This window comes from Setaria italica, chromosome VII (genome assembly GCF_000263155.2).
Source record: "Setaria italica strain Yugu1 chromosome VII, Setaria_italica_v2.0, whole genome shotgun sequence".
In the NCBI taxonomy this organism is placed as follows: domain Eukaryota; kingdom Viridiplantae; phylum Streptophyta; class Magnoliopsida; order Poales; family Poaceae; genus Setaria; species Setaria italica.
In genome coordinates this window covers 33741978-33854168 of record NC_028456.1, presented here as the reverse complement: position 1 = coordinate 33854168, position 112191 = coordinate 33741978, and the positions used below count along the sequence as shown (strand labels likewise).

At 47.3% G+C, this 112191-nt stretch overlaps 16 protein-coding genes and 1 pseudogene across 19 annotated transcripts; 6 read left to right on the top strand and 11 right to left on the bottom strand.

Annotated features, from left to right (window-relative positions):
* Positions 1 to 518: 518 nt before the first annotated feature.
* Positions 519 to 1582, bottom strand: LOC101755489 (transcription repressor OFP8). The gene has a single exon (XM_004977287.4). It carries the CDS (start codon positions 1475 to 1477, stop codon positions 740 to 742), a length of 738 nt encoding a protein of 245 aa, XP_004977344.1. The 5' UTR covers positions 1478 to 1582; the 3' UTR covers positions 519 to 739.
* An 11282-nt stretch (positions 1583 to 12864) lies between these two features.
* LOC101754816 (putative HVA22-like protein g) lies at positions 12865 to 19535 on the top strand. 2 transcript variants are annotated; one of them, XM_004977285.3, is made up of 6 exons: positions 12865 to 13130; positions 13249 to 13347; positions 16439 to 16483; positions 16574 to 16637; positions 16739 to 16945; positions 19145 to 19535. In XM_004977285.3, exons 1-6 carry the CDS (start codon positions 13099 to 13101, stop codon positions 19319 to 19321), a joined length of 624 nt encoding a protein of 207 aa, XP_004977342.1. In that variant the 5' UTR covers positions 12865 to 13098; the 3' UTR covers positions 19322 to 19535. The 2 variants fall into 2 exon arrangements, with proteins under 2 accessions (XP_004977342.1, XP_004977343.1); XM_004977286.3 differs by having other exon boundaries at positions 12866 to 13130; positions 19148 to 19528.
* Positions 19536 to 19685: 150 nt separating this feature from the next.
* Positions 19686 to 20576, bottom strand: LOC101754413. Its single transcript, XM_004977284.4, has one exon. It carries the CDS (start codon positions 20444 to 20446, stop codon positions 19916 to 19918), a length of 531 nt encoding a protein of 176 aa, XP_004977341.1. The 5' UTR covers positions 20447 to 20576; the 3' UTR covers positions 19686 to 19915.
* Positions 20577 to 24817: 4241 nt separating this feature from the next.
* On the bottom strand, positions 24818 to 29367 carry LOC101754019 (transcription factor E2FA). Of its 2 annotated transcripts, none has more exons than XM_004977283.3 (14): positions 29048 to 29367; positions 27645 to 27834; positions 27511 to 27567; positions 27327 to 27412; positions 27158 to 27246; positions 27030 to 27084; positions 26860 to 26912; positions 26728 to 26778; positions 26580 to 26628; positions 26426 to 26491; positions 26262 to 26338; positions 25931 to 26150; positions 25423 to 25489; positions 24818 to 25311 (listed from the first exon to the last, which is right to left on the bottom strand). In XM_004977283.3, the coding sequence occupies exons 1-14, from the start codon at positions 29204 to 29206 to the stop codon at positions 25202 to 25204; spliced, it is 1329 nt and encodes a 442-aa protein (XP_004977340.1). In that variant the 5' UTR covers positions 29207 to 29367; the 3' UTR covers positions 24818 to 25201. The 2 variants fall into 2 exon arrangements, with proteins under 2 accessions (XP_004977340.1, XP_012702741.1); XM_012847287.2 differs by having other exon boundaries at positions 24818 to 25308.
* Positions 29368 to 30915: 1548 nt separating this feature from the next.
* LOC101756314 lies at positions 30916 to 32652 on the bottom strand (annotated as a pseudogene).
* Positions 32653 to 35824: 3172 nt separating this feature from the next.
* Positions 35825 to 38363, top strand: LOC101755907 (protein SMAX1-LIKE 3). The gene is made up of 2 exons (XM_004978273.3): positions 35825 to 37026; positions 37170 to 38363. Exons 1-2 carry the CDS (start codon positions 35825 to 35827, stop codon positions 38311 to 38313), a joined length of 2346 nt encoding a protein of 781 aa, XP_004978330.3. The 3' UTR covers positions 38314 to 38363.
* A 6183-nt stretch (positions 38364 to 44546) lies between these two features.
* LOC101753598 (NDR1/HIN1-like protein 10) lies at positions 44547 to 45543 on the bottom strand. The gene has a single exon (XM_004977282.4). The coding sequence runs from the start codon at positions 45395 to 45397 to the stop codon at positions 44792 to 44794; it is 606 nt and encodes a 201-aa protein (XP_004977339.1). The 5' UTR covers positions 45398 to 45543; the 3' UTR covers positions 44547 to 44791.
* Positions 45544 to 47547: 2004 nt separating this feature from the next.
* Positions 47548 to 48575, bottom strand: LOC101753190 (NDR1/HIN1-like protein 3). The gene has a single exon (XM_004977281.3). It carries the CDS (start codon positions 48401 to 48403, stop codon positions 47789 to 47791), a length of 615 nt encoding a protein of 204 aa, XP_004977338.1. The 5' UTR covers positions 48404 to 48575; the 3' UTR covers positions 47548 to 47788.
* Positions 48576 to 50660: 2085 nt separating this feature from the next.
* LOC101752779 (NDR1/HIN1-like protein 3) lies at positions 50661 to 51551 on the bottom strand. The gene has a single exon (XM_004977280.4). The coding sequence runs from the start codon at positions 51466 to 51468 to the stop codon at positions 50833 to 50835; it is 636 nt and encodes a 211-aa protein (XP_004977337.1). The 5' UTR covers positions 51469 to 51551; the 3' UTR covers positions 50661 to 50832.
* A 6438-nt stretch (positions 51552 to 57989) lies between these two features.
* On the bottom strand, positions 57990 to 59247 carry LOC101786529 (NDR1/HIN1-like protein 1). The gene has a single exon (XM_004977278.4). The coding sequence runs from the start codon at positions 59052 to 59054 to the stop codon at positions 58425 to 58427; it is 630 nt and encodes a 209-aa protein (XP_004977335.1). The 5' UTR covers positions 59055 to 59247; the 3' UTR covers positions 57990 to 58424.
* Positions 59248 to 62875: 3628 nt separating this feature from the next.
* Positions 62876 to 69799, bottom strand: LOC101755498 (exocyst complex component EXO70A1-like). The gene is made up of 13 exons (XM_022828170.1): positions 69414 to 69799; positions 69217 to 69312; positions 68138 to 68343; positions 67859 to 67975; positions 67717 to 67818; positions 67143 to 67281; positions 66862 to 67074; positions 66416 to 66621; positions 65705 to 65905; positions 65514 to 65613; positions 64065 to 64165; positions 63812 to 63958; positions 62876 to 63308 (listed from the first exon to the last, which is right to left on the bottom strand). The coding sequence occupies exons 1-13, from the start codon at positions 69585 to 69587 to the stop codon at positions 63191 to 63193; spliced, it is 1920 nt and encodes a 639-aa protein (XP_022683905.1). The 5' UTR covers positions 69588 to 69799; the 3' UTR covers positions 62876 to 63190.
* Positions 69800 to 70502: 703 nt separating this feature from the next.
* Positions 70503 to 71211, top strand: LOC101786127 (classical arabinogalactan protein 5). The gene has a single exon (XM_004977277.3). The coding sequence runs from the start codon at positions 70586 to 70588 to the stop codon at positions 71024 to 71026; it is 441 nt and encodes a 146-aa protein (XP_004977334.1). The 5' UTR covers positions 70503 to 70585; the 3' UTR covers positions 71027 to 71211.
* Positions 71212 to 74534: 3323 nt separating this feature from the next.
* Positions 74535 to 76627, bottom strand: LOC101755091 (large proline-rich protein BAG6). The gene is made up of 4 exons (XM_004978271.3): positions 76337 to 76627; positions 76121 to 76231; positions 75578 to 75740; positions 74535 to 74816 (listed from the first exon to the last, which is right to left on the bottom strand). The coding sequence occupies exons 1-4, from the start codon at positions 76592 to 76594 to the stop codon at positions 74614 to 74616; spliced, it is 735 nt and encodes a 244-aa protein (XP_004978328.1). The 5' UTR covers positions 76595 to 76627; the 3' UTR covers positions 74535 to 74613.
* An 11454-nt stretch (positions 76628 to 88081) lies between these two features.
* Positions 88082 to 93888, top strand: LOC101785719 (transcription factor LHW). 2 transcript variants are annotated; one of them, XR_002678583.1, is made up of 10 exons: positions 88082 to 88728; positions 89228 to 89374; positions 89493 to 89574; positions 90059 to 90100; positions 90187 to 90246; positions 90669 to 92387; positions 92526 to 92622; positions 92729 to 92866; positions 92950 to 93075; positions 93247 to 93378. XR_002678583.1 is itself a non-coding variant. In XM_004977276.3 (10 exons), exons 1-10 carry the CDS (start codon positions 88637 to 88639, stop codon positions 93406 to 93408), a joined length of 2670 nt encoding a protein of 889 aa, XP_004977333.1. In that variant the 5' UTR covers positions 88086 to 88636; the 3' UTR covers positions 93409 to 93888. The 2 variants fall into 2 exon arrangements, 1 of the variants encoding a protein (XP_004977333.1); XM_004977276.3 differs by having other exon boundaries at positions 88086 to 88728; positions 92521 to 92622; positions 93247 to 93888.
* Positions 93889 to 95750: 1862 nt separating this feature from the next.
* On the top strand, positions 95751 to 99905 carry LOC101785320 (protein FAR1-RELATED SEQUENCE 5). Its single transcript, XM_004977275.3, has 5 exons — positions 95751 to 96147; positions 96561 to 98738; positions 98815 to 98945; positions 99032 to 99112; positions 99564 to 99905. The coding sequence occupies exons 2-5, from the start codon at positions 96563 to 96565 to the stop codon at positions 99624 to 99626; spliced, it is 2451 nt and encodes an 816-aa protein (XP_004977332.1). The 5' UTR covers positions 95751 to 96147; positions 96561 to 96562; the 3' UTR covers positions 99627 to 99905.
* Positions 99906 to 104662: 4757 nt separating this feature from the next.
* LOC101784926 (E3 ubiquitin-protein ligase PUB23) lies at positions 104663 to 106280 on the top strand. Its single transcript, XM_004977274.3, has one exon. It carries the CDS (start codon positions 104716 to 104718, stop codon positions 106003 to 106005), a length of 1290 nt encoding a protein of 429 aa, XP_004977331.1. The 5' UTR covers positions 104663 to 104715; the 3' UTR covers positions 106006 to 106280.
* A 1628-nt stretch (positions 106281 to 107908) lies between these two features.
* On the bottom strand, positions 107909 to 112180 carry LOC101784526. The gene is made up of 5 exons (XM_012847598.2): positions 112105 to 112180; positions 109789 to 110893; positions 109489 to 109701; positions 109272 to 109396; positions 107909 to 108782 (listed from the first exon to the last, which is right to left on the bottom strand). Exons 2-5 carry the CDS (start codon positions 110856 to 110858, stop codon positions 108583 to 108585), a joined length of 1608 nt encoding a protein of 535 aa, XP_012703052.1. The 5' UTR covers positions 110859 to 110893; positions 112105 to 112180; the 3' UTR covers positions 107909 to 108582.
* Positions 112181 to 112191: the final 11 nt, after the last annotated feature.

The following is a 112191-nucleotide window of genomic DNA, read 5'->3' as shown; positions in this document are numbered from 1 at the left end:
TAGCAACTAGTATTCAAATCAAGGTACTAAGTTCATGCATCTACGGTTCCAATCAACTCCTACCAACGTAAATGCACAATCATAACCATCAATAAGTGGCATAAAAGTAAAATAGGGAATTCATGCACCAGGGCTTGCCTTCAGGAACGGTTAGTAGGTCCTCGGGGTCGTGCTACGGTTCAGGCTCGCCTTCAAAGGGGTGAGGCTCCTCAGTGGAGTCTTCCTCCGGTGCCGGGTGGAGCTCGTAAGTTCTGTTACAGAGATGCAATTTTACTGGGAAATGCAATGCAGGGGTTAAGCATTTTAGATGGTTATTTCAACACACTCGCGCGTTATCACTCAGACAGTTGAAGCAAAGTTGCAGGAAAGGTGGGGGAGTCCATCTTCAGTTGAAGGAGAACAGGATAAAAGGCTGGGATTAGGAGTTAGCCCCGGTCTTCCAAACACCCCCTGCAACACCCAGCAAGGCCAGCTAGAGCTATTCCAAGCTAGCAACAAATCCACAAGCACACCGAGCAGAAGCTGAACTACCTGACGGATTACTGGACGGAACACACAAGGACCCGTTGGTACTGATAATGCTGATGAACGAAACTACTACGAGATCCTATCACCACCGGTGACTGTAATTCACTCTGCAGCACACGGGTGGTGCCAGGATCTCGAGACCTCCAGAACAGGAGGTCGCTGACGCCTGATGCTGGTGGAGCGGCGGCGAGCCAGCCAGCTCATCGGCTGGTCAGTAGTGGTAGTGGTAGTCGTATGCGTGGTACGCCGGGTGCGGCGGGGGCGCGGTGAGCTGCGCGCAGACCTCGGCGAAGGCGGCGAGGATGGCGGCGTGGTGGCGCGGCGCGTTGAGGGCCAGCAGGCGGCGGAGCATGCAGCGGAGGTCGTCCCAGCCGCAGAGCCCCATCTCTACCACCATCTGGACCATGCTCTCACGGAAGTCGGCGCGCGGGTCGGAGGACTCCTTCTCCACGGCCACGCCGACGTCCTCCTCCTGGTCCTGTCCTGCCGCGGCGCCCATCTTCTCGTACCTCTTCTTCCTCCTGCCCTGCTGCTGCCTCCTCCTGGACGCCGCCGCGTGGGAGGACGCCGGCGGCGGCGGCGCCTCGGCCGACGCCGCCGTCGGATGCTGCGGCTTGGCGTAGGAGGCGGCGGCGGCCGAGTAGGAGTTGGAGTAGGCGGAGTAGTTGGAGTAGGAGGAGTGGGTGGTGGTGAAGGTGGCGGCGGAGGAGGATGCCGTGGAGGCGGAGGACGGGAAGAAGCCGGAGGAGGAGCGGGAGCTGCTCCGCGGCGGCTGCTGCGGGGGCTTGGGCGAGGGGCGGAGGAAGGAGGGCAGCTGGCTGAGCAGGCGCGAGGTGGCCCGGCGCGGGCGGCAGCCGCACCCGGTGTCGACCACCGCCACGTGGCGCCACCGCCCCACTGGGAACTGTAGGCTCCCGCCCCGCCGCGCCCTGGCCGACGACGACGACATCGTGAGCCGTGAGGTGTGGCTAGCCTGCCTAGCTAGATAGCTCTCCTGCGCATGTGGCTCTGTGCGTTACGGAGATGACGGCGCCGGTGAAGGAAGAAGACTGGACTCCCGCCGTTTTATATGCGCGACGCGATCTGGGTGGAAGTGAAACAAACGGGAGGGGTGGGGCCAGCGAGTCGGGTGTGGGGCCGAGGGCGGTTAATCGGTGGGGTCAAATGAGTGGGCCACGTGATATGCGTAGTGCAGCTGGCGAGTAGTACGTCGTTGAGCTTCTCCTTGTTGTTGTCCTTGGTGGGAGTGGGAGGGCTCGCTCATCATTCCGTTCCTCTGCGGCTTGTCGATGGGTGTTGACTTTGACCGTCCTCGCTCTTGGTCCTGCCAGCGCAATGTCTACATGCATGCATGCTACGCTGCGGCGAGTACGGATACGGTCTGGAAAACAAAATTATATAAAATATAAAAAGGGAGCATGTACGTGAGTACCGCAGGCCAAAGCCCAAAGGTTGCCAAATGCAAGGGTGTTTGGAGGTTTAGCCTATTATATCGGATGTTCGCATACTAATTAGTAGAACTAAATATAAGCTAATTACAAAACTAATTGCAGAATTTCTAGGCTAAATCGCGAGATGAATCTATTAAGCCTAATTAATCCATCATTAATGAATGGTTACTGTAGCACCACATTGTCAAATCATGGACTAATTAGGCTTAATAGATTCGTCTCACGATTTAGTCTACAGGTTGTGTAATTAGTTTTGTAATTAGTCTAGATTTAACACTTCTAATTAGTATCAAAACATTTGATGTGACGGGGCTAAAATTTAACCTCCTCCCAGACAAAGCAAAAACTCCAGCGATACTCGTACAGATGAGAGGCTTCAATCTTGTGGGTCCAGCTGCTTCAACAAGCTAGTACGGTCGAATATTTTGTACCCCACGATGCAGGCTGGGAGCCCACTGCACCTAAATGCCGATGGAGCAACAGAACAGGCAGTCTGTATCATGTAAGCTTGGATTATATAAGCTATAATAATGCGGCTAACTAAACAAAACCACATGTTGCTTTCGGCTTATGAGACCGAGCGCCCCTCAGTCGAATCAAGTTACAGACTGGTGCAAGCGTTACGTGGCAAAATTAAACGATATGCAATTCCTAAAATGCAACTACTACTAGTACTAGTCTGTGCTTAAAAGCGCCTACAAAGGTAACTGTCACAGGTCACACGTATGCAGCATACGCCGTTCGCATTTCGCAATGCAGTGTGCTGGTTCACGAACGGCAAGGTCAGTAATCCATGCGCTAGGTCGACGTGGTTCAATTGTTGCTCTAAACGAACCCTGCGGATCCCTCTGATGACTCGACACGGGTACTCCGTGCCTGTCATGCGGCCGGCGTACGTCGCCTGAGAGCAGGCGACGGGGCAGGATAGGGCGCCGGCCGGACCGCGCGCCGGAGTACTCGACTCGACATATAGTTAACCCGGTCAACACGAGGACAAGGGCGGGTCTAGTTAAGCTTGGGATGACGCGACGAGAGCTCCATCGGGATCCGGTCGCCCGGCGCGAGGGGCGGATCGGAGCTGGAATCGAATCGCATCCTCTAGCTCTCTGTCTCTGGGAGACTGGGAAGTTGGGAACCTGCGCTGCGCCCCCGAATAATTAGCGTGGTCCTGCGCGCCCGCCATGGATGCCGTCCACGACGGCGCCGGCGCCGGCGCCGGCATGGAAAGGAGCTTGCTATTGCGAGCCGTGCCCGCCTTCAAAGCAGAGCTCGAGCGCGTGCCGGAGACGGAGAGAGCGAGCTCTCTGACTCTCTATAGGCTTTATAGCCTTTTTTGCATGCGCACGCTCGTGCAGTGCCCGTGCCGCGACCAATCATCGCCTACACGTACGCGTACAAGAACGATCGGGGCGGCGACGCCGTCGCCACGCCACGTCTATGCTTATAGGCCCACCACCTACCAGCGGGTTGGCCGGTTGGGTGGCCATCCGGCCGCCCGGAGGCAGTACCTCGATCAGGAGCCGTGGCTGGCCGGTAGCTGCTTTGTTTTATGGACCTGGTTGTGGTGGCTGCTGTCGCCGCTTTTGTTACCTGCAGGGCTCCTTGGCTAGCTATGCTCCCCTCCAAGCCTCCAACCTCATCATGAATCCTCACGAGCAATGTACCGACGCAAAGATGCATGTCCTCGTCCAGTGGCTGTGTGTTTGCCTTTGCATTTGCACTCGTCTCATTATCATCCGTATATTATCTCCAAAGCAGTAGGGTTAGCTCTGCCTGCAGCAACGCAGGATCATCCTCGTCCATCACTGCACGAAAAAGTCACGGATGGTCGGTGCTCCGTGGCAGCGTTGTGCCGGCCGGGCCCGTAGTCCACTAATCATGCTTCGCCGAGGCTGCTGTGCCTATAAGACACAATCACGGCCGCGGTCCACTTCTGTGTACTTGTTGCAATCATCAAAGGGGGTTAACTGTTAGGAGCTTTTCGCTAGGTCACAGTCCTCCAACCGGCCGACCTTTGCCAGTAGGAATGGAATGGACGAGCGTGCACAGCTACCATGCATTTTCATTCATCTACCCTTTTTTTTCAGGATGTTTCCTTCAGTGGTCATCAGTGGCTCAAGTGCCCATGACTCACACTTATCCAACGGTGACTTGACGATAATACATATTGTCGACCAATGTTATTTTTTTGGACCAGGATCTTTATGGGCTTCCCAATGAAACAAACTTTGAAAGCATTTACTTTTAAGTTGGAGATTTAAACTTTGCAAAATGGTATCGGCCGTACGCTGGTATCCTTCTCAAAATGTGTAACTTTTCACGGTCTTCGATTCGCCACTTCGACCTGTATTTTGTATTAGAATGTAACTATGCAATGTAAATAGTAAATTTATGAGAGTATGCTTTTCAAGAATAATCTGCATATATCCCACTGCCGTGACTGTGAGGGGGCAGGGCAGTTCACGCTGATCAGAAGGTTCAAGCAATCATGGTTTTCGTGAGCACATGCACAGGCAGGCAGCAGCGATCATACTCATACACGTTCAGTTTCCATTCCATGCTGACCAAAGGACCAAGCTAGTAATCTACTCCCTCCGTTTCAACCCCATCCGTTTCAAATTATAAGTCATTCCATTTTCTTGGAGAGTTAAACTATTTTATATTTGATCAAAATTATAGAAAGGATCACAGAGGTTTATGACATCGAATAGATATACTATAAAAATATATTTAATGAAGAAACTAATATTTAATGAAGAAACTAATAGTACTTATTTGGTATCTTGGATGTTAGTACTTTATTGTATAAATTTGGTCAAACTTGTGATGCTTTGACTCTCCAATAAAATTGGAATAATTTATAATTTGGAGCAGAAGGAGTAGTTGCTGTCGGTGTTTAAACTCGGCAACCTACCGAGGGGGGTGCCCGAGGTAGTGTTCTGGTTAGTGGGGCTCGTCGAGATCAAGAACTCGAAGATAAACGCAGACACACGATTTAGACAGGTTCGGACCGCTAGATTGGGTAAGACCCTACGTCCTGTGTGTTGGTTGGATCAAATTGATTTGGATGGAGTCCCCGTCTCACCTTATATTGCCGGGAGTAGGGTTATAGGTCGGTTGGTTACAAAAATAGTAGTCGGATACGACCACAGGAGTTCTACTCTTATTACGACGAGTATTTTCCTAATCCTCGACTAGTTCATGTGTTTTCATGTAGACTACGCCGTCACGACCTATGATCTTCATGTCAGATACGTTTGGATGTCCCGTCCTATATTTAGGACTGTCCAAACCTTCTGATGGTCCCATAAATATATGTACAACGGTTGCATACTGCATGTAGACTACACCATGGTTGCATACCGGACGGGGAGCATATCCCGTGCCCCTCCTCACCTGGTCATGCCGCTGTGTCGTCAGCGAGGGGCAAAGCACCTAGCGATCATCCCTTGAACACGCCGCAGCTTTTCATCAGAGCCGGCAAACCCAGGCCACCAACGGATCTTCTCCGGATGACGACGGCGCATGCGTGTCGCCGGAACAGTATCGGGACAACCCTTTTGAGCCGTTGGGCGTGCCGGAAACAGCGCTCATTACCGCGATACGGGTTGCAGGCTGCACTGCAGGGGGTTTTATTCGCTTGCGTGCTCGCGAGTGCACGACGGCCCGGCAAGGCGACAGCTTGCCCAGCTTGCAGAAGCTTTCCTTGCTTACCATGATTCTCGATCAATCAGCTCATTGCTATGGGCAATGAAAAAATGGGAAATACAGTAGATACCCGTATGACGGAATGAGCGGGTTTTCGGTGTAAACCGACGGCCGGGAAACCACCGAAAATTTTTGTTCATGCTTCAGTTCAGCTCCATCTTACAGTGCGGCCTAGCCTAGTGAACGTTTTGTAGCTCTTTCATGCAGTAAAATTTGAGCTGTAAAATCCCCCGCATAACTGAAGACTCCTACACGAGTCAGTCGCACCGTGAAACCAGCCGAGTGACTGGCAATGACTCGAGGTTCGCACGGCTCGTCCTCTTCTGCGGATTGAATTTGGACCGAGCAGCTGCCCCCTCTCCGGGCAAAGCTCTTGACTCTCGCAGTATTGCGTGGATGGATATACAAGAGGGAGAACAACATACAAGCAGACAGCCCGGCCTGGCATCTGAGCCGGAAATCATGGCGTTCCCTGGGCGTGACCCAGGTGAGCCGCCTAGCTATGCGCCGCTGCAGTGCAGCCGAAAAGGAGGGTATCAGTAAGGGTCGATGCCTCAGATCAGACCAGAGCATACAGCAGGGTCTTCAATCTTGGGCTCTAGTAGTAAAAATTTTGTCCATAGATTCGGCTCCTCTCCTCTCCGGCCTTGGGCCGCCCAGTTATGAAACGGCAGCAGGGGCTCCTCTGCTGCAGCATTTGCTGCATGCCTGCGTCCTCAGGAGCTCCTCTGCTGCAGCATTTGCTGCATGCCTGCGTCTTCAGAGCGTCGTGATTCTACTGTGCTAGTACCCCTGCCACTAGCAAGCATTTACCTTGTGCTGACGACTGGGTGAGTGACTGGTTGAACGCATTTCACCCCCTCAGCTACCCCGAGTCGAGTCTGCAACGAAATTTGATGCGTCCAGCTGTATGCGCGAGCGAATTCAGCACCTGTCTGCTCTTCATTACAATCTTCAGGCCTTGTCTTGTCCAGCTAAGGGGGCGTTTTCTTCCCGTGTCTTATTTTTAGCACGTGTCACATCGAATGTTTAGATACTAATTAGGAGTAGTAAACGTAGACTATTTACAAAACCAATTACATAAGTGGAATCTAAATGGCGAGACGAATCTATTAAGACTAATTAAGCCTAATTAATCCATCATTAGCAAATATTTACTGTAGCAACACATTGTCAAATCATGGACTAATTAGGCTTAATAGATTCGTCTCGCCGTTTAGATTCGTCTTATGTAATGGGTTTTGTAAATAGTCTACGTTTAATACTCCTAATTGGTATCTAAACATTCGATGTGACGGCTGCTAAAGTTTAGCAAGTGGAAGAAAACAGGCCCTAAGGGTTGCAGGGTTCCTGCTTCCCAAAGCTACCAGTAAACGCACGTGGTTTTACATGTTCACCCTGCATTCAGAACCTATTCCGTAGCACAGTTTACTGACGATCTTGCTCACGAGCTAAACACAAGATGAGCATCGATTGCTCGCACTGAAAGGGAAGAAGAAATTACTGTGCGTCACGCTGGAGCCATGAGCCCATGGACTACACGGCTCGGCTACACGTACGGTCGCTTGTGCGGTCAGATCATCCATTCCTCCTGATCCTGATGCCGCTCTAGTGGGAAAACTGAATGCTTCCCGCGCCGGCAGCCAATGCGGTGGCAGGCTGGGCTTTACGGTACTCAGCACCGCCGGGATTCACGGCGTCGCCATGAGTGAGAGTGGCCTGTGGACGTGACCTCACGAGTTTACTACTCCTGCTACCGTGCTACGGCTAGCTTTGGCTACTTGTTGGATTCGATTCGATGCAGGAGCGACTGCATCAATGTCCTCTCTGTCTGGCTCCTGCAAACTATTCATTCCAGCTCCGGAGTCTGGTTCCTTTCCTCCTTTCTCTCATGGCTGGCTGCGGGGGACGTTTGCATACTAAGGCTAAACTTTGATCATGTCACATCGGATATTCAGATACTGATTAGAAGAATTAAACATAAGCTAATTACAAAACTAATTACAGAATTCCTAGGCTAAATCACGAGACGAATCTATTAAGCCTATATAATCCATCATTAGTGAATGGTTACTGTAGCACCACATTATCAAATCATGAACTAATTAGGCTTAATAGATTCATCTTGCGATTTAGCCTAGAGGTTGTATAATTAGTTTTGTAATTAGTTTAGTTTTAATACTCTTAATTAGTGTTCAAACATTTGATACGAGGGGACTAAAGTCCCCTCCCAAACACCCCCTTGTCTCTCGCAGCTGAAATTTATCAAGCCGATATATAAAGAGCATTGAAGCATTGGGAAACGTTCAGCTCAGGCCCAGATAGGCTTTAGAGTTTAGGCCTAGACCGGCAGCATGTAGAACGAGGGCCAGTTTAGGCCCATAGGATGTGGATGCAAACGATGGTCCGATTCTAGAATTTTTTATTTTTATATTTATCTTTTTACTATTTTGCAAAAATATCGGATAAAAAAATTACAAATCTAAACTTATACAGTTAGGTAGAACGGCTATAGTCGTTTCAAATGACAATAACTAACTCAAAAAATAATTAAAATTATTATTGTTGTTTGAACCGGCGGTAGCTTACATGTCACGTGACCTGGAGGGAGATAGAGCTTACTGCGTGTTGAAACGGCGGTAAGCCCACCTCCCTTCTCCAGCCACGCCGCCAGTGCCGGAGATGGAGACGTCTATAGCCATTTCAAATGGCTATAACTTTGTGTAATTTTTTTATTTCATGACATTTTTCCTTAGTTATAAAAATATATAAAGTTAGATTGGAAGCACTAAATATTCAAATATGTCATTATTAGTTGAATATGAAATTCCAAATTTGAGAGAGAGAGCGCTTCGATCTCATATTAAAAATTGAATTACTTCCCGACCATGTAATACATAGTTGTTTCCAGCGAAATTACAACATATGAGAATGAAATTCGTGCTGAACACCGATGACCCTAGACTAAATAATAGATTGCAGTGGCGTGTGCAGCATGGATGGCTATCCTAACTATGTGTCGTTGCTAAACCTAACACGCCTTAGATAATTGAAATAGTTGGGGACGGAGTCATCTCTACTTTCTAGTAGAACTGGCTTCGAGAGAGCTGAAAAGCCTAGTCTCATAGTATCCAGCACCCCCAGAGGAAGGTAGTGACGGTGGGCGATCCTTGTTGTGATGGTATGGATGGTAGGGGCACTTGCACCATGGATCAATACAAATCGGGTCACCTGCGATGTTAACCGCCGAAGGATTTGCATCAACTTCGGCTTGAAGATCCTCCACCCTACGCTTGAGGTCAAAGATCTTGCACTTGAGGTAGTGGATGTACTCTTGGGTTGGTTCAGGAAGTGGAGGATCGGCCCACTTCGTATAGAGGCAGCTTTCTTCATCAAGATAAAACTGAACATGATGTTAGTTTGTAGCACGAAAAGCTTAGCAAGAGTAAAGAAGTAATAACATGACTCACCAAGGCATACGAGCATCGAAAGAAATACCAGCTTCCATCACCGTAGCCATCAAACAACTGCACAACGCAAGCCACGCCATGGTGATACGTTGGCCACACATTATGACGGTCTAAGGCAGTTTGGAGGGGCGTAGTTAGCCCTATCATACAAAGGGAAGTCGTCGAGGGGTTCCTTATACTCCGTTGGGTCAAAAGAACTTGACCAAGTGATGGTGGGAATAAAAGCATCCCCTCCTCTTCCGCTCCTCCCATGACCTCTCCCTCTTACGAATGATATTGTTCTTCCTCCTACTCAGTGGTGTGGAAGGATACGGGAGAGGGAGGTCCACATAAGGAGTGTTGAGATGGAGGTGCATTGTGCCCCCATTTGTTTAGATACAGACTTTGCAGGTGTAGGGACGTAGGGCTCAGTGTGGAGTCCCATTTGCCTGAGAAGGCTCACATTTAGGGTCCTTGTAGTCTACTGTGTAGGCTTTTCAATGACGGTTCACGTCAACAGTCCACAAATGCGTGTCAGTATTGATGCCAAAGTTCTCTCTCTTGCTCTTGGTATTTGTTTCCAGAATGACTTAAATTCAGACAAATCTACCCCTTCTGAACCATATCTAACCTCCCCCGAACCATAGAGTACTTGGAAAAATAAACTGTCCGACGTACCTGTTAACATACCTGTTAATATACACGACATGTTATTCCAACAATACCTACATTTAAAAAACTATAAAAATTATAACTCGTGCATTGCCAACAATATTAATTTTAGATTTATCTAAATATATCAACAAATTAATTTTACTTTACCCTGTCAATATACACGACATCAAGATAGATCATTACTAAATATTACTAAATTTGACTAACCCTAATCACACATACATTTCGAAGAACTATACAAATTTATACACGACATGAACAAATATTATTACTAAATGTTATTAATTTTAACTAACCCAATAACACCTACATTCTGAATAACTATATAAAATTATAACTCGTGCATTGCCAACAATATTAATTTTAAAATTATCTAAATAAATCAAAAAACTAAATTTACTTTAACCAAAATAACTAAGCTAAATCCACCATACCACAAATTTGTCTATGTCTCATATGTACACCTACATTTGATCTAATACTTAACACTACACCATTTATAAATGATATCGACTACTACATCTACTAACTATGAGTTAAGATAAACTGCGAGATTTCAAATAATACATAAAGCGAAGCGCATATCCGGCAGAGCTTTGCTTCAATCTCCACCCTCCTCCCATCCCTCTCTTCTTCCCTCCTCTCCTCTTCTCTCCTCTCCTCTCCTCTCCTCCCTCGCTTTCTCTTCTCTTCTCCCCGAATGAACCGGCCGTTCTTCGCGTTTCAAAGGGTGGGGTCGCCTACCGCCGACTGATCCGGCGGGATCTTACCGCTCCCGCCGTTTGAATCGGCGGAAGGCTGTTACCGCCGCATAACCAGCTACCGCTGGTTCATCCGGCGGTATATGTCTATATTTGCTAATTTTTTCCTCCGCTATTTATTTCTGCAAAATAGTAAAAAAATATATAAAAATAAAAAATTTCCCGATTCTGAATTTTATGCGAGCCGTTGAACTGGGCTCCGATGGGCTTCTCGGCTCAATCCAGCAAGATTACGGAACCCGTTGCCAGTCGACTGACGACGGTTGATGCCATCCTAGCTGAGCGAGCTGGACAGCTTGGCGCACGGTTTCCGTGCTTTTTGAAATGAGAAATCTGAGCTGCTTGACATAGGATAATGGAGACGGCATGTGCAGGTCAAATCAGCAACGGGTCGGAGAGGATGATGCACTAGCTCGCTTGATCGATCGGGTGAGCGGATAAGCACCTAACGCCAAGGCCTAAACCCAACTAACGTACGAGCTTTTTCATTGTGTGTGGTTGGTAAACCAATTAACATCTTCACAACTAAACTAGTTAGCCATGCATAATGGGGGATCAACGATGGTGGATGGAATCTGACCCTTGTCGATGGAGCAGCGGTTAATTAGTACATCGTTCAAATTGAAGGATTGGTGTTGTGATTATTCACGCTGTCAATTGCGATTGCGTAGGTGTTGCAGACACTCTGCCAGATACGGACGCGAATGAATAAGCCGCGTAAGAAAATTAACCACCGGCCGATGTCATCTGAATGGGAAATGAGAGGGAAGAAAGAAACCATTCGGAAATTCATGGCAGGAAATTAAAAACCAGCCAGCTAGAGATACTTCGACGACGGACTTGTTGGTGGGGATTGTCAAGTCAAGGTTTTAATCACAAAAGGTCAAAATCAACAAAAGCGTCAGGACAAGGTGATGCCTGCATGCGTTTGACCCGGCCCCTTCTTCTCCCCGCGGTGGATTGGTTGGACCGGGATCAAGGCAGGTTGCTGTTGGGGGCCGGGTTGGCTTGGGTGGTCGTCGTCACGGCACGCGTAGAGACGCCGCACGGAATCTTTCTCCGCATCGGCGTGCTCTCCGGAGTGATGACCCAGGAATGAAGCATGAATGAATGATCAGCCGTTCCCGTCACGTTTCCTGTCCCCCAAAAAAGGCCGCATGCGTCCATCTCTTGCATCCGGTGCTAGAAATGGAGTGCCAGCTTGTGACTTTGGTTGTGTGAGTTTTGAGTTGGCAGGCATGCATTTTGCTCTTGCACTGCTTGTGAACGTACAGATACCGGAGACTGTCAAACTCGGTCTTGCGCTGCCCCTGTACATCCTTTCGTACGTGGCGCCTACGCCTTCGTCACGGACGAACCGGTAAAACCAAGGCGTACGCAACGGGACAAAGACGTCTAGTGGTCTACTAGGCGGCACACGGCACACCCAAGTCGCCAAGTAGGCAGTGCCTTCCCAGGCGAAGCTTCCGGTGATGGAGTTTTGGGCAACACGCGGGGCCACACAAGGATCGGCGGCGCGGAACCATGGCCGAGCAATTCGAAAAGCGTAAAGCCACCCGTCCGCGCACCCACACACACCAGGGGGCCTCGTATATATTTACCGGAAGATGATCAAAGCCTAACAAAACGCTGCAGATCAAAAGTTAAATAAAATATTGTCAAGATTTAAAAAAAAACTTGTTAAGATTTTTTTAAAAATCTGGACCAATATCTTTTAAAAAAAGTTGGACCAACATTTATTCGAAAAAAGTTCTTTAGAAAAAATTGAATCTAATATTTTTCGGAAAAAAGTTGCACCAACATTTTTTTAAAAAAGTATCTAGCTTCGGCGGCGTGCGGAGGCGTGCTGGCCGGCGGTGGCAGCATGGGGAGGCATGCCGGCCGGCGGCGAGCCCCGCACGGGGGCGGCGGCACGGGTAAGGGATGAGAGAGGAGTAGAGGCTAGAGTTTTAATTTGATGAAGATACGATGTATCTCATTCGTCGCACGGATCTCAAACATTGAAAGTTAACACCTCTATTTATCTCGTGGCGGAGGATGGATAGGATTCCCGCCCACACCACCGCAGGCCCCACCGAATCGTGGGCCAGATGGCGTAAAGCCAACTCCTCATCCATGTATTCCGAGAGATGCCGCAAACCGCGAGCGTGACGGGAGATAGCCCCGCCGCGCAGCCAGGGCCCAGGCCCAGTCGGTCGGTCTCCTCGTCCGTCGTCGTCGTGGTCGAACGGGTCCAACCCCACCACTCCGAGGACTCGGCCGTTTCGGCAACTGCCCGCCGCTCTCAAATTCTCCCACTCCGCCCGCAGGCGTCTTCCCAAAGGCAACGCAACCGCTTTCTTCTCCGCCTCCTCTCCTCTCCCCTCCCTTCCCCGCGTCACCCCCCACCGCTCCACGCGAGTCCTCCTCCCCCATTCCGCTCCACAAGCCGCAGCGACAGCCGCAGGCCAGGACCCGGGGGATTTCGCTCCGCCGTCGTAGCCCACAGGCGCCGCGCGCGCGCGCAGGCATTTCTGGTCCGGAGAGATGTTGGGGGAGCTCCTCTCGAAGATCCTGCTGTAAGTTCCCCGTCGAAATTTTACTTCCCTCCGAACACCGATGGTCTGTGTGTTTTGGTTTTGGTGATGCGTGCTGATTTCGAGCTCTGGTTCGCCGACGCCGGCCTTCGCCGCGCAGGCTGCTCTTCGGGTACGCGATGCCGGCGTTCGAGTGCTTCAAGACGGTCGAGACGCGCCCCAACGACGCGCACATGCTCCGCTTCTGGTGCCAGTACTGGTGCGTCCCTCCCTCCTCTCCCCTTCCCCACCCCTCGGTGGTCAACCGCCACCTTCCTCGGGTTTCACTTTCGTTCCAATCGGTCCGATGACCATGCGTTCGCCGCTGCTGATCCCACATCTGTCGCTCATCGGCCTGCTTGTGTATTACCATTAGTAACCGTGATTGCGTGCTTCCTCTTTTGCACTTTCGCGATGTGGCGTGAGATTCAGTACTTGGATAACGTGGTTTTATGTGGTTTCATGATGCTGACTTTAGTTCTCCCACTTTAACCTTTTTGCTCCCTGACTAGCATAACATGGAGGGGCTTTTTTAATGTGTATCTATATACAGGCAAAAGTTCATGCGAAATGATTGTGCCAGCTTTATTTCTGCTTCCCTTTAGTTTTTCAATTGTACAAGCTATTAGGTTCGTTATGGTGCGTTAATAGTTAGATGTTAGGTGGATGGCTGGATCATGACACCTCAGTCCTGCATTCCACGGGAGAATGCGGCGTCAATCACAGGGTTATTGCCCATTCCTAAGCCTTATTGTTAATGATTGCTAGCTCTATGCTATTTTAGGATTGATAAAATGGGCAAGTTCTGTTCCAGTTTCAGATTCTTGCCTCTGCCACCTAAAAAAAGGCGCGAAAAGAAAACTGACAAACATTAGGAATGCTTCTAAGACTTCTGATTGTAATTCAGTGCTCTGGATTAGAGCAGGGGGACAGATTCTGCCGCGCTAGTTTCTACATCTTGTAGGGGCCTCAACTCAAACAGAGTTTGGTTTGCTGCTATGTGTGAAAGGCAAGATAGATAAAACAGCGCATGATCGAGGCCATCCAATATGCACTGGTGGATCAGTAATTGGGGCTAGCACAGGAATGGTGTTCTGTCATTATTGCTATTATACCAGGCTTTTGCATCATATCTGATTTACTCATTACTAATAAATTGCTATTTTCGTTATCTTGCCTATGTTTATTTTTACCTGTCTAAGTTTAACAAACTATTTCTGCATCATATCTGATTTACTTTCGTTACTAATTAATTGCTATTTGGGTTATCTTGTGTTGAAGTTAAACATTGATTTAATGACCCTTTTGTTTGACATTCACTGTGAGTGTGGGGCATTTCAGCCATTCCACTGCGACTAAACATAATTTGTTTCTAGGACCAGAGTTTTTTACTGGATTTAGAAATATGCTTAACTTATTTTATGTAACCTTCTTGCTTACTTCTTTGTTTCAATGACAAATTACACTGAATTTGATTCTTCTTGAACTTGTTCAATCTGATTCTCAGTAGTCAATGCAACCAGTAGCAGCCATTACTTTTGTGCAGCATAAGACATATGATGACAGAAAGTATTGATATCCCTTCATTCTTCAATCTTAGAGCAAACTTTTCAAAATATTAGCCTAATATAAATTTGACAAACTGTTTGATTTTGCATTCACATTGCCAAGGCACAAACATATGATAGTTTACTAACTAGTCTAAAGATGAACACATTTTTTGTAGATATAAACTATAAATTCGTCAAATAATTTGCCTTGTTAACAGTGTCAATTTGATTGTGTGTGTAGTCATTCGTTTCATTATCTCTGACATAAGAAGATTGTTGTCCGTGAGCAGAATGTTCCCTGGTTTGTTATTTTACCTATGTAATCAGACTTGAGCATGACTAGACTTGGTCACTGACCAATTAAAATATGGGATGCTCTAAGGACCACCATATTAATTTTAATCTACTCAATTGACCAACACCGGCTGAGATAGTTTGGACATGTCCAACAAAGGCCTCTGAAGGCACCGGTGCATAGTGGAACCCTAAGGCGTGACAGTAATGTGAAGAGAGGCAGAGGAAGACCAAAATTGACATGGGAAGAGGCAATAAAAGGAGATTTGAAGGAATGGAATATACCTAAAGATTTAGCCCTGGATAGGAGTGCTTGGAAAAACAGCTATTCATGTGCCCGAACCCTGATTTGTGACTCTTGTTGGGTTTCAACTCTAACCTACCCCAACTTGCTTGGGATTGAAAGGCTATGTTGTTGTTGTTGTTGTACTCAATTGACCAACAGCAGACCAATTCAAAGTCTTCCCAGGAAATGGTTCAAAATCAGGTTTTACCTAATCTTTGACTTCAGCATGAAACTCTTCAAGAAAGAGATAAGAAGCTTCCTGTGGACCAGGCTGTCATCTGAAAGAGAGGGAAACAAAATCCTGTTAGCAAAAAAGAAAAAACAACTAGTCATATGAGTCTTTACCTTGTCTAGTGATCACTTAGGTAACATTCCACTCAGCTGGTATCAGTAGTTATTTCTCTTGCTCTGCCATTTTAGATTGGATGAGTTCTGTTGTCCTGTTTGTCGAAGTTACATGCCTGTCCGATACATGGAATGTTGATTGACCTGAGATATGCTATTATCTCGAATACAAATATGTGCAGTTCCTTTTGTTATCAGATTTTTTTCTAAACAAGTCAGTAAATGATTTTCATAATCTAGTTATTTCTGTAGAATATGTACAAGTTGGGGTGGTAAAATCACCATCCTCATTTGGGGACATAGTATTGAAATTTGATGTTAACTTACTAGTTAAATATGAAAAGAAGAATCTCCATATACCAGAACGCGGAATTCTTTTCAAGGTGATTTTTTTTTAACATAATAACATTTTCAACTATGTAAGGGAAATTCACTGGACTTTTAGGGGCATTATGTACTATACAATCAAGTTAGCAGTGATGCACCAAATACTATAGTAAACAAAGAAATAACTTTGTGATTGGTACGATCTATGACTAAAAATGATCATGTTAAGTTCCTTGTTGTATGGACTACTAGTGCTGCACCTGCATATAAGTGTAAAGTTAGTGTTATCTTCAGACTCTGTAAAAGTGCCGCTGTATCAGATAGTCTAACATATCCTTGTAAAATGATCATGCCATGTCTCTTATTGCATGGACTACTAGTGTAAGTTTGATGTTGCTTATTTTGTTTGCTAAGATTGAATTAGTGTTGTCTTCAGACTGTATGGGAGTACCACTGTATCAGATAGGCTAACATATCCTTGTCAACTGTCCTGTTTGTGAATGTCTCAGGATTATTGTGGCCATGGTTATAGCCTTCGAGAGCGTGATCTCTTGGTCAGTTCAATTCTTCTTACCTACTATTTCTTTCATATTTTGAAGTCTATCGCTTATCTATGCATGCCTATTGTATTGTATCTATGCCAGGATGCCAATGTATTCCGAAATGAAGTTAGCTTTCTTTGTCTACCTCTGGTACCCAAAAACAAAGGTAAGAAAGCATATTTGTTTGTTCAGATTTTATCTTCTCCAGCGAAACATACCTTTGTTTTGTTTGGATCGAAAGCTGCTTTAACTTGACTGCATCTGCAGGGAAGTGATGTTGTATATGACACCTTTCTTCGGCCCATAGTGATGCAATACGAACCAAACATTGAGCAGAGGCTACTGCATCTGAGGGCGAAATCCGGTCAACTGATTAGCTTCTACGTCAAGAATTTCGCAGACAAAGGGACGGCCTTCTTCATGGATGTCCTCCGCTATGTCGTATCTGAGAAACCTGAAGGATCCAGTGCAGAGGTAATGGCAATTTTTCCATCAAACCTACTCAGTATAGCATGCACTATATTAAAATGTTATTCCTTGCTCCCACATGACATGTTCCATTCTGGACTTAATTTCTGCATGCGGCTTCTCATCTGTGTTAAATTACTGAAAAACAATTGACCATGAATTTCTTATACAAATTTCTCTGTTCTTGGTAAAGTTCATGTCCTATGCATTATACAGTCGAAAGACCATGCAGTATGGTTATTTTAAATTCAGTAGCGCTACTTGCCATGTATATTTATTAGGTTTTCTTAGTAATCAAATTCAGTACCATTGATTAGCTATCCTACAATAAAGAACTGTTGTTCCATTGCATGCCATCCAAGCAAAGTATCACAATCAGAAATACATACATTTTCCCAGTGATATCTGTTTTTCTTGATCATATGAAAAAAAAATCATGTCAAAGTTCTTTACATATACTTATGTCCAATTCGCATGTTTCTGTTTTATATCAAATTCTACCTAAATCTCACCATCAGACTCCCACCTTTTCTGGGTGCCAAAAACCTTTTCTTTTGGACGAACCATGACACCTCCCGTTTGGCACATCTGTAGAAACTCCAACCGGCATCAAACAAACTGTTGCTAACAAAGAAAGCCCAGCCCCCCAATTCTGCCAACTCACTCCTCCCTTGGCTTCCCTCTCACCGCCCCACTTTGACAAGTACTACAGCAGCATTATCCACCAATCCGGCCATGCCCAGTGCCTGCCAACTGCCAGGGGCTCGCCTGCCCCCTCTCCCCGACGGCCCGACCTCAATCTGAGGCCATGGCTTCTCGCTCATGCGGCCCCTGCCTGCAGCTGTCAGCCTCTCGCTGCTCCCATTCAATCCTGGCCCACCGGACAGTGATGCCCAACCGGCTCTAGTCTAGCAGCAACTGGGAAAGCAGCAGCATCCCGCGCGGAGAACGTGGGCACTTGTCTGCACAAGAGCCAAAGGGCCAGCGCAACCTGCCAACCTGATCGTTTCCTTTCACCCCCTTCCACAAACTGATCCTGCCCAGCTCTGACGGTCTGACCTTGTCTCATTCCTGTCAGCTCCTGCAACGTTGCCTTCTCCTCCCATGCGCTGAACCTGCTCCCACGCGCCGTGAACGGGTCTGATGAATGCTCACTTCTTTCTGACCTGGGATGGTCTTTGGAGGTGTTTGTTTCTAGGCCTGTTTGGCAATAAGGTGTTCAAATTTAACACCCGTCACATCAGATGTTTGGATGCTAATTAGGAGTATTAAGCATATGCTAATTACAAAACTAATTGCACAGATGGAGTCTAATTCGCGCGACGAATCTATTAAGCCTAATTAGTTCATGATTTGACAATGTGGTGCTACAGTAACCATTTGCTAATGATGGATTAATTAGGCTTAATAGATTCGTCTCGTGAATTAGCACAGGGTTCTGCAATTAGTTTTATAATTAGCTCATGTTTAGTTCTTCTAATTAGCATCCGAACATCCGATGTCACACTGTTAAAGTTTAACACCTCGTATCCAAACACCCCTAGTCCCTTCTAAAATTCCTGTCACATCGAATGTTTAGATATTAATTAGGAGTATTAAACATAAACTAATTACAAAATTAATGGCACAGATGGATACTAATTTGCGAGACGAACCTATTAAGCCTAATTAGTCCATGATTTGACAATGTGATGCTATAGTAAATATAAGTAAATATAGGCTTAATAGCTTCGTCTCGTAAATTAGCCTCATCTGTGTAATTAGTTTTATAATTAGCTCATGTTTAGTCCTCCTAATGAGCCTCCGAATATTCGATGGGACATAAATTTTAGTCCGAATTAGAGATCCAAACACCCCCTTTGGTATTTGATGAACTGCATAAATCGAAACCCACGTATTGGCATCTCGTAGTATATATGACGAGTAACTTTACGCGATGAGGCCCAGCTTAACCGGGCCACAGTTGGGAGCAGTGAAATTTGTAAGACATCGTGTCGAGTGGTTGTTGCCTGGTCGGTACACGCCGTCCTGTACAAAGGTTCAGCTACACAGGAGGCAGCGTCGTATTCGTATCCACCAAACGGACATGTGCGTCCACGTGCACGAATCCCGGCGCACTGATTGTGAAGCACTGACTGGATGCATTTTTCTTTTCACAGCAGGCATTGTGATAACGGTTGGTTTCGTTTTTGTATTCACGTGCAGCAGAAGAACAAGAAGTCGGGCTGGAGCCCCTTCGCCACCAAGCGCCGGCCGCCGTCACCGCCACCGCAGGAGTCCATTTTCGACAGCAACCCTGACGCGGCCGTGCTGGCCGAGGCTCTGCGCGCCACCATCGGCGGCGCCAACCCCCGGCGACCGACAAACGGCAAGCATTACTAGAGGAAATCAAGAGACTCCTACAGAAACTATAGGGGATGATTTCTGTTGTACATAGAATGAATCGAATCAAAGAAAGCCAGAGAAAAAGAAAAGGGGGAGTACATAGCAAAATCAGCAACCCATTCACCATTCACCATTGTGAAGAACAGATGGATGTGTATCCAGTATTGTTGAAGTGATATGATAGAAATCGTTAGTGCATCAGTATGTTTCAGTCTTCTTTTTGCTGCGATGGAATATATTTCAGTCTGCTTCATTACCTGTTTTCTCATTTTATTGCTATCATATTCATAGCGCCAATCATTACTTCATTACCACTAAAAAAAACAGGACAGAATCAAGCTAACTAATCAGATGCTGTTAGTGCGCGATCAATCATTTCTCTTCCTGCTATAATCTCATCTCCAATTGTGCCTAATCCTAGCAAATTATTTACAGAAATTACACTTCAAGCAAAGCATGAAAATTCTATGAAAATCCTCGCAAAAAAGAGAGAATCCTAAGAAAAACTCAATCACACAAGAACCAGAATGGTAAGGAACGAAAAAGGAGAAATTGCAACCAAGAACCGCAAGCCCGGTGTCACCGCTGGAGTCAGGGCCGGAAGAGCGCCCCGATGAAGCTGAGGCAGCCGAGCAGGAGGCGGCAGAGCGGGCTCCGCCAGCGCCGGCCGCGGCGGGCGGGGTCCTCCCTGGCCGACGGCGTCATCTGCAGGTACGCGTACGCCGCGTGCTTCACAAGCGGGTGCCGGATCATGTGTATGTCCCCGCAGCTGCCGCAACCGCCGCCGAGGACGCCGCCGCAGGCCGCGGGCGAGCCGCCCGCCGTCAAGGCGTACTCCGGCGACGACAGGATGTCCCGGAGGCTGGTGTACCCGTGCCTTCCGCCGCCACCGCCGCTGCTGTTGCTGTCGTCGTCGCTCCCGGCGCCTTCCGGGATCTGGATAACCGGCGGCGCCCACGGCGGCGACGGCGCCGCGCGCTTCTTGGGCCTGCGCCAGTGCCGCAGCTCGAAGTCGCCGCCGGCCGAGCCGTTGGCGAGCGGAGAGCGCGGCCGGAGGGCTTGCTGCGACGTCGGCGAAAGCTTCGGCAACTCCGGCGGCACGACGGCTGGCGCCGACGGCATAGCAGAAGCGATCGGCGAGTGGTAGGAATCGAATCAACCAGCGAGCTTTGGGAGGAGGCGACGACGACTTGCTCGGGGCAGAGAGAGACAGAGAGTGGGAGGAGGGGAAGAAGAATTCTTTTTGCACGGGTGTCATATATAGCGCCCTCTAAAAACTCTGCGAAATAGCAGAAGCTGGCCCACATGTCATCTACCGGGGAAAATCAGCAGAGTGTGAATTTCTGAGGTGGGATTAGGACGGGAATGGAATTTTGGGGCCTAGTGAACCCGAAACGGCTTGTCGGACTCAGGCCGCGCGGGGCGAGCGGCTCCGGGGTGGCGGGTGGGGCCCACAGAAATTATTGGGATCCACGTCAGCGCGCGGCTGACTGCGTTCCTCCTATCCCAATTCCCATACGCTTTTCTTTTACAGGGTCTTACAAATCCTAGCTCTGGTTACAGAAATCTTCAAAGTGTGCGACGACACGCTCTAGTAAATTTCTACGTGTGAAGTGTTTATTTGTCAAAGACTTCAATACATTTGAAATATGTGCTATGCAAAATTATACCGGTGTAAAAATCTTATTTCACAGAAATATGGGAAAAATATACCATTTCGTCATCTCAAGATGTATCGATCTATTCTCTTGGGTGCTCGTAAGAGCGGGTGTATTCAGGTGAGTACGTTATAAAAATAAATATCTAAAAATGGTATACATGAGTTTATCCCTTAAAAAATGAGGTAGAACGATGATTTCCACAATATGGTGCCTTTTTAAAGCAAGTACGTAATATCTCGCAGTCGTAAAAAAATTCATAAGAGAGCGTTTTGCGTTACTGTCTCTTGATTTAGCTATTTATGTTTAAGAGTTGATGTTGTAATCCAGTATAGTTTCAGAGGTGACGTAGCAAAATGTAGATGTTGCATTGTACGAGTGCTTAGTGGTGGATTTTGGAGTCATGTTTCTAAGAAAAAGACTCTGACTTGTCCTGGAGTCATGTTTCCATAAAAAAGACTCCGATGTGTCCTTAGGCTAGTCCCAGTGCAAGGTTTCATCGCACTGTTTTCAAGGATGCCACATCATCCCATGAGGTGTATTATGAATGAAACAGAGAGTCCCAGTGCATAGTTTCATTTCACGATTTCATAGGATGACCATGACATTTAATTGTGAGGCATGTGATTGGATATGGTTAGATGAAATGAAACTCTATAGCCCCCAATGCAAGTTTCATAGTCTTGGAAACAGTGTATACACAGTTTCATCCTGATGAAACTCCTTCCCTCTCTCACTTCATAACTATCATGACATGTCATCACATATACAGATGTGTCACTGTATTTAATGTGCATGAAACCTCTATGAAACCCCCACTGGGATTAGCCTTACAAAAAAAACAAGAGTTTGTTTAGAAAAAAATTTAGCGCAGAAGGGTTTGTTAGCATAACCGAGTGGTACTAGTATCGAACACTTCATCGGTCATTGCTTTTTAGAAGTTGATGTTTTGGGGGTAGACAACTTTGTATTCTCTTCTTTCTTCTCAATTGACGTGACTATTAACACTTTTAAGACTATATATTAGCATGGTGAAATCCTATTATTGCATTTGTGATTAGCAACACTGCTAAAAAAATTTATTGGTGCGTAGTCATACAAATATTGAAAATGCAATTGGCAAGGAAATTACTAGTCCGATCCTAAGAAGTCAACCAATCTAATACAAAAAGGACATCCAAATTGAAACGAAACAGTATTGCATGGTCAATGCCTCAATGGTGATGTGTTAACGACCGCAAACTCTCCACGGCAAGAAGAGCAGCCCGTGGATAACAAGGACATCCCTATCAAAGTTTGGGGCCACTACAAAGAACATTTCAAAACAGGATGAGAATTAGGAGCAATTTACCTACCCCTCTTGATGAACCGAATGGCCAGGATGGAAGGCTACCTAATGGCCCCCAGCAAATGTAGTGGCACGGATGCAACGAGAAAGCTGTGGCGCTGCTGGAGAATGTGGCCCTAATTTTGCCGCATTTTGCTCATGCCCTCGCGTCACAAACACAAGACTACCTTTTTCTCGTCCCAGTTGCCTCGTGTGGGCCCGGTCGGGATCAGTCCGACTCAGCAATCCGCATTCCGTTGGAATCTTGATCCACGTTGGAGAGTGTTCGATGCTCAACAGTCAGCATTGCGCACTTGGGATATATTCTTTAGGAATCTAGCTCATCTATCAGGATGAGCAAGCTTGGGCAAGTGGTGCAGAAGCAAATTCTCCTCTTCTTTTTGGGCAAGCAGGATGCAGGTAAAAGCAGGTGTACCTGCGGAGTTTAGCTGTTTAGGATAGAGTATTAGAGGTCCATCCAACTATCCAAGTGACATCTCCGTAAAGTCATTGCCAAAGCAGATAAACTACTTGTCTCGTGGTAACAAAAGAAAATGGTATAAACGAAACACTGCTTTCTACGGAGAGTGCCTTACAAGTTTAGGCCACTCGCCATTTTTTCCCAGTAATACACCAGCTATTTTTTTTAAAAAAAAAAGAACACCAGCTATGTTAAGCTTGTAACAACAAATAAGATGTAAATAAATGTTTTCCCTATCAGGCAGGACTGAAAGATGTTTTCTTATTAAAAAAATAAAGAGCTAGAATTCAGAAGTGTTAATACCTGAAAGCCACTGGATGCAGCTGATATATAATCACATCAAAGTGCAGTCAAGACAGCTGTTGCATTTCCTTTGGGCGATGTGTTTATACATCACATCAGATCAGACGGCAGTACGGCACTATGGAAGGCTTTGTCTCTAGCAGCCTAGCAGGTGGCCGGTTTAGATAACATACAACCCCTCTCTTACTCATACTGTCTGTTTATCTTTCTGTCTTTTAAACCACTCTACTGCTTGATTCCGTTGCGCGCGCACGATGCACATGCTTTAAAAACAAGTCTTAGTAAGTCATTATCAGTCCATGTCAACATTTCAAGGTGGGATCTTACTTGCATTTTGCAGCTGAAGAATACAGTAAGGTGGAAACACTCACTTTATGCTCAACAGTCAGCAAACCACATTGGGTAGTCTATCAGAATCGAACAACATCTGCGAATGAAGCCGGGCTAGGTGACGCCGTGAGGTGGACCAGAATGCATAAAGCCCCTTTTGTTTTTGGACAAGTAGGGATCAGTTAAACGGCATATAATGCCTGCATAATCTGAGGAGAATATTAGGGGATCAAAGAGGGAGATATGAAATACAATAACCAAATGTTGGCTACTAGTCCTTAACCCGTTTTATAGCACTTGATTCATGACCTCTTCTTTGAATAAGGCTCGAGATAGTTTCCAAAACCTGTGGCTAAAAAAAGAAGAGAAGAAATCTAGCAGGTCATAGTTGGCGCATCTTCCATGGCAATTGTTTTAGGCGTCTTGCCATTTTTATTGGGTAGCACTCCAGCTGGCAAGCTTGTAACAATAAAATAAACAAGATGCAAATATCAGTGGTCCATTGCCACTCTTAATCATGGCCTGCAGGAATTTCCATCTCAGGAAAATACCTGCCTGTATCGAACAGCGATAGGATGAAGAGTAATGCAACAAAAGGTGTAGTCAAGATGGTTGTTGTATTTCCTCTATTTGTGGTCTTCCACGGAGGGCACTCTTTTTAGACAATGGAAAAAAGATCTGGCTTCAACGTCCCTTTTTGTAAGACGCCAATTCTATAAGAATTCTGAACGTATCTTCTCAAATAAGAAGCCTTGTTTAACTAAACTAGGCACTCAACTTTGCTAATCATCCCATGTGCAGACGTTGGCGAACTAAATAGCTACTTGAGAGTTTGGATCCTTGATTTTTTTTAAAAAAAATTCTGAAGCAAAGAATTCTGGCTTTGACCCTGTAGCAGGCGCCAAGCTGAAGGACAACCATTTAACCACATCATGCTTCCAGGCCAAAAATGAAGCAGATAAGCCTTTGACGCGTCACTGACATGGTGTGGTGCCATCTACGACTGCTCACGTGCAGGAGGATATTCGACATTGACCGTGACTCCATTTTGTAATAGCACGAGGATGTAAAAATAAACCGCATCAACGGCGCTCAGGGAAAGAAAATACCAGTCAACCGGATGCCCGATGTGACAAGCAAGAAAAGGAAACGGACTAGCAGGGTTGCTTCCGATGTGAAGCTGCAGGGAAGCAGCGTAATAATCAAATGCTAGCAGAGATCACGATACACATGCACCATCAGCACAAGAGATTGCCGTAACCAGTGATGGCGAGAGATCGTCTACCAAGACACTCAAAGGCCGACGACAGGTCACTTGCAGAGCATGGCTTGTTTATAGCAGCATCCATCCTGGGATGGCATCAATAAACTCAGCCCCCATGGAGATCACACGATTGATTTCTTTTTTTTAAGAAAAAGAGAGACGAATCTGTATCACACAGATAATAAATAATAGTAACTGCTATTTTACAAATGGATCTCGGCGAGCATCACCGGCACACACAATATATGTATTCCTAATAATTGTACAATCCTAATGCTGTGAGATGCACAACAGCATGCAACTTCCAGGCACGGCACATGGTTTCAACCTGTGAAGGCCAGCCTGAGCCATCAACATTCCACGCTCGGTTATATGACCGGCATGTCCAGAAGATCAGTTAAGTTATTTCTGGGCTAGCACCTGTACATCACTCAGCCATCTATCGCTCCAGGTTGATCGGATCGGCCGCTAAAATATGGATGGTGTTCCCTGCACCGATTCAGCGGTTTTCAGTTTATACACGAGGGTCCACGACGTCGGCCGGTTTATCCTGCTGCCGGGGCGTGCTGACTTCCAGGAAATCCTCCGCGTTGAATTTCTCAATCCCGTCCCACTCCACATCTGCTGCGTTGTCGAGTTAAGGATTTACTGGTTTCATAATTCATATCAAAATTCTGCATATGATATACTACATGAAAATCTTAGATAAGGTGACAGAGACTGTTAGAAGGATACGTGCTGTCTTCCACATGTCCGTGATGCTAACTCCTGTGTCTGATAAGAGCCAGTAGTCTGCATCAGTCTGCCAAGGAAAAGGACGGTTAATGCATTACAAAGTATTTGCGCTACAGAACTGCAAGTATTGCCGATGAATTCAGATGTGGTATATAAGATATATCCAAGACAGAATTTGCATACAAGGTATTCCAATATTAGGAAAAAGGTTTTGTTGCCCAGCACTACAGTGATGATGGTCAAGAACAAACTCAAGTTGTACCACTTCGCACAGATCGATCTTTGAATAATGAAGTGCTATAAAGAAGTTGATATTCCATAAAAAGAAGATACTACAGAGAAGCAAAGAGAACACTATTTGCCAAATTAGACGAAGTAAGAATGAAGCATCAAGTGAAGTTGAGCGGGTGCAAAAAAACATGCAATTAAATACTACGCACATGATCATAGACAAATCGATTTCATTTTGAACAACCTGTTGAATAATTATGCATTGAAGCAAACTTACATCAAGTTCTGAAGGGACAATCTTCATCATCCCTCCGTTGTCCTGCGAACTACTAGGAGCATCAGGAGGTAGTGTAAACCCTTCTTGAATGTTAGGTTCTATTCCTGCAGATTTGCTGCATTCTGCAGCCAAAGGCGTCCTAGGATTCTCTAGAGAATCCATGCTTATTGTTGGTGTAGGCCTTGGAGGAGTCTCCATGCCACTCATCTCCTCAAATTGACTACAATCAATCAACACAACAATGTTAGGCGTCATGTTAAGTTGGAGATGTACATTCTGAATTATATGATTTTTAGCATATGCCAGGCATGGGGATATAATGAGCACATACCTAACTAGGTACACATCTATCGGACCCATGGTACTCCTCAGCACAATCCTGTACCTTCTTTGAGGATAATCATTAACCTGCATAGGGAAGTTGACCCCATTAAAGAAATATAACATCCCCCTATGACCTTGAGGGTGACAAACAAGGATGGTTTTGGAACCCACCTCATCAGGATCTGGGACTTCCAAAGTTGTACCATGCGGTGCTTTTATAGCAATTAGAGTTTGATTCTGCATGTTGTAGTGATCTGTTAGTTACTGATTATATACTGAGTAGCGCTGATCATTTTTAACAGTTACTAGAGTAAGAAAAAAAAACCTGAAAGCATGGCAAAGATTTGATATCATCATCTGTAACATAAAGCCACCTGCAGGTAGAGAGATTCATTAATCAGATCCAAAACCTGCAATGCATTGAAATGCAAGGTAATTACTCAATCTCAAGGGGAAAAAAAGAAGATAGTTACTTTTGATTATTTTCATCTTCAGTGAGCTCCCTTAACCTGTCTCGCATTTCACTGCAAGAAATATTGGAGGAGCATGCTTAGCGAAACTGAAATAATAACAATAACTTGAGCTTTAAATAGCTGGTGACTAACTTTATTCGTTCATCCAAATTCTGCTCTTGCAGTGTAAGAGCTTCAATATCTGCCTGTGTATGACAAATAGAATAAGTATTTCTTAGAGAATAAGAACCATTACTTAAGCATCTGCATTGAGAAGAACTATTTCAGTAAAAAAAGAAATAGGAAGAAATGGAGCATAGTACCTGTAAAATGGACATATCATCACTAACTTCTCCTGGCCGTGAGTCATCTATTCCTCTGCAAAAGGACATATGAAGTGAGTAATGCCCATAAACAATCAATCAGAAATACAGGTATTAAGAGTCATTACTTCCAACGGATATTGTTCTTAAGCTTCTTTTCTATCAGCCCTATCCCTTCAAGAACATTAGTAATGTCATATATACGCCTTTTCTGTACCTGCAAAACAAGTTCCGCGTGTATATGTTTAGCAAAAGAAAGACATGCTCGGAACAAGATACCAACAAGGAGGTACCAACCTCTAGAGTTTCCGCAGCGTTATTTAGATCAACTATGCCACCAGGTGCACCTTTTAGCAAGTTCAGGAACTTCTTTGTCAAGAGCCCTAAAAGGCAATAATGAAAAAGAAAGGAAATCTGAAATCAAGATATCATGGAAATGTAACTGTCCAAAACAGGAAAATCAATAACTGATTATTCTCACCTAGGGAGCTATCATAGCGGCAGCCACCAACAGGAGTAGAAGGATTGCCTGGAGAACCTGTGAAAAATTATGCAGGAGGATTGAGTCATCTGAGATAAAGATGATTCATGTCTGATTGAATGTGCATCACTCACCAAAATTCAAAGGGGTCTGAGGGCAAGGTTTCTGGCCCTTGGTAGCCTTAGGCTTGGCAGAAGGTTTTAAACCTTTCCCTGAAGGTGGTGTAGGAACTGGACTGCTGCCTGCATTAGCATATCCAGGGCTCATCATCCAGTCATTTGATTCGGCAGCTTCATTTCCTTCTCTGTTATGTTTCCGTTTCAACTACAAGAGGAATACTCTTGTTAGAACTAGAGCTAAATAAAGTGTAAACTGTTGCATGCATATATGTCTTTATACTTTCAAAAGGTTTTGAGATCTTATTTATGAGAAAAGGTTGCTGAAAAGCGTTACATTAATACGACAACAATGCAACGTCATCATAATAGTCTCCACAGGAGACAAGTGTAGAATCTCCTGGGAACATTGTTAGGATGGTAATAAATTAAGCCAGACTGATTATTTGGAGAAATTAGACAACAGTGCTAAAGTTACAAAATAGTGGTGTGCTATTTTGGCTCAAAAGGAGACAGTTTGATGTAGGTTTGTAATACTTTTTTAGTAAACTTAAATCCTTCGCTGCTTTTCACAATGCACTGTATCAGGTTTTAACATTGTTTATGATTGACCGTCGATAACATAGTTCGCTCAATTTCCAGAGTTGTGGATCATTAAATGGGGATTTCAAGCTATCACCAACATATTGCTAGTGCCCAGTGCTTTTCTGCATCATACAAGATGCATATGCTTAACAAGTGTTTGCCAAATTTAGGTAACAATTGGTTATGTACTCTGACAATCACAAAAAGGGGGAAATGCCAGATAAGTCAGCACACACTACCAATTCATCAGCACAAAAATCACCAAACGCCACCACCATGAACTACATCGCACTCTAGCTGGTGCATATCAATTACCATATGCAAACAAAAAAACATATATATTTTTATAATTTATAGCGATTGAAGCGTTCATGAACCAATTACTTCACTGATTTATAAGCTATTCTCCCAAATGTCACAATTAGCAAATTTCACCAGATTGGTACATTCTCTTACTACATCCTAGCAACATCCACCTAAACCACAGCAAATTATCCATCTGGTCACCTCTTCCATGAGCGATAGAACGCAGATATCGCGAAATCCGTGCAGAATTAGCAGCAAATTCCACGGCAGGTATTAAAATTCAGCAAATTCAACTCCGCTAACACCAAAACCCCACCCATCCCCCATCCAACCAGCTCGCAAGACGCCAAATCCAAGGCGACGTGCATCGGCATTGCTAAAGCCGATTCAGTCCACCGGCCCACACGACCTTTCCCAGCTCCCCTCGCCGCTGGCGGGAGGGGCCATCAACCGCCCGCGCTCTAGCGTTTTCGACCCAACAACCGAGAATTTCAGCACAAGGACTCCAGCACCAGTCCCCCGAAACTCACTGGCGTCCTGAGGACGACGGCCTCCACCACCTCCTCGCCGGCGTCCGCGGGCGCGCCGAAGTTGTGGTACTCGCCGGGCGGCGGCGCGAACGGCTGGTGCCGCTGCAGCAGCGCCCGCGCCCTGGCCTCGCCGGCAGCGCCGCCGGCCGCCGCCGCCATGGGGATCGAGGCACGCGCGGAGCCGCGGATCGGAAGGCCGGCGCGCGGTGGGGAGGCAGGGTTCGGGAGCTGGGATCTGAGACGGCGGCGGGGGGCGAGGGTTTGCGCGGCGGGAGGGAGGGGAAGGGAAGGGAGGGAAGAAAACGAGGGAAAAGTGGGGTGGGAGAAGCGAGGGAAATTGGAGTTTTCAGTGGGGGTTGCCAGTTTATGGTGTGGACGACTTGCACGGGGCGCGCTGTAGCTCTAGGCAAGGCTGCAGGGGCAAAAATGTAAGATGAGAACTGTTTCAGGGACGTGTTTCCTTTTGCCTTTTTAGCATTTTCAGTGAAGTTCCTTCATATTAATCCACGCATTGTGATTTTAAAACATCTCAAAAGGTTATTCTCTTTGTTTTTTGCAAATTTCTCAAAATATTTTGGGGCCACGTCTAGTTACATGAGTAAACAGTAGGGGAATGCCTTAAATTACTGGTTTTGGGGCACATTGCTCGTAATTTGATGTACATACTACTACTATGCTTCTAATTCTGCCATGTTATAATGTCAGGTGATAAAGAAATGGTGGCAATTATTCGGGTACACTTAAGATATTTATGTTTTCCACCGAAAACATGTTTTTGAGTCATTCTTGCGATGATTTTAAACTTGTGCACGTCTAAGTCATGGCTACTATTAGCATACTTTGCAGAGGAAACACTTGATTCAAAAATCTACGGTATATTTTGTTTCAATTCAGTCTTCAAAATAGATTTGGATGTCGTTTATAGATACAAAACAATATAGTGCGGAACTATTCACAATGTGTCTGATTGCATAATTCTGCGCACTAAATATTTTATGTGTAGTTTTACTGATTATTAAACCAAAACATATGCAGTTCTATTTTCCAAAGTGAAATATAATTGAGTCCTTGAGCAGTTGATTGTATTGAGGCTGAGCAATCCTGCAAATACTGGTGTACTTGGGTGAAGTAGGGGCGATGTGATGTGGTGGTCATTTTGATCGGAAGAAAGGAAAGCCATGGGCGAGAAAGTAAAGCGTGACCGGCGAGAAACCGTCCAGCTGTTGTGGGGTCCGAATCCCCTGGTGAACTGCCGAGTGCGCGCGCTTTTATTTTCCCGCCGCGCGCCTCGTGGCCCTCCCCCACCTCGTCACGCTGACAGGTGGACCACGCGCGGGCTCGCGCGCGTACCGCCGCTTGGTTTTGGCGGGGAGCATCCTGATTGGTTCACGCCAGCGCACGCCGAGGATGAACGAACTGCGCTTGTTGCGACACGAGAATTCCTTTCTGCGAACAGCTACTCGAGATTAGTAGTACGGGCATGACATGTGGACCCAGCAAACTATAGACCCACCTGTCAGTGATTCGTGGAGGTGGTAGGTAGCACATTGTTTTCTTGTAGGTTTGACTGATGTGGACCATCCGTCCACTCCTTCCCTATAAAAAAATCTCGGGCAAATTTCAGCTTGAACGCGCTGCTTGGCGCGTGGCGCTGCGAGAATGGGCCAACAAGGCCAGAATGCAGGCACCAGGCAGGCAGGCGGGGGAAGTAGACCCATTGACGGCCCATACATGTACCCATTGGTCCGACCCAAAGAGTTATGGGCTCCAAGTTTGGACTTCAGATAGGCCATCAAATCTTTCTCGGAGGGTGGGATGGAGGACCACGGGGTGGTGGTAATATTTTTTTAGAGTAGAGATACGGTCATACCTTGCCGCGCCGGCCAGGTACCGAGAACCGAGCGACGCTGGTCGTAAATTCGATTGCCAATGCTTCGCCCGGTCAATCCGATCGAGCAGAAATGATTTACAGAAAATTGGTACATTCCTCGTGTCTTCCTCAGCCGTCAGCTGTATGTTCTTCCTCCTCGGGAGAGTCATGATGCATTTGCACGCAACTCGGAGCCTCGTTCCAAACTCCATCTTCAGCGACGGACACACAGAGCAACGCCGGCTTCCAAATCCGGACGCCGGAAAGCCTCGCGGTCGCAGAGATGGTGTGATCCTGCGACCAGGCAGCGGTCACTGCAGAACGCCCAGCCGAACGGGCTCCTCCTCCTTTACCTTGCTCAGATACTTCCACGAGACCACCACGCCGCGCTTCACGGCGGTGGCGTACACGGCCATGGCGTCTGGCCACCGGCCCAGCCGGCTGAGCTCGCCCAGCAGCGCGTCGAACGCGTTCCGCCCCGGCACGAAGTCCCGCACGATCATGACCAGCACCAGCACCAGCACCCGCAGCGCGTGTAGGCGCGATTCCGCAGCGCGTACCCCCTGCGCACCATCTCCTCCAGAAGCGCCACGGCCGCGTCCACCTCGCCGCCGCGCGCCAGCGCCTGCGCCATCAGGCAGTAGGTGTACGACACCGGCTCGTGCCCCGACGCCACCAGCTTCGCGAACACCTCCCTGGCGTCGCCCAGAGCCGAGGCGTCCGCCGCGTACCGCCGGCACAGGCCCCGCGCCAGCGTGTCCAGCGCGCGCCCGTCCGCCTCGAACCCGGCGCGCTCCATCCGCTTGTACGTCTGCCACGCCACCGCGGTCTCGCCGGCGCGCATCAGCGCGGTCAGCACGATGCCGAAGCTGATCTTGTCCGGCAGGCAGGCGCCCTCGCCGCCGCACATCTCCATGAGCAGCGCGAACGCCCTGAGCGGGTTCCCCTCCTTGCAGTGGCCGTTGAGGAGCGCGTTGTAGGTGAAGATGGTCGGCGAGAGGCCCATCCCGATGGCGTCGTGGAAGATGGCCGTGCCCTCCTCCGTCCGCCAGACCTTGCAGAAGCCGTCGAGCACGATGGTGAAGGTGTAGATGTCCGGCGTCTTGGGCGAGCCCTTGAGCATGTTGAGCAGGTCGAGCGCCTCCTCGAGCCGGCCGACGTAGCAGAGCTCGCCGATGAGGCTGTTGTAGGTGCGGACGGTGGGCTCGCACCCGAGCGCGCTCATGGCGTCGAACACCTCCATGGCCTTGGTGACGCGGCCGCGCTTGCAGAGGCACCCCACCACGGCGGAGAACGTGGCGACGCTGGGCCGGAACCCGCGCACCACCATCTCGTCCAGCGCGAGCTTGGCCTCGTCGGGCGCGCCCTGGTGGCAGAGGCACTGCACGGCGGTGGCGAAGGAGTGGGCGTCGGGGGCGACGGGCATGGCGCGGAACAGAGCGACGGCCGACGCGTGGTCGCCCGCCCGCGCCAGCGCCGAGAGGATGTCGTTGTAGTCGGAGACGGTGAGCGCCGCGTCGTCGCGCTGAAGGAGGTCGAGCACCTTCACCCGCTCCTCCACGGGAAGCTCCATGATCGGCTTCGCGCAGTCCCGGGCGCAGATACGCGGCCTCTTGCTCCTCCCGTCGCCGTCCGGTCCGTCGGAGAGCGAATTGAGGACCTGCTGCTCTCCGTGGAGGGTGCCGTTGCCGTTGTACTGCAGAGCGCGGAGGAGGTCGGCGTCGTGGTCCCGGGCCAGCGCTTTGCAGTATCTCGGCGGCTCGTCGCGTCCCGTTATGGGCTTCGAGATGCGCTTCTTTCAATTCCAGGCCAGGCCATGTTAGTTATGGGCTCAGTTATAAGGTGGGGGAAGAAATGTGTGTGTGGATTCCGGGATGATGGTCCTATACAGCAAGTGCATGGACTTGTTGGGCTGTAAGTGAGTTTGTTGCGCGTGTGTGTGTTTGGGGGTTTCGGCCTTCTTGCTGGTACAACAGGTTCGTCTGTTCGGTTAAGCTTATGATAGGGCCCGTTTATAAAGATCAAAGATTTTGCATGGTTGCAAAACTGGGCCTTACGTGTGTTGATACAGTGACGAGAAGCTTAGCACTGGAAAAATATATTCCCTCATTCATAAGCTTAGCTTCCTGACTCCCATGGATCAGAAACAAAACTCACAATTAAAGCAGCAGTATGTCATAGGTGAAAATTAACATTGATGCTGAATTGTGATCTCAGGGGATACAGATGATCTGAGAGTGCTGTGGTGGGTTCAGGAGCCGAAGAAACTTGAGCATTTTTCTGATGCTTTACAAGCTGAAAGCTATGGCACTTGTTACTTGTACAGGGCTCCGAGCTGTATGCTTCGGATGCTCTGGGATGATACGGGTGGAGTTGGAGACCGATGCAGTTAACTGTAGAGTCAGCTCTGAACACGTACGTACTTGAGCTCTTGATTGGTTCAGCGCCATGTGATGTCACATTTTCACAGAAATTAAGTTTTGTAGATGTCCTTGTGGTAGCACATTAGTACGTCCTATTGTGACCCTGACAGTGGTCCGTACGAATGCTACAACTTACATTGTGGCCGCAAGCATTACGTCGGCCTATATTTAATGGAGGTACCTTCCAGCTCAGGAAAAAAAAAAGAAATGCGATAAACATATGCAATTGTACATTCAGGTATTTTTTTCCTTTTCTTTTTCCTAGTGTCAGTTCTTTTTTTCAAATATGCATGCTATGTGGAATATTATCTTTCTGTTAACACAAAGGTGTATATTCCGCAAAAAAACCGAAAGACGATTATGCTGGCTTTTATAGTTTTTCCGGAGAAGGAAATGGCGAAGTGTACCCTTTTACCCGAAAGGAGGGGACGTAGTTTAATGGCATATTGTGGTTGCCTCTCACTCAGAAATTAAAGGTTGTGGCTGAAACAAGCAAAAGTGATTCCTCAAGTATAATGCATGTACTGCCGATGGGCTAGCTTTCGGTCAGAAAATGCCACGCATGGTCTTTTGGTGGCCGGTCTTTCTTTACTTTATGAAAAAGCTCTGTGGCCATATCATCAAAGTCACTAAAGCCTAATCCATCGCCAACAAGAAACGAATTACTACTAGAAGGGAATATACGTTTTTTTAGCTCTCATTATTTTCACGTCTTCCTAGCTTGAGTGCAGGCAACGTTTTACCCGTAAGTGAGTTGATTTGACGTGGATATTATGTACGCACGCACCGGGCCGGGCGAGGCATGATGAAAAATGTGCAATTGATTTTGGGAGCCGGGCGTACATACCGTACTACGTGCCGCAGCTTCACCGGCGGGTCCTGATGCGCCATCGACCAGAGCTACTGTGCACACTGCCAACTCTACTGCCTACCGCATGCAATCAGTCGGTGAGTCAGGCGCGAGCTCTGCGGCACACCAGGATAATAAATACGTTGGATCCTCAAGGGAGTACAATGTACAAGGCCATCCTTATAGCACTTCTTCGAGACCCAACTTGGTTAGAGCACAGATCCACAAGACAAATGGCTTTGTTCGCTTCAGCTTATCAACTGACTTATCAGCCACCAAATAATATTTTTCTCTCACAACAAATCAGCCGTTTCAGCCGGCTTATAAGTCCAGCCAAACAGGCCGAATGAGTTGACATCCAGCCAGCTGGTATATACATAGAATTTGCACTCAAAATGATAGCTTAAGGCTTGGTTAGCCAGAGACGAATTCGTAACCACGATTTGCTGCAATGGATCGAATCACAAAGTTAGATGGGTAGCAGAACAGGGTAACGAGTACTCCGTATTACGCATGGACCACTATCGATCAAGTATTCAGGGGTCAACCTTGTCCAGCGGGTTCTGGACCCCGGCCGGGCAGATGCATAGATTTGTACTGGAGATTTAGCTTCACCTGCGTTGATGCAGTCACTTCAGACCCGTCCTCAGGGAGGTCTGTACTTATATAAGCTGCTATCCAACTGTTGCATGTCCATGTTTACGTACTCAATCACAATAGTTTATTAGGGGATGATGATTGGAAGCCGGAAAATGTTTACGTATCTTAGAAGGAAAAGTTTGAATACAACGCACGATTAGCGTGCAACCAGACCCTAAAGCCTATATTACATGATTGTGTACAACCTGAGCAAACACACGCTCACAATCTAGAAGTTTTGATTACTCAGAAAATAGACAACCAAGTTCCTTTTGCTCCGGCTACAATTTCGGATTTGTATTTGTAGCTGGTAGAAGTACATCCAGGCGTGTCGATACCTCCCCCTGGAAGCCTCACCTTTTCTCCTCTGTCGCTTCGGCATCATGGCCGTCTTGAAAATTCATCCCACGGCCATTGCCGGCCGTCGGATCCTTCGAATGAAATGTTCAGGTGGACGCACTCCTGAACCGTCAGTATCTAGGGTGCTCGTTCAAAGCACAGGATATTTCAGCTCATGCATACAGAATGCATACAGAAAGCAAGGGAAAAAAAACCACACCATATCGTACAAATAAATGCACTTACCACCTTATAAATACAAATAAATCCAGTTGGAAATTAGCATTTCGTGTTATGGGGTGTGTGTATGACGTCACAAGCCGATAACATATGTACAGTACATAATACATCCCGACAGCAACGATCAAGCGAATCTCATGAACCGTCCTCCCTGTCAGTCGCTCACAGTCGTCTCTGCTAGTATGAGTCAGCCAGTCAGGAACAGGCATGACGGACGACACGACACACTCAGCGCAGGCAGCTCAATTACTCCTCCGATCCCTGTCTCCTCGCTGCGTTCCATGGCGACATATAGCAGCAGATAAACCTCGATGCATGCGTCCATCTGCACACGTACCGCAGAGCCGCCAGAAGATCAAGCTGGTGGATTCGTAGGGTTCGGCCGGCCGGCGTCGTACTTGCAGGAGAGAGAGGAGATGCGGAGCGGCGGGTGCGCGGTGCAGCAGGAGCTGGCGCCCGACGCGGCGGCCGTGATGCGGCAGGCGGTGAGCCTGGCCCGGCGCCGGGGCCACGCCCAGGTCACGCCGCTCCACGCCGCCAGCGCCATGCTCGCGGACGCCGGGGGCCTCCTCCGCGCCGCCTGCCTCCGGTCGCGGGCGAGCTCCCACCCGCTCCAGTGCAAGGCGCTCGAGCTCTGCTTCAACGTCGCGCTCAACCGCCTCGCCACGGCGGGGCCCCCGGCGCCGGCCATGTTCCAGCAGTTCCACGCCCACCACGCGGCTGGAGGGCACCGCGCGCCCACGCTGTCCAACGCGCTCGCCGCCGCGTTCAAGCGCGCGCAGGCGAACCAGCGCCGGGGCGCCGGCTCTACCTCCGCGGATGTCGCCGCCAGGGTCGAGCTCGAGCAGCTCGTCATCTCCATCCTCGACGACCCCGGCGTCAGCCGCGTCATGCGCGAGGCAGGCTTCTCCAGCGCCGAGGTTAAGGCCAACGTCGAGAAGGCGGCCTCGTCGCCGGAGCAGCAGTCGTCCAACACGGCGAGCAGCACCACCAGCGCCGCCTCCCCGAATACTAAACCCAGCAGGGAGTCCAATAAAGCCAAGGCCGACGCCGCCGGCGACGCCGCGCGCGTGCTGGACTGCATGGCGAGCTGGAGGAGCCGGTGCGTGGCGGTCGTCGGCGAGAGCGCGGGGGCCGCGGAGGGAGTTGTGAAGGCGGTGATGGACAAGGTGAGCAAGGGGGACCTGCAGCTCCAGCACGAGTGCCTCAAGAATGCCCAGCTCGTGCCCTTCTCGGCCGCGTCCTTCCAGCGCTTGCCGAGGGAGGAGGTGGACGCCAGGGCCGGCGACCTGCGCGCGATCATTCGCGAGGCCCGCGCCGCCGGGAAAGGCGTGGTGCTCGTGCTCGAGGACCTCGCCTGCGCAGCCGAGGCCTGGGCCGCCGCCTCGTGGAAGAGAAGTGGGCATGCCCGCTATTACTACTGCCCCGTCGAGCACGCGGTCATGGAACTGAGCAACCTGGTGCGCGGCGGCGGAGGCCGCGGCCACGACATGTTCTGGCTGCTGGGCTTCTCAGCCTACGCGTCCTACACGAGCTGCAGGTCGGGGCAGCCCTCGCTTGAGGCCGTCTTGGAGCTACACCCCATCCTCGTGCCGGACGGCAGCCTCGCCGGCGACAGGTACACACGACTAGCGCTTGATCCTTCATCAGCGTGTCACTGTCGCATGCACGCGTTAATTCGATCATTTTGTTTATTTATTTTCGGTTAGTCAACGTGTTTCTGGACGATTTTAATTACATCGATGGATTTGTTCTTTTCAGTGAGATCACACACTGCGGCGCCGCCGATATGGCCATGGCGACGGCGGCGAGCGTCCCCTCGTGGATTCGCCGCTGCCAGCAACAAGGTCCAGTTCCCACCGGATCGGAGCTCACACTGAGCTTCTCCTCTCCGGCCTCTTCCTCCCTCAGCGGCTTTGCCCATCACGACGCCAACATGAGCTGTGAGCCACGGCATGATCTCATCGACCGCCGGCGGCAACCCTTGCACTTGCAGAACCACGGGCACCACGGTCCAACAATGGCTGACTCATGCGATCAGCAGTTGATCGCGAGCCCTAATCCAGGATCGTCTAACTCGGTGTCCAAATCCAACTCATCGGACGGCGCCACGGAACCTGCAGCTCGCCGCCGCCGGAAGTTCACCGAGCTCACCGCGGAGAACCTCAAGATTCTGTGCGGCGCACTCGAGGCGCGCGTCCCGCGCCACAGAGATATAGCTCCGGGCATCGCCAGCGCCGTGCTCCAGCGCCGCTCCGGCGTGACAAGGATGACGCGGCCGAGCTCAGCAACAACGTGGCTGCTCTTCAAAGGGAGGGACAGCGACGGCAAGACGGCGATGGCCCGGGAGCTCGCCAGGCTTGTGTTTGGCTCATACGCCGAGTTCACCTGCATCACCGCACCAGAGCTAACCTTGGCTCCCTCCGGTTCCAACTCCGGCGACAGCCTCAAGAGGCAGAGGTCGCCGGACGACGAGCACGGCTACATGCAGAGGTTGTACGAGACGATCCGCGATAACCCTCACCGTGTCGTGATGATCGACGGCGCCGAGCACGACTCAGAAGACGGTATCAAGAACGCCATGGCGACCGGAACTGTGAGGGGATGCGATGGTGACGCGGTCAGCTTGGAGGACGCCATCGTAGTGAGCTGTGACGAAGTGTTTGAGTCGAGTTCTAGGGTTTCCTCCCGTCGGCTGGTCAAGCAGCAACGTGTCATGAGTGACGTCGTCGTCGACAGCAAGGTGGAAGAGGATGGCACAGAGAAAGGAGACGTGCCACGTTTCGGCCTGGATTTGAACGCCTGCGCCGCCGCCATGGACGGAGAAGGGGAGGAAAGGAGTCCTCCGCCTAATGACATGGAGATCCTTAAAGCTGTGGATGGCGTTTTCTTCTTCCAATGTTAACTGAGAAATAGTGTGTGATTAGCTATGCTTCAATTGATGACAATTTTACATGTTGCTGATGATGCTATATTGTTTGTCTTGAATATATATTTTTTTCAAGAAAACATAGCGAAACTATGCATCTTGTAACTTAAGGAGGAGTAGCAAAAGCCAAGTTCATGAACGTTGCATTGTGCGATGTCAGGCTAGCTCCAAGGACCAAGCCAAACTATTCATGCCCTTGTTCTCTTACCTCCAAACTCCCAACTTTAACACTATGCAAAAAGAAGATTCCCCATCACATCAAACTTGCGGTACATGCATGGAGTACTAAATGTAGACGAAATCAAAAACTATTTGCACAGTTTTGTTGTACTTTGCGAGATGAATCTTTTGAGCCTAATTAGTCAATATTTGGACAATAATTCACAAATACAAACGAAACGCTACAGTGTTGCTACAGTATTTTGGCACCTCCCAAATTCGCGAAGTAAACAAGGGCCATCTTGTATATCCATTCATAAAAAAATGGCATCCACTAATATAACCATAGTACCGCAACAGCAGTAAACTTCCGTCGCCGTCGACGTACACTGACACTGTTTCAGCCAAACTATTCAAAATCTAGAAAATACAGATTGCGTATAATGAACCGCCATAAGATTTCTTGAGAGCATGCACAAAAACCATGCACATGCAGCTCCTTTGTTTTTCCATGTTTCCACATACTATTCCCTGCTAGATTCATCGCTTTAAGATTATTATACAATTATGATAGAATGGCAAATGTTATCGAAGTGTTTTCTTGAGATAACAACAAATGCCATTTTCGCGCATATGGTCAATTTAAACGTTCACAAAGATTCTACTGGTCAAAGTTAAAACAATATCACCTATACTTAACTCAAGAAAGCATCATATCAGTTTATATTTGGTGTGATTCATGGAAACAACTGAGCATATATGCTCGTGCAGTCGTGCATCCATTGGCTAGGTTTCCCAACTACTTGTCCGAGCAACACCCTAGTAGTATAATATCCTATTGAATTGCCTTTCAGATTTCTGTTGGATAAGGTAATGGGGGAGAAGATAGAGGAGGGTTTCCACTCTAGCATGCTTGAATCTCAAAACTGTATGAAGTGCAACCAGAGATGGCTTGCATAGTGGTTTCTCATTTCACCTGAATCGATCAGTAGAATCGTAAACACAATGTTTCGGTACTTGGAGTGGTGATCACAGTGTATTTCTTTGGTATCGATGTGTTGTCCTGATATGATTAAAGACTTCGGGTTTGTAGAAAGGAGGCGGCACTTTACAAGGCAACGAGCTGAAATCTTTCATTCAGTAGAGATGACCAAAAGGTATATGCTTTTAGTGCGTAGTATGGTGATGCCATTTGAGAAAAAAAGAAAAAAAAAGTATCCTCTTTTTCGTGCTTTAGATCTCCAAATCCGCATTGCCATCTTAAAGCAGTGGGTGTGAAAAAGCTTAGGCTGGAGGAAAGCAGGCAGGAGATCAAAGTTGATAAGCATCTCTCCCTGGTCATTAGGCCCTAAAGTTTGATGCTTTAGAATCCTAGAAAGATATATTTAATCTCCTCTATCAGCAGCCCCTCACCCAACATCTGATGATATAGATCACTAGAATACGCAAACCAGGTGTAAGTAGGGCACTTGCCGTTTGCTGCTTTTCAGAGGTAAAAATTGACGACATGTGTACTGTCCTCCGTGTATTCTGTGCATCTCTCTTTCCTCCCGTGACCATCTATTCTTTCCACAAGCTTTGTAGTCTGTACAGTCGATTGTGTGTATCTCGTTATGCTTTTGTGTTTTTACCTCTACTACCTTTTGCTCTATCTCAAAAGGGGAGAAGCCCCATACTACTTTCTTCTTGAAAGGAGCTGTCAAACTGTATCTTGTCTCTACATGTAGTATATACATCCTCCTGTTTTAAATATATGTTCAGAGTTGAAGAAAAATCGATCCCTGAAGCATGGTGCCTCCTCTTTAATTCAATGTAAATCACTGATTGTAAACAAAAGGTTTTTCCCCCATGCTGAAATCCTAAGCTGTAAGACTTTGGCCTGCCCAAGGCCTAATGAATGAATGAATTCAGGTGGGGACCTTCCCCCGTGACCTTTCAAAAAAAAATATGTTTTACGCATTTACATTATCATTATTCTTCCAGTAGTGCATGTACGCTATTTGGGATTTTATATTTTCCTGTTTATATTGTTGGTTTATGTGTATGTGGTATTTATTACACTTTTTCCACCAGGAAATGAAATTTAACCGTCATTTTTGTCATTATGGATTTTCTACAGAGAATATCGTGTGGAATCAAAAGGTAAGGTCCTATTTAGGCCCAATCATCATTTGTACTCAAATTAAAAGGTTTCAATGTTCGGTAGGATCATATGGCAAACACAACTTCCAATTTGTGTTGAGAAAATTATCGCTCGAGAATGTAACATTGCTTCTGAGTAATATATAATGGGCTTTAATTCCTTTCCTCGCTAAAAAATGGCAAACACAACTTTTTTTCATCCCCTGATAAATGAACAGGTAAATATGGGATTTTGGGAGGTGGCTTCTCATTAAGAGAAAGTCCCTAAATTGAACACCAAACCAGACACACAATGCCATTATTTTATACAGTTATTACGATGTGGACTGGTGTTTGGAGATAATGTTGGTGTCTGTTTCATTAGACTTTGCCTTTCCCCTACCTTTCAAAAGTGTTCCCAACTTTGTATACAAACTCTAGACAAGTGTTGTTGGCAAAGATAGCTAACCTTTTCCCTGTAAACCTTAGCAACAAGCGACTCCAGTTACAAATAGTTTCTTATTAGAATGAGCATTTTCTAGACTTTATTAAGATTGGGTGCTACCTAAAGCACTTGAATGACATCTTTGCACGTAGGAGACCAGCAATAATAAAAAGCTTGTTGCGACGTGCAAAGGATATATAATGCCACGTAGATGATCATGCATGTGTAGGCGTGTGGTCTTTGTTTCTCAAATGATACTCCTATGTGTTTTATTATTTGCTTCACACTTTGAAGGTGGTGTCCATTTTCAAAAAAATCCGAATCCAGTATTATCCCATTGTCCCCGGAAGTTAAATTTTGGCATAGAGTTAGCTTGACCACTTAATTAGGCAGTAATTGCAGTCCAATTCCTAAGATTACGATTGTACTTTTCGTGGGATGGAGGGAGCACCTCGTAATGAAATTTTCTATACGAGGAGAGGCCTGATCAGAATTAGAGATTTTTTATTTAGATAAAAGAACTAAAACAAATTATATTTTGGAAAGCTCCATATTCAAGTAAAATCCAGCTGCATGGTAGATCTATATATGTGTTCCTTTAGTTGGTTTGTTATAGTCATACTAGCTGGTAGCATACTGCATACGGTGGATGCATGTCTACTGCAAGAAATGTATACTCTCTCCGTTCGAAAATGTAGGTTATTTTAACTTTTCTAGAGGTATAGATTTTACTATACACATAAATATAAAGTTATGTCTAGACACATAGCAAAATCTCTATGTTTCTAGAAAAGTCAAAACGGCCTACATTTTGAAACGGAAGGAGTATATAGCAGAGTATATATCACACCCAAAGAGGAAAACGACACGATGCAAAAGCGTTTGCTTTGCACCTGACATGCCTCGATCTATTGGTCATCGGTACTCAGTATACAAGAAAAGCAGGTCGACCGATTGCAGTCAAGTAGCAGGAACAAGTTTGCAGACTTCTTCAACCTCCGATAGCTATGCGGCTGCGTGCAAGAGGCGAGTGCAGACAAAATTTCCACTTGGCCAGCCTTGGAGGAAAAGGAAAGAACTATCCCCCAAGGCTTTAGCCCTTTTGCTTTCCTTCTTTCATCATCGAAGTTAGGGCTATCTGTGCAATGCATGCGGCTGCTGCCTGCCGGAATGGACCTCACCTCACTCTCATAGAAAATGTCATGTGCATGCGCAGGTCTTGCCAGTGTCCCTGGCCACACCATTAGAATGGACGTTGTTTTCAGGAATCGGAATAAGACGCCCCTATATGGCCCATGAGGCCATGAGCATTTATCGTCACTGGAACCTTCTTCGGCCCAGAAAGGCACTCAGAACCTAATGTGGCCCATGAGATTGTACTGGCCTACTTGACGCACGTGCGGAGACGACGGCCTACTAATTGCTTTGAGTTTGGCCCAGTTAGAGGTGGGAGCCCAAGTAAACAACTAAAAAAGGAAGAAGTCATATTTACCTCCTTTCACTATGAGCCGAGTCCACGTTTCCTCTCTAAATCCAAAGACCGTCCGTCTCGCCTCCTCGAACTCTTGAAACCACCAGATACAGGACCACCTAGATCCGGATGCATCCCGGTTTTCACCGACGTAGCGCCATGTCACGCATCCCATGTGGCAACTTTCTCGGTGGCCCCACCTGTCATCCCCGTTATCTTCTTCTGCCCTCTCTGGCTCTCTCTTAGCTGCGGGCTGCGGCCATAGCAAACGGCGACCATGAGAGCGCGGGCCAGGGCGGCGGCCATGGCCGAGCGGCGACCATGAGAGCGCGGCCCAGAGCGGCGGACACGGCAGAAAGGGAGATCAGACCGTTCTCCCTCGTCGGTCGTCGCTGGTATAATGATTTGTACTCCTAGATCACAACAAATCGAGCTTCAGACCACCCAACTGTCGTACGACGACGAGCATATCTCCGGTGGCCCTTCTGTCAATTTCCCTTGGATTGGGAATAAAATCGTTAGTTGATTAAGCAATCGACATGGAAATGGAAATCCATACAAAACAAGCTAGGAAACAAACGAAAGGAAATCCATCCAACACAAGCCAGACGGAATCATCCTGGTCTTCCTCTTGAGCACCGTAATCTTCGGCTGGAGGAACCCGCCTCCTCGAGTTGCCCGCACGGCCGCACCCGTGCTTGCATTCATGCCTCGCCCGCGAACGCGGAACGCGTCCCTGGTTTCTGCAGCCGTCCGTGCTATCCAACTCAGCCGCTCACCCCAACTCCGGCGACCACAAGGATCGCCGCGTCACCTTTGTTCCCACCGTCGCAGACAGCTCGGCTGCATCGCCGGCTCCAGGCCTCCCTCTCCCGCGAGCTGTGCGGGCGCAACGCAGCACATCCTAGGGGATGGCCAAATCAACGAGCCGCCAAATTGAGCATAGCCAAGCCATAACTAGCATCAGGAACATCAAATCGACAAACAGCGCCATTGAATCAAGCTTGATGCGCTCCAATTGAAGCGTTGCTGTCCCTCTCCATCCCCTTGACTCTCATTCCCGCGCATCTCTTGGCTGCTGCCATGCAGGGGGCTCCGGCCTTGGGCTCGGGCGGGGGAGCAGCAAGCGGCGACGCGCCGGAGCGGCACTCGCGGGGCTGGAGTAGTTGCGTGGGGCACGCCGGCAACATCGCCGCCGCGGGCTCCGGCATGGGCGCCTGCGCGAGACGGGTGGAGGGAGAGAAGGAGACAGGGAAAGAGAGGTTGAAGAAGAGGATGACGTGACGGGTGGGGCCCATCATACAGGTTGCCACATAAGAACGATGACGTGGCGCCACGTCGGATAAAACCAGGGTGGATTCGTGATGAGAAAGAAGGTCACGTGTCCGGTTTCGCGAGTACTAGGAGTCAGAACGGACGGTTTTCGAGTTCGGGGTGAAAACGTGAACTCGGCCCATTGTCCGAGCCGGCCTATTAAAGCCCAAACTATTCTGTATGACAGACCCTTCAAGAAAGTGCAAATTCAAAGTCAGGCGTTTGTGGCAAGTTTGCCAGAACGGTAGACGGTACTTTACGAGAATCTGGCAAAAAAGAATCCCCTGAAACTGAATCTTCCTTCCTCGCAGAGGATGCGCCTGGTGAGACGGTGTGCCGTTTCGCCTGAAATTGTGCGTCTCCATCTACTGCGAGCAAATCCAGAACAGCTCATTATCGTCAGCAAGACAGCAAGCATCTGTACTCCTGGTCGGCTTTGCTGGTCCTGGAGAGACCTGTCGACTGAACACCACTCGTGGCCTTGCCATTGCCAGCCAGGCGATGTGGATGTTTTTGTTCGACGGGACGAACAGAGCCATCCTCTGCACAAATGGCCGGGTGTTGACTTGAGCAATATCAAGTCAATGACCCTACATCTTAACCAGCCAAGACGTTAATACCATGAGCTCAATGAACTGCCAATACAATTTATCACAAGGTTGGTCAAGCTAAGCCTCCAATCAAATGCAAGAGCGCATGTTCAAGTTTAACAAGATCGACATGAGAAGCAACCATATGTTCTTGTGATTTATAACTTTATAACCACTCACCGGGCTAACAAATAATCCAATAGCACAGTAAATTCTAAGGCAAATACAAATGCAGGAACAAGTATATTTCCCAAACAGTAGCAATCTTTGCACGAATAATCAAAACCAAAACCGGCCACTAATCTCCAATCAGAAACCACCAAGAGAAGGGAGCTGGACCGACGACTCCAATCATCAGTACTTGACCCAGCAGCGGTCGCCGGAGCCAAGAAAGCTGAAGCCGCCCGGCGTCGTCGGGACCGGGATGCTCACCGCGCACAAAACCCTCGGCTTCTGCCGTATCTTGATGCTCCCGAACACGTACCTCACCCGCACGTTGACGCTCAGCTCCAGGCCCAGCATCGCCGCACCCTTGACCTCGTTCTCGAGCTCCGTCGACACGTCGCCGGGGACGGCGACGCTCTTGCCGTCGAACTCGAGGCGCACGGCCTGGGCGGTCTTCCTGCGCTGGTAGAACTCGGAGGGGGACGCCGCGGCGGCGGCCGGGCTGAGGACGGCGCCGCGGAAGCGGAGCTCGGCGTCGATGGTGTCGTAGTAGATGTTGACGCGCTTGCTGGGGTTATAGAGGCTCAGGTTCACGGCGACGTGGTAGGTGACGGCGACGGGGGAGGAGGCATTGGAGACGGCGAGGTTGGAGAGCTCGGCGGACTCCACGGCGGCGCGTATCTGGTGCGGCTGGAAGATGGCCCAGTAGATGAGCACGACGAAGCCCAGGGAGATGAGAAGAGTGCAGCAGCTGCTGCAGCACGTCTTCTCGCGGCTCCGGCCGCTGCCGGACATGGTGGGCAGGAGACGGAGGCCGGAGGGGGAGCTTGCTGTGCTGCCTCTGTGCCACTTGCTGGAGTTGTTGGTCAACGGCCGGAGGAAGGAGGAGGGGGAGGTGAGCTCGTTGGTGGACTAGTTGGTGCGAGTTGTGATGACTTGGCCTCTTGGGATATTTATCAGTACTTCTTCGTACTGATTGAATGTTTGGAGGGTTTTTTTTTTCAGAAGCGTGTACGCGTTTTTTCTTTTTTTTTTGATGTGTGTGTTTTCGATTGAAACATTTGAAAGAGGGAATGCTAAACTACACTAGTGTTTTTGAGAGCTTCAACACTTGATTTTTCTGACCAATCACATACGCATTGCTTCTCTTCTCCTCCGGCAATGGTGACTCATCTGGCGAGCTTTAGGCTTCGGGGTTAGGGGTTGCCAATGAGCTTTTAGGGTTGTACGGTTTAGGGGTTGGGGCTTACCAATGTCCGGCGAACTTAGAGGGAGCTCTGTGCGGCAGGGTAGCGGGCGGTGGTGGCAGGGGAGACAGCGGTGAGGCAGCAGTGGTGGACCTCCGGTTGGGCGGTGGAGGTGGCGGGGGCATCGAGCTTCAATCGGTTAGTGTCGGCGGCAACGTTGTGCCGCCGAAGCCGAGAGGGCAGTCGTCGGCATCAGGGGAGCGTGACCGGATTTGAGGAAGAAGATGGTTAGGGGCAACACTGGGAGAGTTAAGGCGGGGCTGTGGTGGAGGGCGGCAACTCTGGTGGCGGTGGAGCACGGGGGCGAGCCGGCTTGCACCGTCGCCGTCGGGGCTGCGGGCTGCGGGAGCCTTCTCGGGCGAGCGGATGGGGAAGGTGATAAAGAGATAAGGAGGAGAGAGAAGGATCGATCTGAGCCATCGATACGAGATCCTACGGACATAAAAATCGAGTGCTCGAGAGGGTTCCAGCACTCGTGCGTGCGGTATACAGCTTCTTTGAAAAATATAAGGCTAACGAGCATTCCAAAAGCTTAGTAAAAGTTTGTCCGAGAGGTAATTATAATTGTCTTGGCAAAAAGTTTTATAGATATGTGGCAACACGCAGGACTAATGGATAATGCAATCTTACTTATGATTCTCTTAAAATGGAATGTAGGTGGCTTTGCATGCTAAGAGAGATGGTGTTCCAAGATTTGAACTTGAGATTATAATATGATTTAGGAGTTGGCATTGTAGCTGCAACTTGCCTGTTCAGTTTTGGAATCGTGTTAGTACAATTACTATCAATTGACCTTGACCAGCAGCCCTCGGTACCGTTGGGTCACTAGTTTATTGGGCACGAGCCCTGTTTCTGGGCTGCTTCGCCGCTTCGGGGCGTGACGGAACGAAAAAACAAAAGAAAACGCGTGCGCCCTGTGCGGCAAGTACCCAACCCAACCGCTCCTCTCCCCCCTTAGGCATCGGAGAAGAAGACTTGGGGCGTGCTCAGGTCTCCGCCCGGGCTCTAGGTCCATCCGGTGGCGCCCAGCCGCGTGCGGAGTCGGGGCCGCGGCTGAGACGCGTAGCGCCGGGAGCCCCGACGCGTTGGACGCAGGTAAATTCGCTCGCGCGACGCCGCCACGCGCGGTGGCCGGAACGTGCGAGGAAGGAAAGCCGACGAGCCCGCGAATTCGCCTAATCGCCTTCGCCTTCGCGCGCGCGTGGTGAGTGGCCGGGGACGGACGGGACATTCGTGCGCCGCACGCACTGTCCGGAACGCCGATTCATTTCGAAGCCGCGAGGTTTTGTCGCGCGCGGCGGAGCAAATGCATGCGTGGACTGCGAGGTTTTGCAGGGCCCCAGCCCTGTATGGCTGTATGTCTGCGCCCGGGCTACACCAGATACTGAAGGCGCTGAAGCCAGCAAAAAAACAAAACTGCACGCGTTATATATAGACATATACATAGGCCTTGTTCCCAATTTGGGAGTGGCAAAATTGATATTTTATTATAAATGCGCAACTGTAGCATTTCGTTTGTATTTGTGAATTATTGTCCAAATATTAACTAATTAGGCTTAAAAGATTCGTCTCGCAAAGTACAACAAAACTGTGCAATTAGTTTTTGATTTCGTCTACATTTATTACTCCATGCATATACCGCAAGTTTGATGTGATGGGGAATCTTCTTTTTGCATAGTGCCAAAGTTAGGATTTTGGTGGAAACTAAACATGGCCATATACTCCCAAATGAATGAATAATCCAATATTACACTGAATGTTCCATCATATCAAGAATAGCGTCACTAACAATAACGATCTCTGCCTCCGCAGGAATTAACTTGAGCTCACCAATCTCGCTCCAAGCAAAGAAAGCACAAACGCGCACAACTGCCCATCCAACATTTACTCGCCAAAACAAAATCAAAAGGAAAAAAGTCCACTCAACCAGCAGCATTCATCAGTACTTGACCCTGCACCGGTCGCCGGGGGCAACAGCGCCGCCGACGCCCGGGCCCGGGCCCTCCGCCTTGACCGGGATGCTCAGCGAGCACCATATCCTCGGCTTCTGGCGCAGCTTGAAAATCCTGAACTTGTATCTCACCCGCAGGTCCACGTCGAGCTCCAGGCTCACCGTCCCCCCGCTCTTCATCTCCTTCTCGAGCTCCCCGGCGACGTCGCTGCCTACGGTGACGCCCGGCCTCCCGTAGTCGAACTCCAGCCTCACGTCGTCGCTGGTCTTCCTGCGCTGGTAGAACTCGGGCGGGGAGGTGCCGTTGGCGGCCGGGCCGAGGACGGCGTCCCCGAAGCGGAGCTCGGCGTCGATGGTGTCGTAGTAGATGCCGACGCGGACGCTGGGGTTGTAGAGGCTGAGGCTGACGGCGAATTTGTAGGAGACCTCTCCGGCGGAGGAGACGGTGAGGTTGGATAGGGTCGCGGACCCGACGGTGGCGCGAATCTGGTGGGGCTGGAAGATGGCCCAGTAGATGAGCACGAATAAGCCGGCTGATAGGAGAAACAAGAGCAATTTGCCGCAGCACTTGAGCAGGCAGCAGTTGTCGCCGCTGCAGCACATGGTGGACAGGGCAGGAGGAGGAGGAGCTTGCTGGCTTGCTGCCGCGTCGCTATGGTTGTTGGTCGATGCGGGGAAGGGCAGTTTGTTTGTGTTTGCACGGCCGTTTGTGCTATATTTATTGGTGATTTCGAGCGGGCGGGGAGGATGGAGAATGAAGGACAGCCGTACGTTTCCAATCTAACCGTCTCCGTATCGTCTTCAACCTCCCGATGTCGTTCTTTTTTCGAGTGAAGCACACCCTGTTTGCTAGCCCCCGTTGACCGCCCTAGCTCGCCCGCTGCTGTCACCCTCTACCCCACGAAGTCCAAATAATTGAGCGAACATAATTGGATGATCGAATGGCCGGGGAATGGAAATAAGATAGTTGCGTGAAGGGGCTAGTACTTTCAAAGCTTGCGGCATAGAACTTCGGTTAGCATTTCGGAGTTGAGCTGCGTCTTGGTTGCTCAATTGGATCTATGAATTGACCTTGACCAACCCTTGGTACCATTGGGTCGCTTGGTTTATTGGGCGAGACGTACTTGTTGGCTACTTCGAAACCGCATGTGCACGCTACCATCAGGTCTTTGTGTTTTCTTTCCTTGAGCGCTGCCCTGCTGTCGAGACCTCATGGCCAAAGCTAGCTGGTGATAGGAACATCAGTTTGGGTCGGGAGTGACTTGACTTGGTGCGGCAAAACCGGCCGGGAACGAGAGAGAAGAGGACGATCCAGCCCACGCCTCCTCGCCGCCGCAGCGAGCGACATGGGCTGCTCTCTGCTCTTCTGGTGGCCTGGGCCACATGGGCTACGCGGTGCTCCCCATATTGCGCGGGCCAAAATAAAAGATGGGAGAAGGAATACATGGGCCTGCACCAGAAAAGGCCGCGCCTGTACGGCCTGTAAGCCCAACAAACGACAAAAAGCATCCCTTCGGTCTTATTTATTTCCGCTTATAAGCAAAAATAAACAAAAAAATCCTACCAAACGTCTTGCTTATTTTTTCAGATTCTCGCTTACATGGTAAGCCGCTTCATATATTTGAATTACATGAAGGGAAAAGCGAGAAAGAGAAGTAAAAAAATATTCGCTTAGATTGTAATGGAGCATAGCTGAGAGAAACGGAAGCAAACAGGGCCTTATACTGGGAGCTTTATACTGCTGTTACCCAGAACTCCAGCGTCATCTCGTCGCCGGTCTTGCCGCGCTGGTAGAACTCGGACGGGGAGGTGCCGTTGTGTCGTTGTGTCGCCGCCGCCACCGGGCATGGTGGACACTGGACAGGGGGAGGAGCTTAGCTGCTGGTTGGTGCAGCAATTGCACTGCAGCTGGTTGATACTATGACGGACGGAGGAGGGGGCTACTTCGCGTGTGTTACGCATTGACGATTTGGAGCTACAGGAACCGATACCAAGCCTGTGATCAGGCCATCAGGGTTTGGAATGTTCTAGTGACACGCCCCACGAAATGTCAGTGGTGAGAAGCGTCAAGCGTGCGCACATTATCGACCATTTGATGAATATTCAGCTATGATGATATAATACGGATAAATCAAAACATGGCACGAAGGTTATGTACAACAGTACCAGTTGCAGGATCCTGCTATGCATACCTAGCAGTCTACGACTAAGTACGGTGCAATCAGGACCTCCATCTGACTAGGTTATCTTTTGAAGATTGTTCATGCATCTGTCATAAGGTTAGCCTATGGTCACCTAATGGTCAAACTCTTTATGGTCAAGCACCATTCGTCTATGACTATGAGAACTTATGACTTAAGTCAAACTAAATTTGACTAAAATTGTAGAAAAGACTATTAATACTTTATGGCAAAAATGGATATCATTAAGTATATTTTTTACAATTTATTTCTTTGATGGGATATATGTTAATATTTTTTTTATAAACTTGGTCAAACTTAGAATAGTTTGACTTTAAATAAAGTTAGAAGTAGTTCTTATTTGAGCAATTACGGCAGGTGCTCTGCCTTATCATTATAGTAGAAGAGCAGTAAGTTATTTACAATCTTGGGATAACCATGTTAAAGCGAGAGTTGACTCGGAACAAACATTATACGAGGTCTTTATACTCTGCGAAACCTGAACATGTATACACCTTGTGTTCTTTGCGCTGTATGACGACTACCGTATACTCACATCTCCAATCCTTGTATAATAGATCTAGACGCATCACACATTGTACTATGCAAGCATCAAGAAACAAGCATGCCATAAGTTTGTTATACTCTACGAGTCTGGACATTGCATCGTTTGTACATACTGATGTTGAAGAGGTACCTCATATTTTTACGAATCTTATTGTCAAATGTCAATTCACAAACAATACCAGAGTTAAGATAACGAACAGCATTAACGACTATCTTTGCACGAATTGAATTGAGAATAGCTCACCTCTCCAAGCAAGAAATTAAGCACAAAAGTACCAACATTCATCAGTACTTGACCCTGCACCGGTCGCCGGAGGCAACGGAGCCACCGACGCCGCGGCGCCGGCCCTCCGCCTTGACCGGAATGCTCAGCGAGCACCATATCCTCGGCTTCTGCCGCAGCTTGAACATCCTGAACTTGTACCTCACGCGCACGTCCACGTGCAGCTCCAACCTCACCGGCCCCCCGCTCTTCACCTCCTTCTCCAGCTCCCCGGCGACGTCGCCGCCGACGCCGACGCCGCCCGGCCTCCCGTAGTCGAACTCCAGCTGCACGTCGTCGCTGGTCCTGGCGAGCTGGTAGAACACGGACGGGGAGGTGTCGTTGGCGGCCGGGCCGATGACGGCGCTGCGGAATCGGAGCTCGGCGGAGATGGCGTCGTAGTAGATGTTGACGCGGACACTGGGGTTGTAGAGGCCGAGGCTGACGGCGAGGTGGTAGGAGACGCCGGCGGCGGCGGCGGAGGCGTTGGAGACGGTGAGGTTGGAGAGGGTGGCGGTCTCGACGGTGGCGCGGATGTGGTGGGGCTGGAAGATGGCCCAGTAGAGGAGCACGATGAAGCCGACGACGAAGACGAGCCCGCAGAAGCCTCTGCAGAACCCCCCGGCGGCGCCGCCGCCGAGCCTGCTGCCGTTGGCCATGGTTGACAGGAGTGGCGGAGGGAGGGGCTTGCTGCCGCTGCCTCGCTGCTTGATTCAGTTTGGGAAGGCCGGAGCGCTAGTTTGCGCGTGTTTCGGCCGTTTGGGCTATATGTATTGGTGATATGGAGCTGGGGAATTAATACCAAGCTAATGATCAGGGTTTCGAATATTCTAATCAATCACATGTCTCAAAGAAAAAAGCCAGTGGGACACAAACTTTTATACGCGCGAAATATAAATATGCACAAAATGATCGTTGGCATGCAGGAGATTTGGAGTAGACTTGGCCAGTTGGCCTTTATATATACTCCCTCCATACTCGCAAAGGAAGTCGTTTTGGACAGCGACACGGTCTCCAAAGTATTACTTTGACTCCTTGTTTTTATAAAAATATTTATCAAAAAGTGATATATGTATATTTTTATGAAAGTATTTTTCAAGACAAATCTATTTATATGGCTTTCACATTTCCAAACTCAACAACTTAAAAGTTATTCATGATTTATATTCCCAATGTTTGACCCAAGTCTTGTCCAAAACGACTTCCTTTGCGAGTATGGAGGGAGTATACCCATATAAATTGACTATGACAACAATGGCAACGATAGTTTATTAGATACTCCTTCCATTAAAAAATGCAGGTCGTTTTGATCATATAAATTTTGCTATGAATCTGAATATAATCTATATCTAGATGTATCAAAAAGTAAAATAATCTATACTTTAAAATGGAGGCGAAGTAGAGTTGCACGCACCAACTGCACCTGCACTGTCGGCTTCGCCCTTTGTCGCAGCACTTTTGCATTGGACGAATCAAATTCTTGCGTCTTTGTTTATTCCTTGAGTGCTGGCGTAGTCAAGTAGGGAAAGTAAATGCTACGTATGCATGGGTGAAGGGTCAATGTCGGATATACGAGCAATGTTCTGTTTAATTTAATATAGAAATGGATGATATAAAACATGATAATAGTCATAACCAGATTACATTGAAGGTCCTAAGCAAACTATACAGGCTAAAATCCTACCTCAGTTGCAAGTAAAAACGGAAGAGTCCTAACGCTAGGACACGTGTGCCGTGATGAGGAAAACAGTAGCAAAGCTATTTTTTTTAAAAAAAAATACACGGAGCTCTGGCCCCTTATATATATTCTCCAGAGGACAACGTTTCTGATTAATAAGATATAGCCTTAGAGTTGGTATATATTATAAAGATATTTCTCTCTCATTTTAACATCTGCTTAATAAATTCTCTCACGGCATTTGTTCATAGCAAAATTTGCCGTACGACTGTCAACTTTGCTAGTATTTGTCATTTAACATCTAATTTTCATTCTTCAGGAAAGTATCACTATAAAATCACGTCTTCTTCCGTAGGACGCCGAAGAATTTTGCATTTCCTTGGATTTACGTCAGAAAGACTTTCGAGTTCGATGCCCCTGTCCCAAGCGTGCTGCACCGGTTTGGCCAGATCAGACCAAAACGGACCAAGGTACAGCACTCGGTACAATCATTGGCAATGCATGCGACCGTTCACAAGTCACACAAGTATGCAGAGGATCTACTGCACTCCATCCATGTGGAATACGCATGTAACCAGATGGCTTGAAAACAAAATTTAAATAAAGCCATCTCCATTGCATTTGGATCAATGTATCTGTCGAGTACGTACAAAATGAACAAACATCTTGATCGACATTGGAAAAATGCACATTATATATTACAGATCGGTCGATCTGTGGATCTGACTTTGTTCATGAACACAATAAAAAGCCGTCAGGCAGAAAATTAAATGAAATGGGAAACAACATTATATTGCGGGTGTAGCCGGGCAGGTACGGTGGTGAAGGACGTCGACTTGTGCTGCTGCTGCGTGATTGCCGGCGACGTGTTTACGGGATGTCCCACTTGGATTCCTTCCATGGGTCACGGCTCCCCGTGGAGGCGGCGATCTCGGCGCATTTCTTCTCGCAGTCGGCGGTGCCGAGCGGGGAGTCCTTGAGCTCGGCGCACCCGGCCTTGCAGTCCATGGCGCTCGCCGGAGCCAGCGCCATGGCGACCAGGAGCAGTGCCGCCACGGCGGCGACCATCTTCTTGTTGGCCATGTTTGTTGTATGAGCTGCTTACTTTGTGGTGGATATGTTGACGCTTTGCGCTCTCACGATGCACATATAGGTTAGCTTGGTGACCGTGAGGCCAGGAGAGGTTCACGCTCTACCTCTTGTTCTCTTGGTTGACCCGGCTCCTTGGGCTTAAGTTTCGGCCCGAGGTTCCCAGCCTCTTTTGTACGTCCAAAACATGCGCGAGGGAAAGCCCCAGTTAGCCCTTTTGCAGCCTGATGGGCTTCCAACGCGCGCGATTCCGGTTGAGATCACAGTTCCCGTTGGCCCATCCGCAAGCTAGCGGAGAAGAAAATGCTCGGAGTGGGCCTTTTTATATCACCGCGAATTTCCTCTCTAGTAGTCTTTACTAACTGATGAGTGGGGATTTTCAAAAAAAATTGATGAGTGAGATGACTGATTACCATTTATTTTAGCTTTTCTAAATATATCACTTTTGTTAGTATATATCTAGATATATATATTAAAAGATGTGTATTCAGAAAAATTAAAATAATTAGTAATTTGGAAGGAGGGAATAAAGTTCCTCTCAGAGAAAGAAAGAAAACTGGTGGTACTCGAAGTTAGCTCACCAATTCCGAAAGGGAACTCGAAAGGCGTGCGTGGTGGCTGCTTTGCCTGGCAGGACCATTCCATTCCGATTCCGATTGCATTGGACGATGGAAATATGGAATGGAGCAGCGCCGGCGCTGCACTGACACAAATAATGGGAGGAGGAGAAGAAACAACGGAGCTTTCCAAGGCCAGTACTCCGTCGCGTCCAGTTTGAAAACAACGGTCCCTCGACCCGCCTGCCTGCCTCCTTCTTTACACCGGTCAATTTCCCCACGTCATTTTTTTTCCTTTTTATTAGCTGCAGTTGACATCTATCGATCGATCGATCGGTGAAAGGAAAATGCCACCTGCTCGCGTGCTTTCCTCATCTCAAGGAACAAAATGTGTGCTGTTACTGTATATTCAGTTTATGAGATCATCGATCGTACACGTCGTTATTGGCCATGGCGGAGGACAAATCATCATCATCACGCAACAGGTGAGTCGACGATCGGTGCTATATATTCTTGCGAGGAGCAGGAGCAGGGCTGTACTGCAGCCATCAATAGTGTCATCAAGCGTCCGGAAATACTCCCTCCGTGGTAGCTTGGGAAGCGTGAGGCAGCTCGTTTCCGTAGCGACGGTTATTAAGGAGGTGTTTGGATGCGATGTACTAAAGTTCTTTAGGAGGGGTCACATCGGATGTTCGGACGCTAATTAGAAGGATTAAATATGAGCTAATTATAAAACTAACTGCAGAACCCCTATACTAATTCGCGAGACGAATCTATTAAGTCTAATTAATCCATCATTAGCAAATGATTACTGTAGCACCACATTGTCAAATTATGGACTAATTAGGCTTAATAGATTCGTCTCGCGAATTAGACTCCATCTGTGTAATTAGTTTTGTAATGAGACTATATTTAATACTCCTAATTAGTATCCAAACATTCGATGTGACTGGTACTAAACTTTATGAGCCTGTATCCAAACAGGCCCTAAGGGACGGAGGGTACAGACACTTGGGGGAAAGACCATCGACTGTGCGCTTCTTCAATTTGGGTTGGCTCACCTAACTGGACTTGTGGACCATGGCAACCAGTATAGTTAGGCCCTGATGCTTCTTGCACTAGTCGGATTTAGTAGCCTGTTCAGTCCACTAAAGTTACCCAAGTGGTAGATTTGTAAGCAGAGAGAATCGCAAGACTATGAACTTGATGGTAATGCAAGGCATAAGATATAGAGATTTATACAAGTTCGGACCGCCAGTGTAGCGTAATATCCTATATCTTGTTTTGAGGATTGTACCGCACCCTGCACTCAGGTGTGGTTGTTGTGTTGAGGGATTGGATCAGTTCCCCTCCTAGGGATACCCCTACCTCCCTTTATATACTCCGAGGGGTAGGGTTACACGGCAGGACCCTAATCGGTTACTATAGATGAGATCTAGTCGGATTACAACACGTGGGGAACCCTAGCCGAACTCTATCTTTTGCCTTTATCAAGTCGGGCCGGCCCATTAGTGGTTGGCTGGGCCCTCCATGAAGGTACCCGGGTATCTATAACCGTCAAGCCCCCGAGCGATGTGGAGTTGAACGGCAGCCTGACACGAATGCCGAGTTGGATAAGCTTTGCCCGAGTACTTTCGTCATCTGGTTGTCGAGAAGATGCACAATGCTCAAAGAAAAATCCATGATTTTGTGGTCTTTATCCTGTGAAACGCCATGGACGCACGTCAAGTGAACGCCCAGCCTCCGAGCCCCCGAGTGTGAGGACTAGCGGAGCCACGGAGGCACGCCGACCCGAAGTAGGCGCCTAGCCCCCGAGCGCGAGGACTGATGAAGCCGTGGAGGCACGTCGAGTCACCTCCCGCACCATGCCTCCGAGCCTGGGAGGTCGGCCTGGTGGCAGGAGGCACGCCAAGTCGTCTATGGCATCCAGCCCCCGAGCCTGGGAGCCGGCCGAGTCGCAGAAGTACATTGAGTCGCCTCCTGCCCCAAGCTAGAGAGGTCGACCAAGCAGCAGGAGACTTGTCGAGTCATCTGTGGCGTCCAGCCCCCAAGCCTGAGAGCCGGCCAAGTCGTGGAAGCGCATTGAGTCGCCTCCTGCCCCAAGCCAGAGAGGTCGGCGAGCAGAAGGAGACTCGCCTCCTTCTTGCATTCTCTTCTGCACTCCAAGCAAAATCTATAGCAGTTAGTATATATCAGTAATATAAGTGGCACTTTGGGGACTGATTTACCAAGAGGCATGTCATCAAGAGCCCATTAAGCGGAGCGGTTAGCCCTTGTGGTGGTTGGGTTGGGTGATTTGGTCGACTTGCCCTGTGATCGATAAAAACGACCAAGTGAACTGCCACGATCGTGCCATCTACAAAGCCTAGCTAAGGACAGATTAAATCGGTGGCACCAAACCAATTAAACGCCGAGATGATGACCGGTTGGCATCACGGCGGGTGCCACGTCCGATCCTTCTTCCTCCACCACCAAATGGGCATGGAGCCGAGCAGGGAGCATAGTAGGAAGCGATTGCTTTCCACCATTCCATCGGGTGCGCGCGTACACGCGAAGGCACCGAGCCATCCCATCCCATCCCATCGTGCAACAAATACTCTAGGAGAAGGAAGAGGTAAGACAAGCGACCGGCCGCTCAGAAAGGTGGTGTGTTGCTTAGCCGCGGGATGGCAATGGCATTGCAGCCCGGAGGAAGGAAGCAACGGAAAGCGACGCACCAACGCACATGCACGCGGGATTCTCATGCCATTTGGGCTCCCGAACCCTCATCGTTCATTTCTGCTCCTTCCCTGTATTTTAACGGACACTGCATTTGTGGAGTATTGTGTTCAGAAATCAGAATGGTCCATTGTCTGACGAAAGGAGCATGGTTTTCAGAGAAATTGAATGCCTCGCTGCAGGCTGCAGCCATGGATGGGCCACGGGCACATCAAACGCAGGGGCCACTAGCTGCCTGCATCCCATCCATCCACCATGATTCCTCATTTTATTAATACTTTTATTATTCCCTTTTCTTCCCAACAAAAAAGAAGCTTTCCGTGCAAAAGTTGAGAAAAAAAAAAGAAAAAAGAATGGCACAAAGAATACTAGTAGACATGCACTAAGGGGGAGGAAAACAAGAAAGAAAAGGCTTTCTTCCAGTAATTCTGATAAAAAAGCTTTGCCAGGTCACTTGTCTAATCTAGCCTGCTGCTACTGATTAAACTACGGGCAGGAACAGATTCCTAAGTCAAAGTTCCAAATGATATTACCAGCAATTTTCAGTGCCAGAATAGATGCTTCCACATGCGAGAGCCAGCGCATGCATCGGCAACTGCCACACTCCTCTAGCACACATGCTCAATTGGTTTTCTTCTCCCAAGGTTTCTTACCGGTTAAGTGAAGATCGTATCATCAGGGCCCATCCCAAGCCGTCCCATGTGTGTGTTAGAGACTTGAGTGAGTGAGAGTGATCAACCACCGCTTTGACGCTCTGGATCACCAAGGAAGAAAGGAAGAGTCGTCCCCCCATGTGTGTACTTGGGTTTCCCCACACCAAATCTCGGCTTCAACTCAACTCGGAGCTACTGCTGCCTCGGATCTGGTGGTTGCCACCAAACTCCCTGCCCCCCCGGCAAAATTCCAAACCCCAGATCATGCAGCACTACTTGTGTTCGTTTCGGCCATGAACTAATGGAAACTGCTGCTGCTTGCTAGGATCATCACCAACATCATCTCGCCGCTCCAAGACCAAGCAAGACAAAGGCCAACCATACAGCAAAAAAAACACCTTTTTTCTGAATTTGAAAGGAAAAAAGCACAACAATGAAATTCCAAAAAGGAAGGAAATGCAAGTCAAGTAATCAACCAGCCGGAATCCCATGAAAACGGCCATGCCAATCGGTACCCCTTTAATTCCGCATCAAAAAGGTTTATTAACAATTAAGCTTCCTTCAACAACAGTAATTCCAACCAGCTAATGGGATGAACAGGCATCACATATATAGTGAAGTACTGTATATAAGACCATTGATCGATCGTACTACTACTCGTATTAATCAACCCTACCGAAATCGGAAGAAAAATTACCCTCCTTTACATTTAAATACGCACCCGCATCACTGCAGGCAGAATCACGACTACTGGTATCGATCGATTATTACCACCTCGCCTGACTCTGATCTCTGCTTGCGTCCTCTGTTTTTCTTTTTCCCCTTCCGCTATGGACAGGCAGGGAGACAGACGCAAGCCACAAGGGACGGAACCTCACCTACCTCGCCGGCGGCGCCGTGGAGGAACACCGCCAAAGTCTCTAGACCTCGACGTGGCATGTGGTGGTGGTCTGGAACTTAAATCCGCTGGCCCCCGGCGCGCCGTTGCCGCCGTTGGTGACGAGGAAGGCCGGGCATGTGACGAAGAGGTGGTAGTGTCCCGAGATCCAGCTGCCGACCTTCCACCTGACGCGGCCGTCGATCTTGACCTGGAGGATGAGGTACCCCGCCTGGCAGTCCTGGCTGAGCGCGTCGGCGAGGTAGGGCGCGAAGGGGACGCTGGGCCCCGCGAGGACCGGGGACCAGACGTCGACGTCGCCGTGGCCCTGGTAGACTGGCGGGAGCGATGCGGCGACGGTGATCTGCTGGTACTTGTAGGAGGCGTAGACGTCGAGGCGGTCGTAGTAGACGCCGACGCGGTCGTTGGGGTTGCGGGAGGCGACGGTCACCTGGAGCGTGGTGGAGAGGACGTTGGAGGAGCCGTTGGAGAGGTCGAGCTGCCGGAGGGACGCGTCCTGCAGGAAGAAGCGCGGGTGCGTGGGGCGGAGCACCAGGTAGACGATGAGCGCGATGATGGCGACGAGGAAGGCCAGGAACAGGAGGATGGCCAGGAGGCGCCGGCACGAGCGCCGGAGGTCGTCGTCGCCGTGGTTGCCGCAGTCCTTGCTCATGGCTGACGCCTTGCTCTTCTTGGTTGTTGGGTGGAATGGAGGATGGTGAGGGGCAGGGAACGAGGAAGAAGGGAGAGCAGAGCAGAGGAGGTGGGGTGTTGCAGTGTTTGGGAAGGTGAGTAAAGTGGGCGTTATGGGTCAATTAATAGGCTAGGCTAGGGAGGACGAAGGAGAAGGATGTGTGTGTCATGCTGAGCGCGGTGGGGGGGGAGGAAGGTTCCAAGTGTGAAGTTTCGAGGGAGCTTTTTGGTGGTGCCGGCAAACGTGTCTCTTTTTTGGATACTCTCTACCTCTCTCGTTAGGTGAGTGAGGGGTAACAGATTGCACGCACAGTCGTTGCTCCTTCACTCTCGAGATCTTTGGATACGGAGAGAGACCACGGCTGACTTGTGCAGAGCAGCTAGCGACTGCTAGTCAGAATACTGGACAGGCAGGTCACTAGGTCAATTATATTGGTTGTGGTTAGGAGTAGGAGACTCCTGTTAGTAGGAGCACAATAATCATCTCATTTGTTTTCCATTTTTTTTCATCATATTTTGCTTGTGAAAGCCTCCGCCTCGGTTCCTCAAGCCACAATAGTCAGTGGTTGGGATTGGCTCCTGGTTGCTTTCAGGTGAGTGAAGTGATGGATCCATGGACTGATCGATCGATCAACCTTGATTGGACCTTGTCCCTGGTTGTTATTCATTCACGACCCGAATGGAAAAAAGGTGTCAGCCCGTGGTGCGGCGGCTTCATTCCGTTCAGCCAGCTTTCAGAGTTTCAGTTTGTGCCGCTAGGTAAGAGCGTAGAGCAGAGGAAGCAGGCGCACCTGACTCCACTCGCCACATGCATTCATGCATGGGGTTTGTTTTGGTTGGGTTGGGAGCAGAGCAGGCGGATGGAATTTCGCCACCCATGCAACTGCACCTAGAATGATGGATCGGACGCGGCCATTGGCCAGCGGGACCTGCAGAATGAACACGACGACCGACGACGATATGCGTATGCTGGCGGGTCTTGGCATGGAACGGCGCCTGCCGGTCTGCGGTCTGCCTGCCTGGTGCGGCGAGCGCCCGCCAACGCCATGTGCGGGGACCGAGACGCGTAGTGGAAAACGCTGTGCCCCCAGAGGGAAGACGCAAACCAACCGATGCCGCCGCGCCGGGCAGCAGCACATGCACACATGCTTCATGAGCTTCATGGAGTAGTAGCTAGTCAGTCCGTGGAGCGGTGGCCGTGTTAAACGAATTCGGGGGTGTTTGGGAAACACCCGTTAAAGTTTAACACCTATCACATCGAATGTTTGGATGCTAATTAGGAGTACTAAACATAAGCTAATTACAAAACTAATTGCACAGATGGAGTATAATTCGCGAGACGAATCTATTAAGCCTAATTAGTCCATGATTTGACAATGTGGTGCTACAGTAACCATTTGCTAATGATGGATTAATTAGGCTCAATAGATTCGTCTCGCGAATTAGCACAAGGTTCTGCAATTAGTTTTATAATTAGCTCATGTTTAGTCCTCCTAATTAGCATCCGAACATCCGATGTGACACTGTTAAAGTTTAGCACCTCGTATCCAAACAGCCCCGGTGCGTCGGTGGCATGCGGGTCGCGCCGGCTTAGTTCCGATCCACCGATGGCGCCTGGGGCCGGGCGTACTAGTGTACTACTGCGGGTGTGTGAACGAGATACTAGAGGTCAGTCGATCCCCCAAATACAGACACACAGTAGCAGGGAGCCTAGCTTGCCGTGCACGCTCCTGAAAAGCAGAGCCCATGCATGGTGCCACTCGCTCCGACGTCGGAGATCGGCTTCGCGCCAAAGGAAGTGAAGATCTTCTTCTGGTTGCTGCTGCATCGTGATCGGCACTCGGTACGTGTTCGTGTACCATGTCGCGCGCGCCAACGCGGTAGGATCCTACGTATACTTGGGATCGCGCACACCAAGTAGCGATCCCGATGGAGCAGCCGGCCAGAGAGATCCGGCCAGGTCATGTAGGTGGAGCCGCCGATCGAGGAGACGATCGACGGCCATCACGACGCAGCGGCAGCGTGCGAGTAGTGTGAGCATCAAGCCTCACGTCCGAAGCCGATTGCTGACCATCTCGCACTTTAATTAACTTTCCCCAAAAAAGAACATATTGATAGCAGTGAGTTGAGAGTTTCACAGTGGCGCCATCTTTTCAGATCGTTGAGCGATGATGTACCAAAAGCGGCTTTTAAGGTTGGGCGAAAGCGGAACCAACCAGGGAATCCTGGTCGAAAGATGAGAACCATCAGCACGGCAAGGCAATGCAAGCGTCACGGCTCAACCATTCACTACACTACCACTCCGCGGTCCGCGCCCTCCATCAACTTGGCACGGTAGTACTGCTAGTAGAGTAGTCAGCACCATTTCTGTTCACCTGTCGTGCGGGAATAGTCGCCATCAACGATCCGAGTGCGCCTGCTTGTTGAAACGAAAACTGGTCGTGCCTTTGATGGATGGGGAGATAAAATAAAGCAGGGTGCAGAAAAAAGGAGCCCCGGCAGGCCTCTCTGCTCGCAAAGCCTTCTTTGTTCCTTGATCGCGCACCTTTTCTTTCTTTTTTCTTTGTTTTTAGATACAGAGAGAAGGCTAGGACGATGAAAGCACCGATCGCTCCTGCATAAAGTGAGAGGATGAGTGAAAGTGACACCAAACGCTAGCATAAAAAGGAGTACTAATTGTTCAAGGGCATTCATGTCCAGACTAATGCCCCACGACCGGCTACGAAAGCACAGCATCACAGAGGCCATAAAACTATGCACTTAACGCTACATTAACTCCAGATAGTATCCCTGTGTGTTGTTTATTGTAGCAAGCAGGAGTATTTCACGTCTTCAACAGGACAGAGAAGTCTGCGCAGGAATTTCAGGGCCGCTCGCTGCCAACCGTATCAATCTTGCTTCCAACTCGGCTACACCTCAGATCACAGGGACAGACCACAGGCACCATCATTCATTCCCCTCCGCCACCAACGGAAACAACCACAGGAATTCTCACTTCTCAAAAGCAACGGGCGGATTCTGATAAGCCCTCTATTTGGGCCCCCACACGGAAGACCACCATATCTTCTTCCTGCTCCAAATTGACTCCCTACCTACCAGCCATGACCTCAAATACTGTCATGTTTATCATCATCAGTGCCATCTCATGCCCCCATACGTGGCCACGCCACAATTTGCGCCTACCACACACAAGCACGTTCTAGGCTCCCAGCTTGCAAACTGGTACACAGGCATGGTGCAAGGCAGGTATTGGGAGGATGCTCAGGTGGCGACAAAAGTCTTTACATGTTGTACAAGGACAGAAATAAAACAAAATTGGAGGATGCTCCAGTTCATTCAGGCATTATACCCCACGCATACGAATCATTGGAGGCTCAGGCTCTCTCTCATGCAGTGCCAACAAAACTTTCAGGTGGCAGCGCCAACAAGCAAGAAAACAATTGAACAAGCAGCACAGCCAAGACGTGCCGGACCGAACGGTTTTATAACAGCCGGCTTTCGGCAGCCAAGCAATGATTAACACACCAAACCTACCATTAGCCCATTACCCACTAGTATGTAGTTTAGGCTTACCGGAGATGAAAGAAAGAAACCACAAAAGTACTCAGCGATACTTTCAGCTCAACAAAAAGCATGACACGGACAGACGTTGCACTTGTCATTTCTGCTAAGCAGGAAAGGACCAGAAACCTTGCACCGCGTCAAACTTCAAACACCTTGATTTAGTATGGTATATAAAAAGTTGCCAGAAGCAGAAACGAGATTATGTGAAGATCAACAGTATGAACAATAACGGCAAATTATTAACTGCACATGTATGGCAAAGTGAAATTGTGAAAAAGATCTTGCGGTTGCATACGCCAATAATGCCTGTCTTCTGTTCTCAACCATTAACATGGAAGGGAAGGCTACCCAGCCAAGTAACCGAAAGAACGTGAGATCTATGTAGTACACGTGTTGCAGAGGAGCCACAGTTAAGCTACATCACTAGTTCAGTACCATTTACCGGAATGATGCGAAACAAACAGTTCGTTACCTCTCTGAAACTATTTGCCATAAGCTGTGCCACCAAACTTTATATAGACAAGGCTTTTCCTCTTAACTGCTTCTAAGTTCTTACTGCTTTTGTTCATCAACTTGCTGTCCTTGGAAGAACTGACCCAACAACTGGTCCAAAGCTTCTGGTGAGTGTTTGATGTGCTTATGTGGGTTCTTCCCACGTTGAACAAGACTCCTGAAAGTTAAAAACAGTACTGCAATCATATAACAAAACGAGATGATTACACTGGCCAAGCAGGCCAGGAATGAGAGGAACAAAAGATATAAGAAGTTAATTTGCACTCAAGGATTGCCCCCCATACTTCCACATTTGTTAGTTACTCAATCACTGAATGGAGTGGACTGAAAACTGGATGAAGGTGTTGGTGCATTCAGAATTTTCTTACACGAGATTAAATTTGAGGCGAAACATAACAGTCCCTAGCACTAGCAGTCTCTTAAATTTGCCGATTAAGACACTAATGCTGTGCCTCAAACAAACTTCTACCATTGCAAAATGCACTTTCCATGTGAGGTATGGTCTTAACTATTTAGAGCTTGGCTGCGTGCATTTCAGAACATCACATTTTTTATATTGTAGGCTGTAAATAGAATATAATTATTAACTGTAACCAGTTAATTGAATGGAGAAATTGAGTGGAGATCCTGAGAGATAGAGAAAAGGACTACTTAACATACCCAAAACGGTTAATGAAAGACCTATATGCAGGCAAGAGAACTTCAGCTATGGCAAGCCTCAGATTATCTCGCAATTCATGATCAGGTATAGTCCATTGAGATTGCTTTGCATGAAGCTCTTCAAATTGCATATTGAAGGAATTGAACCTGCCAAAGGAGCATATTCCCAACTCTTATATTTATTCCATTGAAAACAATGAATAAAACGTGGTAGCATGGTACGGAGAATAAATCATTCTGCCATGGTACAGACCGTTCTTTGATCATACTTCTTGAAACACCACTGCTGCTAACATCAGATGGTGCTGACGAACCAATGCCACCTGTAGCTTGAACTGATAGTGTCTGAAGGATCTAAAATGATAGAAATGAAGTAGTTATAACAAGAAGCGATTCTGTACAATATTTCCAATCATGCAATTACAGGAGAATGAAGATCTTTTTTTTCTCGAACACGCAGGAGAGCTGCGTATCATTATATTAAGAAGAAAAAAGGGGAAGAGCCCTTACAGCGCGCACACACACCCACTCTCAAAGCTTTACAGGAAACTAGCGCGCCTGATAAAACATAAAAGCGACCATCTCTACCATCACCTAATCTGGTCCAAGGGCGAGGAGGTTAGAAATACCTATGGCCCCGGCCAAACCCCAAACATGTAATTCCTCACCAGCGAGCATTAGAGCTCTAGCCAGGTTAGGAGATACACCATCAAACACACACCTATTTCAGTGGTTCCATAAGATCCATGCGCCCAGAATAATCAGAGAATTGAGGCCTCCTTTGATGATTGGTGGGAAAGAGCAGTTTCAGGAGCAGGAGAACAACTACAGAAGGTAGTGCCTGCTGTCCGACAGTTTGCAAAAGCTTGAACCAGAATTCTCTAGCAAATACACATGTCAATAGGAGGTGATTAATGGTTTCTTCTTCTTGATCACAATGGGGACAGCAAACTGGGTGAGGGAGCCCCCTTCTAGCAAGCCTGTCCGCTGTCCAGCACCTGTTGTGGACAACCAGCCACAAGAAAAATTTACATTTTCCTGGAGCCCAAGCCTTCCATATCCTGGCCCAAGAACGAAAAACAACCTTTCCTTGCAGGAGGTTTTCATACGCTGAACTGGCAGAATACTGTCCATTTGAGGAAAAACGCCAAACATGGGTATCTGCTACCTCAGGCTGCAACACCATTTCACTGATTAAATCCCAAAGATCAAGATATTCTGAGAGTCACCCACGGTCAAGGCACCTTGAATGTCTGAGACCCAGGAGTGATCTGATGAAGATCTTGACTACTTGAATGTAAAGTTTGCTAAGTAGGTAAAAGTTATATTTAAAAAGATGCATAGTAAAAAGTATTTATTCTGCATTTCATCACAGAATCACAAGGTGTACTCTAGAAATGGAGCTAAATTCATGACGGGATATGTAGGTCACAAGTTCATTCTAAAACTGGGAATCCAGTAGAAAGCCGAATCCAAAATTTAGAGAATAATGTCTGTGATTGAATTCTAAACCATGGCTCAAAGTGCACCATGCAAGTCATCAATACTTTTGACAAATCCCAAAGAAATCTCAAACAGGTAGAACTCCATGCTGAAGAGCATAATATAAAAGCTTAAAAGTGCAAAAAGGTGAATAATCTTAACACCAAGTAGTAAAATCGAAAAGAAACATAATGCATCCAATTGCTGATGATGCACTTACCCTTGCCCATGCTACCCTCTTGTACTGATTGGCATTTTGTTGTACAATCTTACGGTGCCTCTGAATCCAGTCACCACCAAGTATATCCTTGGATTGAGATCTGAGATGAGACAAAAGAAATTATTGAACAGGCACACTGCCTAGACATAAGACATCTGAGGATGTGGATCTGAAACACCAAAGAGACATACCTGCGAACAGACATAACCATACAGTGAAGGTTGTTCATAAGAAATATGTGAGACAATGCGGGGTCCTTGTACTGCTTAGATTTCCCATTCAAGTTATTCTGAAGGGCCTGCATTATCTTCACGATAACACCTGCAAGGTAAGATTCAGCCCCACCGCTAGTTTCAGATTGCTGAAATAGTATTTTCAGTGTAGATTGGTAGCTGTTCAAGTCAGAGCAAATACATGTTAGCATGCAATTTGCAAAATGGGTGGGAGAAAGATAATTGACAAATCAAACAGATAAATAACAAAACAAAATAATCATTGTTTATAGAAGAATTTATGCGTAGACAGCCAGTCAAGGTGCAAAACAACTGGTAAAATACCCTTAGTAGCAGGTTCAGATTCAAGAAATCGTGCCAGGCTGCCAGTAGACTCCACAATGCGTTGGAACCATTGAATGAATAAAAAGTTTATGAAGAAAAGTTGGGTAATTATTTGAAAGGATTATCAAAGGTCATGAACCATCTCTGCATCAGCAAGTATTACAATCCTCACGCATTTTTAATGCAAGTATAAGCAACTGGTTTGAGTTTTCCAGATAGAAGAAAAGGCAAACTCAAGACATCACAAAACCAATGGAGATGGGTATAAATCTCTTTCTGGATAAAGTTAAGAGCTAATACTCATTTATCCAGGAAGGTAATAACAAGATCGATGGTGCTACTTACTCAAATAGGGGTTTAACATAATTAATCACTTCGATTGTAAAAGGATGGACAGCTCCATTCTGCATGATAGTCTTTGAACTATCCTTTTCAACTGCCTCCTCAAAATCAACCAAAGTTTCCTGTGCAGCCTGTGCCAAGCTCTTAGTCAGGTTCAATGCAGCATCCCGCATCTCAGAGCAAAACTTTCCTTGAAAAACTACTTCAACCTGGTAACAAGTTCAAACAATGATAACAGTAAATTTTTGTAGTTCTAACAATTAACATTGTTGGCGTTGAGTTAATAACAAGACAATCACAACAACAGAAATGTAAGTAATCATAATTTGTAACACAGTTTTATATGGCCAGTACTAGCCATAATAATTCTTGTGGCCAAAACATGATAATGTACTGTACACACATATGATCTTTGTGTTGAGAGTGCTCAATGCATTATTTCCACATACCTCAGATTGAAGTTCATGCATTACTCCATACATCTCTAGCAGTACAAACAAATTTCCATGAGACCTTTTACTTTTAGCAATAGTATCACCAAAGCTGAGAAGAGTCATAACACTGCTTCCTGCCAGTTCAACAAAACATTGATCCTTGTTGAAAGTGATACCATCAAAAATCTGATCACAATTTTTTCTTTCTCCAGGAAGTAATACTTTAACCTGATTTCAACATAGCCTATTAGTTTGATGTCCGAACAATACAACAGAACTTTTAGAAGGATCCTTACCGCAATTTGCATCAAATGAGTCCAGTTGCCAATATCCACCTTTAAGGCTGCCCACTGCATCCTTTGTATGTCACCTTTACTTAGCTTTTCTATACCCAGTTTCCGAAGGCTCAGTTCTAATGCTGACCCACGAGCATCTCTGATGAAAGAAACAAATCCATGCTTATAGATCGCAGACTTAACAATCAAGAAAGAATGCTCATAGAAATTGGGAAGGAAAAAGTAATGATTATTCATACTGCATTGCATACGACACATGACTATTATGCTGTCAACAAATGTTTCCAAATCAAGGATGCTCCAACTGTTGTAAATTAAGTTACTCAGTAGGTAAGGCGATTTCCCAGCTCCAAAAAATTTCTGGTCATACTGTCAAACTGATCGAAACCTGTCTGTGTGTGCCTCATTGCTTGCATATTTAGTTGCTACTGATGCATTTCCATGGACTCATTTATTCTCAATACCGATACTTGTTGGCCTTCTATCCACAAACAACCTGAACATATTATCAAATTGTAATCTGTGTGTCAATTGTCAGAACAGCCAGTTGTTACATCGAGATCTAGAAACCTACCTGTAAATTCTATAGCATGACTGCTGATTTCCATCCTGAACCAACTGACGAGCTATATCATGCAGAAGCAGTAATATTCCTGAAGGAATTATTGTTGGATTCCTGTAAATAGCAGTTTCAAAGCTTTTTTTTTTTTTGATACTTAAGAGCAGTTTCAAAGCTTTTGGATGGCTGCTCTCCAACTGCTTCGGAGTCGCCTTTTGATGCCAGCTGATGCTTTGGAAGGCAATTGAATAGACGATCGGGCTCAATAGGTTTGCTGAAAAAACAGGTGCATTGCAACAATTTACATTTGAAGAGCCCAAAAGAATTGCTGAATTACTATTGGTAGAGAAGGGGGCAATACAGGACCTAATGCCCCGTAAATTATAAGGACCCAACATGAACAGGATTCAGAAGCAGAAGCACAGGTAAATTTTACCTGTATGTATCCATTAACTGCCTGAATTCCTCCTCAATCTTCAGGGCAGAATTGGTTAGGAGGCTGTCAACTTGATTCAGAACCCCTTCACAGCACTTAAAGTTCTTGTTCGAGGAAAAGAAGTGGACAACGCCTTTCAGTAGATCCACAGCTTCCAAGAAGGTCCCCAACTTCTCACGTGGGCCCCTCAATATCACAGCTTCAGCCTAAACCTCAAAAAGACAACCACCACATTAATTAAGTGAACAGATTACACCTTCTGCTTAAACCATATTGACATACAAGCCAACAACCTGACGCAGTTACAAAAATATTTAATGGTAAAAGACCATCTAAAAATTAGAAGTATCTTCATAAGAAATGGTAATGAATACACTGTTTGGATAAATCCTTTAATAATCAAACAGTGCCAAAGATGCTGATTATAACATCAGCTGAAGAAAGTGATGAAGCGGTGAACTAGCAAAAGTACAGCAGCTAACCAATAATCGTTGATGCTAATCTTGCCAGGAAACAGAGCGTGCATTTCATTTACACCAATACGGATGAAACCTATGCTGATCTGACAGTGTGGAAGATACTGATAATATCTGCTGAAGAATTTGATGAAGCACCGAGATAGCAAAAGTACAGAAAGCTAATCAGTAGTTATCGATGTTAATCTTGCAACAAGAAAACCAAGCAGCACTTTGCGACTACACCAATATGGAAAAACCCTCTAGTGATCTAACATTGTCGAAGATACTGCTTATAACAATTGCAGAAGAATTCGATGAAGCTCTGAGCAAACTAGAGGAAATAAGCTAATCATTAATTGCAATCTTGACATCACTACAGCCAATTGCAACTACACTAATATGGCAACTAACTTACAACCCATCTATGGACCTTCGATACCTTCAAAATTTTATATATGAGGCATGCACCAAAACTAGTCCGTGAGCATTGAATGCAAACTTTGGCGCCCTGAATTCCTTCCAAAGTCATCCAATACCACAATCAAACCCAAAACATCGCCCAACTCGCTAGGGGATTCAGAGCATTCTTTACAGAACCAGGGGATGGGAGCAGTCTCTCACCCGGCGGACGATGTCGAACTGTGCGAGGATTGCCTCGGCGTTCTCGATGGTCCTGTCGATGTTCTCATGCGCCATCGTGATGGCCTGCGTCCTCACCTGCGACACCGCCGAACCTGACACGGCTCATCTCCTCCGTCCTTGTTCGGTTAATCCCCCTCCACAAGGGGATTGGACGGGAATAGGGAGGGCGGCCGAACCTGGACGGGGCGGATGGAGGCCTCGATCGCGGAGACGCGGAGGTCGAAGGAGCCGATAGCGGCGACCATGCTCTGCGTGTTCTCCTCGCTCCGCTCCAGCGCGTCCCGCAGAGCGCTTGCCTGCCGCGACAGCTCCTCGATCCCCTCCGGCATCCCCGGCCCCGTGTGCTCCATCGCTCCGTCCCCCTCCGCGGTGAGCCTGCGGAGGGGTGCTCCTCGAACGTTCTGCGAGGAGGGCAGGCGTGGATGCACTTCTGGAAGACTCTGGAAGGACGGGACAGCGAGGTGACGCAATGCGGAGAGGCGGCGATGGACCCGGTGCGTCACTGGTGTGGCGGGTCGGTGACTCGGGGGCTCGGGGTATGGTGTCGCCGTGGAGGAAGAGGAAGGAGGCGTGCGCAGCGTGAGAGCCGCTGTAAGATCCGTGCAGGTCATGGCCGTTGGCGGCACGGACGACTGGATATTATTTTCGACCGTGGGGAAACGCGTTGCAGCCCACTGCGAAGTTCGTGGGCCTTTGGACCACAAAGCGAGCCCGTTCTGTTAGGTCCATGACGTTTTAGGCCTTACCCAAGACCTAAACATAACTTTTTTTTTAGCAAATGCAACATCACTCTTTTTTGTTTTTTCTTGCGAGATATCCAGAACACCGGCAAATTATGCTCCAAATTTCACAAAATGACGTTGAATGTACAAAACAGAGGATGTCTCAGCCATGAATTCGCGTTTCAGGTCATCAGGTGAGTGCCCGTGGATCCCTTGCCTGACTTGCACTCGGGAAGAGGAAGGCAACAGGCAGGCAGATCATGCTGCCGTGGCACCAGATCATCGATCAGAAACTACATCACGCTCGGCTCCAATATTTTACACGGACATCGGCCGAACTACCGAGGTAGCAGAACCACTCAGCTGGCATCGGCATCCGGCAATCCTTTGCGGCTAAGAATCGAAGCATCTCCCTTTACAGCCACCTTGTGCAACATCCACGCCGGCAGCTCATATTCCCTCGGAGCTTCATCTTCAAGCTTGGCACATCTTCTGTGATTCGGTAGCTTCGGATGGCCCTGCTTTAAATACCACGAACCTCTGCACACAAGTGCAGTGCTGCAGGAATCTCATTCTCGTTGCCACACCACAAGTAAACAACAGACCACGCAGCTCTCGCGCGTCGCATGGTGAGGAGGTCTCTTCCGTTCCGTGCGGCGATGGAGGGAGGGAGGGCGACGGCGCTGTGGCTGGTGCTGGTGGCGTCCGCGATCGTGTCGGCGTCCTCCAGCGGCGAGGCTTCGGCGAACGGCCAGCCCGCGACGCCGACCGGGCCGGACACGAACGTGCTGTGCGTGAGCAAGTGCGGGACGTGCCCGACGGTATGCACGTCACCCCCGCCGCCCTCGCCGTCGGACGCGGGGGACAGCACCACGCCGCCGACGACGCCGAAGAGCGGCGGCGGGTACCCGTCGCTGCCGTCGCCGACGGGGCAGGGAAAGGGCGGGCGGCCCAGCAACTACTACTACTTCTTCACCGCCGCGGGGAGCCGGAGCAGCTGCGCCGGGGCGAGCGCCTACGCGCTGGTGCTCCTGGTGCTGGTGTCCGTGGTTGCCAACTTGCAGTGAGCGATGCGCGTCCGGGCGGGCGTTCGCCTCCCTCCCCGGCGATCGCCGTGCGTGCAACAGCTGCTGCAAAGTTTCGGTTCGCCTGTGTATTCCATCAGCAACTTGTTTTTTTTTTCCGGCGATGTTACGAGCAGCTTGGCTTGCTTGAGAATCATTGTGTGTTGATCATGATCGTGTTGGTTGTCCGTTGTTTCGTGTCGATTGAGACTTGTGTAGCGCGAGCGATCACTGGAACAGAACGCACGCGCGCGTCGCTTTCAGGATCACAGAATACAGACGCGGACAGCAGATGATGCTCGGTGGCTTGTCAGGGGCTCAGGGCATGACTGAAACAGAAGCGATTCCAGCGACGTGTCGTGTGCAGTGTGTTGCTGAACTTCCTTCCTGGTGGGCTGTTGACAGCAGCTCCAGTGCACGCACCAGTCGCAAAGCCCAGTAGCCCAGTCGCAGCCGGGCGCCACTCGGCCCACGCACCAGCGAGCCAGGACGCCCGGTTGGACTTCACTTCGTACGGCTACATGGTTCGCGGGTGCGGTGAACGTGGTGGCGCTCACGGCGAGCGGCGCGGCAGTGCCATTGCCAGCTGGTGACCGGCCACGGTAACCGAACGGGGACAGACTAGACGACCATCGAGCGAGCCGGACTACACGCACGCAGAGCACAGAAGCATGTGTGTAAGCACTGTGCACGGTGCGCAGCACAGCGGCCTTGGGCGATCGAGTCACGGCCGAGACGACGAGACTACCTCAGTCTTTGAGAGATTTGGAATTGTACCGGAAAATAATCGAAAATTCTGGCATCACAATTTCTGCACTGCGAATTCGTGCTCCTGCACACGTGCAGCCACCGTTCTGAGAGATTGATCGTGGAGGAAAGACCTGCGTGCGTTCTAAATCGTTGCAGTAACCACCCCCGGCTATCCCGTCTCCGGTAGTTTCGCGACCTTATGTTGTAGACTCTTTGCATAAGCACGCCGTGATCATTGTATCTTGGATGCTATGGTGACCTGCACCTGCACCACCGTTCCCCGGACAGACAAGGCCAGGGCTCCTCGCTTTCGGATCCTGGGGGGTGGGCTCTGTTCTGCTCTGCCTGTCCCCCTCAGCCCCCCTCCCCGTGGGGGACAGCCTGGTCGGCCTGTGCCGTCCTGCGCCCAAAGTACCGCGGCTTGGCTGTACGACGAGCGCCACTGCACCAACTACTACTACTGCCCAGTGGGAGCACACCACAGCACAGTACAGTCCGTCCCGTGCGTGCCCACTCGATCGATCCCATTCCCCAGGCATGTCATCCACGGATCGCTTCCTCCGCGACGGCGTTGAAACGTCTCCATGGACATGGGAGGGGCAGCACGTCCGGGAGGGACAGGGAGGAGCTCCTTGGATTACCCAGCGAGCCGATGCCGAACGAGGCTCCTCGCGTCCAGCCGTGGCGCTGCTGAAACCCGCGCGCGCACGGGAGCAGCACGAGGCAACGGCGCTCGTGCAGTGTGGCGCGTGGCGCGTGCCTGCAGCCATCACAGTGGGGGAGTACTAGTTTAATCCACCACTGATTGTTCACTTGATACTGGACAGGCGCTTAGATTCTCGGAACATGCCCCATCCTTTCCCACTAATTAGCAGGGTGTTTGGATACGAGGTGCTAAACTTTAGCAGGGTCACATCGAATATTCAGATGCTAATTAGAAGGACTAAATATGAACTAATTACAAAACTAATTGCACAGATGGAGTCTAATTCGCGAGACGAATCTATTAAGGCTAATTAATCCATCATTAGCAAATGGTTACTGTAGCACCACATTGTCAAATCATGGACTAATTAGGCTTAATAGATTCATCTCGTGAATTAGACTCCATCTGTGCAATTAGTTTTGTAATTAGATTATATTTAATACTCCTAATTAGTATCCAAACATCCGATGTGATAGGTGCTAAAGTTTAGCACGCTGTTCCCAAACAAAACAAGCGCATGTTCCATCCACTCCGGCAACACAACACAACACGACACCGTCGTCATCTCTCCTCTCCTCTCCCTGAGACGCAGCCTTCCCGGACTATGTCGCAGCGCAGAGGATCCCACGGATCAATGCCCCGCCCCTCGCTCGCTGCACGGTTGCTGTGTGGTGTCTGTCCGTCTTGTCTTGTCCCAGGCCAGAGGGCCCAGAAACAGCCTAAAAAGAAATCGGCTGCCATACCAGGCGTCGCATCATTCCCGTGCCGTGCTTTTGACCGCCTCGGTTCGGTCGGTTCGTTTCGTCTCGCGCCCGTCCGGCAGCCAGCTGAAGGAGAAGAACCCTAGCTAGCCTCGTTTGTCTGGAGGCAGGTGTGTCGTGTGGGTGTGGTGGGGCAGCAGCAGTAGCGCACCGGCCTGCAGAGCAGCAGCAGCTTTGCATTGCAGCGAGGGGAGGGGCGCAATCAATGCTGCCCGCCACAGTTCCCCTTCCATGCAACACTCGCTGCCATGTCTTCTCCTCAGGCCTGCACTGCATTTGCATTGCCATACCTGCCTGGGAGCACCGTGCCTGTCTTCAGCTCCGCCCGCACACGGTAAAAAACAGGCGATTTGTACCACTGCGATGTGCTGCTGCGGTAAAAATCCTGTCACGTCAGATGTCACTGCTACCGCGCGGTAAATGTACTTTTAGGCCTTGTTTAGTTAGGGAATTTGGGAGGTGCCAAATTACTGTTACAGCACTGTAGCACACTGTAGTGTTTCGTTTGTATTTGTGAATTATTGTCCAAATATTGACTAATTAGGCTCAAAAGATTCGTCTCGCAAAGTACAACAAAACTGTGCAATTAGTTTTTAATTTCATCTACATTTAGTACTCCATGCATGTACCGCAAGTTTGATGTGATGGGGAATCTTCTTTTTGCATAGTGTCAAAGTTGGGAGTTGGGAGTAACTAAACATGGCCTTACTTCTTCTTGCACTGTACCCTGTCAAACATCACGTTTGCAGCACCATTAACGGTGGCAGCTGCATCACCTGATGATTTCTCATAAACAACCATTGCTGATTTACAGGTATACTTATTATTTTTTAATTTTATTTCTCGGATAGTACTATACTCCCTCGAACCTAAATTACGCTTTTCTAAGTTTATAGCAACCCAAATTGCTATTCGTTCTATTCGTTTTAATTTTTTTAAGTTCATAAAATTTTTCTAAGTTCATAAAATTTACTATGCATCTATATATACATCATATCTACAGAAAAATTATGTGCTTAAAAAATCAAAACGAAAACGAATTGTAATTTAGCGACTATTTATACCTCTACTAGCACTCAGCGACAACAGACGCCACGGATTGCCGTAGCTTTTTGCTACTATTGTAGGTAACATACGACCAGAGAAGCACTAGTATAAGACTACAACACTAGCCATTTTGCCATCATGCTGGCACTCTCCTCTCCTGTTGTGTTGTTATCTCCCAGCTACAACTACATTGGTTATCCATTCACCATCTTATTTTATTTTGTTATTATGATTATTTTTCATTCTTGGTTCCTGCCACTACAACAACATCTACTGCTAGGAATGCTTGTTCGCCACCATCCATGCAGCCACGGCACGCGCCTCCATCAGCGGTAGCTCCAATCCTGGGGCAGCGCCAGCTCTGGGCGCGGTGGGCAGGCCTGCAGCGCCGCGCCAGTCGCCTTCTCCTCCTGTGGTGTCTTCGGCAGCGGCAGCGGCTTCTGGGGAGTCGTCTCGTTCTGCTGCCATTCCTGCTTCCACCCCGTTGCCGGCCTGCCAGTCCCAGGCCACGCCCTTGTCGCTATCCCGCCTGCAAAGAAAACGTTTGAGCATCTATTAGACATACAAATGACAGGTTCATAATTGTAGTAGTACTTGGTAGTAGTATATCTCCAAGCGCTACTGCTAGCTGACATTTTGATGGCAACATCAGTTACAGAGTTGGCACCAGCCATGCAAAGCAGCTTTCCTTTCCCAATTACTTCCTGCTAATCCCTCCCTCCCAATGCCATTGCTATAGCCACAGCGACGTCATCTAGCATGGCATCCAATGGAACAGTCTGCAGCTTTGTTGCATGGCATGCATCGCATCTCACTGGCAGGCATGGCATCACAAGTCAGAAAGTACAGGGCCCACGCTATCATCAGGTGCTAATCAACTCCGGCTTGGCTGCCTGGCTCTAGCTGCAACCAACAAACCAAATCCAAAAGCACCATCACCGCCCCTGCTGCAGTGCATGTAGTACGTGCAACTGCTTGGTACACGAAAACCGGGGTGCATGTCTGGTTGTTGCTGCCATTAACGCCTCGCACTGCTCAAGGAATATGCACGCAAAATCTCGGGAACCATAAGCACTCGTTTGCAATTGACTCGGAGCTATCGTTCATTGATGAGCCAGGATATGATCATGCATTTGTGATACCAATGAATGCAGTTTGTTCAGATTTATTTCCTTTTTTTTCAATTTTGATCGCGGATTAGATTAGATTAGACAGCGCTAGAACCGAAACATGGGCGGCGCAAGAACTGAAGCACACGGCGCAAGACGGGAATGCGGCGGCGCGCGTTACCTTTGGCCGAGGTCGGGAGGAGAGTGCACGCGGTGCGCGGGATGAACACGCCCGTACCGCCGCGAAGGTTCGCCGGCGGCGGGACGGGGCAGGGCGGCGCCGGGGGGAACGCCGAGTAGTAGTAGTCCAGCACGCCGCCCAGGTTCATCAGGTTGCTCGCGCCCTGCAACAACGAATCAGCAACAAAGATATTATTTCTTCTCCTTCCCAACGGAATTAGACAAGAGAAGAAATGCGAAACAGGCTTCAACTCCCAACATGGCTAGTTCATGATTAACCAATAACACGGATCATTACTTTCCAAAGGGAAAACTGGCTTCGCTTTATTGCCAGAGATAGTTACTCCAAGCTGTCGATTGCACACAACACGGAACAGCAACAACGGTGGCCGCGGCGGCCGGAATCGCTGGTTCCGCAACCGAAAAAAGGAAACACAAAACGAAAGGAAACAGCGAGGGTTTTTGCAAGGAGATCGGTCCAGGAAAGAAAACCAAGAAGGAAGAAAGGGAAAAAGGGGCGGCGGCAGGAGAGCCCGTTTCTCACCTGCCAGTGGGCCGACGGGTACGGCACGAACGGCCACGACACCGCCGCGCCGCCGCCGGCGGCATTGGTCCCGCCGCAGGTCACCGCGACGCTCCCTTCCAGCCCGCAGACCTGCAACCAAACGCGCCGTCTTTGTCAAGGCCAGCGCACCAAGGAAACACCAGGGACCGGCCGGAGACCGCGAGCTCCCGAGCAAGAAGCACCACGAACACTCACCTGCGCGCCGTGGCGAGGGGCGGCAACGGACGGCGCCGGGGTCGGCGGCGGCGGCGGAGGGGCAAGCGGGCATACCTTGCTCCCGCCGCCGAGGATGCCGGCGAGTTGCGCCGCGAGCTCCTCGACACCGACGGCGTCGGCCTCGGTCGGGGCGTCAGAGGCGGCCTCGGTGTCGACGATCCCAATGTCAGCGAAGATCTCCCGGGGCAGCCAGCGGCGGTGGAGGTCGTCGGCCTCGGGCGGGAAGCAGTCCGCCATGGGAGAGGGCGCGCACGCGACGAGCCGACGAGGGCAAGGGAGGGAGCAGGGAGGCGGGTGAACCGGGGCCCCCGGGGGGGTTCTTGTAGTAGTGGGGAAGATGGAGGCGGCCGGTGTGGGGACGGGTTGCTGCGGGCGGGCGGAGGCGGTGTCGTCGGGCGTCGTGGTTTCGTGCAGGGGTAGCACGGGGATTTCACAATGTGAACCGGAAATGGGGATTGCTTTTGTTTTCGCTCCCTTTTTTTCCCCTCCTTTTTTCCCTGAAGAGAGGGGTTTTCTCCGGAGCCTCCTCTGCCGCGCTTTGCTCTTCCGGTTCCTGGCTCAAGGTTGCCTCTTTATACTCTCGCTGTGTTTTGGCAACGGCAGCGTGTAATGTGCAGGGTTTGCTTTGTTGTTTGCTCTGTTTTGGCAATGGCAGTGTCTAATGTGAGGTGGATGGATTTTAGCAGAGTGTAGCATGGATTCCGTGGTGAATTATTTGGAGCGGCTGCTATAATTGGGGCATGACGAGAGGCAAAACACGGCTTTTGTTGGATGGAACATGAGGGGTTTTTCCTCACCCGTGAAGAACCTTGTTCATAAATAGGAATTTAGCGCATAAGGTGTGAATGTGAAGATCGTGTTGTATGCTCTAATTAGATCAAAGGACCATGTTACTAGATGGGAATCATGACATATACTCTAATTAGACTCAAGGATCGTTTAGAAGATGAAAAAGGTGGGGATCAAAATGAAAAAGGGAAAGAGGTACCAAAGATGATGTCGGTTCGCAAATAGACGTATTTGGAGACGTGTCAACTAACATGCAAAATCTGGAGCCTAACCCGGCATGTTCGTCGCTAGTCTTCGTTGTACCTTTTCAAGATGAAACCGTCGAGGTTAACTAGAAACGGCTACAACTGTCATCTAATAATACACCAGCGCGTTCGTCTACCGTATTTTCCGTTTCAAAGTGCTTTCAAAGGTGGTTCACCATTTAGCGGGACCACAGAGAAGATGCGGGGTAGCAAAAAATAGTTGCAGCTAATGTACTTTCGTACAATAATACTCTAACACATCTGTCTATTGTGTTTACATTTCCAAGTTCTTTGAAAGACGCCTAAAACTTTTAGCCTGAGCACGGAGACCAAGTAAGCATATCCTCCAACTTAGTCAAGTCTCCGTCGGTTTCAAAGTTATCACCCTTTAGAGGGAAAATTTGTCTCTTCTTCACCCAAAAGTAATCACCGACTTGTCTAAAAGAAGTATCACATATATTTCCTAAATAAAACATATTTATTTATATGGATATATAAAGCACTAATCGAAATATATCTTGACATACATCGTAAATCGTTTGAAAAAAAAGATTGGCATTGTACACCTTCTCTCATTACATGTTGTAGATTCGGGGGTTGCACCCCTCAAATTATGTTCCTCCTCCCAAAACCTTTTTATTATTGTGCTATAGCTCTTGATTGGATGCTCCAAATCCTACATATACCCCTCATAATTCAAGATGTTGGGGGTGTTTGGTTCCCACCTTGGACTAAAGTTTGCACTTTTAGTCCCTAAACATCTAAGCAAGTGGACTAAAGTTTGGACTAAAACATTTAGTCCTCTAGTTCACAAAATTGGACTAAAGTGGACTAAAGGGTATCGGGGACACCCCTAACCCTCATTTACTGCCCTCCCTCCCACCCGGCCTCCCTCCCGCCCGCCGCCTTCCCTCCCGACCCCCCCCACCCGCCCTCCCGCCCGACCCCCGCCACCACCCTCGTCGCCCTCCCGCCTGCCGCCACCCGGCCCCCGCCCCCGACCTCGACGGCGTCGGCGAGCCGGAGGACCTCCGCCGCGGCGTCTCTGGCTGGCCCGCTCCTGCCGCCGTGGATCCAGGTAGCTCTCCTGCACGAGGATGTCCTTGGCGACCTCCGCCTCGGAGGTGGCGGCGGCAGCGGGGAGGGCCTCGGCGCGGCGGATGTGGTGTGGCCCGAGGCGGCGGACGCGGAGGACGGTGATGATGGTGGTGGTGCGGGGCACGGGGTTGGTAGGGTCTGGGTTGGGCCTGGAGACGGAGGAGAAGGAGATGGAGGAAGGATTGCACATCTTTGGCGAGTGCATCACGACGGTGGTGGTGAGGGGCGCGGGGTTGGAGGAAGGAGATGGAGGAAGCACATCTTCTATGACTGCATCTTGGAGCCCCACATGGTTGGGGACTCCGACGAGGCCGCCATGGAGGAGCAGTCAGAAAATTTGGTACCAGGAGGAGGAGTGCTTGGCGCCAGGAGGAGTAGGCGCAGGGGTACCGGGGAGTTGGAAAGAAGGGTAAAAGGATCTTTGTTCAACCGCATTTAAGGATTTTAGTCCATAAAACCAAACAGGGGTAGGACTAAAGTTTAGTTCATGGACTAAAGGAACCAAACAGGCCTAAATACTATAGCTAAGGATGCTCCTTCCCATATCTACGTTGAAATACCTCTCATTAAGGTTCCCACATCTATCCCCACAAAGTAAAGGGATCTAATTAATATTGCAACTAATGAATTGCCCCTATCCTTTTCTATATGTGGTGCCGAATCTTCTCCTTGCACCAATGGCCAACGTTATGTATCCATCCTCATAATTAAAATTATCGAATTAATATCCAACTAAATAATCACTCTATCATTTCCATTTATGGTGTCGAATCCTCCTTCACGGTCAAATGCTATTCAAGCCATTTTTTATCACGTGATTTTCTTCTACAGATGCTCCACCATCCTTACACTCCCCCACCATCCTACTAGTCCATCCCTACCACTATGCATATTGCCAATATGGATAGATAGCGTCCATTTTGTTTATAATCCGAACCTAGATGACAAGCTTTGCCACAAGGATCTTTGCCAACTAAGCTATGATATAATTATTGCATTTTTTAATAAATAACTTTATAAAATTTAGCAGTACGGTCCCATGTCTTTCGTAGAAAATGTAATATCTTTCCTTTTTTTAGATTCCTGTCCACATGGCTCAAGTTTTCTAATATAACAATTCAATACAAACTTGGTAATCTAGATAAGTTTAGACTCATCTCGATATAACAATTCAATACAAACTTGGTAATCTAGATAAGTTTAGACTCATCTCGATTGTACCATGTGCTGACTAATGCACGAATTCTGGAGCCTAACCCGACATGTTCACTGCTGCGACATATTATTGCAAGTCTTAGGTCCGTTTGGCTCCCATGTGTTAAAGTTTAGCACATGTTACATCGGATGTTTGATACTAACTAGGAGTATTAAATATAGGCTAATTACAAAACTAATTGCACATATGGAGTCTAATTCGCGAGACGAGTCTATTAAGCCTAATTAGTCCATGATTTGACAATGTGGTGTGACAGTAACCATTTACTAATGATGGATTAATTAGCTTTAATAGATTCGTCTCGTGAATTAGCCTAGGGGTTCTGCAATTAGTTTTATAATTAGCTCATGTTTAGTTCTCCTAATTAGCATCCGAACATCCGATATGATACGGCTAACACCCTCTTGGCTGTGCGTTTTCTAGATAAACTCGTCGGAGTTAGAAAAAAAATAGCCGCAATTTTTGTACTACAATGCAATAATTAGCCCAAGACCTCCAGCTATTGTGTTTAGTACGTTTCAAAGTATGCTTTGAAAAGCACCTGGCTTTTTAATGGGAGCACGGATATGAGTCAACATGTCCTCCAGCTCGGCCAAGTCTTCGTCAGTTTCAAGTCTTTGCCCTTTAGGGAAACGTAGGTCGCCTCTACGTCGTATTGGGGAAAACATGAGTCTACTTCGGCAAGGAAACTTTTGTCACAAATTGTACTGCTCTTATATCGTGTAAGGACCCATCAATGCTTACAATTTATCATGTCTATGTTTAAAATTGTGTTAATTTACATTAGTTATAGCGGTGATAGTTAACCGTTAGTGTTTATAGACTTATTCCTTCGTACTCCCTCGAATTCAGAATATAAGGTGTATTAGGGACTATTTGGATACTAGGGGTTAAAGTTTAGTCCCCTAAAGTTTAGCACTTGTTACATTGAGTTTTCGAATGCTAATTAGAAAGACTAAACATGAGTTAATTATAAAACTAATTGCAGAAGCTCTGGGCTAATTCGCGAGATGAATCTATTAAACCTAATTAATCCATCATTAGCAAATGGTTACTGTAACGCCACATTGTCAAATCATGGACTAATTAGGCTTAATAGATTCGTCTCGCGAATTAGCCTCCATCTGTGCAATTAGTTTTGTAATTAGCCTATGTTTAATACTTCTAATTAGTATCAAACATTCGATGTGACAGTAGCTAAAGTTTAGCCCTGGGAGCCAAACAGGCCCTTAGGATTCTTTTAAAATGATTTAAATTCACAAATTTTGACCAACAACATTAATGAAAAATGTATGCCTGATTAGTATATAAAGGTTTTATCAATAGATTCACCATTCCGCATATCTATAGTATGAATCGGTTATTTAGCAAATAACAACACACTGTATGAATAATTGTCCACAAATCCTAATACACCTTGTAAAAAGAAACATAGTGAGTATCTTGTATTATGAGCCTTACTGGGTAATTTGTATCAACCAGATATTTGGGTTGTTTTAGCAATACTTGCTTGTACCCTTTTTTGTGTAAAAGAAACTCACCATCTGCTAGTGAATGTAGGCAGAGCCGACTCAGCATCTACTATGTCTGCTTAAACTTTTGAACAAAACTTCAGCTTGATTCACCCTCCAAACTATTTTAATTGGTGCAGTCTACACATTACTGAGATTTGTCTTTTTTTTGTTCGCCTACAAGTTGGTTTTTGAGCTCAAAACTTCTAGAGTGGGGCAGGACATCATAATAACTTATGTGAAAATACATTAAAATTTTCGTACTTTTTTTGTCTTTGTTTCATTGTGAACCGAGAGAACTCAACATGGCAGAGGGGGAAATAATCCATATATGAACAAAAGGGAGAGCAACACTATTGTTCACCATTCCTGAGCTTGAAAAATATGTCTAGCATAAAAGTGTAATGTTTGGAACACAAAAGCTGCGCATCTCCTCGAGTATATTGCCACGAAATTTGTTCTTCTAGTACCTCTTCTCCCTGCTAATCTCGCACACGTACATACAAGCACCATGCGTAGAGTGGAGATTCATCCCTGAGAAAATTAAAGAATCATCTCAGCACTGGTGCCTGCTGCAGGCTGCATGCACGCTTCGTAACTTGGCCCCCGTGCGGCCGTGCGTGTCTCGGTGATATCCCACTGCCGCGGCAGGGCGGTTGTCCAGGGCGGCATGCATGCATGTGTGCAGAGGTCTGCGTCCTCCAGTTCCCGTCTGCCTCGCCGGCTCACCGCAGCGCGCCTCCTGCGCAACGCCGCCGCCGCCCTCTCGATCGCGATGTCTTCGCATCTGCCGCCGTTCTGTAGTGTGTGGAAAACAGTGCGACGCACACAGACGTATCGATCGGCGATTCGTCTCGGGGAGAAATGTTTGATCAGCTACGGTGTATATGTGCCGTGTCGTCGTGCAGTGGCCGGGAAGGGAATCACGAGTAGGAGTAGCTAGTCGATCAGCTGTTGAGCACGGGCTGGACGACCCATCCGTGGCGCTGCAAGATCAGCGTCCGCCGGTAAAGCATAGACAGCCCTCGGCTCTGCATGCTCGGTAAGCTGCAAATTTTAATACTATGAAGGGATGCGAGGCATTTCTGACACTTGTTGTCTGGGTGCCAATTTTATTCTGCACAGGAACTAGTACAACTTGATTTCTGCCAATGGCACCAAAATGCAGTTCTTTCCTTCAGTCACTGGAAAAGACAAGCGTGAACCCTAAAGCCTCTTATTGCGCTATCTCGAAATTGCATGTGTACAACCCACTCAAGTTTTGGCGCCCGAATGAGCAAGTTGAATTGAATCATATACTTTCGAATTCTGAATATGAACTGTACTACATGTGCATATATTTAGCACTCTTTTTTTTTACATGAACGTGTGTGGTACCTTTGATGAAGTACTAGAGGGAGGGGCCTTGGAATGTTGGAATAGTACCAGAATGGGGCCCAGTTGACAGTAGTAGTGGAGCCCCCCTTCTATTTATTCTCCATCTTTATCCAGTGACTTCCAGTGTGGGCTCTACGTGGGCCTCTTGGGCTCTTGGCCTGTCCCTCCCTTATCCTGGAGAAAAAAAATTGCAACAGTCCATACTACTGAAAACTGGAGAGCTGACACTTTGACACTAGTGGAGGCCTGCTCTTATTACCCGGTCTTATTCGTTGTGGGCTCTACATGGGCCTCTTGGACTGTCCCCCCATATCCTGTGGATGATGCCACGAGCCCACGAATGGTGGTGGTGTACTGCGATGAGCTTTTCCCGCTGCTCTCGCGGGGGACCATCTGCAGGTGCAGCCTGTCGACGATGGAATCACAGCAGGTATGGGACAGGAGGACATCAACCCAAGCGAAATCAATATTTTTCTTTCTGGAAAAAATCAATAGCAGCAAGGTACAGGTAATGTTCTTAGCAACATTAACTGCGTTGCTGCTGCGACGAACAGCCACCGAGATCCTCCAATCGAGTGACTGGACTGCACATTTGTCTCTCTCTCTCTCGGGCGCTCTTGACTCCTCCATCCACTCACAGGCTCACTCACTCATGGCGGCCGTAGCCGCTGCGACGCAGCCAGTGATGGCCGCAGCGACCGCGCCGGTGAAGCAGCAGCGGGGTCGGGGTGGTGACGACACCTCATGATCTAGCTCATGATAGAGCCAGGCGCCACCTCTAAAACTAGGCGGAAACGGCCAATGGCATCGGACATTCTTGCGGTCTCGCGTCGCGCTGGCCTTTTAGACCGACCTACGCGGATGGGACTGGGGGAGCTACGGCTACTGCTGCAACGACCGACAGATGGGCTGCCGAGTGATCTCGCTTTCCAGGCGCAAGATCTGCCGAGATGACGATGGCGCATGCCACTTTAATTCATTCACTGGTCGCCAGAATGCCGATGAGATCTCGTTCGGTATGCACAGTTGCTGTTTCTTTTTATACTTCTCTACTACTCACTTTGTAGAGAAAAAGTTGACAGAGAGAGAAATCGTAGTCGTGTGGGAGGGATATATCTACTGGAATCGTCACGATGTGACACGTATAGTATTTTCTGTATTTAGTGGAGAAAGTTTTCAAAGATTGATTGCGTGCATTTTACAATGAGATCTACTTTGGATTTGTATTATGGGTGGCAAACAAGTGATGAAAGAAGGAATTATGGATGCCTACTTCTCCTACAGAGAAATTATATAAACAAGTTGCCAAGTAGTTGTAATTGTTTTGGATGAACAAATCTGCTGCAAGCATTTCGATGTGACATACGTAGTACATAATATTTTCTATATATGGTGGCGAAAGTTCCAGAGATTTGATTTAACGCTTTATGCATCATATTGTGTCTACTTCCTCCCTAGAGAGGAAAATTTGTAGCCTTCAAGTTTCTTCCGTCACGCGAAATGACGTGAATTATTACTTTTTTGCAAATAGATTTCCATGTCTACTTCTCCTAGAGAGGAATTATGGATATGAAAACAGTGACAAAAGTAGAATGAAAAGGGAAAGAATCGAAAGACATGAGAGGAGGAAAAGGTTGTAGAGGAGCAGGAGCAGTGCTTGATTGGGGAACGCATATACTACCTAGCAGCTGCAAGCCTGCAATGCAATGCATGCTGCCCCTCCCTAGCTCACTCTCGTCTTTCACCCTGCCGTGGCGCCTTTGTGCCATGGCCACCTTTCTTGCCGTCCATGATTAGGGCTTTAATCGATGAGGGTAGCAAACAAAAACAAAGAGGAGGGGACACATCACAATCGCCATCACTGAGCACCACAGAGACCACACTGCCTAGGTGGGCACAGGCCACATGGATCCGCCATGCTCAGCTACTGTATGCTCTCCTCCTTGCTTCCCTAATTCCTATACTCTTCTTGCTTCATCTTTAACATTTACTTTCTACCCTAGCGAGCCTAGAGCTTGGGTAGGGTATTAAGGTTATCATTTGCGAAAGCCTTATGATGGTTCATAGTTAACAAAAATAACCCCGTATACCATAATGCAGTTTGAGTGGAAATTATCACTTTTAGCAGAGAAAATAAAATTCAGTCAGCGCATACCCATGACAAATTAAAACGTGCACAACACATGGCGTGCCACGAGAATATCTAACCATGGTGAATTGATAATTTGATATAAATACACAAACAATGGTATTTAGAAATGGAAACAGACATCAGGGGACCCATTTTCCCCTATACCCACTGCTGATCCATGTGTGCTCCTTTCTTGAGGCCTAATACCCATGCTGATAGCACAATCAGATGGTTATTCAGTGTGGGGGCAAAGCAAACAAGGCAGGCTTCAAATCAAAGGAACTGTTGCCCTCTTGCCTAGGGTTCTTACAAGTGGTATTAATTGCAAGACGCCAAGGTCAAGATTCTCATACAGATTGTGTCCTGTAGTGGATTGGTGCCTTTCTCTATTATTCACCTCACTCCAAATCCCTCCTGTTCAGGCCTTGCCCTACCAAACATAGTGTATTGTATTTGTTGCTTCCATAACTATTCACAGTATCTTTGTTCTAAATGGTGGGGACATTTGTGCTAATTTAGCTGTCAAACAAGAGGGAAAAGGTCCATGTCTAACATCTGCACATCCAAACAAGTCCTTAGTTGAAATTCATACACCGTGCAGATGGTAAGGTTTTTCAGGTTTCACTTTTTGCCTTGTTTCTGATCAAATATGCATCACTCGTCTCCTTGTTTTCTACCTTTTCTTCTGAGCTGATGTCACACTTTTTTCTTGGATATGTGATCTCATTCTTCAAATATATGGCCTTTTAGGTATTTGTCTCGTGATCTCATCTCATAGTCGGTACTGCTAATCATCCACTGCCATCACCTTAAATGAGCTGCTGATTATCCTATTTCAGGTACCCAAACTTCATGACCCCAAAGAATGAAGTGGCCATCTAATTTGGCTCTACCTTGCATCCAACTGAATGATAAGCTGACACGTATGAACCCGAGCCATTCCAGCCAAAAAAAAAAGAGTAGCTTTGGCCTGTTTGGTGATGTGACTAAACTCAAATAAACGTCCATGTTTGTGCTCTAGTGGAGCACTTCTAGAAGCGACACATTCATCCGTATATCCACATCAAGAAGAGGAGTAGGATTAGTCTGCAAGCCTCCACTAACGAGTCAGCATAGTCTTTGGATTAATGCTTCGTTTATCTCTTGGATTTGGCCACCTCTCATTAAACAAATGCAGTGGAATGCCACACGTTCAAGGATGGATACGTTTAATTCCCGTTGCAGAGAAGGATGGATAGGTTAAAAAAAAGATTTGGTTTTGAGGCTTCCAAACTGTTAGTTGTTAAAAAAGAGTGTGAAATAGGACTTAAATTAATATATTTTGGCAGTTTAAAAGCTGACTGTTTTTTGTCCTGGGGCTTTTGGCTTTCTGACTGAAATGGAGAAGCAACAAACTTGGACCGGGGCTCGAGTAACACTGTTGTAGCTGTGAACTCCAGCACAGACAGTGCTCTCTGTATGGAACTTTTTCTAGTTTTTCCAGACCCTGTGTTCAGTCTGAATGGATATAGTGTGTATCAGTCTAGACTCTAGAACGCAGGAACATTTTCATGGAGATTTTTGTAGAAAATAAAATAATTCTCGAAGTACTCTTGCTTAATTCCGAAAATATATTGTCCCTTGGCCACGTTTATTTTCAACAGAGAGGATCATAACAGATAAATGAATAAATGAAGGTAAAAGATCCTTGGATTTATCAGTGTGGGAGAACAACTACAAGATCTCAAAATCAAACAGCTAATGCCAAATCATTCATTCAGAACGAAAAAGCCAAGATCAAACAACTGTGATATAATAGCATATCTTTCTAACAAAAAGCAGGGTCAGTCAGACTTCCATTCAAAAAACAACTAAGATCTCACAAAGCACCTCATTATGAAATGTCCCTGCAAAAAGATAGTAACAAAAAACAAAACAAGCTGCTAAGTGTACACATCTGATGCAGCCATGCCAACTGACAAAGGGTCCTAGTGCAGACAGAATATTGCAGCCCCACCCACCAGTGCCTGTTGGGATCAGGACATGTCCAACCATGAAAGTGAAAGAAGGTAGCAAGATTATTTTAGTATAACCATTTGCAGACAGTACTGCATTGCAGCTAACACAGCCTTTGGAAAATGTTTCAATTAGGCTAAGAGGACAGGCTCTGCCATCTGATTGTTTAGGCTCTGCCTTTTGCTCCCCCCCTGTAAAATTTTTTAATATGCTTGTTAATTTAGGATTACCCCACCACTCCCTCAAAAGAATACACGACCACATAATTGTACTCCATGCCCACCTTTTGAAGGCCCATATTGGCATGGCTGGTAATTGTCGCGCAACCTCGAGGGCATATCTGTCATTATGGAATAAATCTGGTACACGACATTCCATTTGTTGGATTACCTTACATTATCCTGTTTGTCTTCTTTAGAAGGGTTCAGAATATAGTACGCAAAGCTTTCAAAAGGAGTTGCTACTTGGCACGGTTTCGAAAAGAAATGCTACTCGGCACAATGAGACGAAATGAAAGCTCTCTTATATTATTTGCTTGTAGTTCGGAGCAGAAGAGAATAAGAAGAACAATAAGTAAAGTTTTAAGCACTATCATGGTAATATACGTCACTAACCTTTGTACAATTTCCCTTATACTTTGGGTAAATAAAAGAATTTTGCATTGATAATTTTGCAAACTAGATTTCAAAGTCAACAATGTCCACTAAAACTTTTACAAACTGTCAAACTAGAGCTGAATTTAGCACTAGAAGTGAGAAAAATTCCACACTGCTAACGGGCCAATGGGGGCCTAAGCAAAAACGCCAAATTCCTCTCAGGCTATTTTCAGTGGAGGTTTTATCCTCAATAAATAATGTGCCAGATAAGCAAGTATGGTGACATGGCATGAGAGTTATGAAGAGAGAAGAAATAAGTTTCATGGTGATGAAACTCTGTTTACATGATTACCAACGTGATGAAACTCTTCCATATACCCATTGAGAGCTAGAGTTTCATTCCATCATATCTCTTATCCAATTAGAAGTCTCCATGTCATTTATGAATTAAAGGCTATAGCTAGTATTGAAAACGGTGCAATGAAATCTTGTATTGTCAAGGTAGTTTCATCCATAATTTCATTCCACTTATGATGAATATGGTAGTTTTAGAAACTATAAGATGAAACTTATCACTGAGAATGGCCTCATCACATATAGCACACACATGATTGCAGCCTAAACATAGGACGAGCACACAATGCTAGTAGCATCAGCATCCCGATTTTGCCCCTCGTGGAGGGAATGATGCCTGCCTCGGTAGTCGCGAAGGAGGGAAAAAAAGAGAGAAAAGAAAGAATGCAAAAGGGCGAGCACAGCAAAGCAACAAGAAAGAGAAAGCCAAAACACACTAGACACCCAAGACCAAGAAGCCCGAGAGAGAGAAGTGAGAACCCAAAGAGGGGGAGGCCAAAGCCAAAGCGAGGAGGAAGACACACAAAGACATTGACGAGCCGCAGCAGCAGTAGCCAGCAGCCTCACCACCCAGCAGGCGACTCCACTCTTCCCTGCCTGAGCCCCAGCCCGGAGGTAGAGGTGCTCGCTCGCCGCCGCCGGCTACCCCGCCCCGTGAAGCGAAGCGGCCCCACTCTGACGCGGACGCTGAGGCCGGGACCCGCGCCTGCTGGGAGGCTGGGAGTGGGCCCGCCCCCCTGATGGGCGCCTGCGCGCCGGCGGCGAGGGGAAGCGTCAGGACGAGGAGGGCCGGCGGGCTCCGCGCGAAGCAGGCCGGGCGCGCCAGCTGCCGCGGCGCCTAGGGAGGCGGCGGCTCTGTTCGTCCGCCCGTCCGTCCTGTTCAGAGTCAGAGAGGCGCTGGAGGAGGCGGCGGCCTCCCGAGGAGCTAGGGTTCGTTAGGGGTTCTCTCTCGCTCTGCGTTGCGGGGATGGCGGTCGGGGACGCGCTGCGGCGGCTCTGCGAGGAGGTCGGCTGGTCCTACGCCGTCTTCTGGAAGGCCATCGGCGCCGCCGACCCTGTGTAAGCCTTTCCCCTCCCTCCTTTTTTTCTCTATATATTTCGATTTTTGTTTGGATCTTTAAGCTCCATCCTCCGAGAAATCCCATCTCATTTCTCGGGAACGTTCATATGCCACTTGTTATTCGCCGGGTTTGGACTCTGGAGTTTTGTTGCACATTCCATTTCCGCAAGATTTGCCTCCTAGACAAGCCAAGCGCGCGTGGGGGAAGATTCGGATGGGCATATTCCTAGGCATCCTTCCTAATAAGGGACTTCTGTCGTTCGAGAAACTAGTGTCTCAAACTTTTTGGCTGTGCTGCAAATTTACCAGAACGAACATGTACCCAAAGAGTTGGCGCGAATGTGTGTTAGTTCTTGGGGTATACAAGGGCGTGAATGCGCGAAATGCTCCCGCAATCTTGTGTAATGCTAATGTGCTGTGTGATTAGCTTCATGATATGCTTGGTGCACGAATTCAGCTTTCCCTTTGCTGATTTGAGTATTTGACTCTGATGTGCAGGCATTTGGTGTGGGAGGACGGCTTTTGTGGTCACGCGTCGTGCTCCGCTGGATCTGAGGCTGCTGAGGCTGGCTGTGAACCAGGCAGTGGCGTGTGCACGCTTGTTAGGAAGGTCATGGCATTGCAAATTCATGTTGTTGGCGAAGGGTAAGCAAGCATCGCATTTGCGTCTTACACTGTCTTAGCTAAGTGCTCTGTATTGACGGGCGTTGTTGGACAAGTTCAAGTTGTACTGACGTATGTCTGCTGTGTTTGTATTCGTCAGTACCATTGGCCGTGCTGCTTTTACCGGAAATCACCAATGGATCATCCACGATCCTGCCAATGAACACAGTCTCAGATCCGAGGTACAATTCCTCCTTATCCCTTGTGAACTGATATTAATGTAGCCCAATTTCAGTTTTCCGTGGTCCATTTTGCTGCCACCTTATTTAAAGCGTGAGGCCAAGGGATTTATACCACTGCAGAAGTCCTTGTGGGGTTATTTTGTCCCAAGTATTTGTTCTACGTCTTCAAATTTTGGCATGTAGTAGATTTTGTCTATTATTCTGCGAGCTAGTGGTCATTGTGTAAGCTAGCTGCAAAAGCACACAAATAGACACACGAAATAAGTGGAAACACCTTTTGAGGTTCTTGTTTGTATGGTTTGCCCTAGGGCTGAAGTCAACCATGTTGTTATTTCCCTTTTTTTCATGCACCCTCCACTCATTACCTTTGGTCTCTTACTGCCTAAGTAGAAATGCTTTGTTTGTCTGTTTTGGGGGTTTTGAATTGTAATATGAGCTTCTGTAATGGAACAGAAAACTTATTAATTTCTTCTCATGATGCTAGGTTTCTGCTGAGATGAATTATCAGTTTGTAGCTGGTATTCAGGTTAGTATGATCGTTGCCCGTGCAGGGTAGATTATTCACAGACACAATGTTTGCTTCTGAACGCTTAATAAGTTATTGTTGTGCAGACTATTGCAATTATTCCTGTGTTACCACGTGGTGTACTGCAGCTCGGCTCTACAAATGTGGTAAGATATCCAAAGCTTTGGCAGTTGGGATTACAATATATCATTCTACATGTCTTGAAGTTGTTCGCGCCATTACTATATGGGCCATGACGTACTACTTTATGACTATGCTACATTGTTGACTGGTCAAATGTTCTGTTCCCTTGATATCTGTATAAACTATATTGTGGTGAGATCCCAGGAAGACAAAACCTTCTTGTGGACGGTAGTGTAAACCTGAAAAGAAGAACAACTTGTGGTGAATCTGCTCTATTTTAGCAATTGGGGTTGTTGTGATTTGTGTAAGAAATAAGAAAAAAGATTCTCAGAGGACTATCTAGGGGAATTTTATTATTATCTTACTATTATTTCTCATCATTATATAAACTCTGCTAAGCATTCTTTTGGCATGTTAGAGCTTACAAATGCTTACGTTCTGGCAGGTAGTGGAAGATACTAACCTTGTGCTCCAATATAAGAAGCTGTGTTCTCAGCTAAATAATCGATCAAGTGTGGCTTCATCGTCATCTGTTAAAAATGATTTGAACCAGAAGGTCCAGTCACGCCCTTTGAATGGCCCCCCAAGTATCTACCCTGCAGATGTACGCCCAAAAATTTTCAATGGATCCCCATTGACATATCAACAATGCTACGGCCTTGATGCCACAACTGTATCTAGTAGTACATTGGCAAACACAGGCAGCAATGCCTCAATGCTTATGGTTGCACAAAGAAATGGTCAAATGGTTAAAGAGCACATTCTGTATGCTCCTGACATGAGGTTCAGAACCCAAAACCCTTACTGTGACAGGACAGGTGAAAGTAACACCCAAAGTAGTGTTGTGAGCTCTGGTTTCGTCTCATCCATCTCAACATCAATGGAAAGGCATCCTTTGTTGATGACTAACACTAGACAGTTAGAACAAGGAAACATGGGAGAGTTGTCAGATCCCAGAAATATTCTCTTGAAATCTCTTGCATACCGGAACCCTTTAGTTCATGAAAACACAAACATGACTCTGTTGCATGGCAGAAGCCAGGTGTCAGATTTTGTTAATGGTCATGGGGGTTTTGATTTTCTCCCAGAAGGTACTAGGGTAGTCAAGGGTAACCTGTATGCCAGCACAGCAAATCAAATTTTAGAACAAAGATGCAGTTCTACTTCTGGGGTGACAGGGCATAAAGCAACCATTTCATATAAAATGCCCCAATCTTCCCAATATGTTATGAAAATGGAGAGTCCCAAGGGAGAGGCCTTTCAAGCTTCTGCAGCTGTGTCGTCTGCCTCTCATCTTTCTAGTAGCTTGAAAACAGCCATTTCTCAAGGGAAGCAGATGAGTAGCTCGGATCTTGCTGGTCCAGGAAAGGCTAATGAAGTACAAAACCCTGCTGATGTAATTGTTCAAGCTGTCAAAAATATGGATCGGCGCAAGCTCCCAGACATCTCTAATGAGAGAGCACCGTCGCTCCTTATGGATCCTACTGCAGAAAGTGATTTGTTTGACATGTTTGGTTCTGAATTTCATCACTTGCGCTGCAATGTGGATAATGATCTTATCGGGAAAGCTGCAAAACCTGAGAGTTCAAATAGAGATGCACCTGAATCTTCCATTCATGTTGATACATCTCCAGCCTTTGATTCAGTGGATGATGAGTTCCCTTATTCTGGGATCTTCTCCCTAACTGATACTGACCAACTATTGGATGCGGTTATCTCCAATGTCAATCCTGGTGGTAAGCAGATCTCTGGTGACAGTGCCTCTTGCAAGACTTCAGTGACAGATATTCCTAGCAGTTCCTATTGTCGCTCAAAAGAGCCAAAGCGTTGTGAATCATCTGTTGCTCCTTCTTCGCTAATCAAGAATGAATTGGCTGTTTCAAATTTGGTTAAACAGCCATCTTTCCTAGAAAAGGCAGATGACGGCTGTCTTTCCCAAAATAATGGAATACACAAATCTCAGATACGCCTGTGGATTGAGAGTGGACAGAACATGAAATGTGAAAGTGCTTCAGCCTCAAACAGCAAGGGCGTTGATACATCAAGCAAGGCAAGTCGAAAGAGATCTCGACCAGGAGAGAATCCTAAGCCACGACCAAAGGACCGTCAGCTTATTCAGGATCGTATAAAGGAGCTCCGAGAACTCGTACCTAATGGGGCAAAGGTATCCTCTTTGCTGACTTGGCGCATTTTAAATGTCTATTATGTTTATTTAAGGTGTCAATTGCACTTGGTTCAAACTTTTCATATGCTTGTAGTGCAATCACTGTTATTCTCACGTTGTTTGTTGTCAACAGTGTAGCATCGATGCATTATTGGAGAAGACCATTAAGCACATGCTTTTCTTGCAAAGTGTGACAAAGCATGCGGACAACCTCAAGGACTCTAATGAATCTAAGGTACTGCATATACTTTGATCCTCTATGTGCAGCCTATTTGATAAGATAATACTTGCTGCCTAAAACTCATGAATTATTTGTGATGCTACTGTTAAACTCCAAACAGATACTTGGTGGTGAGAACGGTCCGCTTAAAGACTACTTCGAAGGTGGTGCAACTTGGGCCTTTGATGTTGGTAGTCAATCTATGACATGTCCGATCATTGTTGAGGATCTTGACCGGCCTCGTCAGATGCTTGTGGAGGTAAATGATCCTGCCATTGCAAGTTGTTTCTGTTCTGTTGTTCTCATTTGTTCTTTCCATTGCTGACTTTGGTGTCTCTGCAGATGCTTTGTGAGGATAGGGGTATCTTCTTGGAGATAGCTGACTTTATTAAAGGATTAGGATTAACCATCTTGAGGGGTGTGATGGAAGCGCGGAAAAATAAAATCTGGGCACGGTTCACTGTTGAGGTAAGTAGTTCAGTGTGTGAAGATCGCTAGGTTTTCTAAGAACTCTGAAGCCAAGAATAGCTCCCCCTCAGAGCATGTTGCATTATTTTCTTTTCATGGATTTAATTTCCTGCCGTTTCCTTTGCTGTCTGCCTTTCTGGTAGTAGTACTTATTTTATCATGTTTATGCAGGCCAACAGGGACGTGACTAGGATGGAAATCTTCCTCTCCCTAATGCGCTTGCTGGAACCTAGCTGTGACGGCGGCGGAGCTGGAGAGAACCCTAACAACGTGAAAGTGCCTCTTGGAGTTGTGCAATATCCTGTTATCCCTGCGACAGGGCATCTTAGGTGAGCAAGGGAGCGAGTGCAAATGTCACCGGAGGCATCTTTGAAATGCTAAGAGCACGAGGTTAACCCACTTCTGCCATGACTAGCATTGTCAACCCACGACGAGCTGGAATCTCATGACATGCAGCGCATCGTCCCTGCAGTGTGCATTCGGAAAGCCTAACAGTAGACGACGTACGAGACAAGGATAGTTTGGTTCGGCAGATGATCATTAGGCGATCGATGTTTTGGTTGTACAATCTTAGTTCTGTTTCTCGCTAATGCTTTTGTTTTTTCTTCTGCATATTAGTGAATTTTGTGATGTTCTTCTAGTGAATGGAAATTCTGAGTTGATTTGTAGGCCTTGTTCTGGTAACCGACTCAGAGGTCGGAGCTCGTAGTTTCATGAGAGACTAGTTTTACTTCCTTACCAAATTATAAGGCTCTATTACATTGCCCTACCAAACTCTCCTGTACCTATCTACATCAAGAGGTTCCTTGGGTTAAGATACAATTCTCTGGCACCACTGCTAAGGTTTGCTTGACCATCATATCATCCAAAATCATGAAATAAAGGGCTTGCGCAGTTATACCAGTTGGAAATAAAAACTAAAAAGGGAGCTACTCCTATATTCATCTCGTATTTGCATCAGAAGATGTGTATTTCCCCAATGACTGGGCCAAGCTATAATGTATAGAATCAAATTACCCAAAGCTGCCATTACTAAAAACTAAAAGACACCAGAGCCGCCACCCAGCTGCACTGCCACATCCTGTTGCAGAGGCATGCTCCCTTTATATTTTACCACAAATAACATTTTACCACAAACAATGCCATGCAACGTACCAGTCATCTTGCTTCATATTTTCGAACAGAAATTACAGGAAAAGAAAAGTCAATCACTTGTCCCATCCTACTACCTTTCTCTGCCCAGGGCACAGACCACAGAGCTGCAGCTGCTCCCCTCCCCAAAGTTGAGGCCACTCTTAGGCCATTTGGATACTAGGTTAACTTTAGCTCTTATCACATTGGATATTTAATACTAATTAAGAGTATTAAATATAAATTAATTATAAAATTAATTGCACAGATGGAAGCTAATTCGCGAGATGAATCTATTAAGCTTAATTAGTTCATGATTTGACAATGTGGTGCTACAGTAATCATTTGCTAATGATGAATTAATTAGGTTTAATAGATTCGTCTCGCGAATTAGCCCAGTGCTCCTAATTAGGTTTATAATTAGCTCATGTTTAGTCCTTCTAATTAGCATCCGAACATTCAATGTGACAAGGATTATAGGATCAAAAACGTCCTTAAACTTTCTCATTTATCAATTGCAACTCTGCCGCTCTTAAAATTGACCCAAGATTTGACATTTACAAACACGGAATGTCCATTATCTGACGGTCATTAGCCCGGTGACGCAAAATTCCTTCATTCAGTATTCGTTTGGTTAACGATTGTCTGCCTCACCATTTTCGTCTTAATACGATGATGTGCTACGGGGTTACAGGATTTCGTTTACTATTGTTTTCCTTGGATAATTAGTTTAGTTCCCTCTATTTGCTGCCTCTTCAGATCTTGTATGTGTAAATTCTTTAGGACATCAGCATAATCTCCGTCATAACGTTTTGACAAGCAATGGCCAGAAAAAATAGATAGTAATAATAATAGCCAAAGCTTAAAAAACTCTTGACTTTGCATAGACCTAGCTGGACTTTGTATTTGTGAAGAGAGGGGAAAAACATTTTACCACAAACAATGCCAATATTATTATTACTATCTTAACCATTTTTAAGGACTGATATTTAAATCATGGCCACTTTGGCAAAAGATAGCCACCTTGAAGCCTTCTTTGCAACAAGAAAAAAGATAGTAGTTTTGTAGGATTTGAATCTTACACACAAAAAAATCAGTTAGTCATCCTGGAACCAAGGATTACACCCTATGAAATTCCTATGGGACGCCTGAATGCATAGGAAATTGGAGTAAACTTCGGTTTTGTCTATCTGTCTCTTTGAAATCTTGTGTTTTCTTTTGTTGCATCCTAACATTGCTCGAAATTGTCATAAATTCCAATTCCATGCTTTCCTTATTCCTACATTTTGTGTTTCGAAGTAGAACACCATATCTAGGATTAAGGAATTATGTGAAGACGAAAAATTAGATTTTCGCCACCCTTACTCCTGGTATTTTCTGCGTTTTTAACCTTTCAAAAAAAGCATGGCGTTAAAAGTCTCCTTTATATGGCGTTAAAAGTTTCCCTTTCAATGGGCCAAACCACGTCTCTGTGGGCTGTGGTGCAGCCGGCCGGCCTGGTTCACCGACCCATCTATCCAAAGCCACTCTCTCCCAACTCGAGCCCCTCCCGACCCAGCCCAGGCGCCAGGCGGCGTCGACCACCGACGGCAACCCGCTAGCCGCTAGGGCGTCGTCCGCCTCGGCGCCACCACCGGAAGGTAGGGAAGTCGCCAGCGGCGTGCGCGTGAGCAGCGGCCGAATCACTGCTGCCATCCGCTCCCGGCGGCCCGTCGTCCCCGGGTGCCGGTCCCTCCCGACGGCCCGACGCAGCAGCCAGGAGAAGCCCACCGGCGGCCTCCACTCCTCTCTCCCTCCTCGTGGTGTCGCTGCAGGCTGCAGCAGTTGGCCAGCCTGCCCCCGCTCCTCCACCTTCGCGCTCCTGCCGTCAGGCGGCCAGACTCCGGGTCGGCATCTCCTCGTTGTTCTGCCGTTACTGAGGCCTGAAGTGCTCGCGCACAGGTTTGCCAAATTTCTATTCTATTCGAGTTTCAGAGTAGCTGATGCTCGGGGTTTTTCGATTGCCGTTCTATTCGAGTCTCAAAATGACAAACTTTAGTGTGTATTCATAGGTTAATTGCAATTTGGCTATACTTTGGTATACTCATTTAGCTATAGTTTTAGTATCGAATTAGCATCGGGTTTACTCGATTTGTGGACTAACTACTCCTATACAAGCCTGATAATTCAAAACAATGGCAAGGTTGCAATTAGGTTTCATCTTCAAATAGTCGTGAGGGGGCCTCGCAAAAATTGCTTCTGATGCTAGTGTATCTGTTTCATTCGTTGCATCCATCGTGCTTTTGTATTCTTTGGTAGGCCTACTCTCATACTTTCTAGGCATTTGGACCAATACATTGCCTTTCATGATGCAGCGATGCAAGGTACTAGCATTGCTATTGAGATTGATGGCGAGGCCATCTGTCTTGACAGTGTCGGAGATGATGAACAAGAAGCTCAGGAGAATGGAGAGATGCAGCAAATAATTTACGGTGCTGAAAATGGGGAGCAAGTGACCTTCGACAACCAAGAACAGGGAAGGGAGGAAGATCCTGCAGGAAATGAAGAGGATAGGGAACATACTTCTATAATCCCAAGCTGTGAGGAGTTGACTGAAGAATTGCGGAATAAAGTTGCATACAGTGAGGAAGAAGCTTACAGGCTGTATTGCGACTATGGGCACCGTATGGGCTTCAGTGTTCGAAAGGGAAAGCAGTACTACTTTACAGGAACCAAAACCATCCGTACAAAAGATTATTACTGCTCAAAAGAAGGTTTGAAGGATGATGAGCAGCTTACTGAGGCAAACTTTAATAAGCCAGAGACCAGAACTAATTGCAAAGCGATGGTCCGTTTTAGAGTTGATTCTGAAGGTCAATGGCGAGTTATTCAAATCATTCCTGAACATAATCATGAGTTGGTCAGGCCAGAAGAGATACACTTACTGAGATCAGTGAGGACCCTTTCAGTTCCGAAACCTGGTGTGCTTAATGCAATGGTGAATGCTGAAATCCAAGCAATGCATGACAGTTTGCATATAAATGAAGATGGTACGGAATGTCACAGCCAGCTTAGCATCCGTAGTTACACACTGCTTGAACCAGAGGACTGTGAGGCCCTTGTTGGATATTTCAAGCGCAGAACAAATGGACAAGGTATGTTCTATTGGGATGTAGAAGTAGATCAAGAAGGCAGAATGACTAATTTCTTTTGGAGGGATGGGAGAAGCCGGGTCGATTATGACAGTTTCGGAGATGTTGTGATGTTTGATGCATCACATCGTACCAACAAGTATAATATGATATGTGCCACATTTATTGGTGTGAACCACCACCGGCAAAATGTCATGTTTGGCTGCGCATTTTTGTCGGATGAATCACCAACGTCCTATGAATGGTTGTTCAAGTCATTCTTATTGTCAATGGGTGGTCGTCCTCCTAAAACAATCTTTACTGGCCAGAATGAATCAATCTCCAAGGCAATTGAAGATGTTCTTCCTGGGACACGTCATTGTCTTTGTCAACGGTTCATTGAAAAGAACCTGCAGTCCCATTTAGGCACTATCAATGATTCTGGAACATTTCATAGCATGCTTTCAAAGTGCATGAGAGAATGTGAGTCAGAAGCAGAATTCGATGAGGCATGGGCAATGATGCACCATGAATATAACATGCAAGAACACCAGTGGCTCAGCGATCTGTATCAGCAGAGGCATAAATGGTGCACAGCTCTTCATAAGGATGCATTTGATGGCGGGATTGAATCATTGGATAGGAGTGAGGGTTCAAATGATGTTCTGAGCAGTATTGATGATGAATCAACTTCACTTGCCACCTTTGTTCATGAGCTGGATAAAATTGTAGGGAGTTGGCGTGAAAATGAGTCTCTAGAGGACATTCAGTGCAACCAGGCTGCTCTGGAGTGTACAGTTGAGCATAGCAGTGTTTTGCAACATGCTGCTGAATTTTACACTCACAAGATCTATAAGTCTCTTGAAACAGATTTTCTAGATGGATGCGGTGCAACTTCATATCAGGAAGTTCAGTGTGATGAAACATTGTATAGGTTTGAGTTCATCCTGCAAAGAAGTGGTCCAAAAGTTTGGGTAGTTTTCCTTAACACCTCAACCATGGACTTGAGCTGTAGTTGCAAAAAATTTGAGACTATGGGTGTACTTTGTTCACATGCTCTAAATGCGCTTGGTCTCAAGAATGTTGATAGGATTCCTGAAAGGTATATTTTAAAGCGATGGACAAAATATGCCAGAAAAGGAACATATCCATTTCCAGTTGATGGATTTGCAGAACAAGATCGCAGCCATGCGCTTGTGTATCGTAACAGAGCTATGAGGTTTGTTTATGATCTATTGATGAAGAGCAAAAGTCATCAAAATACAAGAAAATTAATTCTGGATGTGCTTGAAAGCGGAGAAAAATCGCTGGAAAGTGTGTGTGAACTGAAAAGATTGCATATGCATCCCTTGGGAAAAGAGAAAGATGGAAGTAGGGTTGAAAAGAGAAAGAAAAAATCAACTAAGCAAGAGAAACATCCAAGTATATCCTCATTCACTTTGCATCCAATCTTGCTGCTTCAACGATTAAGTTTGATTTTATAAAATTGTTTCTATAGGAAATGTAAAGCAAGCGGTTTTGCCCCAGCCAGCTGGCTCGGTTTTCGTCGATCCACCAAATCAAGATCAATATTATGCAGCGGAAGATATTGCATCGAACTCATCTATTGGTAGACCTATCTTCTACCAGGTAGTGATCCTACCCTGTTTCTTTATGAATATTATTTTCTTAACTGCTTCCACTTTACTGAATCATTCACCTTTTATGATTTTTAGGGATATCCTGCTACTGGTGTTTCAACAAGTCAGATTCAGGGGCATACAAATATGCAGACAGTGCCTCAATGTGCATCACAGGTACTTAAATGGGATTTTTAGTCTATATCTTGTCATAATTGAGTGTCATATGTTAAGAAGTAGATACGATTGGAAGCTGGAAAGCATTCATGGTGAAATACAATTAACCCAACCATTTAACATTAAGCAAATGAATACATGTAATAAGCTAATCTTGCATATTAGTGTATTCTTTTCTTCTATTTTCAGACTTCCAAAACATTAAAAGAACCCGCTTCTAGATAGTTATCATGAAATAAGGTTGGACATATGGTAACAGGGGTATTTGTGGTGTTTCTGTAGGCTACCTTAGTTTAGTTTCTTTCTTTCTCAGTGTGAACATATCCTTGCTTCCTCACTTCAGTTGGGGGATTGACCTTTATTTCTATTCCTGTTTTGTACTGGTCTCACCATAGTTGCTTCTCAAACTTTTATTACTTTACTAAATTTAGTGTACTGTGAAATGTGACAGGAATATTCAGAATATGCCGCAGTTCAGCCGCCATCTCAATTTGGTGGTGAAAGAAATTTCTGAAGATGCGTACCATTGATGTGTGAATATCTTGTTGTAATTCCTTCTACTGATTGTTGTATGTGAATGGTCTGTTGAACCTCCTACCTAGGCAGTAGGCATCAACCTTGCAAACAGCAGAAATAGGTCTCTCTTCCTTTTTGTGGATTTGCTAATTTATGTGCTAGATGTAGATCTGTTACTCGCTTGTATGGAATGGAAGCATCGTGTTATAGAAAACTAGACAGTTTTGTTTTTGGAGCGGGAAATAAGTACCATTAATGTGTAAGCTTCATTCATAAACGGCTCGGTGTGCAGTGTAATTGTCCACCACTTGCTACTGATCACACCAAATTCAACCAACAAGTTATTCACTTGAGGAGCTTAAGGGCTTGTTTGGAACGTAGTATTTTCAAAGGAAAAGTGTAGGAAACAAAACCGGAGGAAAGTTTTGAAGAGAAGGTGTTTGGAACAAATACTATTGCAGGCTTCTCATTTCAAAGGAAAAAAGAATCCAGTCTGAGCTCATGGTTTTTATTCCTTCACGATGTCTGAAAACAACCACACGCACAGCTTGCTGTTACCGTGTATGCGCTATTGCCAAAGCACCAGGAGAGCAGCAGGGTAGCACCGAGCTTTGTTGGGTGGGCCGATGGAAGCCCCCTGCTCGCTCAACGGGCCCATGGTCATTTAGTGCGCCACAATTAAATTTCACTTTGAGAAATTACTAGCCCCGCACACCGCGAGTTGTACCACTGTCACCGGAGATCAAGTTTTCAGTGTAATGTGCTCCATCTAGTCAAGCAGTATGGTACTAAATAGAAAAGATGGTTATTTATCGGCCCAAAGTAGAGTTTTGCGAGAATGCGCCCTTTGGGTTTAGGCTGCCCATAGACTCGGCTAGGCGTTATTTATATATGTTTGGGCTGAGCCATCATACAGTAAGTGTCATCGGGCCTCTTTTGGTGGACGTTTTGTTGGGCCGGTTCAAGTCAATATAATACAATATCTGAAGAGCATAATGTATTCCCAATGCATATTGACTACAGGAAGGAAACCAATTACTCAGGAATGTTCATATTGCGGGAGCGGTGGTGTATTGTATTAAACCTTCCAAGGAGTGGATTCACACCTAGGGCTAAGGTTTTGATTTAAATGAGAACCTCATTACAACGTACCTAATCTCTCTGCATTCAGCGGTAAATATATTAATCCCAGTTCCAGCCTCCCAGGCTTGCAAAGAGCAGAAGGGTGAGGTATTTTCTCCGAGCAGCAGTTATGCTACAGTGTTAACGCAAAGGGGTGTTTGGAGAGGGGTGCTAAACTTCACCCCACTTTTTAGCACCTTTTAGCACTTGGACTCCCAAACAGGAGTGCTAAAAGGGGTGTGCTAAAGTTTAGCACCCCCATTTTCTTTAGCACACCCAAGGGGTGCTAAAAGGTGCTAATGGGTGCTAAAAGTGGTCCCAAGTCCATTTTTTACCCTGCTGCCCCCCTCTCTCTTCTCTCTCTCCTCCCCGCCACCTGCCTGTTTCGCCTGCCCCGTTGCCTCTGCCGCCCGCCCCGCTACCTCCGCCGCTCGGCCCCGCTGCCTGCGCCGGCATGCCACGCCGCCTCCGCCGGCCCCACCTCCTCCGCCGGCCGTGCCTCCACCGCCCGGCCCTGCTGCCTGTGCCGGCGTGCCACGCCGCCTCCGCCGGCCCCGCCTCCTCCGCCCGGCCCGCCACCTCCGCCGGCCCCGCCTCCTCCGCCGCGGATCCGACCGGCGCTGCCTCGCCCTCTCCGGCACCGGCAGAGGACCTGGAGCGGGAAGCCACAGAGCCCCGGCGGAGGCGGATCTGGCGTCCCGCCATCCCCGTGCACTTCGCCTATCCCGTCGCCTGCGCCCAAGCCGCCGGACGAGGTCAAGGCCGCGGATGACGTTGCTGAGGTCGAGCGCCTTGATGGCGTGATCGAAGAAGTCGGCGACGAGGTGGTCGAGCGGAGGCCGGGCGGCGGCGCCATCCTCGGGGCCGAAGAGGAGGACGCAGAACTCCTCGAGGCAGAGGAGGAAGGCGTCGAGGAGGCGGGCCGTCCAGGTGAGGGAGAGGAGGTCGTCGCCGTCGGGGGCCAGGAGATCGTCGAGGAGGTCGGCGACGTGGCGCTGGAAGGCGTCGGCGACGGAGGGAGCGGATGGAGCGGCCAATGGAGGCGAGCGGTGCGGCCGGGGAAGAGGAGGAATCGGTGGCTGAAGGAAGAAATTGAGGAGGGGTAAGGAGAGGAGAGAAAGGAGGGGTATAATTGTCTTTTGCCACTAAATGTGCTAAAGTTTAGCACACCATCCAAACAGTCCAAGATGCTAAACTTTAGCACTCTATTTCAGGGTGCTAAACTTTAGCATTGTGCTAAAGTTTAGCACTTGCTATCCAAACATGCCCTAACTGTTCAGACAGTGAACCTCCTGGTCCGCTAGGCACAGCAGCTCTTTCAACTCGAACAGCATGGGAGAGTCAAGGTGGATGAAAATGAATGTGGAGACAAACGGGTGTTTGCAAGAAAATCCATAATTCTTAGGGGTGTTTGGATACTAGGTGCTCTAAACTTTAGCAGTGTCACATCGGATGTTCGGATGCTAATTAGGAGGACTAAACATGAGCTAATTATAAAACTAATTGCAGAACTGTGTGCTAATTCGTGAGACGAATCTATTAAGCTAATTAATCCATCATTAGCAAATAGTTATTGTAGCACCACATTGTCAAGTCATGAACTAATTAGGCTTAATAGATTTATCTCGCGAATTAGACTCCATCTGTGCAATTAGTTTTGTAATTAACCTATATTTAATACTCCTAATTAGCATCCAAACATTCAATGTGATAGGCACTAAACTTTAGCAGGGTGTGTCCAAACATCCCTTTAGTAACCCTCAACTGCCCCTTTGGCTAGTCAATTCAAACCGCCGCTACTTGTTTCTCCATTCAGATATAGTGCAGTCTATCTCTAAACCTGTGCTTGTGTTCATATTCATATGGAAGCCACATACCACGCCAGCAGGTAGTCCTTTTCAAAAGACATTACCCGGCCCATTTTTCTAGAGAAAACCCAAGATGTTCAAAATATATATTATTTTAGCTAGGATTCCTGCTAACCAAAATTTTAGTTTTGACAACCAATATACATGAATGTAGAATGTTTATGTAGGATAGGAGGTTGGCGCGCCAGGAAGCCTCCATGTGGACGTGCTGGAGACAGAAACTGGCTTGGTACAGGGGATCACAGAAGCCTAGTACGTCCAGTCCTCCCCACCACCATGGTTGAGCCGGACACGACTGGTTGGATACTAGATGCTAAACTTTATCAGTGTTAAATCGGATGTTCGGAAGCTAATTAGGAGGACTAAACATAAGCTAATTATAAAACTAATTGCAGAATCATGTGCTAATTCGCGAGACGAATCTATTAAACCTAATTAATCCATCATTAGCAAATAGTTACTGTAGCACCACATTGCCAAATCATGAACTAATTAGGACTTATCTGTACAATTAGTTTTATAATTAACCTATATTTAATACTCTTAATTAGCATCAAACATCTGATGTGACATGTGCTAAACTTTAGCGGGAGTATCACCCAAGAGGTGTGCCGTGTGCGGTGTGCGACGACGACCGCGACGCCTGCGGTCTTGTTGCCGCGCGGCTGCTCGACTCAACCAATCAGATGTCCGGTCAAAATCGCTAGCAGCATTGCCCGGTCAAAGAACGCGCACATCATTTAAACGGGTTGGTTGGTTTTGGTTCCCATGTCCCTTCAATGCGTCCACGTCACGATTTTGACACCAAAAGGATAACGGTGATCGTGAAACCAAAGCCGTGGCCGAGCGTGCATCTTCGAATTCGCTTCTGGACCTGATGAAACAGGCAGGAACAGGATGGAAATCGTGCTGCGAATGATCGGTTGGTTCATCTTACGACAGCGAGAGATTCCGATCAGGAGGGTTACAGGCGTCGCAATCTTGCACGTATGGTACGGAGGCTTCATTGCAGGTTTTGTGTGTGGACACGAGTACAGATTAACCGGCTGCTCAAGTGCATAGTTTCATTGTACAGTGAACTAGGTAACCGTACTAACTGAGTGTTATGGGGATGAAACTGCTCTCTCATCTGATGAAATTTTCCCTTTTAATTACTTGCTAAGTCAGTAATTTTGCTGATGTGTCATTGAATTTAATGTTATGAAACCGTCCATTAAAATTGGCCTTAAGGAAAAGTGACGCATGTGTTCCGTGCCTTAGTTGAGTGTTTAAAGAGAGTACGTCGTTGGAGTAAAAGCTTCAATATAATCTACTATGGGAAAATATTTTTATAGGCAAATACTCCACGACTTGAACTGTTTTTCGCTGCCTCGAACATCCATCTCCACGTGAAATTCAGGGAAAAAACGCTGGAAGTGCTCGGGTAGCTAGGATGATGTCCTGATCACATGGTACGTAGGACCCACGCACCCGATTTTAAGTTAAACTTTACAGATTTTGACTAAAATTATAGTTAAATTATATGCATGATCAATGTACAAAGGTTTCATAAATATATTAATATTTAAAATATTATTTAAGATGATGTTTATATTGTAGCAATTGATAATTCGACTAAAGAGAAACCAATAGTCAAAACCTAATTTTTATGACTTTGTCGATATAAAATATGCACTTACGTTTCTGGACGGAGAGAGAGAGAATAATTATGATTAGCTATGGATATCAACGAAGAAATTCGAAGCAGCATCATGATTCAGACAAATAGTATAGCCTAGCAACATTTTCTTCAGTTCTCCTGAAAAACAGTTGACTAGAAATCGTTTTCACTATACTCTGAAAAAATTTCGGCGGGTTACCCGTTTTCTTTTTCCATGCACAGTCGACTTAAAATCGTTTTCAGCACACTAGTATGACTGTAAAGTTATTCGGCGGCTACTGGATTTCGTTTTTTCACGGAAGGTCAAGTCAAACCCTGCTATGCACCGTTTCATCATATATAAAGCAACACCATGGACATGGAGGAACCAGCCAGGCCCAAGCTCCTCATGTCTGTGTTCAGTTACAAGTCACGGCGGTGCTAGCTGGTGACAAATAATGGAGGACATGGGTGGCATGCGTCACCACTTGCTGTGCCCCATCTCGCTGCAGCCCATGCAGGACCCCGTCACGGCGCCAACCGGCATCACCTACGACCGCCGCGCCATCGAGCGCTGGCTCGCCGTCGGCCATGCCACCTGCCCCGTCACCGGCCAGCCGCTCGCCCTCGCCGACCTCACCCCCAACCACACGCTCCGGAGGCTCATCCAGTCCTGGCGCCCGCGTTCCACGACGCCGGCGGCGGGGTCAAATAAGCCTGTGGATGTAGGGCACCGGCCGGATGATGTCGCCGCCGACGTCGCCAAGAAGCTGCTGTACGCAGCGTGTTGCCCGCCGGTGGACGTGATCCGCGAGGCTGCTGATGTCGTGTCACAGAGCGACGTGGCGCGGCGGATCATGGTGGACGCCGGCGTGCTCCAGCGCGTGCTCCGCCTGGCCGTGTCGTGCGCCAAGACCAAGAGCTGTCGCGGTGATCAGGAGGGGAGCCTAGACGACATGCCCACGGTGGAGGCGTGCCTGGATCTCGTCCGCGCGCTCGCTGTCTCCGGCGACGAGCTCCGGCCCCTAGTCGCCGATAAGCACGTGCATGAACTCGTTGACGCGGTGACGGACGTGCTCGTAGCCCTCGAGCCCGGCCCCGGCAACGCCGCAAGAGCGAGCGCGGTGCATCTGCTGGATGCCGTGACGGAGGTGTGCGGCGCGCCGGTGCTGGAGCGTCTGCGGCCGGAGCTCTTCCGCGCCGTCACGGCGGTAGTGCGCGACCGTGTGTCCCCCGGTGCGACGCGGTCCGCGCTGCGGGCTCTCCTGCACGCGTGCCCCGTGGGCAGGAACCGCACGCTGGTCGTGGACGCCGGCGCCGCGCACGAGGCTATCGAGCTGGAGCTCGACGCGTCGCCGCCGTCCGAGGGGTCCGCGGCGGGGGGCAGGAGGGCGGCGGAGCTGGCCATGGCGCTGCTGGCGGAGCTATGCGCGTGCGCGGACGGGCGCGCGGCGGTGGCAGCGCACCCGGCAGGCGTCGCCGTGGTGGCGCGGCGGCTGCTGCGCGTGTCCGCGGCCGCCGACGCCTGCGCGGTGCGCGTGCTGGCGGCCGTGGGCGGCCGGGCGGCGTCCCCGGAGGTGCTGCGGGAGATGGCGCGCGTGGGCGCCGTGGGGAAGCTCTGCTGCGTGCTGCAGGCGGACTGCGACGCCGCCGTCAAGGAGGCCGCCAGGGCCGTGCTGAGGCTGCACTCCGGCGTCTGGAGCGGGTCGCCCTGCGTCAGCGCATACCTGCTCTCTAGATACCTCTAGTCGTCGTTGCCATTAATGGCATGCGACCGTGCAAAACCATACAAGCAAGCATCTGCAGCCAAGCACTGCAATTCTTGCATCTTCAGAGTAACCAACATATTGAATACTAGTGTAGTTGTAACTAGCTTGTAGGTCAGATTCATTGATTTTGTTGGTTGATCGATCAAAAGTTGTGTAATTTGTAAATGGTAATCCATCGATCCGTTACCATCGGATTTTGTACAAAGTTGAATTTGAGAGGAAGAGAGAATAAGCTGCGTGGGTAACGCTGAACATGTCGATTGTTCGAGGAAAAGCACACTCCTGTACTCCGCAGGCAAACTGAAGACATGACCCCGGCGAGCTTCTGGTCTGGCTCCGCCACTGAATTCAGTATTCCAAGTCTACCAGCAAAGTTGGACATTATATTATAGACCGGCCTAGAGATTTCTTCTGGTTTGTATCATAGACTACGAGACTTGACTGTATAATCCATGCATAGTCTCCATAGAATAGAACATGAATGCTACGAACTATGGCGGCTGGAAAACAGTGGGAGGCCACACGTGGTTGGTAGAACGCGGTTGCACACCGCCTCGTTCGGTTTGACAAAAAATTTCAGATTTCTTCGTTCCATTACATTAGCCATGCGACCATGCATGATTGGCTCTTCAATTAGCTGTAAGCCGTCGCCATTTGAAATTTGATTGTAAACTATATAACAATATAGTTCAGAGAAGATGCCTGATGAGCTATGGCACGTGTCAATGTCAAGCAACATGTGGATATACTTGTGGCTTAAGGTTCCGGTGATTAGATTTAGCCGGGAAGCACGATCGAGCAGGTTTGTGTGAACGATAAGAGAGCAGAAGGGTGACGGGAAGAAGCTAGCGACTGGCGTTGTTCAGAGAAGATGGGCACGAAACTGACCAGGTGCCGATCATGTTCACATTGTCGCATGCATGAACGATCGAGGGGGTTATACAGCCCCCCTGCAAGCAACACGCGTTTTTTCAGCTTTCAGATGGAACCATTGAACACAAAGGACCAAGAGTACATGCCATTCAAGGCCTTAACTTTGGCACGGTCTTCAAACTGATATTTGGCTTTAATTTCTCCTATGCTACTGTTTGTAACAACAAAATCATAAGCATACGAAAGTACTATTAAATGTCAATGCAGTAATATTAATTTTGTAAAATAAATTTATGTTACATGAGGCTAAATGTTAGTCAAATATTGCAATGTTCAATTTCAATCTTCGAATCTTGAAATGTTTGGGACATATTATATTTGGGGACAGAAGCAAGTAATTTCGTGCATATACAGTTGGGAATGCGTTGATGTGATAACACAAAAAAAATGTTGCAAACTATATGTGCGGGCTCATGCCTCGATGTGAACACTCGTATGTATCACATGCAGATTCTCATCATACTAACTATTTGTCCAGTCATGTAGAACAACAATTCCCTATGGATTTAATTTTGTTCTACACATTTGGATTTAAAAACAAATTATTTCAACGAATATGGTTTGGGCCAGCCATCTTATTGCATAGCCCAGCTGAATGCAAACAAACACCGGCCCATCATGGCCTCTCTCGACTCTTCAACTTCAACTGCACTGCTAGTATAATTTCGACTTTCAACTCTAAATATCACCAAAATCTAGCACCCAAACTATCAATAGAAGTGAAAGTTGCGAAATCTCCATCTTAATATCCTAGTAGGAAATTTGATTTTATACCCAATACTGTTGAAGTATTATTATGCTGTCTTGTGGTTAGTCCTAGGCAGGCTCATGGCGTGTTGCCACTGAGGGCACATATTCTTTCAGATACAATGGATGTCAAATAGCAGCGCAGTAATAAAACTGTAAAAAGATGTAAGAGGTGAGCAAATGATACGAGGGATGCAAAACATTCAGAAAAATAACACACAAGCTGATGTGGAAACAGTATTTGCATCTTGGTCGAAGTAGAAACTAAACTTGGGACTAAACTACACTAAGCCTTTTTTACTAGCGTGAGATACAAACTCCTGGATCTGAACCCCTACAGCAGCAGCCTTCTTCTGAATAGATAGGCACAGAAAGGTGCTGAACATGCTCTAATCCAAGCTCTGCTCCTGCTCAACTTCCACCAAGCTGCTTCACCGTTGAATAGACCCCAAATCCGTATTATCTTACCATCAGGACAAGCTAGGCAGCCTTCTGTTCATGCTGACGAAGGACACTGGCTGAAGTCAGATTCCATAGAGGACGAAAGTCATGCCCTGGCCCCTACTTTTGCACGGCAGTAGCCATGCTGCCTGGCCAAGATCCGGCACCTAAACTCTGATCCTCCATAGCAAATACCAACGCACCTTCACGTTTCATCTCTTGAATAAGTTGCTCGAGTTTTGGAGTCTGACGAACTACAAAACCCATGAGCCTGCCCAGGGGAAGTCCCATGCTTGGATCAATCTGTCCATAGTTTGCAGGCGATGCAGCAGCAGCAGTAGCAACCGGAGTAGCTTCAGCTTCTTCCTGTGTCCCTTCTTCAGGAGCATTAAGATCAGAGCTCATGTTGGGTGGCCTAGCTTCATCTTGAGTGTTTTAAGCAGGCAACCGATGGTTTATGGTGTTCGGTTCTTCCCTTTGTAAATTATCATCTTTCTGATCTGAGACATGCTGCTGTTTTTCCTTCTCTACCTCCTGTGCACAACGCCCTATAGCACTTAAGGGTTCTGCAACTACAGCACCTATATCTTCTCTAGGCTTGAATACTCCCCACAGGTAATGTTTTCTCTGAAATGCTGCACATATAAGAGAACATTGTGAGTGAATGAACCCTGGAGTAAATACTACAAGATACAAAGAAAGGCCATCTTAGCAAATTCCGGTTTCGAGGAATCAAATACGATTTATCAAGAACAGGATATCATAACTACTACTCCCTCCAGACCTGTTTGTAAGACATACACACATATTAAGATTCATATTTTACAATCTTTGACCAACAATTTAGTCAACAATTTTTAACTTTTATAATGCAAACTTGAAATGGTTAGATTTGTAATCAAATATACTCTGCAATGATCATAAGTTTTATAATAAAAAACAATATAATATAATATAAGATAAGATAAATAAATGGTCAAAAGTGTAACTTAGGAGACCACGGCAAGTCAGATCACGTCTTAAAACCGGTCCAGAGGGAGTAACTAGTTTCGATCCGATAGGTCCCAAAAGGACTTCATTATAGAAGAGATCACATTTTCGAAAAAAGAATGTGCTATACATACTTTTGTGATGATTAGGCAATAGAATAGATGGGAATATCAACATCTCAGCATCACCAATAATAGCCCGCAAAACCAAATCATTCTCCATGACTTCTTTAATTAGTTCATCTAGGTCTTTATCTTGCCTAGGAATTAAAAAAAATACAAGATTAGGCATCTATATCTTATGGAAATAAATGTTGGCTAAAAGTTATGCAAAAAAGGTTAAGTGAAACACCTCATAACATGAGGAAAAAAGTATATGCCAATGTTGTCGCCGCTTGGTTTTGATGCCTCCCATGCCTTAGGCCACACCTCTGATCTCGGAAGTCTTTTCAATTCAACTAGTGGAAGCAATTGTCTAGATAAACTCCATGCTTTCTCACATGATTTGGTTGACAAATGTCCAACCAATGATATATATTCCCCACCATCTATCTTAAAGATTCCGCTGACGACATAAGCAACCAAAACATTAGAACGTAAAGATGAAAGAATACAAGGATACTTCAAATTTATATTAGAGCATCCATTATACCTCCAATTAGGTTTGTCAATGGGCTTTGAGCAACAATGGTGTTGTTGCTCAACAAATGTCACCATGGAGACTTTGACATGACCATCTTTTGAAATATTATCTTGTGACAAAGATCTAGTGTTGTCATCTCCCACACCAATAGGATTATGATTACCACCACCTTCGTGTCCTTCCTCATCATCTTTACCTTTCACACATCTTTGTTTCTTCATCAGCCTACTAGCCGTATTATTCCCTTGTACATCTTTGTTACCATCATCCTCAATTGTTTTAGCCTTTTCTTCCAACAATGGTTCCTTCCTCTTCTTAGACATGTCATTATTGGTTCCGCCATCACATTTAGCAACTTGGCCCCTATTACTTGACTCAAAGTTTATCTCTATGAGATCTCTTTGGTTATCATTCTTGGATAGTGCCTTCTCTAAATTTCTCTGAAGTTGTTGCATGTGTTGGATACCTTTCAATGACTTGGGACCTTCTTGCTTAGCACAAATGGCATGACTTGCTCTCGTATTGTATTTACCCTTTTCTTTGGTACTTACAATTCCATCAGGTCTTTCCTTGCCTTCATTTGAGCAATTGTTCTCAAGAACCAAGATTTTACTTGCCTTTGGGGCATTTGGTCCATTTGAAATTGAAAACTCTGTGCTCTTTGAGAAATCTTGTTGATCAAAATCTGGTCGCTCTTTTAATCTCTTGGTTTCCTTGTGACCCAACTCTGACATAGCCTTCAAGCGAGTTGGAACATCTCGTTTTTTCTTCAAGGGAAATGGTTCATTCAATACAACATCCATATCTGGCCTTGGCCAGTGATTTTTCAAACTCAAGGTACTATGTTGCTTCATATCCTTTGATGTAGGTTGAACTTGACTTAACTTGCTATCACTCTTTTTCGCAATTTTAGCTTCCAACTGACCATGATATTGTTTACCGTGTTGTGGACCTGCTAGTCGCATATTTTCTTGGGTTTTCCGTAAGTCTTTAAGAGACATCTTCATGATTTTAGACTTCTGTCGATTTGGCACCCTCGCCTTTGGGCGAAAAGGCACATGTTTCCTTGGACTTACCATTTTTCTTATTGATTGACAATAAGAAGAAAATTTTCCTAACACCCACATGAAAAACAAAATCAAATGCATGCAAATGTGATTATTTTGCTACATTTTTTTATTTTACTTGGGAATAATAAAGAAAAAAAAATATGAACCAAAGAAAATGATTCATGTAATTCTTGCTTGACTCCTATTATATAGCCACGCTTGATATATAAGTCCTCTACACCATCAAATATCTAAGTGCTCATCATTCAGACCAACAATCGCATTTTGCGATATATAAATCCACTAGATATCTAAGTGCTCATCTCATTCAAACCAAACAATTCTATTTATAAAAAAATATTTTGATTAGATATACTCTCTCCATCCTGGAATACAAGGGGTTGACATGATAAGGCATTCTAGACACATTTAAATCATTGTTCATGTAACTCTCCTTGGAGTTGACATGATAAGTTTAGATGATTGGTTAATTAGTTTAAGTTGGCTCCTTGTTATCTGAAACCAACATTAAAACAATATGGCAACACAGGTCCCCATGGCATAATTCAGGGGTAGATGCGTCTTTTGCCAATCCTTAGTCGGATGTGAAGGCACACTACAAATCTTATGGTTGTCTAATATGCGAACAAATTATGCTTGCAATATATCTATCCACTATCTTGACCAGTACCAATACTTAGGTCCGAAACCCAGTACTCAATGAACATGCTGAGCTGCATGAGCCTTGCTGTGCAAGCACATGGTCCATCCAATGTAGCATGCATAAAAAAATCAATCTACTATTAATCTCGATTATGCTTAACACTCCATCAGCTGAAGTCAGCTCCCAATGAATTGTAAGTAGCATGCACAAAAAAATCAATCTACTATTAATCTCGGTTATGCTTTACACTCCATCAGTTGATCTCAGCGGTTTTACTCTCCTCCCAATCAATTGGTAAGTTTACTGCCCTGCCCCTGAATATCTATCTAGGAACACTCGATCTCCACTTGATTGAAACCACTGTGTCACCATGGATGGATGGATGATAAGTGATGCACACAGTGGGCAACTAACTCAACAAGTAATCAACCCGAGTAGCTGCCTAATCCGGCGCAAACAGTATAACAGATCCAAGTCTTAAGCTAAGCAAGTATCAACACAAGCACACCCACACAACATCAGCAAGATAAAGATCGTCTAGCTAGGTCTGGAAATTAAAGGAATACGAGACTAATAAAAGAGACAGATCAGATAGAGGCCGCGCATGCATACCTCTGCCGGCGTTCGCTCGCTCGTCTGTAGAAAACAGATGGCGAAGGATGATGAAAACCAACCCGAGAACTCACCGCAGCAAACGCC

Bases quoted from the DNA above. Each gene is read 5' to 3' on its own strand.
- LOC101755498 (XM_022828170.1), bottom strand. From the start codon at position 69,587: ATGGAGCACACGGGGCCGGGGATGCCGGAGGGGATCGAGGAGCTGTCG. The intron at 65,906-66,415 runs GTAAGTAGCACC...TGACTTGAACAG, and splicing joins TATGTTAAACCCCTATTTGA to CTACCAATCTACACTGAAAA. The intron at 65,614-65,704 runs GTATGTCTCTTT...GTCTCATCTCAG, and splicing joins ATGGTTATGTCTGTTCGCAG to ATCTCAATCCAAGGATATAC.
- LOC101786529 (XM_004977278.4), bottom strand. From the start codon at position 59,054: ATGAGCAAGGACTGCGGCAACCACGGCGACGACGACCTCCGGCGCTCG.
- LOC101786127 (XM_004977277.3), top strand. From the start codon at position 70,586: ATGGTGAGGAGGTCTCTTCCGTTCCGTGCGGCGATGGAGGGAGGGAGG.
- LOC101754413 (XM_004977284.4), bottom strand. From the start codon at position 20,446: ATGCCGTCGGCGCCAGCCGTCGTGCCGCCGGAGTTGCCGAAGCTTTCG.
- LOC101753190 (XM_004977281.3), bottom strand. From the start codon at position 48,403: ATGTGCTGCAGCGGCGACAACTGCTGCCTGCTCAAGTGCTGCGGCAAA.
- LOC101784926 (XM_004977274.3), top strand. From the start codon at position 104,716: ATGGAGGACATGGGTGGCATGCGTCACCACTTGCTGTGCCCCATCTCG.
- LOC101753598 (XM_004977282.4), bottom strand. From the start codon at position 45,397: ATGTCCGGCAGCGGCCGGAGCCGCGAGAAGACGTGCTGCAGCAGCTGC.
- LOC101752779 (XM_004977280.4), bottom strand. From the start codon at position 51,468: ATGGCCAACGGCAGCAGGCTCGGCGGCGGCGCCGCCGGGGGGTTCTGC.
- LOC101784526 (XM_012847598.2), bottom strand. From the start codon at position 110,858: ATGGTAAGTCCAAGGAAACATGTGCCTTTTCGCCCAAAGGCGAGGGTG. The intron at 109,702-109,788 runs GTATAATGGATG...TTATGTCGTCAG, and splicing joins ATTGACAAACCTAATTGGAG to CGGAATCTTTAAGATAGATG. The intron at 109,397-109,488 runs GTGTTTCACTTA...TTTAATTCCTAG, and splicing joins TTTTTTCCTCATGTTATGAG to GCAAGATAAAGACCTAGATG.
- LOC101755091 (XM_004978271.3), bottom strand. From the start codon at position 76,594: ATGGCGGACTGCTTCCCGCCCGAGGCCGACGACCTCCACCGCCGCTGG. The intron at 76,232-76,336 runs GTGAGTGTTCGT...GTTTGGTTGCAG, and splicing joins CCCCTCGCCACGGCGCGCAG to GTCTGCGGGCTGGAAGGGAG. The intron at 75,741-76,120 runs GTGAGAAACGGG...TCGTTGTTGCAG, and splicing joins ACCCGTCGGCCCACTGGCAG to GGCGCGAGCAACCTGATGAA.
- LOC101754816 (XM_004977285.3), top strand. From the start codon at position 13,099: ATGTTGGGGGAGCTCCTCTCGAAGATCCTGCT. The intron at 13,348-16,438 runs GTGCGTCCCTCC...TGAATGTCTCAG, and splicing joins CGCTTCTGGTGCCAGTACTG to GATTATTGTGGCCATGGTTA. The intron at 16,484-16,573 runs GTCAGTTCAATT...TATCTATGCCAG, and splicing joins TTCGAGAGCGTGATCTCTTG to GATGCCAATGTATTCCGAAA.
- LOC101785719 (XM_004977276.3), top strand. From the start codon at position 88,637: ATGGCGGTCGGGGACGCGCTGCGGCGGCTCTGCGAGGAGGTCGGCTGG. The intron at 88,729-89,227 runs GTAAGCCTTTCC...TCTGATGTGCAG, and splicing joins ATCGGCGCCGCCGACCCTGT to GCATTTGGTGTGGGAGGACG. The intron at 90,101-90,186 runs GTTAGTATGATC...ATTGTTGTGCAG, and splicing joins AGTTTGTAGCTGGTATTCAG to ACTATTGCAATTATTCCTGT.
- LOC101755907 (XM_004978273.3), top strand. From the start codon at position 35,825: ATGCGGAGCGGCGGGTGCGCGGTGCAGCAGGAGCTGGCGCCCGACGCG. The intron at 37,027-37,169 runs GTACACACGACT...TGTTCTTTTCAG, and splicing joins GGCAGCCTCGCCGGCGACAG to TGAGATCACACACTGCGGCG.
- LOC101755489 (XM_004977287.4), bottom strand. From the start codon at position 1,477: ATGTCGTCGTCGTCGGCCAGGGCGCGGCGGGGCGGGAGCCTACAGTTC.
- LOC101754019 (XM_004977283.3), bottom strand. From the start codon at position 29,206: ATGGCGGCGGCGGCCGGCGGCGCTGCCGGCGAGGCCAGGGCGCGGGCG. The intron at 26,492-26,579 runs GTTTTTTTTTCT...TACAACATGCAG, and splicing joins AATCTTTGCCATGCTTTCAG to AATCAAACTCTAATTGCTAT. The intron at 26,151-26,261 runs GTATGTGCTCAT...GATTGATTGTAG, and splicing joins ATAGATGTGTACCTAGTTAG to TCAATTTGAGGAGATGAGTG.
- LOC101785320 (XM_004977275.3), top strand. From the start codon at position 96,563: ATGCAAGGTACTAGCATTGCTATTGAGATTGATGGCGAGGCCATCTGT. The intron at 98,739-98,814 runs GTATATCCTCAT...TTGTTTCTATAG, and splicing joins TAAGCAAGAGAAACATCCAA to GAAATGTAAAGCAAGCGGTT. The intron at 99,113-99,563 runs GTACTTAAATGG...GAAATGTGACAG, and splicing joins TGCCTCAATGTGCATCACAG to GAATATTCAGAATATGCCGC.